This window comes from Mya arenaria, chromosome 10 (genome assembly GCF_026914265.1).
Source record: "Mya arenaria isolate MELC-2E11 chromosome 10, ASM2691426v1".
Lineage (NCBI taxonomy): Eukaryota > Metazoa > Mollusca > Bivalvia > Myida > Myidae > Mya > Mya arenaria.
In genome coordinates, this window is record NC_069131.1 from 65,162,106 (window position 1) to 65,306,284 (window position 144,179).

Consider the following 144,179-nt stretch of genomic DNA (forward strand, 5'->3'; position numbering starts at 1 on the left):
TTGTTTTGCTTAGGACAAAAGTCGTGTCAAATAAATTGTTGCGGGTATGATATGAGGAGGGGGGGGGGGAGGAGGAGGAGGAGTATGGTGCAATGTTAAGAGGTTGACTCAATTTTATATAAATACATTGCATAATGATTTCTCTTTGAAGAAGAAAGGTGACAAGTTAAAGGAATGTTGACACCATTTGTGATAATCAAACATGTAAACAAGTATACTATTATGAAGAACAATCTAGTATCCTTGGCTGAGGAACCTAGATTAATCAAGACGCTCCCCGGTATTTCACTTTGAATTTGAAGTGGCGCGCTAGAATCAATGAAAGACTAAAGACGCGCGAATGCTGAGAACAAGAAACATTGCAGTTCTCAATATAATAGTATAGTTTTTAATTATTACTTTTATCGTTTTTAAAGCAATGGCCGACTTGTAGGGGTAGGATCCCCTCAATTTTATGAAGTATTTTGAGATTTCCCTGCCACCAGGTCATCAAAAACTTGATATCTTATGACAGTCTGTATCTGTACTGACCCACCCAGGTAAGCTGGGATCAGTCAATATCAACTTCATCAGCAGCAAGATAGCATTTGCCTTTAGATCAGATAAAGTAAATTCTCAACAATAAATGATGGCGAGCTCCGGTTGTAATGTATCGCTGGAAGTGCTGCACCTATGTCTTCGTCATCCTTACGGCACACGAGTTGTGGAAAAACTGGAATCAACTGCACGTGACATAATGAATACAAGAACTGTTCGACAAGAAAAATAAAAATCATTCGATTAGAATATGTAAAAGGTGAGTTTGGGGATTTTTCTAAGAATTGCAAAACGTGGTTGGTGAGAGACCAGTACAATTCTCAAAAAAAAGAACGAAACACTGATTTTTAGCTGTAATATATAAAAAGGTTTTGAATTAATTGTCCAATCTGTGTCCAGTTTCTCGAAAATTCTTAAGCTTAACAAGGTGAGGTACCTTATTTCATTTAGCTAAATAAAGTTAAACATAGCTAATGGTGATCATCGTCAAGATAAGTTCATTTGAAGCCCCAACAACTTAACTTTACATAACATAAGAATATAACACAATTTACATAAAACCAAGAATAGTGTGCTGAGCTTGATCCTGTTATAAGGGACCTAAGCTTGGTCGAGAAAGTGGGGCTGTTGTGTACAATAGGCCATTTGTGCTGGCCGCGAAACTTAATCTGGATGCTCTAGAGCAGCATGTTGGTGTTCATAGAGCAAGTGGTTGCTGTCTAACAAATCCATCTTGGCATGAATTCAACAATACAATACAAAATATGCGAAATGTTGGCAGTAAAGCACTGGCACCTCTGCGTAGTACCACTAAGCAAAGACAAGATTTAGACACACACACTTCTCCATCAGACAAGAGACCAAGAAGTTTTTTTTTTTTTTGTATATCGGTTTGATCTTACATGTTCAACTAAACATTAATATATAGTTATAGTAAGAAAGCAGTGCCTTTTTAATATGTGTTTATTGTCAGTATTCATATGTGCATCCATGACAGAAAAACTTGATATATTGTTCTGTTTTAACATAAAACAGAACAATATATCAAGTACATGATTTGACGCTTTTTCGTTGAAATGTCTGGTCACAAATTTCTAGAAAATAATGTCAAAAACACATTAAAGGCATGCACATGTCCAAGCAGATATAAGGTTCAAGTAATGCTGTAGTACTTTCATTACTTTCTCCATGGTCTATTGTGTCTTCTGAGTGATAATGGAAAGGAGTTCGTTTCTATAAAAAAAATAAAGAGTAAAACAAACGTTTAATGCGTTAAACAATAAACACATAACAACATCGTTCTACTCTCCAATGTATAATGGTCCAGGTAAAGGATCACATTAATATATATGTAGGAAAATAGTGAGCTTTAAATTGATACTTGATACACTATTAAAAATATCATGATTTTGAGTTAAATTTAGCGTGTATCTTAACACTTGATTTGTCCACTTTGTTCAATTATCACCAACAGTTTTAGTATTCGTGACGCATCCTTTACATATCAATATTTTTACACTATAAATCAATTCATAATATATAATTCTTTCTGGGTTAGAAGAACTGCTCATAATATTCATCTCGCTAAAATATTGCGATCTTTCTGCTTCGGATAACGACACCATGTTGATGCAAATCCTTGATATAGTTTCCGTGACGCCGCGAGAGCATCCGTGGTGACACAGCCAGCATTTTTCCCATTATTTGTACATATTTTTATAAACATTTACTTTGATATTCCATGTTTGGATGGATTTGGTATCAAGAGCTCCTAATACATGCATTATATTCAATAATAGTGTATATATTTTCTTTAATGTTACTCTGTCAGAAAATGGAAAGATTTAATTTTCTCATTTTTTTTTATCAAGAAATGATATACACTGAGGGTTATTTTCCAAAGTGCGTGGTTGTAAATAAATGAACTGATTTACAAAACCCCCCAGAAAGTTTAACATTGTAAATAAATAATGATAGGAAAGAGAAATAGCACGAACTCGACAACATATACTCGTTGTCAGAGTATACAATTACCATCGAAAAATGGCCACGCATTTTAGAAATCTTTACTATTCGACTTCTTCAAATATAAAATAACGACGCGCCATTTATGTGAAAAGCATTTCAGAATATGAGGTTTGGCTTATCACAAAAGAAGTACCGTTAAATGATTGGATTACATACGCATGATCTCATCTAGAACCGGCAAGTAGGAGTCACACTCGTTTTCGTAACATCATTAAAAAAGGCCCTGCTTCAGAGTCTGGTTGATACGTTCAACCACTTGACAGTGGTTTAGCCGAGAGCTCGTGTAATGGTGGTGGGCACCTCGTTTGGCAAGCATCTTGGTAATGGTACATGTACTTTGAAACTCTGGGCCTCTATCGCTACGAGCACTCTCCAACTAGTACCGCTTAAATATGCTTGGCATGGTATTTGTTCATGTCCAGCTTTTGTGACCATGCAGAATCCACATTCGCGCTACCGATTACAATGGAAATGTATAGGAGAAAATAATACGAACGGGCAAAGCTTAGCTATTTATTAAAGTATTTTTCCTCCTCCTAGGAATTTGATAGGAAAATATCTCTTTTTCGTTTGGTGTTTTTAAATTATAAATGTGATATTAAGATTTTGGTCCCTTTTAAGCTTTTTATTTTGTGACCCTTAAACACATTAAAATTAGAAGGAATTTAACATACTTCTAAAAATATCTGATCGCTCCTGCTCATGAGTATATTCAAAAACATGTATTTTCAAATGCGCTTTTCCGTTTAAGCATGGGATAAGAACATTGTTGTCTTTTCACTTTTATAAGAGAACTATGGTAAAAATATATAAATTTAAAGCAATCTTTGATATATCAGATAAGTGCGATATTTGTTTACTGATCTCCCGCAGAGTTTGTATAACCGATTCCTCAATAGGATGTCCATTTATGGCCTGACAATATTGCTTTACAGTTATTATTCCACCTCTTGGAATACGTTATTTGGATGCGTTCATAAGATGGAACAAAACTTGGCATTTCACACTGAATGTTACACAGAGGCAAACTGCATAAAATGGCCAAACCAAGACTTATGTGTTTGAAAATCATTCACGATGATTAAGGTTTTAATTCTAGATATTATTGCTCAAGTCCAGTCTGATGCATATAAATTAATTTGATTTTTTGTCTGCGTTTTGATGTATTAATTAGTGTGTCCATTCAGTTGCCTCACATTTGAGCAGAAAAAGATGATAACAAATATGTGGCGATCATACTCATGGACCTATCTAAAGCCTTTGATTGTCTTCCATACGACCTCCTTCTTATGAAGGTTAGTACACATGGCGTCTCCGGTCAGGTTCTTGATCTTGTCAGCAATTATCTAACCAACAGAATGCAAAATGTGAAACTTGGTGATAAACGGTGAGCACTTTCAAACACGTTACTTAAGGCGTGGCTCAAGGAACTGTTCTTTTATTAATTCTTTTTAACATCTCTATCAATGATATTTGTCACTTTGTCCTATACTGACCTTTATAATTATGCTGATGACAATATCCTTTCAATGTGCCACATTGACACCATTGCCAGTCCTTCCTCCGGTGGTTCTCTGATCATTCTGACATTTACGAGCCATTTTAATCTTTGTGATGAAACTGTCGGTACAGAGCTATACATAGCTTATCTTATATGATATCCGACAATAAACAAATATTGACTTCACTTCACATGAATTTCTTCTATATTTGCTGGCGGATAACTTACATTTCCGGGCCAGTTTTATTCCACTTCCAGACTGATGCCTGGCCCTCCATATATAGCCGGGAGATTGGAATATGTGTAGATTTCGTGCAAGTAACGCCACGTCACAAGGCGGACAAATATCCACGAAGGTTTTTTTTTGCAATGCGAAAAGAAACAAGCCTGAGATCTTTAAAAGGGTGGAAGGAGGTTTTTATCAGTCTTCTACTAATTATACCAATGTTGCAAATAATTACGTCTTTTGACAATTAGCACATGGTATACACAATATTTCCTACAGCATATACAGTCCTTTGATTTTGTTAAAGAAAGTAATATGACATTTCAATACAATTATTAGACTTTTACTTGAAACAATACCATCACTGTATATATTTTATATCAATATATTCAAATGTATTTTTAATAAGCTCGAGGACACTTTTTGAATTTCTTGGTTATTACTGTCTTCACAATATCAAAGAAGACTGAAGGGCCATATTTTAGTGTCCAACCTATGTGACGGACATATGTGTATACTTATACTGTAGTCCAACATCATGCCTTTAGCTTAAGTGGATAATAATATTATAAAAAAAGAAAACGTTGCCTTTTTTCTTTTATTTAATTGTACACAAACAAAATACACTCTTTGATACAGTTAACAATTGATCATAGTAAGTTGATAATAAGTCATAAACTAAAATAAACTGATGTAAAATGGACAAGATCATTACAGAAGGTTGCAAACGCTCACCGTTTTTCCCAGTCAATCAACGGTAATAAATCGATTATTATTCAAGTTATGGGCAACGCTACACAAGCAAATTGTCGATGGTTACATGTGTACACAGTTCCATGTGAATATCTCAAAAAGTTGTATTGAGTTACTGCCAAAGTTTTTGTACTTTGCTGCTGCTGCTCCGGAAAACGACACCAAGTCTATGACAACACCTTGACTTTTTTCTTTGACCTAAATATGGTAATAAAACGATGTAGAAAAGAAAACCACCATGATTATAATGGCTTTGGTTACCGGTATACATGTATAATATCCTATTTCATGATGTAAAAGTTAAAATATAATTGAGATTCATGTAAACATAAAAAACTGTCATGAAAGACATGCATAATAAAACAAAATACTTGAAAAGAATAGCACAAACATGCAGCCATGAAAATTAACTGTTATGTTTCATAAGAGCCTCTTCTAGCTTGTAAATGCATATTAAAGCCGGTACTGTACAATAATTCCAAAAAATACAATCAGTCACTAAAGATAAAATCAAATCTTATGGGATGTTCTTGTCATAAAGCAAGAATATCAACAAAAGAGTTCTAGAAACACTGAATACAGAAATATCAATAAAATCTCATGACCTTGACTTCTGACCTATTGACCTCAAAATCAATTTTGAAGACTCAACACTAAATCATTGAAAAGCTTATAGTGGTATATAAAAGGCGACACAATGAATGATAAATTTCAGATTTTGTTGCCTTATGATATGTGATCAAAAGTGTGCAGCCTTATAAAGTTTAAAACCTCAATACTAAACCATTGAAAAACAAATACATGTAGTTGGATTTGAAAGGCGACACAAAAATGATAAATATAAAAAAAAAATTGTTGCAAAAAAAGTTACGCTGATAGTTTGATACAGGTAGACAAAACAACAAAAACTTGTTCGGATACCACATAGGGGAGGGGGGAGGGGGAGCGGAGGGTGTGTTGATGCCCAAAGGGGACTTAAGATACCAGTAGTTGATTCCCAATGGCAGGATTTTGAAAGACCTTGCCAGCGCCACCCTGGAAATAGTCTTTAAAGATTTTTAAAACAGTAAGGATTTGGGGTGGAATAGGACAACAAAATTTGCAATTTGCCATGTCTCAATCCCCCATGTGGCAGAAATGTCTTAATACCCCATGTAGCAGACATGTCTTAAACCCCTGTGTGGCAGACATGTCTCAATCCCCCATGTGGCAGACATGTCTTAATCCCCCTTGTGGCCGACATGTCTTAATCCCGTGTGGCAGACATGTCTTAATCCCCCGTGTGGCCGACATGTCTTAATCCCCCTTGTGGCCGACATCCCATGGTGGAGCATAATACTGATAGAATTTCATTGTACAATTATTTTGTTTGCATCTAAATTCGATTGACTTCTGCTTCAACTTAAAATCAAAGAGCAATTTGTCCTTAATGGGAAAAAAGGTCAACTAGAGTGACTCATAATAACAAACATACATGTATCTACAAAATATCTCTAGTTCACCCTACATTATATAAAACAAAGCTACAGAAGGGTCGCCATTGGGCGGATGGATACATGGAGGTACAAAAAAAACAAGAAAGGACAATTTTGCAAAGCACTAGCTACAGATTGTCTTAATTTCACAAAGAATCACTACATTCACAAATATTCACAGAATGTTCAAGATGTGTTTTTAAAATCTAGCGAAATATTAAAGTTACCATTGTTTTCTGATGATTGAATAATGGTCTAACATAACAGAAAGGCTAGAGATTGACAAATCACCCCCCCCCCTAATTTTTTTAGGTGGACAAAATTCCCCTCCTCCCATCCCATATCATGTCACAAAATAAAAGATTAATAATTTATTTAAAAGGAGGGGGAGGGGTCTTGGAAATGGTTGGGGGCTGGGTCCTACAACCTAAACATGTACCATTAAAACCAACATAATATAAAACATACTGTAGTGCAGGCCTGTGGCCCAAATTACAATTTCCATTTAAGAATTAACACAAATAGAGTTCTCATTAAGGGAGCAGAGACTAGTCAAAATCATGTATATTTGTAAGTGTTAACACATAAACAAGAGCGTCATTGTCTTCTTTAGTCAAACAAGGGGCATAACTCAACAATTAATAAAGCCAGAGTTATGGGACATGCTGTACAGATACCCGGTACATATATTCTCTGGCAACATGTGTTTAATGTTTCACTGAAATATCTTGATTGTCTTTTGAGTAATTGCGAAGTTTTAAGTTTTTGCAAACAAACAATCACACCAATGCTGTGATAAAAGCTATATTTTTTTCTGATGAGCTGAAGATTGGTTGATCCACTTCAAAGAAACAATTTAATTAAGGAAGTCCTATATAAAGATCCCTCTGGCCTTCTTAATCATAAAGATTCCACTTCATCAGTAACACTCGCAGAATAATTTTTTTGTATTTCTTCAATCATCATTTATCATAATCTTTATCCACCGTACGAATTTCGCCCTCCAATTCATTGTGAGCATTATCAATATTGTAAATCACTTCATCAGACGATGTCTTTCTATCCATTAAATTCGTGGATGCATCGTCAACCGTTCTTACTGCCTTAAAAGCAATATCGCTGTAAGTCACGCTATCAATGGCTGCAAAACTTCTGTCGATTTTTTCGTTAGCGTTGTATTGATTCATGGCTTCCTTCAGTATACTGATCACCTTGGTGTGGCCAAACCTCACTGCATCATCTAGGGGAGTGAATCCCCATCTGAAACAAGGACTCTCATTATGTAAATGCATTTAAGGCATCCGCAATACCGGAGATGGTCAAAATGCCCCGCTTACAAAACCCCAGCAACTTAATTTTGCATAGTGGGACAAAAAAACCCAGATATATTACTCAACTTTTCCTGCCATTTTCAAAGGTCATTTAAAATATTAATTGTATAATTTATATTGTATTTCATTTTCCTATTTTTTTCACAACACAATTTTTCACAAACAACAGTAGATTGTTTGGGGTGGGAATTTTGTCAGTCTCCCAATATTTACATCAGGTCAATTTTTAGGCCTTACAAAAACACGTCACAACCTATCAACAGAAAATATGCCTTTCACCAAAGACGTTGTGGGTTTAAGCCCCATCATGTTTTTTTCTCTTTGCCTCTCATAAAGGACACCAGTAATGGTTTCTACCCATGAAACAGCATTAAGCGTTACTTGTAAAAGAATATAGCTGTTTTCACAAACAAGCTTAAGTAATTTGGTATGTACAAAACCGTAGACAACATTGTGTTACATCTGGCTTCTGGTATGTACAAACTGTCCACAACATTGTGTTACACTTGGCTTCTGGAATGATCAAACCTGTCTACAACATCAGGGTAACACTGGGCTTCTGGTTTGTACAAACCTGTCCACAACATTGTGTTACACTTGCTTCTTGTATGTTCAAACTTGTCCACAACATTAGGGTAACACCTGGCTTCTGGTATGTTCAAGCCTGTCCACACCATTGTGTTACCCTTAGCTTCAGGAATGATCAAACTTGTCCACAACATTAGGGTAACACCTGGCTTCTGGTATGTTCAAACCTGTCCACACCATTGTGTTACCCTTGGCTTCTGGAATGATCAAACCTGTCCACAACATTAGGGTAACACCTGGCTTCTGGTATGTTCAAGCCTGTCCACAACATCAGGGTAATACTGGGCTTCTGGTACGTACAAACCTGTTCACAACATTGTGTTACCCTTGGCTTCAGGAATGATCAAACCTGTCCACAACATTAGGGTAACACCTGGCTTCTGGTATGTTCAAGTCTGTCCACACCATTGTGTTACCCTTGGCTTCTGGAATGATCAAACATGTCTACAACATTAGGGTTACACCTGGCTTCTGGTATGTTCAAGCCTGTACACAACATCAGGGTAATACTGGGCTTCTGGTATGTACAAACCTGTAGCCAACATTGTGTTACACTTGCTTCTGGTATGTTCAAACCTGTCCACAACATAAGGGTTACACCTTGCTTCTGGTTCAAGCCTGTCAACAATATTGTGTTACTCTTTGTATCTGGTATGTACAAACTGTCCACAACATTGGGGTTACACTTGGCTTCTATTATGTACAAATCTGTCCACAACAATAGGGTTACACTTGGCTTCTATTATGTACAAACCTGTCCACACCGTTGGGGTTACACTGGGCTTCTATTATGTACAAACCTGTAGCCAACATTGGGGTTACACTTGGCTTCTATTATGTACAAACCTGTCCACAACATTGGGGTTACACTTGGCTTCTGTTATGTACAAACCTGTCCACAACGCTGGGGTTACACTTGGCTTCTATTATGTACAAACCTGTCCACAATGTTCGGGTTACATTTGGCTTCTATTATGTACAAACCTGTCCACAACATTGGGGTTACACTTGGCTTCTGGTATGTACAAACCTGTCCACAACGTTGGGGTTACACTTGGATTCTACTATGTACAAACCTGTCCACAACATTGGGGTTACACTTGGCTTCTGTTATGTACAAACCTGTCCACAATGTTGGGGTTACACTTGGCTTCTATTATGTACAAACCTGTCCACAATGTTAGGGTTACACTTGGCTTCTGGTATGTACAAACCTGTCCACAACATTGGGGTTACACTTGCACTTATTGATGAGGAAGTTAACAACAGGCTCATGACCCTCAGCAGACCCGATGTGAAGTGCTGTGCGGCCGTCATAGTCCGCCTGGTCCATATCTAGATCACTGAGAGCGTACCTGAAGAATTGATAAAATCACATTACCAGTTTGAACCATTGATATTTAACCTTAAAATAAATTTTTAACAGCAGATTCAAGAAACAGTTTCTATGCAGGCAAAAAATTACCGTTCTTTTTTAACAGCCACAGAAGTAGCCATTTTCAATGATTAACTCTAAAATTGTCTTGTTTCATCACTGAGTAGCTTTCTGTATAAAAAAGGTATAAAAAGCAACTTCCATAGGTACATGCTCAGAATCAATTATCATAGGTACACGCTCAGAAGCAACTATCATAGGTACACGCTCAAAATCAACTATCATAGGTACACGCTCAGAAGTAATTATTATATGGCCATGCTCAGGAGTAAGTTTCATAGGTACATGTACAGAAGCAACTATCATAGATACATGCTCAGAAGCAACTATCATAGGTACATGCTCAGAAGCAATTATCATAGGTACATGCTCAGAAGCAATTATCATAGGTACATGCTCAGAAGCAACTATCATAGATACATGCTCAGAAGCAACTATCATAGTTACACGCTTAGAAGCAATTATCATAGGTACACGCTTAGAAGCAATTATCATAGGTACATGCTCAGAAGCAATTATCATAGGTACACGCTTAGAAGCAATTATCATAGGTACATGCTCAGAAGCAACTATCATAGATACATGCTCAGAAGCAATTATCATAGGTACATGCTCAGAAGCAATTATCATAGGTACACGCTTAGAAGCAACTATCATAGGTACATGCTCAGAAGCAATTATCATAGGTACACGCTTAGAAGCAATTATCATAGGTACATGCTCAGAAGCAATTATCATAGGTACATGCTCAGAAGCAATTATCATAGGTACATGCTCAGAAGCAACTATCATAGGTACATGCTCAGAAGCAACTATCATAGGTACATGCTCAGAAGCAACTATCATAGGTACATGCTCAGAAGCAATTATCATAGGTACATGCTCAGAAGCAATTATCATAGGTACACGCTCAGAAGCAACTATCATAGGTACATGTACAGAAGCAACTATCATAGGTACACGCTCAGAAGCAATTATCATAGTTACACGCTTAGAAGCAATTATCATAGGTACATGCTCAGAAGCAATTATCATAGGTACATGCTCAGAAGCAATTATCATAGGTACATGCTCAGAAGCAATTATCATAGGTACACGCTTAGAAGCAATTATCATAGGTACATGCTCAGAAGCAATTATCATAGGTACATGCTCAGAAGCAATTATCATAGGTACATGCTCAGAAGCAACTATCATAGGTACACGCTCAGAAGCAATTATCATAGGTACATGCTCAGAAGCAATTATCATAGGTACATGCTCAGAAGCAATTATCATAGGTACACGCTTAAAAGCAACTATCATAGGTACATGCTCAGAAGCAATTATCATAGGTACATGCTCAGAAGCAATTATCATAGGTACATGCTCAGAAGCAACTATCATAGGTACACGCTCAGAAGCAACTATCATAGGTACATGCTCAGAAGCAATTATCATAGGTACATGCTCAGAAGCAATTATCATAGGTACATGCTCAGAAGCAATTATCATAGGTACATGCTCAGAAGCAACTATCATAGGTACATGCTCAGAAGCAATTATCATAGGTACACGCTCAGAAGCAATTATCATAGGTACATGCTCAGAAGCAATTATCATAGGTACATGCTCAGAAGCAATTATCATAGGTACATGCTCAGAAGCAATTATCATAGGTACATGCTCAGAAGCAATTATCATAGGTACACGCTTAGAAGCAATTATCATAGGTACATGCTTAGAAGCAATTATCATAGGTACATGCTCAGAAGCAATTATCATAGGTACATGCTCAGAAGCAATTATCATAGGTACACGCTTAGAAGCAATTATCATAGGTACATGCTCAGAAGCAATTATCATAGGTACATGCTCAGAAGCAACTATCATAGGTACATGCTCAGAAGCAACTATCATAGATACATGCTCAGAAGCAATTATCATAGGTACATGCTCAGAAGCAATTATCATAGGTACATGCTCAGAAGCAATTATCATAGGTACATGCTCAGAAGCAACTATCATAGATACATGCTCAGAAGCAATTATCATAGGTACATGCTCAGAAGCAATTATCATAGGTACATGCTCAGAAGCAATTATCATAGGTACATGCTCAGAAGCAATTATCATAGGTACACGCTCAGAAGCAATTATCATAGGTACATGCTCAGAAGCAACTATCATAGATACACGCTCAGAAGCAATTATCATAGGTACATGCTCAGAAGCAACTATCATAGGTACATGCTCAGAAGCAATTATCATAGGTACACGCTTAGAAGCAATTATCATAGGTACATGCTCAGAAGCAATTATCATAGATTCATGCTCAGAAGCAATTATCATAGGTACATGCTCAGAAGCAATTATCATAGGTACATGCTCAGAAGCAATTATCATAGGTACATGCTCAGAAGCAATTATCATAGGTACATGCTCAGAAGCAATTATCATAGGTACATGCTCAGAAGCAATTATCATAGGTACATGCTCAGAAGCAACTATCATAGGTACATGCTCAGAAGCAATTATCATAGATACACGCTCAGAAGAAATTATCATAGGTACATGCAAAACCCTCTCTCATCATTTTTTTATCATAGACGCACAAATTGCCCCCTATATCTCAAAACTATCTTAATATATATTATTTGTGGGTAGAAATGATGAAATATTTCATATTTTATATTATATGTATGGTAAATAATCTTGGAAAATCATAAAATTAGAGGAAATTTGACCCATGTGCTGGGTGTGATCACGGGGATTTTGTCATGCAAGTTAAAAAAACAATACCTCCTCAACGCTGACACATCGCAGTTGTAAGCGCTAAACAACAGATTAACAACTTCAGACGCACGAGATTCAATTGTCTGAATACACGGATCTATCTTCTTCGCCGTGAACTTCAGGTTGTCATAGTGATGGAAGTTGAACTTAGCCACCAGGTCCTGCAAATCAAGGTATCGGATGAATAAATAAAATATCATTTAAACAAGACATCGGATATAATTGTTATTCATTTTTGGTGACCCATATACGTGTTCTTTTAGTATCACTTGAAGGTTATACTATCAATAATTTTATTAAAGACTTTATTAATATACTTTATTTCAAGTAAAATTTGGCCGGAAATTACTGATTTTGAGATATTATAGCACCAAAATAAGCTATTTAAGTCTAGTTTGGAGGCTCGCTAGTATAAAGTGTGAAGTTCCACTAGTGTGAATATTGAGGTTCACCAGGATCAAGTTTGGAGCTAGTATAAAATTGTGGCTGGTCACTAGTATTTAGTGTAAACTTCATTGGTATGACTCTACGTTCTTCAATAAAATGATGTTTGAAGGTTGACTAGTTTTAAATGTGATGGTTTACTAGTAAGAAGGGTAGAAGTTCACACATGAAGTAAGGCTGTTCACTTGTATTACATGTCGAGAGTCACTAGTATACACATGTAGTATTATTATCATATTGTCATTAGTATCAAGTTTGGCCTACCCTAGCAAACTGGACGCCTCTCACGCTGTTGCCCCACTTATCGAGGGCTGGGCACCAGGTACAGAAGCCCATCTTGTTTGGCACAACTATCAGTATGACACCTGACACACCGGACTTGGCTGGGAGACCAACCTGCATCAATATTATAGACCATACATGTAGTGCATTACTATAATTAACATGTACTGTATGTCAACAATTATTTTTAATCATTTTTTTATTAAGGCTTTTAAAGGGACTAGACACCAGATGAAACCATTGTAAGAGAAGAAATAGGTCAAAAACTTACATAAAATTATTATTGTTGCATACAATGCATTGAATCTTTTTTACTGATGTATCACATCGCTAATGGCGTATCTTTCGCAGTTTTGCATATTTTCCAATTCAAAATTTACTGGATCTGTCTACTACACAAATTCCAATAAAGTTAAAAATAGCTTGGGTATATTTATTTGTACTAATCACATGACTTTCACATGCTAAATATATACACTATAAACTGGGAAACCATTATGCACTATTTTTAAACTTAGCTAACACAGCAACGAAATATTCTTTTAATCATGTAAAATGATGTATTATCGGCATCATAAAAGCTGTTTTAAGGAAATACTGTATTTGCCAATTTTGAGTTCATTTGGTATCTAGTCCCTTTAAAATACTTTCAGCAACATACCTGGTCTTAAAATCTTCAACAAAAGCAACATTTAAAGAATACTTAAATTGAAGATTTGTCACAAGATATGAGGAAGCACCCTTTGGTGCCATAGTGACATTAATGTGTAAAAATATTGAGGTTTAAACATGAAATAACCAAATTTCGTTTGATAATTTTAGATCACTATTTTCTGCTAATATAGCTTAATAAAACTAAGATTTTTTTTAAATCACTTGATTTTGGATTTAATAAGTTGACATAGCTAACAGTATGAACAAACCTTGAAAGCAAACTCCCCCGAATAGTCGTACATGCCACACGATAACATGAGTGAGAGAGTGTCACGAACAGACGAAGCAGACAACACTTTGTCACCAGTTATAGGACATATCCCCCCGTTGGCAAGAGTGGCCGCTATCACCGCCCCTGACTCACATGTCACCTCTAGAGAACACATCTGAAGTGAATAGAAAGGTCAGGGTTGAAATAAACACAAGAGCACTGCTTAGGGAACGCCAGGCCCCAATATCACAAAAATACTCAAATCTCAATCTCAACTCAATTTAAAACATCAATGCATAGTTTTATTTTAAATCATAGAATTAGTTGATAAAAAGATTTTGTCAATATTTGAAAGAAACTTAATTCCAGAGCAAAAAATATACTCGAGTAGTTGTTAAAAAAACAAACAAAAAATTGTACTCAAATACATTTTTGGCTTTACATTTATTTTTCCTTGGAATCTTGACCAAAGACATATTATTTGACTGAATAGCTTTCAAAAGGTGTAAAATCATATGTTATGTTTAATAACTTTAATGCTATATGGTAAAATGAGTTGAGACTGAGAATGAGATTTGACTTAAGTTTTTTCATGATATTGGGGCAAGAACTTGCCTGTTTTGCAAGAACTTGCCTTCTACAAGTCACAGCCTTGTTCGCTTTGTTACCGGCAACATTTGACCACATTTAATTTGAATGTCTTGAATAGTTCTGACGTTATGGTGAAGTTTTAAGTTTTTGCACCATGACAAAGAAGACACCAAGGCTATTACTAATACCTCGTCTTTTTAGAAGAAAGACCTCAAAAATAATTACCGGTAAATAACCATAAGGGAATATTATGAAAATATACGCAACTCAAAAAGGTAAAATGTTGAAGCCAAGTCAACCCTTGAAATATTGGTATCATAACATGAGGTCACCTAGCATCTTACTTCGTAGAATCTCTCAGCAATAAGCTTTAAAAATACTTGAATGATAAAGCCATCAACTTCATTTAATACACACTTACTTGGAAATAGAAATCTAGAGTCTCCATTAAGTTACATCCTTCAGGAAAACACTGAAAATACAATGACATCAATATGACAGACTAGTTTTAGTAACTTTGGTCAACATAAAAGCGAAAGCTATTGACAAAGCTCTGACATTATTTTGTATTTGTTTTAGCAAACCAAGCGCTGTCACAGGAATGTGACAATGCCCTCAAAATGGCCATGTCAGAGTGCTAGCCACTTGTTCTTCAGTGAGAAATTTCATATACCAAAGTAAAAAAAAACAAGAGGCCCAAAAGGGCCTATGCTCTACTGGCATGGCTTTTGTGGTCATATCAATCCAGAGCATGTATGTATGGGTAAAAGGCAACAGACATATGGTTTATGTTTTGTGTTTGGCTTACCTGAAAATGTAGCACGTTCAACATCTGAGCCCAGAAAGTATTGTAAGCAGATTAGTTCCATGAACTATTTTAATATGTGCCAAGTAAAAGTCATCTGACAAAAAAAAATGCTTTCAAAACTGTACTCATAGTAAAAATTTCTGTAGTTTTAAAAGTTAAAAAAAAGTTGGTCAAAAGGTCAAAGTCAAGGGCATCCTAGGACAACATTGATCAATTTGAACAAACATTCACAATCAATTGTGCTGAGATGGATGCACGAACACACAAAAAGATTTTCAAATCTTTCCAGATTTATGTTTACCAAACCTGTGAACCCTGGGTGTGGCCAGTAATGACACCAGGTGCATAACTTAAACATTCACAACCAATTTTGTTAAGATAAATGCGCAAACTACAGAACTTAAAGCTAAAAAATGGCCTTTGGGCTTTCAACAAGAACAAGGCAGAGTAATTCACAAAATCAGCTGCAGAAGCAAAAAGCAAATTGTCTCTCAAAATCCTAGACTTGCAAATTGTCTCCCTTAAATCTAGACTTGAATTTACATGTACATGTAAACTTGGCTTAAAATAGAATTCGCTCATGCAGACCTGGCTAAAAATAGAGAGCATTTCTTTAAAACTTTCATGGCCCATAATCTAGGCATTCATGGGCAGATCTGGCTGGTTTTCGAAAGGAACCGAGCTCTAATGGATATCTAGATACTGTACAAGTTTCATTGAGATACAATAAAAACTGAACTGTATCGTGTTCACAAGCAATTGTTTACAGACGCACGAACGCACGGATGCACATACTACGTACACATTACCATCGCATAAGCTCTTCTGGCCTTTGGCCAGTAGAGCTAAAAACAGAAGAGAAAGTTACAGCTGAGACACAATACTAAAGCTAGAACACACAGTGCAACAACTATAGGTCGCCTTTATTGGGCATAAAAGAAAGGAATCCAAGTTATACTGAATGTTTATGTATACCTTTTTCTCCCTCATGTAGTATGCCAAAGCAAAGTTCCTGTCTGCTGTCTCACGCTCAGATAGGAACCTGCAATGTGAACATATTTCTTCAGTCATCACTCATGCTACCACAAGGTTACATACTACTAATTGATTCAATATTCATTTCAATGTAAATAAGCAAACTTACGACTGGAAACTGAATGAAATATGCATGGACCAAAATGACAGCTGGTGTGAGGATAGTAGGTACAGTTTTTAATCATGTTCAGATGATGACTGATATTTGCAGACAAACATGTATCCTCTTATCTGCAGGGAATAAGTAAATATGATGCAAATTTAAATGACCAATATAAGTTGTGACCTTGACCTTTGACTCTATGACCTCAAAATCCATAGGGGTCATCTACTGGTCACCCCAACCTAAAAGTTAAGTTCGAGAGCATTGATGCAAGCATTGTCGAGTTATCACACAGTCTGACAGACAAGCTTTTTTGCGGTCAGGGCATTGTAACCTTGACCTTTGACCTGCTGACCCATAAATCAATAGGGGTCATCTAGTAGTAAGACCCAACCTCGAAGTCAAGTTTGAGTGTCATAGGTCCAGGCAATGTTGAGTTACCAATCAGACAAGCTTTAACAACCTTTTCCTGTTAAGGTCATTGTGCGGGCTATGGGTGCAGGCATTGTCAAGTTATCACTGGGACAACCTTTTCGCAAGGTCACTGTGACCTTGACTTTTGACTCCAAGCCTTGGTCTATCAACAGACGGAAGGACCGACAGACATTAGCACTTGGCATTAAGTTAAATGAATTCTTTCAGGATTGTAGCTAGGCCATTTTGTATGTTAAGCACTGCTTATGAAACAAGAGATGTTTGTCAAACATTATGCCTCCCCCCCCCTCCCCCTGAGCGCCATATTGTCAGGATTCTATGGACAATTGAATGAAATATGCATGGACTGAAATGACAGCTGATTTGTCAATGACATTGGATGCCATTGAGGCAGTTTTAAGATTATGACCATTCAAAGTTTGAGGATAGAGTGTGTTATGACCATGACCTTTGACTCTATGACCTCAAAATCCATAGGAGCCATCAGCTGGTCACCAAAAATCTAAATGTCAAGTTTGAGGACCATGGGTGCAGGCATTGACAAGTTATCACACAGACAAGCTTTTTTCGTTCCAGGTCACTGTAACCTTGACCTTTGACCCGATGACCCCTAAAATCATAAGGGGTCATCTACAGGTCAGACACAACACCAAGTCAAGTTTGAGGTCCATGGGTTCAGGCATTGTCGAATTATCATGAAACATTTTCGCATTAAAGGTCACTGTGAACTTGACCTTTGACCCAATGACTCCTAAAATCAATAAGTGTCATCTCCTGGTCAGGCCCAACTTCAATGTCAAGTCTGATGATAATAGGTTCAGGCATTGTTGAGATATCACTGGGAGATGATTTGTTAACTTTTTTGTGTTAAAGGTTATTGTGACCTTGACCTTGGCCTGATGACCCCCAAAGTCAAGAGGGGTCATCTACTGGTCAGGCCCAACCTTCATGTCAAGTTTGATGACAATAGGTCCAGGAATTGTCAAGTTTGCTTTCAAAGTCACTGTGACCTTGACCCCTAAAATCAATAGGGATCATCTACTGGTCAGGCCCAACCTCCAAGTCAAGTTTGAGGGCCATGGGTGCAGGCATTGTTGAGTTATCACTCGGACAACCTTTTATCGTTCAAAGTCACTGTGACCTTGACCTTTGGCCCGATGACCCCCAAAAACAATAGGGGTCATCTACTGGTCAGGCCCAACCTCCAAGTCAAGATTGTGGGCCATAGGTGCAGGCATTGTCGTGTTATCACTCGGACAACCTTTTACCTTTCAAGGTCACTGTGACCTTGACCTTTGACCCGATGAGCCCTAAAATCAATAGGGGTCATCTACTGGTCAGGCCCAACCTCCAAGTCAAGTTTGTGGGCCATAGGTGCAGGCATTGTCGAGTTATCACTCGGACAACCTTTTACCTTTCAAGGTCACTGTGACCTTGACCTTTGACCTGATGAGCCCTAAAATCAATAGGGATCATCTACTGGTCAGGCCCAACCTTCATATCAAGTTTCATGACCATATGTCCAGGAATTGTTGAGTTATCACTCGGACAAGCTTTGGTCTACCGACAGACGGACAGACCAACCGACCGACATGCCTGTGCAAAGCAATATACCCCTCTTCTTCGAAAGGGGGGCATAATCAAGGATCTCACTTTCAAGGTGCCCCATGTTTCATGTAAATGAATTTCATTCATTTCTCAAAATGATGTGTCACACAAGTGCAAATGTCAGTATTGCAACTACCATCTCCTTGTAAAAGCAAAATGGATTTGCAATTGTATATAAAAAAAAAATAATTAAAATGTTTAGGTAATTTTTGTGAATAAACCTTAATGTATAAACTAACAAAATATATTCCAAATATTTTCATAAATTTCACGAGTGTTGTACTTACACTGAATTGTTGAAAGCCAGATATTCCCCACCAGTAAGTCTTTTTAATATCGAGGTTACCTGAAAAAACATGTACACTAATGTGTTGATTGAATATTGGAATAATGACTGATTATCAGTAACAAAATTTGTCTGATTATCTTATGTACATAAACTACTAAATGACAAATGTAAATGAAGTAATATTAGTGGTTGTACGGCAAGCGCAGTAGTTTGCTCTCGCTTCTCACCAATGCAACCCAGGTTTGATTCCCTGCCTGGCAAGTGGGTTTTTTCTCTGGGTTTTTCAGTTTCCCCAACAACACAATATGTCGTGAAACATTGTGCCTACAAGAGTGACTTAGTATAATTTAATATATCTTTTTCTTTAACATAAATAAAGTTTAAAAAAGAAGTACTTTTTGTCTAGCATGTTTTTCCCAATGATAAGTGTGTTTATTGTTTGATAAAAAATGTGAAACAGCTCTAATGAAAAAATGTAAATGATCTGAAAGAATGCTGCTTTCAGTCAAAGAAATATTTCTTGAACAGAGTTTTAATCAGTGATTTGTGTGGAATTTTTTCCATCCTGCGCTTTGATATCATTTCCGAAAAAATTACAAGACATTGGGAAAATTCTTAATATGCCAAATCAAATTCACTCGCTCACTATAATACTATTTGTTAACTGTTTAATAACTTTGGCGGTGAATGCTAAAAGGTTCTATCTGCTTTTTTATTTAATGTCACTAAGAACCTTTTAGCATTCACCGCTCGATTACTGTTCTTGTTAACAATGGGCCTATTGTTCGGAACTTTGTTGAATTAAACAACTTGATAAAGAAAATTGTTGTTCTTCTCAAACACAAAATATTTGCAAAATGTGCTCACATACTTAAATATAAACAACAGTTATTTCAAATTTTGTTAGAAATACAATAGATCACAATTGTATTCATCACACTTCCAGAGCAGTAACAATCTGGTTAGCCGTTTGAATAAAGATATTCGTCGATTTTAGCCGAATATTGGAATCTTAGTGTACTAGTTGCATTATTTTGCTACAAATTTGTGTGAATTAAACTAAAGCCAGCACTGAAAATGACCATGAAGTTGAAGAAATAAAAAAAATGTAATGCCATTTTGATTTTTAAACGGCTGTTAGATATTGTGGTTACAACTCAACCCCTTAATTGAAATGTCCCCCAGAAAGTTAAAAATGTTGTAAACTTTTGAAAAAGTCTGAACAATCAATCTACTGTTTGCTTGTTTTTCAAGAAAAGCACTTTTGTTTTATTGGTAACAATCAAATTAACTGTTCCATGGACATTTTATGAAATCTACAAAAATATATGTTGATTTTCGGGGGGAAATAACTTTATTATTAGTGTAAAGACCATAAAAAATCACTGTTAATTCATACTTACATAGTCAAACCTGTCGGCCAGATTGAGATTCTGTTTTAAAAGAGAGCAAACACTAATGGCACCAGCGTTTATCATCGGATTGTGGGGCTTGTCTGAAAATGAGAAATGATATATCAACAAGAGAAGCAAACTGCTACAAGTTTAACATAGTTTTGATTGATTTACTTTCCAATGTTTGTGTAATTTAAGTAATCCAAGGGCTATAACTCTATAGTGACTGGGGTGACATGGCTAGTTAACGAACCTGGTCAAGAAATTCTGCCCATACACATATTGTCCAAGTTTGGCAATTGATACACTATAGCTCCTTAAGTCATAGCGAGAAAACATAAATATTAGGTTAATGCAGTAATTCAAGGGTCATAACTCTAAAGTGACTAGGGTGACTGCCTAAGGTGAAACCACAATGTCCAGTCTTATCGTGCGTAAATAAAGAGGTAGACATAAACATCGTATGAACATTTATCTTAAATTACAGATCTGCATGCTAGTTAAACAATAGCAAACACCAATGCTCATCATTTTTTTCCCCTCAATATAACAACGGACATAACAAGACAATAACTAAAGACAGAGTTATGGGACTTTCTGTTCATGACTTTGCATACTGTCTCTGGCAACATGTGTACCAGTTTTGAGTTAAGCTGACACCAAGAAAAGAATGACACCAATGAAAATACCTCCACTTTTTTCTTCAAGCTAACAATAAATATATTAGAGTAAAACTGCGGTCTTTCGAGAACCGGCGGTCCCTCAAGGTCCAAGCTTAGTCCTGAACATTTTTCCTTCTATTTTCATATAAAATATACCGATGCTACATGGAAACCTAAATAAATCGAGGAGTCAAGCACAATAGCCGGTCCAAAATACACTAATCATGATCAAAACCTTACAACTCCCTCAAGGTAATATTTTCACACTTTTTCCCCGAACGCGTCTTCCAAAATTAGCAATTGCTAGGTGTTAAATTTTTCGCAAGTTGTAAGAATTGCAATGACAGTTAAAATGAAATTTTGATTAGGTGTGAAAACGGTTTACCATTGTTGATGCATGACAGCTATTAGTTGTCTATTGCATTTGAGAAGATAATTATAATTATAATATGCACTGTCATATTTCATATGCACTGTCATATTTCAATGTAGCTTACTTTAGAAAATGTGCTTTTTGTAAAAATAAACTTCACTATTTCTCCATTTATTGGTTTTTCTTTTACATTTTTACATTAAGTATTTGACAGCCTTTGAACATATGAGCGATTTTCACAATGCAATACATAATCAGTGTCAAAGTAAACATTTGGTTTGACAACTTCAAATTTAAAATACACTGAAAGACAATTCAAAACAGACTGGGAAATTGAAACTTGGGTTGTTGGAAACATCGGTTCCTTCGAGGTTTTAGCTCGGACCCTGGCATCCTTGAGCGATCGCAGTTTTACTGTAGCTCGATATGTGCACAGTTACCAATAATGTGTGATCTATTTATGATAACATGTCTGCCAAGCTTAAACTTTTTCTCATAGCCTCTCAACACTGACAAAATTACTGGTTCTACATTGGACAAGGATCTATGTGTTGTTTACATATCTTTGGCTCCGGAATCCATTTATAAGTGAAACAATTTAAAGAGAATAACCTACCTCTGTAGTCAAGAGAAATACTGTCAAATGATTCGCCACTGGGCTCCTGCCCAACATACTCGTGCGTGACGCGTGGTGAGAGTTCATCAAGAACCATGGCGTATGTGAGGGGTTTGGACACTGACTGAAGACAAAACGGCACTTGAACATCGCCGTGGGAGTACCTACAGAATAAACAAAACCTGACATTTTAGGTTTGTGTGTGATGTGTCAGGAAAGTCTAGAAAGAACCACAGTTTACATGATAGATTGAGACACAGACTGGAGTATGAAAAATAACGCTAATTGGATGTGCAGCCCATCTGAGGCACCAATCAATTTTCTGAGGCACCAATCAATTTTCTGAGGCACCAATCAATTTTCTGGTAACGGTCACCATGACCTTGACCTATTACCCCTAAAATGAGAGGTCATCTACTAATAACTATCCATATGCAAACCAAGTTTGAAGAATCTATGTCAAGTTGTTCAAAAGTTATTGATCAGAAACCGGAATAGACAATCATGTTCAACATCGGGTATATATTTCATAAATAGCCAAAGTGATCACATCAAAGTTATAAAAAATACCTCAATTTTCTTTCTCCAAACAAGAGCACTTAAAAATGCTAATACTTGACTGCTATTGTTTTTCAGTCAATAAAATAGCATTACACAACTATTATTAAGCCAGAGGTGTGGACTTTAATACATGTGTGTATTGGCACTAGTATTATGTGTACTAATTTCATGAAAATATCTGGAAAGGATTTTCAATTGTGGCCAAGATAAATGTTTCCGCATAACGACAACACTTCCAACGCTAACAACAATGACACCAAAGCCATAACAAACACACAAGCTAATAACAGACAAGAGCAAAACAACACAAACCTTTGACCATCAACGGTACACAAGGACACTCCCCACATATTTGGATTGTATCTCGCAAGCTGTGGAATGTACGTCGCAACCTGGAACACAAGGACTGTCATTGTATGCAATGTATGCCCACAGAGTGAGGCTTTGTCATAAATTGAGGGGATGGCCAGGTGCAAAATCTTCCTCCAATGATACCAGATAGTCCTTTTTTTGAAACACAAACTATCACTGTATGTGAAATGTACCCCCTAGTGGCAATTAAATGATTACATTTATAATATAACATAGAGGGCCATGATAGCCTTAAATTGCTGACTGAGTGGAAATATTTAAACTTTGTTTCTTTATTTGAATGAATGAGTTTGTTGGTTTATGGCACTGCAACTAGTGTGATCGAATATCATCAAATGTCCTAAAATAGGACAGTAGGTCAAAAGGTCAAAGTCAAGGTCATCCAAGGAAAAACTGCACGTATTGTCCAAATTTCATTGCTGTAACTTCAAAAATAAGAGAATAAGTCAAAAAAATCACAGTCCAGGTCATCTATTGAATATTTGTATTCAAAACTGTATACAAAGTCGAAATGCCATTGCTGTCACTTCAAACATAAGACAGTTGGTGAAAAGGTCAGTCAATGTTCCCAGAGGACAACGTTGATATTTTTTTCAAAATGAAGAAGAGGGGCAGGATGCTGGAGAAGAGGGACAGGGTGCTGGAAGAGGGGCAGGATGCTGGATAAGAGGGACAGCATGCTGGAAAAGAGAAGCAGAGTGCTGGGAAAGGGGAACAGGGTGCTGAAGAAGAAGGACAGAGTGCTGAAGAAGGGCAGGGTGCTGGAGAAGAGGGGCAGGGCGCTGGAGAAGAGGGGCAGGCTGCTGGCAAAGTGGAGCAGGGTGCTGGAGAAGAGGGACAGAGTGCTGAAGAAGTGGGGCAGAGTGCTGGAGATGAGGGGCAGAGTGCTGGAGAAGAGGGGCAGGATGCTGGAGAAGAGAGACAGAGTGCTGGAGAAGATGGACAGGATGCTGGGGAGTAGGTGCAGAGTGCTGGAGATGAGGGGCAGAGTGCTTAAGATGAGGGGCAGAGTGCTGGAGATGAGGGGCTCAGTGCTGGAGAACAAGTTGTATTTCACAGCCCTATTTTGTTGCACGGTTCAAGACGTATATGACTTTCATTGGAACCAAAAAAAAACTTAAAAAGAAGGTTACCTTTCCACCGATTTGATCACGACAATTCCAGTACATCTGATCGATATTCTTGCAGAAGTGGTCGAAATCAGGAACCACAAACTGGTTACGGAATGCACTCGCTATCAGCACTATGTTAGGTGCAATAATTCTGAAATATAGAACTGCAGTTTTATGTTCATCCATTTTGAGCTACCCTACATTGAGGAACTTCTCTGAATAATTTATAGTTCCTTGGAAGTTGGAAAACAACTAGAGCTATCACATAGGTGATAAATATCTCCACATGCTGCCTTAAAACAAGAATGGTATTTATCAGATAAGATTTTACTTAGTCAAGGGTCATAACTCTTTTAAGATCAGGTGAAATGCCACAATTTCCATGCTGACTTAAAATCCTATAAAGTTTGAAGCGTGAAGGATACTTTTGGAGCTACATGTAACACTTTTTCAGGGACTTTACAACAATAATATATCATTTTAAGACTTATTTTCTCAGCAAAAAAATAGGATTCAATGAATTGGATGAGTCTCCTGGGTAAGCACCTTGAAAGGTCACCAAAACCTTGACCTTTGACCTACTGAGCCCATCAAAAGGGGGTATCATTTTACCATGACCAATGTCCATATCAAGTTAATGACCAAGTCATTTGAAAGTAATGGATCAAAACAAAAGTATGACACGGTCCACAATGTGATGGTAGAGGACACCAGAAAAGGTAATCACTATGCATTTGCCCTGCCTCACAGGTGACACAAAATTAAATACTCTTACTGCTTGAATGTTTCCCTGTCGACAGCAGGGCCATGGTGGCTGTGGTCGTCTCTATGTTCAGCATTTGTGTGCTTTGTGAAGTTCCTCATACAGTCAGCAAGGCGTGGGTCCGTCTCTCTCAGGCCCGTAGATGTTATGGCCTGAAAAAAAGACAACATGCAAGCCTTTAATACCTTTGGTCTCATACACATAGTATGAGTTCACAAGTTAATATTGGCTCCATCGAAATTGCAAATTGCAATATCAGAATCAGCTAATGGATGTACAAACAGCATTCAGACTGTATTCTTTAAAGACTTCCCACCTCACATTATGCGTTGAGACATACTAAAAAAAGACCTTCACATGTCGGCCCCTCACTTAAGTATATGGACATACAATTCAAAATACTTCAGGTACGCCACTGATATACAACCTTGATTAGAGCTACTTTTCGATTACTTCACACATCTTAACGCTGCACTCTCACATTTTTATCAACTTTTTTAGTTTTTGTCTTTGATTGAGCCATTTTTTACGAAATCATCCGAAAACAAGTGATATAAGACTGCTGAAAAAAGATCATATTTCAGTTTATCATATTTAAGGTTGAAAATTGATGATTTATGGCTAAAAGCCTTACTAACACTTAAAAAAATAACATTTTCCTCAGTTTACCAAACAATAAATGATATCTGTTCTATTGTGAGTTATCTAATATGACTTAATTTAAGGCATTGATGCCTTAATCAGCTGATTGTGGGACAAATGTTTTAGAAGTGTCAAAACTGACAATCTGTGAGAGTGCAGCTTTAACTATTAAGATTTTAAACAATATTATGTTCTAACCACAACATAAACCACTACAATAAGGAGCTACCACAACCTGTCTGAGCCACCAACCAAGTAAAATGGTATTACAGTGTGTGTATACCATGTGATAAATTACGTCATAAATGCTACGTCGGAAGGCAATATTTTGCTTCGAATGAAGACTTAACACTATTTCTTTACCATTTGCGATGAAACATAGCGCAGTCTACGCCTCTTAAGGAGCCCCGCCTTTGGTCTTTTACCAGAGTTTGATTGAGAGTTTAGTTTCTTCAAACACTTTGACAAACCTTTTCACAATACAGCTGTCTGACGGAGCACTGTCAAAACATTTATTTTGAAAACAGGTTTGTCGAAGTATTGATTTAACTATTTACCTTATCAAACTTTGGTAATAAAATGAAGGCGGGGCTCTTTAAGTGGCATAGACTGCCATTTGTTTTGTTTAAAATGGTGTAGTAAAAGAAAAGTTATCAGTGATTTAAGTCTTCATTTTAAGCAAAATATTGCCTTCCGACATAGCATATATGACGTCATTTATCACGTGGTATACACACACTGTATTATTTGACAAAAATTATGGCAAATGAGTTTTCTGTCTCGCAAAACTTTTATGATGTCTATTCATTACCTTTTTAAATTTTGAGATGAGCAAAACCTGACTGTCTTCGCACAAATAATCGAACAGCTTGTCCTCCAGCTCCTCGATATGAAGATTTGTCGACTCAACGCCATCTCTAGAAAATAAAAATGGAGATATTACACCTGCTTTCTAAATCTGATAAAAACTTTATGCCAGATTTTAACCAATTTAATATAAATAGTTAATAGACTTTGTATTGAATAAAACCAAGGTGATATTCTATTGATATTCAATAAATTATTTTTATTCTTTATAGCTTTCAATTGTAACATACAGATAACCATAGCTATTAGTATTATATGACAATTTCATTACAAACAGTTATTATACATTTATATTTTCAAGAGTTATAACACTAGAATAAGATAAAAAGGTTTAATGATTTAATTTTGAAGTGGTGATCATCAATTATGATATCACAGTTACACTTGCATGCTAGTGGTAAATATGTTTTAGAATACAACCTACATTTTCAGCCAATGAAATTGCAGAAATTTCATCTTTCACGGGTGTTTTAAGGTCCGCCTATTGCCACTCATCAAATACACAATCCCTGCCTCAGATTTTGCGTTTACAATGTGTCAGCCAATGAGGTTGTCAGTAAGATGACCTAAAGTAATATCTTAATAATTACGAAGGACTCGCTCGCTACACTCACCTTAATCATTAAGATTTAACTCTGTTTTTCTCTTGTGTCCACATTAAGCTTTAAGGCATATAAAAAAATTTTATTTGTTTCCCTGAACTTAATATTTTTATTGCCATGGTAAAGAAATGTCCTTACTGTTAATTTTTCTCCTATTAATTACATCTTTTCTGTAGTTACTAGCTTACGAAAAATGTATCCTTTTTATAGAAGCAGCCTAGTAAAGGATTATCAAGACCAAATGGCCCACCAACTTTTCTTTCTTCGTATATTTTTGGCCAAGGGATGTATTCAATTAAGCCACGTTTGATTTCACTTAATTTTAGGATTGCAAGTGTTTTGATTGGACCATAAAATAACTTGCCAACGGATTCAATGGATTTACTAAGGAGTGTCTAAGGATAAGGATAAGAATTATATCGAATATGACCCCAAGCCCAGCACAGGCGCTAATAGGCTTTTGCACAGGGGACAGATTACCAAACTATTTTTCAGGTTTTCCTTGCGCATAAAAACAATAAATGTTTGCTACTGTTCTTTATGGGCTATTTAACATGTAGTGTTGTTCCTGTTATTCATTATTGGTTTAAATAAAAAAAGCGCATGATCTTCCTTTTGTTATAATCAAATATATACCATTTGCAGCTGTCTTTCAATGTTTTTTCATCATAACATCCCCATTTCTCTTCACTTTTTATATTAACTTGACATTGACAATGACAAAGTTTATATGCGATAAGGCTAACATTACAATATACAGATAAACAGTATTAATTAACAATTAATTATCATCAATGCTAGATGAACAAACATAACACTTTAATAGACACGATATGTCATAAAAATGACATCATCAACCACATCGAGGTTGAAGAAACTGGGAGAGTCGGCTGATATGTGCAAGACTGACAAATTGTGGGATGCAGCTGTGTCATTGATAAAGATTATGTGAAAGAATCACCCGCCTTGACGTTCACACAAATACTGCAGAAACCAGCAATAACCTTTCAAAAGTATGCTAATAAAATGGCGCAGTTTTGAGAAACAAAACATAATGCAAAAACTCTTTTTTCGGGCTGTTATTTGTTTTACTCCTTTGAAATAATTTTCAGTAGTTTGTTACTAGGGAAGATGAACCAAGAACAAACAGCGGCTGTTTTTAGTGTGAAAATGAAAAAAAAGGTGCACAATGGAGGTTGATGCAAAAAAAAATACAATTAAATAATTTTAATACATTATTATGTTTAACTCATTTGACTGTCAATGATCAAAACAAAAAGCATATGATTTGTGTACCAAAAATGAAACAAGAGGGCCAAATGGCCCTGAATCGCTCACCTGTCATATATTGCACATTCTTCCATTATATACAAATATTGAAAACCTAAGCCTATGAACACGGGGCGTGGCCAATTTTGACCCCAGGGCTAAAGTTTGAACAATCTTAATAGTGGTCTGATAAACGATGCTTCATACCAAATATCTAAGGGTTTCGCCTTTTGGTTTCGGAGAAGAAGATTTTTTAAGTTTTCATCATATACATATATAAGGAAACCCATGACCGCCCGGGTGGGGCCATTTTTTGACCCCAGGGCCAAAGATTGAACAATATTGGTACAAGTCAACTAGATGATATATCATGCCAAATATCTAAGCTCTTGTCACTACTTGATTTTACGTGTGTATCTATATATGTATATTTGTTATAAATTGTTGTATGTGGCCCACATTGAAAATTGGTATGTGTACTAAATATGTTATCCAGTTTAAATTAAGACGTTACTTGTCTTTGTGAGTTCGGAGAAGATTTTTTAAGTTTTCACTATAACACATATAGAGAAAACCCATCAGCCCCGGGGTGAGGCCAATTTTGACCCCAGGGCCATAATTTGAACAATCTTTGTAGAGGTCCACTAGACGATGAATCATGCCAAATATCTAAGCTCTAAGCAACGTAAGTTCAGAGGAGATGATTTTTGAAGTTTTAACTATAAACATATAGAGAAAACCCATGACCCCCCAAGGGGGCGTGGCCAATTTTGACCCCAAGGCCATAATTTGAACAATCTTTGTAGAGGTCCACTAGACGTTGAATCATGCCAAATATCTAAGTCTAGGCCAAGTAATTTCAGAGGAGAAGACTTTTTATGTTTTAACTATAAACATATAGAGAATACCCTAACCCCCCGGGGCGGGGCCAATTTTGACCCCAGGACCATAATTTGAACAATCTTTGTAGAGGTCCACTAGACGATGAATCATGCCAAATATCTAAGCTCTAAGCAACGTAAGTTCAGAGGAGATTTTTTATTTTTTTTACTATAAACATATAGAGAAAACCCATGACCCCCCAGGGGCGGGGCCAATTTTGACCCCAGGACCATAATTTGAACAATCTTTGTAGAGGTCCACTAGACGATGAATCATGCCAAATATCTAAGCTCTAGTCCAAGTAAGTTCAGAGGAGAAGATTTTTTAAGTTTTAACTATAAACATATAGAGAATACCCATGACCCCCCGGGGCGGGGCCAATTTTGACCCCAAGGCCATAATTTGAACAATCTTTGTAGAGGTCCACTAGACAATGAATCATGCCAAATATCTAAGCTCTAGTCCAAGTAAGTTCAAAGGAGAAGATTTTTGAAGTTTTCACTATAAACATATAGAAAAAACCCATGACCCCCGGGGCGGGGCCAATTTTGACCCCAAGGCCATAATTTGAACAATCTTTGTAAAGGTCCACTAGACGATGAATCATGCCAAACATCTAAGCTCTAGGCCAAGTAAGTTCAGAGGAGAAGATTTTTGAAGTTTTCACTATAAACATATATAGAGAAAACCCATGACCCCCAGGGGCGGGGCCAATTTTGACCCCAGGCCATAATTTGGGCCATAATTTGAACAATCTTTGTAGAGGTCCATTAGACGATGAATCATGCCAAATATCTAAGCTCTAAGCAACGTAAGTTCAGAGGAGATTTTTTATTTTTTTTACTATAAACATATAGAGAAAACCCATGACCCCCCAGGGGCGGGGCCAATTTTGACCCCAGGACCATAATTTGAACAATCTTTGTAGAGGTCCACTAGACAATGAATCATGCCAAATATCTAAGCTCTAGTCCAAGTAAGTTCAGAGGAGAAGATTTTTTATGTTTTAACTATAAACATATAGAGAATACCCATGACCCCCCGGGGCGGGGCCAATTTTGACCCCAAGGCCATAATTTGAACAATCTTTGTAGAGGTCCACTAGACAATGAATCATGCCAAATATCTAAGCTCTAGTCCAAGTAAGTTCAAAGGAGAAGATTTTTGAAGTTTTCACTATAAACATATAGAAAAAACCCATGACCCCCGGGGCGGGGCCAATTTTGACCCCAAGGCCATAATTTGAACAATCTTTGTAAAGGTCCACTAGACGATGAATCATGCCAAATATCTAAGCTCTAGTCCAAGTAAGTTCAGAGGAGAAGATTTTTGAAGTTTTAACTCTAAACATATAGAGAATACCCATGACCCCCCGGGGCGGGGCCAATTTTGACCCCAGGGCCATAATTTGTTCAAACTTTGTAGAGGTCCACTAGACGATGAATCATGCCAAACATCTAAGCTCTAGGCCAAGTAAGTTCAGAGGAGAAGATTTTTGAAGTTTTCACTATAAACATATATAGAGAAAACCCATGACCCCCCGGGGCGGGGCCAATTTTGACCCCAAGGCCATAATTTGAACAATCTTTGTAGAGGTCCACTAGACGATGAATCATGCCAAATATCTAAGCTCTAGGCCAAGTAAGTTCAGAGGAGAAGATTTTTGAAGTTTTCACTATAAACATATAGAGAAAACCCATGACCCCCCGGGGCGGGGCCAATTTTGACCCCAGGGCCATAATTTGAACAATCTTGGTAGAGGACCATTTGTTGATCCTACCTACCATATATCAATGGCCTAAGCCTTATGGTTTGGGAGAAGAAGATTTTTAAAGTGTTTCCTTTTGTTTGCCATGGCAACCAGAGTTCTGCATGGAATTGAATTCTTTGAACAACTTTGATAGAAGACCACCCAAGGAACATCCCTATGAAGTTTTATTAATATTGGCCCGGCGGTTAAGGAGGAGATGTCTTTTAAGTAAATTGTTGACGGACGACGCACGACGCACGACGGACAAAAGGCGATCACAAAAGCTCACCATGTCACAAAGTGACAGGTGAGCTAAAAATATTAGTGATATTTTGGCACTTTTTTACTGTGGAATTTGCAGTAAAATTAGAAACAAACATTTTTTTTATTTGTTTACGCCTAATGTAAATTGAGTTAATAAATGGACTTTATACCAAATATAAGTTTTCTTTCAAGCATACAATCAATTACGTTTCTATACCTTTGACAATGCACTCATTAGTTTATAAATAAACTATGGCACATAAACCTCAGGGTTTAAACTGGGTTACATTACAATGGGTGACATTATAAATAGATTAGTGAATAAATATTATGAATAATAATAACTAAAGAACTTCATCGAACAGGTTTTTTAGTGCTGATTGACCTTGAAAAAACTCGTTCTTGGTGATATCAGAATTTCAGCACTTTCTAGTTTTTCACTCTTTCCAATAACATAATGTTCTACCTAAATTACTTTTGCATTCAAAATGGAAACTTTTGGAGTGATTTTTCGAAAGTGCTAAAAAGTCAGAGTTTTTAAATTATTAAAACATAATAAGAGTGAGACGCTCAATTGATGACTTGCAAATGTTCATATTTAAAAAAAAATCCTTAAGACATTTAAAACTGTGAGTAAATTGCTTCATAATTTTTTTGCTATATTGTTAACAGTGTGAATAAATGTGTTATTAAACGCCTATCAATTTCCTTTATCTTATCCATCAGAAAAAATTCAGCCACTTGATTTACCACTTTATTTCAGGTGTGGAAATTCTGAGAAATGTGACATGCTAAAGTCAAATGCAGTTTTTTTTGCCGGTTAAAACTAAAACAGTGCATTTAAATGTGAAATTAATACATGGCAGTATATTATAATGAAAGGAATATTCTGATGAAAAGCCTTTCTGACAACCAGAATCAAGTCTCATTTCGTGTATAAATTTGCATCCGTTTCGACCGTTTCGGTGTCTCAATTTATAATGTGTTTGCTCACAAAACTCATGTTATACAGGACGTGAGAAATGCGTCCTATCATATTAATATCCCCACTCTATATACCAAAACCGTGTCCTTATATCAGATCACTAACATTAATTTTGAAGATTTGTCAAAAAAGTATTATACAGCCTATCCTTTAAAGCTGCACTCTCACAGATAAACCATTTTTACAACTTCTTTAATTTTTATCTTGGAAAGAGCAAACTTTTGCGTAAATATCTACAAATCAATGGTATAAGATTGCTGACAAAAAAATCAGATCAAAGATTTTCATATTTCTGTTCGAAAATTAATGTTGTACGGCTTAAACCATTACTAACGGTTTGAGAAAAATGCATAAAACATCAATTTTTTAACTTAAATATAAAAAACTGTGGTCTCATTTTTTGTCTGCAATCTTATATAACTGGTTTCCATGGATTTTCGCAAAAATTGGCTTGTTCCAAGACAAAACATAAACAAGAGGGCCATGATGGCCCTGTATCGCTCACCTGTAGCTTTGCTAAATAAAGTGAACATTCTGACCTATTATCATAAAGATCCAATGAAAAGTATGGCCCCTAGAGGCCACTCTTTTATTTGTCCCACTGACCTAGTTTTTTACCCCACATGACCCTATCAGTAGGCAATGCTTCAAACCAAATATTTAAGACCTAGTCCTTGTGGCTTCAGACAAGAAAATTTTAAAGTTTTTTCCTATATAAGCCTATGTAAAACTTGTGACACCCAGGGTGAGGCCTCTTTTCACCACAGGTGCACAAATTGAACAATCTTGGTAGCGGGCCACTAGGTTATGCCACATATAAAATGCCAATGTCTTGTTGGTTTAGACAAGAAGTTTTTTGTTCTATATAAGCCTATGCAAAACTTGTGACTCCCCCCAGGATAGGGCCTCTTCTCCCCAGGGGCATAAATTGAACAATCTTGGTAGAGGACCACTTGGTTATGATACATACCAAATATTGAATGCGTAGGCCTTGCATTTTCAGACAAGAAGATTTTTAAACACTTTCCTTATATAAGCCTATGTAAAACTTGTGACCCCCTAGGTGGGGCCTCTTATCACTTCAGGGGCATAATTTGAATAATCTCGGTAGAGAACCACAAGGTAAAGCTACATACCATATATCAAATGCCTAGGCCTTGTGGTTTTAGACAAGATTTTAAGTTTTCACTAAATAAGCCTATGTAAAACTTGCAACCCCCGGGCAGGGCCTCTTATCACTCCAGAGGCATAATTAGAACAATCTTGGTAGATGTCCATAAAGTAATTATACATGCCAAATATCAAAGCCCTAGGACTTCTAGTTTTGGAGAAGATTTGTTAAGTTTTCCATATCTAAGTCTATGTAAACCACGTGACCCGGGGCGGGGTCATTTTTGACCCCAGGGGCATAATTTGAAGAATCTTGGTAGAGGTCCATTAGGTGATGCTACATATCAAATATCAAAGCTCTAGGCCTTGTGGTTTTGGAGGAGAATTTTTTTTAAGTTTTTCTTATCGGTTACCATGGCAACCAGAGTTTCGCATGGAATCCATGTCTTTGAATAACTTTGGTAGAGCTTCATGCAAGGAACATCCCTGCCAAGTTTCATCATGATTGGCCAAGGGGTTAAGGAGATGTTGTTCGAAGCAAAATGTTGACGAACGACGTACATCAAGCGGTCACAAATTGTGACCTCTATTGTGTTCACAAGGTTTTTCTACTAATTGACCTATTGACCTAGTTATTGACGGTAAATGACCCAATATCGAACTTGACCTAGATTTTATAGAGATGATCATTCTGACCAAGTTACATTTAGATTAGGCTTAAGTTGTGACCTCTATTGTGTTCACAAGGTTTTTATACTAATTGACCTAGTGACCTAGTTATTGACCGCGAATGACCCAATATCAAACTTGACCTATATTTTTCTAGAGATGATCATTCTGACCAAGTTGAATTGAGTTAAGCCTAAAATTGTGACCTCTATTGTGTTCACAAGGTTTTTCTACTAATTGACCTAGTGACCTAGTTTTTGACCTGGGTTGACCCAATATGGAACTTGACCTAGCTTATGTTAAGATGATCATTCTGACCAAGTTTCATTAAGATAAGGCTAAAATTGTGACCTCTATTTTGTTCACAAGGTTTTTCTAATAATTGACCTAGTGACCTAGTTATTGACTGCGTATGACCCAATATCGAACTTGACCCAGATTTTATAGAGATGATCATTCTGACCAAGTTGCATTAAGATTAGCCTAAAATTGTGACCTCTATTGTGTTCACAAGGTTTTTGTACTAATTGACCTAGTGACCTAGTTATTGACCGCAGATGGCCCAATAACGAACTTGACCTAGATTTTATAGAGATGATCATTCTGACCAAGTTGCATTGAGATTAGGCTAAAATTGTGACCTCTATTGTGTTCACAAGGTTTTTGTACTAATTGACCTAGTGACCTAGTTATTGACCGTGAATGACCCAATATCAAACTTGACCTACATTTTATAGCGATGATCATTCTGACCAAATTGCATTGAGATTAGGCTAAAATTGTGACCTCTATTGTGTTCACAAGGTTTTTCTAATAATTGACCTAGTGACCTAGTTATTGACCGCGGATGACCCAATATCGAACTTGACCTAAATTTTATAGAGATGATCATTCTGACCAAGTTGCATTGAGATTAGGCTAAAATTGTGACCTCTAATGTGTTCACAAGGTATTTCTACTAATTGACCTACTGACCTAGTTTTTGACCCCAGATGACCCAATATCGAACTTGACCTAGATTTCATAGAGATGATCAGTCTGACCAAGTTTCATAAAGATTAGGTCAAAATTGTGACCTCTGTTGTGTTCACAAGGTTTTTCTAATAATTGACCTAGTGACCTAGTTATTGACTGCGGATGACCCAATATCGAACTTGACCTAGATTTTATAGAGATGATTATTCTGACCAAGTTGCATTGAGATTAGGCTAAAATTGTGACCTCTATTGTGTTCACAAGGTTTTTGTACTAATTGACCTAGTGACCTAGTTGTTGACCGCGAATGACCCAATATCGAACTTGACCTATATTTTTCTAGAGATGATCATTCTGACCAAGTTGAATTGAGATTAGGCTAAAATTGTGACCTCTATTGTGTTCACAAGGTTTTTCTACTAATTGACCTAGTGACCTAATTATTGACCGCGGATGACCCAATATCGAACTTGACCTAGATTTTATAGAGATGATCAGTCTGACCAAGTTTCATAAAGATTAGGTCAAAATTGTGACCTCTATTGTGTTCACAAGCAATTGTGAACGGACGGACGGACAAACGGACGGAAGGACGGACGGACGGACGGACGGACGACGGACGAAGAGTGATCACAAAAGCTCACCTTGTCACTACGTGACAGGTGAGCTAAAAAGTTCAATCTGCGAGTGTGCAGCTTTAAAAATTTAAGTTAACAATAAACAAGAGTCATGTGCAGTGAACACACACACTTCTATGTTCTTTATTTTCAGTCAAAAAAGTGGCATAACTCAACATCATATAAGTCAGCAGAGTTATGGGCCTTGCTATATATGTGCATATTCTCTCAGGCAACATGTGTGCAGTCGAACCCCGTTGGCTTGAACGCCCAAGGACTGACAAAAATACCTCGAGCCTCGGAAAATTCGAGCCAAGTAGGAATGCTTACATTCAGTATAAAGAAAACCGTCCTTTAGATCCAGTTCGAGCCACAGGGATTCCAGCCATGACAGTTTGAACCAAAAGGGTTCGACTGTACGTTTTGTGAGTAGATCCCAAGCTTTAAACACACATTAGCCTTGGTCCATATTCAATAAGCAACATAGATTGAACTTAAATTGAAGATTAGAAACTAAGTGTTTTGATTGGCCTGTATATTTAGCTGACCAATAGGCTGAATGGAATCACTAGGGCATGTCAAAGGATACGGATAAGATCAATATTGAATACTGGCCCTTGTGCTTGGATAATTATAAAAATGCAAAAAACAATATAGCCAGACTGTTAATAATACCCTGGGATACTTAATACACAGTGGTAAATGGTGAGGAAATAGTGGCAAAAACTGTTAAAGGCATACAATGTAGGTTGATGCAAAAAAAAATACTTTTTTAATTTTAATGCTACCCTTCATACATGTTTTGTTTTTTTTCAGCTGCATGGTCACAAATTCCCCAGTCAAAAAGTACCAAACTATCGCTAATATATTTTTTTATTAATCAACTATTATGTATTTGGCTACAAAACTCGCCTAATATAGGATTGGAGAAATGGGCAATTTTCATGGGCTGTCGAAACTTGCCTAATATGAAAAATATGCTGGAAATTATTTTTAACGGTAGCCATTTTGTTTTCCGTTTTCTGACTGTAATGAAAATTGTGTGCTTTGTATAACTCTAATTGGAATACTTGAAACTATTGAATGTTTGAACCACTTTGTACGGATTGATATAACAGTTGTATTTGACCCATTGGTGGATTTTACGACTATTATGATTTTGTACACCAACAAATTGGACGACGAATGTAAAACATTTGACGTTTTAGCAAACAATTTACGAAATAAAGACGAAAAGACATGCTTCCTTACAATGTACAGTGCTTTATTCATAAATATGTGCACTGTCACTTTAAGGATGCATGTCAAAATCAGCAAAATCAAGACACCATGAATGGATAAGGGATAAATACGGCTTCAATGTGAACTTAAGGTAAGAAATAAGAATTTTTTAACCAAATGGTAATAGTTGATTAATAAAATACTTATTAATAAGGTGATTTATCATCTTATTAATAACATTATAATCTGTACACAAATCATGCATTTTTTGTTGTTGTTTTGATCAATAAAGTCAAATAAGTTAAACATAATAACATTTTAAAATTAAATTATTTTTTATTTGCATCAATTCATATTGTGCCCCTTCAATTGTTAAAACTTTATATTAAGATCTAAAGTATGCAGGCAAAATATATATTCATAAAATAAGGGAAGAATATGGGTATTATCTATCATAAAATTCAGTAAAATCCGAGCGGAGGTCGAGCCAGCCAATCACAGCAATCTATTATCAGAACACCGCAGTAAACAAATGAGCAGCTAAACTTACAAAAACGGGATCTCCCCTTTGCGCCATTTCGTACCAAGCACTACGTGAGGGGAAGTCGACACAACATACCTTCGCTGCTGGTGCAAACTTGCTGCTGGTGTTCGTGAAACTGATGTTTTCAATCTTTGAAACAGTGGATCTGCCACATGAGATTCTGTCCTATGAAGAACGTGAGGAAGACTTTTCTTGGAAGTGCTAATACCATGTGAGTTTGCAAAACATGTCCCAGAATCATATTTGGCAAAGGGTTTTGCAAGAGTTACGTATGTCCTTCCTAATTGTCTTCCAACGGAATCAACTTTTGTATCGAACCGTGTACAGTCTTTGACAGTTTGATTCTGCAAGGAATTGCTGAGCACTGTAACATATTGTTGCAACGTATGCTGGTTGCGAACAATGAATGTTTTCCACAAATACTTTATTCTACAGCATGGCAGTGCTTTTTGCAATAAATGTGCCATGGTTTAGTCAATGGTGTAACTTTACTCCATTTTTGGAATTCTGAAATGAGTAAAAACAGAATCAATTAAATTCAAACATCGATTTATATGCAAGTTGTAATATCAGGTTATGATGACCACAATAAGTGTTGACATCATAAATGTTACATTTATTATCATCAACATCATTATTGCCATGGTCAACACCATTGTCATAAATGTCATCATCATCATCATCATCATCATCATCATCATCATCATCATCATCATCATCATCATCATCATCATTGTCATGGTCAACACTATTGTCATAAATGTCATCATCATCATCATCATCATCATCATCATCATCATCATCATCATCATCATCATCATCATCATCATCATCATCATTGTCATGGTCAACACCATTGTCATAAATGTCATCATCATCATCATCATCATTGTCATGGTCAACACCATTGTCATAAATGTCATCATCATCAACATCATCATCATCATTGTCATGGTCAACACATTGTCATAAATGTCATCATCATCATCATCATCATCATCATCATCATCATCATCATCATCATCATCATCATCATCATCATCATCATCATCATTGTCATGGTCAACACCATTGTCATAAATGTCATCATCATCATCATCATCATCATCATCATCATTGTCATGGTCAACACCATTGTCATAAATGTCATCATCATCATCATCATTGTCATGGTCAACACCATTGTCATAAATGTCATCATCATCATCATCATCAACATCATCATTGTCATGGTCAACACCATTGTCATAAATGTCATCATCATCACCATCATCATCATCATCATCATCATCATCATCATCATCATCATCATCATCATCATCATCATCATCATCATCATCATCATTGTCATGGTCAACACTATTGTCATAAATGTCATCATCATCATCATCATCATCATCATCATCATCATCATCATCATCATCATCATCATCATCATCATCATCATCATTGTCATGGTCAACACCATTGTCATAAATGTCATCATCATCAACATCATCATCATCATTGTCATGGTCAACACCATTGTCATAAATGTCATCATCATCAACATCATCATTGTCATGGTCAACACTATTGTTATAAATGTCATCATCATCATCAACATCATCATCATCATTGTCATGGTCAACACCATTGTCATAAATGTCATCATCATCATCAACATCATCATCATCATTGTCATGGTCAACACCATTGTCATAAATGTCATCATCATTATCATCATCATTAGCATTGTTGTCGTCGTCATTATGATTATGAAATCTAAATAATTGTACATATGGACTGGATTTTTTTAAGATATTTGATATGGTAATCCTATTTCATGTATCTATGATAGAATACATAAAATAGTGTCAGATTATTTCAACTACATAATCATTCGAATAAAATTTATAAGAATGGTAAAAGTAAATAAGAAAAGATTAAAGATTACAATTAAAGCAAACGTAAAAAAGGAAAGATTAAAGATTACAATTAAAGCATACGTAAAAAAGGAAAGATTAAAGATTACAATTTAAGCATACATGTACATATGAGGGTTCTCACTAACTGTTTAACTTTAGACCAGGGAGAGCAAAAGGTGAGTAAAAAAAAAACATGCATTATATCAAGCAATATCAAGTTAAAATGACAAGTGTTTTTATACCTTATAGGCAGTTTAAATTAAGTCCTTCCAAAGGTCACTCGAAAACCACTAGCACAAATATAATATTATCTGTGTTCAAGACCTTTACAATTGTAAACCCACATCTAGCACAGTTTCAACATTAAAGGCATTTTATGCAAACAATGTGCATATTGTGGATCGGTGAACTTGATCTTATTCCAGACTATTATACGACAAAGCAAATCAAGTTATAACTGCAACTTAAGACTTGGTCTAGCAGGGGTGGATCAAGACTTTGGCATTTGAGGCGGCACACCCTCACACTGAATTGAAATAAAACAAATTTGTCAACGTTACCTGTGGACCAACCCCTTCCCCCTCCCCCCACCTCCTTTTGTGTTAGATGTAAGATTTACATTAAATGTGGTAATGGGTTTTAAGTAACGCCCCCAGGATTTGTTTTGCTGTTTTTACTTTAAAATGGCACAGTCTTATGTATTCTATTAATATTATTTCTATAATTTTGACATGCAAAAAAAATCCACTTGGACAATATTAGGGGGGCGAGGGAGGGAGTTGTGAACGGCATGCCAAGTGCACTCCAACTAAACCCGCTATTGACTTGTTTTTATTTAGTTACCAAATTCCTTCATTGTTGCTAATATTCATCCTTTTATTGTAAGGTTTCAGATGAACCATTGAACCATTATGTGAATTTATGATGCCTTGCAAGCACATATCATTTTCATATGATTTGAAGAGGTTTAATGAGCAAGAACATGTACTAAAACTTATACCAAAAAAAGTTATATAGGTAATAAGCTTTCTTGGCCTCGGCAGATAAAATGGTTGGCCATTTCATGGCAGATTTCCTTTGAAATAAAACAAACAAATCAAACTGCAGTAATTTTCCAGACAATTTATTTCACACACATGTAATCAGCATGTTTTACCCCTTCATATGATACTAAAATAATATTGGGTAACCTGAGTGAGTAGCTGCGCATCCGGAGGATAGTTCTTTCTTAAACATGTGCACCAGCAGGATAAACATTTTTAGTGGAATCTGTGAACATAACTATGCCTGGTCAACAGGCCTAAAAAAATATGTTTGGTTTGGGTAACCCGACACTACCTATGGAATAGGCGCCAACCCTACCATTTTTATAGTCGGTTGGTAAAAGAAATAAAAAAATATGTGTTTTCATATGTAGTTTTAAATCTTTAACACTTTATATCTTCAAAAGTTTTTGAGCTATGGCCAACCTTATTAACTTTTTCCACTATGATCAGTGTGTGTATAGATAATGGGTAAATTACATCATATATGCTATGTCGGAAGGCAAACATTTTTTAAATCAAAAATAACTTTTCTTTTACAACAACATTTTAAACAAGAGCTGTCACAGTATGTGACGAATGCCCCCGAATGTGACATTGACCTATGAACAAGGTCAGTATATGAAAAGTTAAAGATCAAACAAATACATATGGCAAGTTATTTTAAATTGCCTCTGAACATAAAAAATACCACCCATACTTGACAACCTACATTCTGATGTTCTTATATGCAGCATTCCATTGTGAATAAACACTAAGTGTATCTTTCAACTTAGAGGTAGGGACATGGGTCTTGCATGTGACACATCGTCTTAGTATGTCGTACACATATGGCAAGTTATTTTAAAATCTGTCCACACAAGGGAAAGTTACTTCCCGGACACGACAACCTATACTCTATGTCCTTATATGCAGCATTCCATTGTGAATAAACACTAAGTGTGACCTTGACCTAAGAGGTAGGGACACGGGTTTTGCACGAGACATGTCATCTTGGTATGCCGAACACATGTGGCAAGTTATTTTAAAATCTGTCCATACAAGGGAAAGTTACAGCCCGGACACGACAACCTATACTCTATGTCCTTATATGCAGCACTCCATTGTGAATAAACACTAAGTGTGACCTTGATCTTAGAGGTAGGGACACGGTTCTTGCACGCGACACGTCATCTTGGTATGTGGAACACTTGTGGCAAGTTATTTTAAAATCTGTCCATACAAGGGAAAGTTACAGCCCGGACACATCAACCTATACTCTATGTCCTTATATGCAGCATTCCATTGTGAATAAACACTAAGTGTGACCTTGACCTAAGAGGTAGGGACACGGGTTCTGCACGAGACATGTCATCTTGGTATGCCGAACACATGTGGCAAGTTATTTTAAAATCTGTCCATACAAGGGAAAGTTACAGCCCGGACACGACAACCTATACTCTATGTCCTTATATGCAGCATTCCATTGTGAATAAACACTAAGTGTGACCTTGACATAAGAAGTAGGGACACGGGTCTTGATCGTGACACGTCGTCGTGGTATGCCGAACACATGTGGCAAGTTATTTTAAAATCTGTCCATACAAGGGAAAGTTACAGCCCGGACACGACAACCTATACTCTATGTCCTTATATGCAGCATTCCATTGTGAATAAACACATAAGTGTGACCTTGACCTAAGAAATAGGGACACGGTTCTTGCACGCGACACGTCATCTTGGTATGTCGTACACATATGGCAAGTTATTTTAAAATCTGTCCATACAAGGGAAAGTTACAGCCCGGACACGACAACCTATACTCTATGTCCTTATATGCAGCATTCCATTGTGAATAAACACTAAGTGTGACCTTGGCCTAAGAGGTAGGGACACGGGTTTTGCACGAGACATGTCATCTTGGTATTCCCAACACATGTGGCAAGTTATTTTAAAATCTGTCCATACAAGGGAAAGTTACAGCCCGACCACAACAACCTATACTCTATGTCCTAATATGCAGCATTCCATCGTGAATAAACACGTAAGTGTGACCTTGACCTTAGAGGTAGGGACACGGTTTCTGCACGCGACACGTCGTCTTGGTATGTCAAACACATGTGGCAAGTTATTTCAAAATCTGTCCATACAATGGAAAGTTACAGCCCGGACACTACAACCTATACTCTGTGTTCTTATATGCAGCATTCCATTGTGAATAAACACTAAGTGTGACCTTGACCTAAGAAATAGGGACACAGGTCTTGCACGCGACACGTCGTCTTGGTATGTCGAACACATGTGGCAAGTTATTTTAAATTCTGTCCATACAAGGGAAAGTTACAGCCCGGACACAACAAACTATACTCTATGTCCTTATATGCAGCATCCCATTGTGAATAAACACTAGGTGTGACCTTGACCTAAGAGGTAGGGACACAGGTCTTGCACGCGACACGTCGTCTTGGTATGCTAAACACATGTGGCAGGTCATTTTAAAATTTTAAAATCTGTCCATACAAGGGAAAGTTACAGCCCGGACACGACAACCTATACTCTATGTCCTTATATGCAGTATTCCATTGTGAATAAACACTAAGTGTGACCTTGACCTAAGAAATAGGGACACGGTTCTTGCACGCGACACGTCGTCTTGGTATGTCGTACACATATGGCAAGTTATTTTAAAATCTGTCCATACAAGGGAAAGTTACAGCCCGGACACAAGTTATTGAGCTGGACACACGGACGGACGGAAGGACGGACGGTGCGATTTTAATATGCCCACCTTCGGGGGCATAAAAAAAGGCAGTCTTTATCACTTAAAGAGCCACGCCTTTGTTTTATTCCCAAAGTTTGATAAAGTCATTAGTTTCATCAAACACTTTTACAAACCTGTTCCAAAGTAATTATTTGACATGCTCTGTCAGACAGCCGTATTCTGAAAAGGTTTGTCAAAGAGTTTTAAGAAACTGAACTCAATCATAATCTGGTAAAATACCGAAGGCGGTGCTCCGTAAGTGGCGAAGACCACACTTTGTTTCATTTAAAATGTTGAAGAAATAGTGAACTTATCTTTGTCTAAAGTCTTCATTTGAAGCAAAATATTGCCTTATGACATAGCATTTATAATGCAATTTATTGGGTGGTATACACACACTGATTATGCAGTTGATGACAATGACACCATGGCTATAACAATACCTCAGCCTTTTATTTTTAAAACACAGACAAAGTAAACAAGTCTGCAATTAATTTGTTTTAGTTTGCACAGTTTGGAACTGCATCTTGACAATTTTGAATAATAGTCAATATCCTTATTTAATTTCACATAAATTTAAAGTTATTGATAAATTAGAGACAGACACAATACGTTATGAAGAATTTGCCTTTTAAATATTTTTTTTAAACTTAACTTGACTGCTTTCTGTAACAAAAGTATATATGAAATATAATACTGTCAAAATGATTACTTAAATGAAAAAACAAACGTTCATCAATTATTATAAAAGGAAAAAAATGTCATTAATGTGGACATAAACTCATGCCTAATTCGACAGTGATTTTTTGGGGTAGTGATAAACTGATGTTTCCCCCTCTGCACATCGTCTCAACATTTGTGGCAAGTTATTTCAAATCCTTCAAGAGTTTCAAGAGGTTTGGAGTGGATACGAAATGTACTTGCAGTCATACAACCTTTGAGCACCAAGTGTGACCTTGACCTTGATCTGAGCTGGTTGTAACATGCTCTCTACTAATCATCTCAACATGATGAACATTGGACATTAATATAGATATATATTACAGTCATGTGACCTTTGACCTCTAAGTGTCACCTTGACCTAAAACCAAGCTGTTGTAACATACGCTCTGTACATCCTCTCAATATGGTGAACATTTGTGGGTACCGGTAGTTACTTCAAAATCCTTTCTTACGGCTCAAGAGATATGCAGCAGACATGAAATATAATCAAATCATTGTCAAATGACCTTTAACCTCTAAGTGTGACCTTGATCTTGCACTAAACTGGTTGTTACATGCACTCTGCACATCATCTCAATATGGTGAACATTTGTGGCTATTTTTGGGTTAAATCCTTCAAGCGGTTCAAAAGATATGGAGATGTCACAAAATATAGTCATATCATAGTCATATTGTGATTTGCACTGAACTGGTTGTTATATATATATGCGCTCTGCACATTGTCTCAATATGGTGAACATTTGTTGCTAGTTATTTCAAAAATCCTTCAATTTTAAGAGATATGGAACAGACCTTTGACCTTTAAGATAAGTGTGACCTTGACCTTGAACCAAGCTGGTTGTTCCATTTGCTTTGCACATCATTTCAATATGGTTAACATTTGTTGTGATTATTTTAAAATACTTCAAGCAGATATGGAGTGGATACGATTTGTAACAAGACCGACAGACAGACAATTTACTAGATAGCGACAATAATCAAAATACTGCAAAGTGTGTCTAAATTCATCTCAGTTATTATTTTAATGTATAATTCTAAAAATAACATTTACTTGTCAGTGGAGACCACATAATAATCATTTTAAATAATCATTATGCAGTCACAACTGACAAGTAAATGAACCCAATCTCTTAATGTTACTGATTGGCATGTCACAGTCCATAAATGCAGTAAAACAAACAGCTTGATATTAAAATGGTATTCACATCATCTTGTTAATGAATTATGCAAATTAAACCTAGTTGTTTAAGCTAACAGCAGCTGGTTTTAACAAATGCACACTACATTATATATACCGATGGCAACAGAACGATAAAACAAGAGAGCCAAGATGGCCCTATATCGCTCACCTGATTGGATGAAGGTTTCTAAATTGATTTGACAACATTCTGGACACCGCCTGACAGCATGCCACAGGTAAAACTATGTCCTGTTTTTGCAATGAGCGTTTAAAACATGAAAAATATGTATTTTTTTAAAAAGTTAAAAAGGGCCATGACTCTTGCAGCACAATGTTACTGTGAATAAGATTGAAGTTGATATCTTAAATGATCTTAAACAATAGAAATAATTATATATATAATATAATAATAATAATAAGTATATGTACTAGTTCAAGGTTCACCTAAGGAACATTCCTGTGAAATTATTTTGTTATGAAGAGAAGATTTTCAAAGATTTCCAAAAAGACATTTCAGTGAAAAGTAGCCCAACCACTAGCGGCCATATTTTTTTAATCACAATGGGGTGAAGCAATTTGATATATGGTCACCTAAGGAACATTTTTGTGAAATTATTTAAGTGAGGTGAGCCTCAGAGGTCAATGGTTTCTGAAGAAAATGGCAGCAATGTTTTTTAACTAATCAACATTGTGTGAAGGAATTGATAGAGGGTTACCATAAGGAACATGTCTGTTAAATTGTTTTGTTAAATTGGTCAAGCTGATTCTGAGGAGAAGATAGCTTTTCAAAGTATTCAATATGTATATACATGTAGTAAAAAGTAGCCCTGCCCCTGTAGCCAGTTAATTTGGTCAGGGACCAACGCATATTTTATGTCAGGCAAATGCTTGGTATATATTCTTCTTTCATACCACAAGTCTTAGAAATTTTATATATATATTTCTATATTCTCAATGCTCATTAAATCAAGCTCCTGAGACTCTACGGCTTCACTTAGATTGCTCCCGTGAAGCTGAGATTAAAGACTCAGGAGCCTAATTTCAGACACCAAGGTGTCATTCCCACTTTTAGTACAACCATTTTTGATATTATTCTGGATACCAAAGTCAGGTACTACAGATTCCACCAAAAGAGCGACCTAGATTTGAATTCCATGAGTAAAAATAAATTGCAGTTAAACCAGTAAACTTATATCTACAAAAAGCTTTATTATGGCAACATTATTTTGAAGAATACTTGATGTTGAAATAAAAGAGAAGCTCCCATTCCAGATTGAACTTGGTGACCATGTGGACCAAATGTTCAAAGGGTGAGCCCCCACCCCCCACCCCACCCCCCAAAAAAAACAACAAAGTACTATCAGTTAGGGTGTGAAACAGGCCTACACAATCTTTCAAAAATATTCCAACATTTTCACAAATACTGCTCACTAGTCATTTGTATAATTTATTATCAAATTTATTGTCGACCCCACAAAAGAACATGTTTCTCTCATAATACAGCTAATTACCATCACTCTGCAGGTGCCACCTTTTTTTAACCAGAAGCGATTTTTCATCAAAGAATGAAGTTACACACAAAATATCAAGTACAATGTGGTCCCAGTACAATGCATATTAATCAATAATCAATAAATAAAGGTCAAAATTATTTGCAAAATATATTTACAAAATTTAATGGATGTTCTGCTCAATAAAATCAATATATTTTCAGTATGTGATATTGTTTTCTGTTGCAGGATATGCTTTTAAGCCTTACATATATCTTAAAATCTAATATAATTGGATAATTGCATTTGCAAATATAAGTATCCGGAAATCCTGCTATCCGTATTTGTGTCTACTGAAGTAGCACACAACAATTCTGGACTAGTTGTGTCCACACTGGTAGAGCTCGTTTGATATACTTATCTCTCTCTGTTGATGTTCCGTCGTGTATTTGTTATCTTTCATGATTATGTGGGTTTCGCGTAATAATAAAGCTTGAATGGTGGTGGTGATGGTGGTGGTTGTTGTTGTTGCTGTTGTGTTGGTGGTGGTTGTGGTGGTATATCGAAACTGGCATTGTTGGCGCTGATGGTCTCGAAATGATCAGAATTCAAAAAAAATATTTTATAGCATAAAAAAATAACTCCGAACTAGTTATTCTAAAATTGTGTGATGAACCAATATTCAGCGTCTTGTTAAAACACTTGGCAGTGCTCAGTTCCTCTGTTCTGGTTCTGTATTGGAAACTCATTATGGAGTTTATGCAAATTTGATAACTCAAATGTTCGGTATTTTTCTGTAAATGTCATTGCATTTTAAGACAGACAAGATGCTTGGGGCATGATTTATAACGATAGTGGTAAATTGCTACAAGAGCAACTCTCATTTCAGATTGGACTTGGAGATCCTGTCAGTGGTTTGACAATGAAGATACAGTGAGACTACTTTATTGTGTCACCCATTTTTATAGGCTGAACTGCCCCAATCCCCTTTATGGTGTACAGTTCACTGCGGCTTTTCACAAAGTACTTCTGACTCATGAGGGGTATACAGTACGCATAATCTAGGAACTGATGCCTAGATTAAGTCTTAGTCCTTCAAAGACTACATATTAACCATCACCAGTGTTCCTCAGTCAGTAATCTGCCATTAAAAAATTAAAATGACTGGCTCATAGACAATTTTGATTTTAATTTATTTGACAGTCATAGGTTTCTGGTTTGAACTTCTGATGACTGTACAATACTATTTGAAGATTTTTTTATCTTTTAATATACAACAGTTTTTGACCTATCAAATTTGATAACTTCCTTTAATAGTTTACTAAACGCTACATCAGTCAAGGTAACAACTGACTTGGGGCACACCAAATTGATGTTATGCTGACAGTGTGTGTATACCACGTGATAAATTGCGTCATAAATGCTACGTCGGAAGGCAATATTTTGCTTCGAATGAAGATTTAAAACAAAATAACTTCACTATTTCTTCACCATTTTAGATGAAACAAAGCGCAGTTTACGCCTCTGCGGTCTTTGATTGAGGGTTTAGTTTCTTTAAACACTTTGAACAACCTTTTCACAATACGGTCGTCTGACGGAGCACTGTCAAAACATTATTATGGAAACAGGTTTGTTGAAGTGTTTGATGAAACTAATCACCTAATCAAACTTCAGTAATAAAATGAAGGTGGATCTCTTTAAGTTGCGTAGACTGTGCTTTGTTTTATTTAAAATGGTGTAGTATAAGAAAAGTTATCTTTGATTTTAGTCTTCATTTTATGTAAAATTTTGCCTTCCGACGTAGCATATATGACGTAATTTATCACATGGTATACACACACTGTGAATGGATTACCAACCCATTTTTAAGAAAATGCAAGAAGTTTGGCAAATTCAAGGGACATTATCGACCAGCCCTTCATATGTAAAGGGCAGTCTATGCTGCTGAAAGGGCTAATTTAAATATTGCCTTCAGATTAAGCATTTATGACGCAATTTGTCACATGGTATACACACACTGATGTAGTCCTTATTAAAATGTATACCTTCAATGTGACATTTGTTCTTGTTGTACATTACAATCATGTTTGGAATTTAATGAACACAAAAAACTAATCTTAACATCACATTTATTTTTAATAATCATCAAAAAATATCACCTGTTACACAAATGATTCGCAAGACATATCAATGTACAAAATGGATGTAGAAATCATAAGTAATATCTAATGAGAAAAATACACATTGTCTAAAAATGACAGAAGTATAGTCATTGATCCGATGATACTGAAAGATTCTGCCATAATGTATAGCAATACAGTAACATAAATCAGAACTACGTAACTAAAATATCTTATTTTTTATGTGGTACGATTATAAGGCTATAAGTGTCATCATTTCTTTATGGGTTTTTTTACATACAATTAAATTATTTTTATTATTATAGTGTGAATGATTTGTTAAGGTTTTATATTTTGTTAAATAACAACAATGGTAATTATTTTCTAATGAGATCTTTTATCTGTTAGCTTTTTTTTACAAAGATGACTCTTGAAAATGGCTCTAATATTTTGTCAGATTTGTCCCATTAGATGCGTAGGTTCTTTGTAAAATGTCTACCCATGCCTGCTAATCATGGATCAAATATGTGATTATAATAATGGCTTTGTGTAACCTACCACATAGTTCAATGTTATCATACAATAGAGAAATGTGTCATATTCAACAGTCAGCAGGTGTGCTGGTCAGGATGATGATTTCAGTTGGGATAAGCCAATGTATAAATCCAAGAATCAAACATAATGTCTACAAGAGACAAAACCCTGCACATGACTTAGGTAATGCACGTCTTACGGACAAACACAGAATGTATTAGCTTTCAATATTCACTACCAAATTTTACGATAGATAGTACAGAATTATTCTACCCAGAATTGAAATTATTGACTACTTACTATTTATAGTATTAATGTTCCGTAAATTGTTTCCAATTCGATTTTCCCCATAATAAAAAATATAATAGTATAAAGAGTTTTTTACCCTATTTTTATCCCTATATTTCCCCTACAAATTATATATCCTAGTGTTTTATAAAAAGTAATATTCAGTAATTTACAAAGCTCATAATGAAAGAATGAGAGTTGATAAATAAATGATGGCGAGATAATTGAATAATATTTGACATTAAACAATAATTAAATCATATGAACATACATGATTATTCAAGTAATGTAAAAAGATACAGCAAATGTATATATTAAGTTAACACCATACAATTAAATGTGCTGTTACTAGAATAACTTCAAATGAACGCAAAACTATATGTGACTTATTTACAAACAAATCAGCTTCGAGCAATCATTAAACAAATCCTTACATAAATTAAGGCATGAAAAACAGTTTAACATCGAGACTATCATAATATAACATTTTCCATCCATACATTAATAAAATGCTCACAGTACAAGTTAATTTTAAATTCTGTAGATGTTTTTTTAAAGGGACTCTCTTGTCAGACATCTAAGATTTAATTTTGTGAACAAACTTATTATAATAATATTTTCGTATTCAATATCATTTTCATCCTTGTGCTTCAAGATTCACTGTTTCCATTCAGGTCATTGGCCAGTTATTTTTACAGTTCAATCAAAACACTTGGATTCTAAGTTAAATATCAGGTGATTCAAAAGTTCAAATAATTTTTATGATATATTTTCTCCAAAATATTTTGAAAATGTGACAACAAATGTTTTATTTTTGAGAAGCATTATTAACACTATTGAAAACTGAATTGAATTTACACATTTCAGTTCAAGTAAGTATCTGACAGGTACTATCAAAACAATCTACAGTGAGAAATTAATACTAAGGTATAAAAAATAATGATATATAATTCAAACTTAAGTATACATGTTTGTGCCGAACAAAAATCTGATATTGGACCAATAGTTTTTGCATTGTTAGATTGAATACCAGTACTGTTACAAAGTTACAATAAATACTAACAGGATCATTGTTTGTTCAAGTGTAAGATCGTAATATATTTCAGTGAGTAAGCACCAAACATTATATTTCAAGAGTGGCATAATCACAATTGAAATATTTGCTTTTGGTGTTCATGAGGTGAAATATGTTGCGATCGTACAATAAAACAAAAAAATATCTTTATCATATGACTATATAGATACAAAACTATAGTAAATTGAAGTTCAAATGCGCCAAATTGTATGAAATCATTTCAGAAATGACCTCGTTAAAATTGTTCCCAAGCTTTCGCGCTCATGTTCGATTCTGACAGTGGGCTAACATTTCAAAAGCAGTGAAAAATATAAAACTGTTATTTCACTATTACGGATATCATTTTTATTTCACCTATATATCTCTACAAACTACTGGAAAGCATAATAAAATATACTGTACTTTAACTGATAAGCTACCTAATGGTAATTTTCATTATTACTTCGTGACCTTAGTGCAAGAACTCAACATCAGCTTCTATTTCTTTATGCAGTAATTGAATTATTGCACTAAGGTCATGACTTATTTGTAGCTTATCCGGAACTTTTAATGCTGAATTGGTTAGAAAAATTGTGCTAAGCTCACAATTGACTTGCACAATTTGTATCCCAAAAAAGCAAAGAAGTTATATAATATATGATAGAAAGTAAAAAAGAATGTTTGGAAAATGAGATCAGCCACTCTGAGAAGTGAATTCAACATGAATAAAATTATTGTATTATATCATAACAGCATCACCATATCACCGTCATGACATAACTTAATTAAACAATTTTGATATGCAACAAGTGTAATAATAACTCATGCGACTTCATTAAAGAATAGCATAAATACATGTATATATAGTGATGTTTAATTTCTTCAGCGCTGTAAAACATCAATTTAGTATTTATGATATAAATAGATAAGAATATATATATCGCCATGGCTCGTTTCCATTAAAAATAACAAAAATTCTTGTCCTTTAAAATGTAAAGTAATTGACCGCTGATGTAATATCCATTCTGTAAGGCCTACAAAAGAACCATAGTCTATTTATAGCTAAAAGTTAAGATATCGTATCACAACCATATCTATTTCTTAACCCTTGAAATAAAAATGTGTGCTCAAACATTTTTTTTTATTTTCAGACAACCAAAATCATTAAATATTCTTCATATTTCACTTGTACTAAAACAAGTACACTTACGAATCACCTTATATCTGCTAATCAGTCAAATTTTTTAACATGACATTTTTTTGAAAAATTAAGTTAACATCAAAGCTTTTTTAAGCAATTAAATTTATACATTTGATCAAAATGAAGCATGAAGTGATGATAGTGGTAATACTAGTAACTGATAATACAGAAAATTTAGACTTCAATATGGAGATTCATTTATATCTGTAGTCCTGTACAAATTTTATGGAAATACATTAACCACAAAAAGCTGATATACGTTTTACAGTGAATTTGCCAAAATTTAGGAAATATGATATCTATTTCATGTGAATAAAGTGATGACATCATTTCCTGTGAATAAAACAAGAATGACAGAAGCCATAATGTGACCTATTTTATTTTTTTTTACATTAAGACCACTTTTCTGTTTGTTGCAGTTCACAAGTACAAAATAACAATGAAAAGAAATAATTCTAGGCCCTTTGTTCAGACATTTCAATATCAATATATGTGATAACAACATGGACAAAATCAGCTGCTTAAGAGAACACAGCAAACAGCAAAACAGTCTTAACTCGTTCTATTTGTAAACCTAGTGACAGCAATCTTTGTCAAGATGCAGTAAATGCATACAAGAACTATCAGACTCGAAACAAAATGGTGTCGATGTTCAAAGTTATTGTCATTGTCCAAACTTCAGTATTTTGGTCTTTGTCTGAACTCCAACATTTTGATTTTGTGATTGGAATACAAGCCGAAAATATTTAAATAATTAACATTGAAAATTAAACAATGAAGCAAGTTTTGGCAAATGAAACAACAATTTAAACAATCAAAAAAAAAAAAAAAATATCAAAGGTGACAACTAATTTTTTTGGCGCATCCTAACCGACTCACAAATATTAATGTGTCAGATTTTTTTTTTAAGCCACTCTAGTGTCATTTCATTTTTTTCTTTTATTTTTCAAAGCGGACTTTAGGGGTTGAGAAGTAAAAATTGTCAATACCTTACTACCTAGCAACCCAAGCTAAAATGTGGGCAGGGAAACGCCAATCCATTTATTAATTGTTGCCTAGTTATACAATAATTACAATCAGTGAATCTCAGGCATACACATTGATAGATTTTGTATTTGTATAGATATACATAACAGCTACACAACAACTGGAACATACTTGACTACAACCACTGAGCGAATAATTATTATGTGCTGAACACTTTCTTTGTGACTAAAGCAGACATAGTTAGGAAATAGAGGGCTGTTTGTTCAGAACTTTGTTAAAGTTAACAGCGTGATTAACAACATGGTTGTTAATTTTTAAACATGATCTGTTTGATTATGTGCTCTCATATTAAAATATAAACAAGTACAGCTGATATAGTTGTCCCAAATCTTGTTACAAATACAGCAGATCACAAGTGTATCCATGAAGCATTCAAAGTAGTAAATTTAACAACAAGAAAGTTAACAACGTTGTTAACTTTAACAAATTTCTGAACAATCTGCCTAAAGGCTTATAATGACTATGCATTTGTATATATTTTGAAGCAGGAGATAACTAGAAAAAGGACCTCTATGGCTATAAAGATAGCGTGTGATTTAATTTAAAGATAGACTAATGATACGATCTGTCAGATTGGATACCAGTTAACAAGTGACCCAGATTTTACCAAGCAAGAAAAGGAAACACCACTTAAATGTTGATGAAATACAATTTTACAACACAAGAAGAGTTTATTTTCTGGGCCACTGTTTATTAATCATCTTATTAAAGTCATTTCCTAACTTCAGTCAGAATATTAAATAAATGGGTTTTTTTAAACTAAACTATGTGATTTTTTCTTAAATAAAGTCAATGAAAATAATCTTTTCAGCCTGTTTTTATACTCAAATTTAAAGAAATGCTTTGTTGTTCATTTAAACAAATGTGTTTTTTTTATATAAAATTATTGAAAAAGTACTTTCAGAAATTATCAAGTATTTATAATATCATATGTCAAGTGAGAAACTGAAATTAAGAGAACGACTTTAGTAAGGAAATGACTTAATATGTAAGATGAATAACGACCCATGTGAGCTTATATATAAGTCTGTGGATGTAAGTGTTTTTTTAAGAGCAAATAGAAGAAAAAGCTTAAAATGGAGATATTGCAAAAAAATGATAAAACCATGAGTACTGATTTATCAATGATTGTTACAATTGATTAAAAAAATGTTCAAGACTTGCGAGATAAAAACAAGTATAAGCAATCATTTTAACTCCTTACTAATAGACTGGCAACTTTGACCTTGAAAAATTTCTTTTGTATGGCATGCTAAGGAAAGCAGGCATTTTATAGAAACAGAAATTTGTAAAGAACAATCTATAATAATACCCGACCCTACCTAGGAATAGGCGCCGACCCTACCGTTTTTTTAGTCAGTTTGAAAAAAAAAATGAAAAACTAAAAAAAAAAAATATAATAAAAAAAAAAAATTCTCTTTTTTTTAATTGCTTTTCAATGTGTAGTTTAAAACCATATATGCTTATACAGGATATAACTTTAACACCATTCTCCAATGATGAAAATAACATTCTTATATAAAGCCTAATAAAAAAATAAATAAAAAAAAGCCTACCTACCCTACCTATTTTTGAAAAGGATGTAACCCTAACCTTTTTTTTAGGCCTCATGAAAAATTAATCTTATCTGAATTATTCTAATTTTCTTTTTTTTTTGTACAAAAATAAAAACTACCATTAATATTTTTACATGTATAAAACATCATATAGGCCTACTGTAAGAAAATGTAAAATAAACTATGCACTAACAATTTAACACCTTTTAAAAAAAAGGAATTATGGAAAATGCCCGTACGGCATACTGTCATTATGATTCATGTTGCTCGCCGACGGAGTTATCTGTACCCACGGCAGCTCCTCCCGGCGTTCGTTGTGATCTTCCCGTCGACGTTTCGTTCGCGCACTCCTAGTGGACCGATTACTCCGAGCGCTTCTAGCACTACGCGCGCTGCGTGTACTACGCACACTTTGCCTGTCTGCAGCGCGATATTGATTCACATTGTTTTGTTGATTTCTCATACTTGTCTCATAGCTAGGAGGACGCTCCAGCGTCGCCGGGGGAATTGTCTCGTGATATTCTGTTGTACGCGTCGTACGTGTGCTCATCGACTGAGAGTCACTTTCATACGCGAGATTTGCTGTGCCAGATCTTGAAGGTGTAGGATTTTGAAGTCGGGTCGGATTCTGTGTTAGTGTATGCATTTTTACAAATTCAAGCTCATCATTGACAGGCGTGGCTGAAAAACACAATACAACAAGATGAAATTTAATGTTCCAATAAAGAGCTACTGCTGGCATTTAAATAACAAGATAACTTTATATGTACCAGATCATACTGAAATTCTAAATTTTATACTGTAACATATATAATTATATAATGCATGACAATCTTCAAAATAATTTTTTACCATGACAACTTATCATTTTTTTAATAACTTCATAGATTAATCTCCAGAAATATTAAGAATTCAATTTTATTTAGAGATGATAAAAATGAAGTACAACAACAATGCAGAAAGCATTCAGAATGATAGATGAAAAAGTCTGATCATGAACGATTCTTCAGAGAAATGAATTCCAGGTTTGTTCAACATACATGGAAAGAAAGTTTCAGGCAATGATCATATTCCTTTCAATTCTAGGTAGCATGCACAACAGCATTAAAAATCATAGGTTCAATTTCAGACTTCAGAGAGATTTTCAACACAATACTGCACTGTTGATGGAATGGAAGCACTCCAGAAATCCAGTTTCCATTCACTTCTATTAGAACAGATTTCTACATCACTCTGTCATGCATTTTTCATATGACCTAAGATCACTAAATTGCCTTCTAAAATGAAGAATGAACAAGTGATCTGCTGAGTAAATGCCCACACTCGTCTGTTGTTGTTGTTTTTTCAATAAAAATGGTTGCAGAACTCAAAAATAATTAAAGCAAAAGTTATGTGCCTTACTCTATATTGGCTATTGGCTCTGGCAATCATTGTGGCAAGTTTCATTTAAATATCTTGATTTTTTTATAGCCCAAGTTAAAGCCTTTGTACTGCAGCGACAACCATACCAAGGCTTTGAGCAAACCCTTTCTGGGTTATTTTCGAGCTTATAAATAGTACACAACGTTATTAACCATTTCCCTCATGTCAAAACAAGCCATATTAGGCCTGCCATTGAATGGATTATCAGTACATTGATAACCAGTAGCCAATAGATAACAAGGCCCTATAAGTACCCCTACTGCATAGGAGATTATTGGAAAATTTACCCCTATAGATGCATTTCAAACTTATTTTTCTAGTAATCCTTTATAAAATGACAATTTTATGTTTATACGTTTGTCATGGCAGAACAAAGAGAGGTTATACATGTAATTTTGTTCAAACAGAATTCTTAAACAGGTGGTGCTTAACAGCATGTCGTCTTACATACCAACTGTCACAACATGAACCTAAATCTAGGTAGATTAACCCGTCTAATCCACTGATACCCTGGCAACATACTCAGTTTCATTTAAAGATAATGAATGCTTTTGAAGTAAGGCCAAGGTCACTTTTAAAGTTATGGCCAAGGTTTAAGTTTTGCACAATGACACCAAGGCTATAACATTACCCAAACTTTTTTCTTTGAAATACAGACAAGCTGGTAAGCACTCAAGTTCATATCAAGCTGTAAGGATATTCTTACCTCAGTACTTACCTTTCACAGAATCAAAACATAAATATGGATACATGTAAAGCGTATGTATGATTACATGGACATGAATACATAAGACAGAAAGATGAGACAAGCAAAAAAACATGCAATAATCATGCTGTTTATGTAAAAGTAGATAAAAATACTCATGCGTATTATGCATGTTAATTGAGTAGCTGGTTAAGATCAATATGCATCACTTACTGCATGGGATCAGCATATCTTCATATTATAAAATTAATAATTTCAAATGTTATATCAATTAATGTGAAATGTAAACAAATAATTGAATTAGCAGTGCAATGATTCAGACCGGCAGGCAGATTATTAAACAACATGGTATTACATTTTTTTTCTACAAAGAGATGAGTACAACAACACATTAAATGTTAGCATGAAAGATGGGGAAACAATGAAGCATGGCAGAATCTACCCTCACACACCTTGTAAGCGAAGTGTTAAATTGAGAGCGGAGAGGAGACGTTTTTACACTGGTGAGACTGAGGCGTATTCATCATGTGAATGACTAGCTTTCCGGAAAGATTGGAGGCTTGGGTTACCTCCCCTGGCAATATAGACTTGTTCATTTATCAGTTCATTATTTCCACCACTTTCACAGCTTCTCATCCTTGCTGAACCAGTCTGGTTACCAGAATCACCTCCCTTGGTCAAAAAAGTGTTCCCAGATTGGTTACCAATATTTATCACAGTCTGCCCATCACAACTGAAACAATCACCATAACCAGTCAACATCTCATTCCCAGCATTCCAGTCCCCACTTCCTCTTCCTGTTGACTGGTTCCCATACACCAAACATTCTCCAGAGTCCTCAGTTCCTTCAATATCTCCGAACGAAGGCTGAGAACCGGAAGGTTTTCCTTGTGCCCACTTCATGGCTTCATCGTACGTGACATACGCAGTCTCAAATCCACTGTCTCTACCCCTATTTCTCTGCACAGCACCTATGTGCGTGTAGTGTGTTGAGGGGTAGTCTTTAGGGCTAATATAAGTTCTAGCAGACACGGGATACTTACTCGTCTCAGGTTCCTCCGCATAAATGTAGATGGCCAAAAGAGTGAACACAAAACCAGTCAACTGAAAGTACATTTGATTGTTTGATTGAAAATAATGGGGAACTATCTTATGGCCAATCAACCTGGACATCAGCACTGGTTTCTTCGCATCAAACAGACTCGTGCATGATTCTATAAATCATCAGCTTATGTCACAATCCCGCTATTAAAAAAGAAATAAGTATAAACTAAGCTTCTTGGTTGACCAAGGAGCAAGACTAATTTAGTTTAATCACAGCTAAACTTGCTGCATATTTGTACACATCTCTCAGGGCTGCCATTAAGATTATGAAATTAGAAGTACCTTGCCATTAATTTTGGGAGTTTTCCTTGCAAACATTGAAGCTCTAGTCTCTCGAACACCAAGAATTGCTCCATTATTTCTAAATTATTCCAATGAATAACTTTTTTGAAATTAAAACATGACAACTACACAACTATTAAAAATGTGGCCTTATGTAACATTAACACCAAATTTTGATATTTTTTACGTCCTAACTTTCACCTTTGGAAGTTTAAACAAGACATTGGACATATGATGGGACGACCACAGCCACACTATTGGAAATATTAGCCCATTTCAATGAAGTAATTCCAAACTTCCTTTAACAAAAGTGATTTATCTCAAGACCAGAGTCAAAATTATGCCCAGCAATGACCGTGTGCACCAAGTTCATATAAATATTTCTCCCAACCAGGAACTATCACATATCCATACGCATTTATTTTCACTAAGCACAATAGAGTTCCAGCAAAAAATACATTTTTTTCTTAATTTTGTTTAACTGAGGTGGAAGAAAAAGCATCTACCATAGCCGCTCGTGTAAGATAGGTTCATCTGGACCCTCGCGCAGGGTGTTTTGTGGAAACTCGGTAGACCTCTTTTCCGCAAAACACCCTACGCTCAGGTCGGATGAACCTATCGTACTCTCTTGGCCATGGAAGATACTTATAATCTAACATTGCCGAATTGTGACAAGCATTAAAGGTTTTGCATGACATCAAAAGTCACGACTACATGGCCAACAGCAATGCATATGCTTTTTCCTTAATAAAATAAACATCATAAAAAACACTCTCTAAAAAGCCCCCTACCGCAAGCAGACACTGCACAGCTGCATGTATGACCTCCACATAGTAATACGCCAGGATACACCCTTCCACGAACTCCTCAGGTGGGATTGGGCGGCCGGTTTCTGCTGAAACCTCTTCCACCCACGACTCATTGTTGACACGGCAACCAATACCATGGTCTAACCACCAGCTCTTTGACTTTGTTCCCATGGTAAGAATGTACAGCTCCTTGTTCTAAAATAAAGGTGTAAACACAAATGTTTAAGATACATGTATATCAAAATGTATATAATGTACATATATATGAGGAAGAATTCACTGTCCTGCATTTTCAGTTACATCTCAAATAATTGGATTTAGTTGTAGTTTGCGTTTTTTCTATGCTTCCAGTGTTGTAATCATTAGAAAGACAACATTGATGGAATTTTATATGTGTATAATAATAATTTTTAAAAATACAGGAACTAGTTATTTTTTATAAAATTTGGTCAGTTTTGTTGGACATTTGATGAACAATTTTACCGTGGGTTCAGAAAACTGATATTGCCTCCTTCAGCACTTTGGACTTTTGGTCGCTTCAGACGATTTATCTTTATAGAAAGGTATATTTCCCAACGTCCATTTGCCAAATAAGCATTTGGAAGAGTTGAAAACATATAAATCCCGAATTTATCTGAAGAAAACATGACGTAACATTTCGTGTCAAATATGTTACGTCTCGAATCGCTTGTTTTTTTGACAACAACAGACATGTATAATTCACTTTAGTAACCTGTTTTTAATTTTTCCGAGGTCAGGTGTTTATTTGATGAAAACAATAGTTCCCATAAATACGTACAAAACGTGTATTGATCGACCGAAATATTTCGCCTGAAGTCGTGTCTCAAATGTTACGTCACAAATTATTCAGATTTTGTTCATGTACACAGCCCTTTGTGTATTTCGACAAACTTTAACTGTGTGGCATATAGCTAATACCGTGACAGAAAAGTAGCACCGAACGCGCGCATTGATACTGTGTAGGATATCCAAGATGGCGGAACAAGCAAAGCATGGGTAAGTGTTGTCGTGGAAGTTACGTCCTGACAGATTCGAGGTGGGCTTATTTCATTCAGTTTCATGACATTAATTGATGCAGCTTGTATATTTTGCCTGTACGGGTGCACAAACTAATGATTTGTCTCAATTGTCTTGAGGTTTAAAACATTCGATTTCACGCGCGTTCAGTTCAAATGTGTTGTAAAGATCGATCCAAACCTGGTATTTTGGTGTCTTATGTTACGTCTACGGTGTCTTATGACTGTTATGTTACGTCTACGAAGTCATTGTGTTTACAGCGGTACACGCTGTATTTTAAGCAGTCATAATTCGCAATTTTGCATATAAACTGAGTAAATTTTAACCAGATAATTGGGAATTTCTTAAGAAATGCCTGTTGTCACACAGCTCTTATTACACGAATACGTAACGGCGACACCATTCATTACCGATTTTGACATTTGGGTAAAAGAGTCCCAAGTTACGTCCAAATAATTTTGAAAAGCATTTTAAGTCTCTAGTGCTAGTAAGAAAGAATGTATAAACATGTTATGTACCTGTGTTACGCAATAATCAAGAGACATATACGAGAAATAAGCCTCAAACAGCTCATATTACTGCCACAAAAGTATAATAACTTTACTCTTTGATGTGCGCCTTTGTGTCCAGTTACATCTGGATGTAAAGTCCTAAAACCGATTGTATGCTTCAAAACCCGGCATGGTTTGCTTGGTTTTTCTGCATAAAAAGCAACTATTTATGTGACAAAGCATTACAAATTATAATAAAGCAAATGTTTACAACAAGAAAGGGTTCCATTTATAGTGGAATGTCATCGTTACATCACCAATTTTTTAAATAAATTGAAGGTTCATTACTTTTTTTGTGTGAAGTGCTTTATTTAAATCTTCTAAGGTATTTTAGAAGTGACAAAAACAAATGCAGTAGCATGTAAAAGAACTTACTAAACTATTGATAATTTTTTTTTTTTTATGTGCACACCAAGCAATTTGTGATGTAACAAAACAAGCTGGACAGTGAATTCTTCCTCATATATATAATTATTAACATAGTTGTCAATATTAACTGTACAAAAATTCTACATATACAGTTATTAAGTCATGAAAGTCAAAGAAGTTAGATTGCTAAAAATCAAAAAGTTAATACAATGTAAAGCCCAGTTAGTGTTCAAATGAAACAAAAAACAGGGCTTTTTCTGCCTATTTTTGAAAAAGACCCTACACATTTTGTTGCATTGCAAAATATGCCGAAATTGGGAAATTTTACAGAACTTTAAAAGAAAAAGTATTTCAGTCTTTTGCGATGAGAAAATTAGTAAAATTTATATTAATATTATAGTTTCTTTCCCCTATCGAAAGAAAGGGCTGAAATTTAAATCCTTGGGTTGTAAAAACAGATAATACTTGATACAGTTTCTCCTGGTCCCTGAATGTGATAAAAATCAACAATTTCTGAATTCAATTATCCCCAAAATTATACATATATACTCACATAATTGTTCAGGATGTTGAATGAACCAGTACAGGCAAAAAGACTTTCATAAAAACAAAAAAACGTTTGATAAGGATTTTTTCTGAACATTGGGAAAAATGTCATATTTTGTTTTGGAAATGGGTCTGATAGTCGGACCTGTGGGTACTATAGAAAAGGTCCTGAAAAATATATATTTGAACCTATAAAACATGAGTCCCTTTAAAAATGGCCATTTTGAATAGATGTACTGGAGTGGTTGAAATAAGCTGCAAAGCACAAGCCCTGCAATGACCAAATTCTTTCCAGGATGGCTCAAATTCTTCAATTTATATAGCAGGGCTTAAATTGTTTTTTAATGGTTTACACTAGTGTAAGGATTCAGACTTGTTCATTGAAAAGTATTTCGATGACTGGTATTGAAAACCACCATACCCTGTTGAGAACGCCAACCTCCAGGTACAGACAGATCACAAAGATGTTCCAGCCAAGCCAGATCAGGCTCCATGTTGAATACTGAAATAAACAAACAGTTAGTATGTGTTTTTTAAAGTTATTTTTCTTGCAAATATTTAAGGATGCTCTCTTAAATTAAAAGCACAAACAATGGTTCTTATGAAAGATACCGAGTTTAATTTAAAAGAAAGGTGAAATAACCTGGTATTTCTACCTTATGAGACAATAGTTGATCACTGTTAATCTTTTACGACCCACCAGTCATTTATTATTTGTTCTTTTTCAGCTATTAAATATACATGGTTACAATCCAGTCATCAATATTAATATTTTCCATAAATGCATTATTTAATAGTTAGTTAAAGGTTTATCTTTCAAAATTGATGTTGGCTAACATGTTCGTATTGATTTTAAATCTATAGGAGTGTTACTTTAAACTGCCTTTATGTTTTAGATTGGAAAATAAATCATGGTTAGTCTGAAATTCTTGAGAGTCAGATAATGCCAAACAAAAGATCAACACGTCTGGATCAAATTACACAAATAACTAATCCATTAGTAAGATCAGACTCCATGTTCATTATTTAAACAAAAAACAGAAGTTTTGGGGAATTTTCAGCCGGTTTAAGGCAGTACATTAACAAAGAAAACAATATCATTGCTTTGTAATTGAATATATATATGTTTTGTCAAGATGGTAATTCTACTCCATGATCAAGTGATCATGCTAGAGAGATTTGGCAGAAGTTACCCTAAACTGTCAAACTCATCTCCCTATTTTGAGCTCTGGGAAATGTTTTTCTGTCACATAATAGAGGAGGTACTGAGTAAGCAAAATACAATGATTTAAAAACTTAATAAAATTTTGAGTTTAGGTCAAATGAAAGTCCCTTTGTCATTATGACTATAAATATCCAAAGATAATTTTTTTTTTTTTACTTTAATCTTTCAAATCATGAAAAATGTTTCATTTATGTGAGATTCTACAATCACAACAACAACAAGAAACACTTTGTCCAAACCCTACCTAGATTCTTTTGAGCCCAATGTCCTAAACCGAGATATAATTATTTAAGGCTTGAAATACTTACCACAGCAATGAACTTGGGCCTGTACTGGCATGTGCCAAATATGCCCAAAATTGTACATATTATCTGGAAGAAATTCCCCAGGATCGGTGCCCACATGTAGCCGAGGAAGTCAAACACCTGCTTCTCGATAGTGCCAAGCTGCAAATACAGAACATTATAGTTACTAGGTACAAGATGCGGTCAAGACCCAAAACACGCAAACAGCATCAATGATGTTGTCATGTTGATACATGTACATTTAAGGTTACCTTACATACAAGGTTACCATGAAACATGTACATTTAAGGTTACCTTACATACAAGGTTACCATGATACATGTACCTACAAGGTTAACTGAGGTTACCATGAAGTTGTAAAATAGACACCATGTAGCACAAAGTAAAATGGTTCATTTCATTAAAATAATAATGCTCGCTTTCAGAGGCAAATTCTGCCGGTCTTAAGATTTTTAAATATAGAACAGAGAAATAGACAAATTAGGTTAAATTATGTTCATAAAATATTTCATGACAAAATGTCCGAGTTATATGATGATGAAGGATAATTTTGCCAAATGTACAGAAGTTCACTCATATGGATGTAGATGTGTATGCCCACATTATAACAATGGTGTAAGGGATTGAAAATGCTTCCAAATAATGTCAAAGAAGCAAACTCATTTTTTTTCTAAGAAACTAGTGAAAACTGATCTCTTTAATAAAGGATATGGAGAAGTCAGAGAAATCTGTTTTTGTGTATTCATAAATTTTAGTCATTCTAAAAATATAAGTGTATTTTACAAGAACTTGCATGTTTATAAAATAGTTTGTATTAGATTTGAAGTAATTTCTAAGGTTTGAACTGCCAAATGCGTAAAATTCATAAAAAAATTATAATCACATTCTGAATTCTATGAAGACAGGAGAGTACGCATGTTGGTCTCCATGAGGGCAGACCAAAATCAGACAGGATGCAGCAACCTATCATAACACTTTAGCTAACACACTAAAATAGTGTTTTTGCGAATGTCATAAAAAGTAATATAAGATTCAAACAATGCAGTACTCTAAATAATACTTAATTACAGCTTTAAACAATAAACATGGACCTCGTTGGAAATAAGCTCTTGACCCAGTGCAAAACTTATAGGGTTAACCTCTGCAAATGTCCGGCCATGGCCGAGTTGTTACAATTGTATTTACGAGGTCTATCTCGAAGCTAGTCAGAGGTGGCCGAGTTCTTACGATTGGGTCAAGAAGTTCCGCTTGGCATAATTGCTGTCTGTGTCAGTCAACTTTCGTATTATTGGAAAGGTAAATAATGTGTTTTAATGCATTAAATGATTGTTTTGTGCAAAATAACTTTTCACTTACATGGTAAAATATGAATATAAACCTTTATCAATTTCAACCATAAAATATTTCACTTTTAATACAATTTCAATATTTTTCAAACATCCCCGGATTTTGCCCAAACGTCTAGATGTAAGGGATTGGAAGAATCCCGTATAACACGTCTATTATCTTAGACTACGCCCCTAATAAGCCACCTTCAAAAATTAGTTCCTCGAAAGCCCCTGGTTTCCAAGCCTTTTATTCGCCTCAGAAACATAATTACAGGATAAGATTTGAAAGAATGCCCCTGTTAAAGATTTGACTAAAATATTGGGAACCTACAACAACATGAAGGCAATAAACAATATCATGATGGCCATTTTTTAAGGGTGTGTTACTTTTTTAGCGTCACCATGCTGTATCTAAAAATAACATTTAAGTTGTATGGTGAAATTATCATAATCATTATCTTTCTTGAACTCATCCGTTTCTTTGATTCATAACGAATTTCTTACCAACTGTAGCGATAACACCACAATAATTGTAGTGTGAATGGCCGTTGAATAACATTTTGTTGATTCGCAGGCCATTTTATTTGACAGTTTAACAAGGTGGTTGTAAACATTTGAAAATAGCATTGCTTTAAAATTTTCACAGTTTCTTAGTCCATTTTGACATTTTTAGAACGAAGTACTATTTCCGGAAATGCATCGGCTTCCAAGTAGTTCAAGAACTATATCTTCTTTTCAAAAGAAAATAAATTGAAAATAGCTATATTGGTAAGTGCATGTCACAATAATGATAAACAATACAACAAAAAATGAAAGATAGAACAAATCATTTGCAGAGCAATAATTTGCGAATGTGTGTAGCTAAGGATGCGTATGAATACTAAAATGACTAATTTATCATTCACGCATGCGCAATCAGGTGGTTACTTCCTTAAAATCTAAAGTACGGAAAGCGGTATCCTCACCTAGTCCTCAGTGCATACCAGCACTTACCGCCCCTGTCGTTGATGGAGGGGGGGTCAGATACAATATACGAACGCGAACCTATTAACCATTGGTGTATAGGTCCGTGATACAAAATAGAAAAATCTTTATTTTTAGTAAAACAAAAGATTACAATGAGCTGGTGACCTGGATAAAAAGCCTATAGTTTTAAATAAGTTACATATTGGAAAAAAATATTTACAAAAACCGTTTCTAATTATATGCATGCAGACAATTACAGAAAGTGAGATTGATTAGAGGACTGTTTAAATGATTACATCAACTAGTATTCAACTAGTAGCAAGAGGTTGTGGGTTCGATCCCAATCAGGGGTACTTTCTCATGGTCTCTCAAAAAGGACAGTTCTGGTTTCTGCCCAGGAAACGGACTCGAAAGTGATTCTAGCTTTAGTCACAATCGAGCTAAAATAAATTTCTATATACTAACTTGTATTCGTGGCTGTACGGCCAGTCCACACGCGCAGGGTTCCGCTACTGTTGACATGTACATGTACCACTGTAAAATGGTTAGTTATTTCAAGAGTATGGATTAAGGATAATAAAAGCATACATTTTAAAAAGAAAACTTGTAAGTGGCATTATGTGCATGTGAATTTCAGCATGGTATACATAACCGTAGTATGTGTATTAATTTGGTGAATAAATTATATATTAAACTTCCATCTTTTTGTGTGTTTTTTAAATAGAATACTAGGAACAAATTCATGTTTTAATCGTTCATGGTTATACGTTTAGTGCACGTGTATTTTGTTTGATAGTCTTTGCATATTGTATGTTTACAATCTTTGCCTTAAATTATCATTTTTGTTTTATTGACATTACATTAAATTACTGATTTTTTGTTTTGTTTTCTTAACCGAAGTTAATCAACTGTAATCCTAAAAGGTACCTCCTAAGGGAGCAAGAAAATCGCCCCCTTACCAAATCGGCCTTCTAACAAATCGACGCCTAAGATATTTCGACCCAGATGGTTCGCAGTTCGTCACAGCGGAGTCTTTTCTTGATTACCACTTCAACCGAGGTCTCTGCTCTAGATGTCACCTACATCATAGATCCGAGCCTAAACGACAGTCGCGAGGAGCTATTTGATGTTACCAGAGATTGGGCCGTGGACACAACAGTAATTCATGAAAGGTACATTTAAGTTCAAGACAAACATGTACGTTGTACTCTTTTCATGAATGAATGGTAGAAAAACACAATGTATGAAACATTAATCATGTATACTGACATGTTAATGTACATAACTAACTCTACAGGCCATTAGGAGAGCCGATGCTGTCTTGCAGTGTGGTTGTCGTCGAGGCCGATGTAGAGTACGGGGTCGTAGAAGAGGGCTCACACCGGAAGCGACAGAAGCTGGTGTCATCGGATGGGTTTTCATACTGTGTCAAAGGATGTTTATAGGATGTTGTATACAAAATATAGCATATACAACAGAAAGAGCTAAAAAAAGAAGAAGATAAAATGTGTGCGTGCACTTTGCAAACACGCAGACAGTGGAGATGCAGCATCAGGCGAAAGGGCATGTTTTGGTACACGTCGGTGAATCAGCGGGATCGGGTTTTCTCACGGGGCACAAACCCACTCACCCGGAAGTGGGTCGTACTAACCAGAGATGCAAGTAAAAGATAAAAAAAGCTAGTTTCAATTTTAAATTAATGCATAACAAGACATTGTGATAAGGGACTGTTGTGAGGCGGTCTCTTCTTTCAAACTCAAATGTTTTCAGGTGAGACAGGAAGCACTGGGTGGGGGAATCGTCGAAGGAAATATGTTAGGCGTTTTCAAGGACGGTGACTTCAACATACCGCGTCCTGCCAATCTGATGAGACGGGTCAACCGATCCCACCAGAAAGTCTGCCCGAAGGCCGTACGTCTCTGGACTTTTAGGTATGTAACAAGTCAATATGAATTTTGATTTCACCAACCTGGACATTCTCTGCCAAATGTCGACCTGGAACGATATTACATTTGTGTTTATATTCAGTATATATCGAATTATATATATAAATATATATAAATATACATAAATGTAATATCGTTTAAGGTCGACACTGATTACCTGCTGGACGATTTTGTCATCGGCGATGTGAGAGTCGGTGATGAACGCCACCTGATGTTCGCTACCCCTTGCCAGCTGAAGTTCCTGGGACAGACACGTCGGTGATACAGGGTAGTGAACAAGCCATTCACTCAGTTATGGTCGGTACACGCCTTCCTTCAGCAATTGGACTCGGTCAATTTTTAAGCAGGTGCCACTGCTCTTCGTATTGATATCGAAGCGCAGGAAGCAGGATTATATAGCTGTAAGTTAACCGAATAATAAACATTAGCGCAATGCCAGTTAAAACATTTGTATATAGCATTTATATCAAACAAATTATTACAACTTAAAGTTGTCTGATCCTGCAGAAGTTGATCGAGGTTCTGGACGAGGAGCCCAAAGTCGATGGGTGTGTGATGGATTTCGAAGCAGGTAAGCATATATCAAAATGACAAAATAAGCATAGTTACAATATGCATGCATCATGGTAAAATGATTATATAAAATATGTAAATGAGATGGATGGATTATATTATTTTTCCTTTCAGGCCTATGGCAGGCGCTCCGATCTGGGGTTTTCCGGGAAGACAGCTGAAGGTTATGTACCTTCCACTGGTGTCACTCCATTCTGCGCTACATTTAGCACTTTGGACTGAATACCACGTACGAGCGGCAAGAGGGGGCACACCAGGTCATCAGCAAGCTGTTAGCGCTTCCGTTCCTACCAGGCAAACATTGTGCTTGCCTTCTGGAAACTTAAACACCGAGCAGATGCGAGTTCTACCCAGATGAAGATGAGCTCTTCACATACGTTGAGGCTGAGCTCCATCTGGAACGCCACTGAGTTGTCCGTCTATCGACAAATCATAGAACCAACAACGACACGGAAGGTAAAGACAAAACATTTTGTGATAGTAAACATTTATTCATCATATTCCCCATACCATTTTCGGTGAAAACATTCGCTAAAAAATTAAGAAAATAATGCAACTTTTTAAATCAAAATTTAAATCATTCATCTACATGCTTTAGTTTAAATTGTATTATGAACATGTGATTTCAGGCTGGCATCGGCGATTGAACTTTTCTCCCCGGCGGTCAACCCTGCAATTTTACGTTCTTCTGAGCCTGCTATTGAGGGAATCAAAGATGGTCAAGCAAACGTATCAGCTTGTGTCGGAGGCAGCCCTTGGTTGTCAGCGTCGAGAGCGTTATGAAGACGTTGACGCAAGGATTGTGGAGTGGGACTCATATGACTCACATGAGGCCGAAAGGTGCTTTACATACATGCTGTTTTTTGACAGTGGATTTCATTTAAAATGAATACATATTATCATTATAACTGTTGCAAATATTGAACTTTTATTATGTATTAACACTTAATTTATGTATAGTCGTTTCAAGGTATAAAGATTATTTTTAATCTATTTTTGTATCGTTATTTTTCATGAATACGTGTGTTTATTTTAGTATATGTTCTTTGTATTTATATATTTTTGATTTTCAACTGGGAGTAGGATTGGTCCCAGGTTTTCAAGTATACAGATATTTTCTTTTAAATTTATTTTTACCAATAACTTTCATGCATATATATGTCTTTATGTGAATTTACAGATCTCATTACAACTTCTATTGAAATAAAATATGAAATTTCTGCTTTTTTATATTTAAAATATAAAAAATCTTAAATAAGAATAAGTGCCGAAACGTCTCCGTAATCAGGCTTGGTTGAAAAGTTTTGGGGTGGGGTTAAAAAGTCCTGCTCCCCCAAAATGTCTACAGGATGGGACCGATTTGGTAAGGGGCCGAAAAGGTAACCGTTTCAACTAGGGGCTGAATTAGTAAGGGGTCGATTTGTCTGGAAGCCCCTCCTCGAATCCCCCGGTCAATCACCTCGTTGGCGTGGCCCCGTTATTGTATGCATACTAGGTACCGGATGAGACCGGGACCGGCTTTTAGCATTCACACGAAAACTTCCGGGAAGCTGTCACTCTGTGTTTTGGACATTTTGCAGATTTTTGGCGTTTTACTTGAAAAATAGCAAAATGGCAAAGCAGAAACCGAAATCCAGTACACCACATAAACCAGGCAAAGGTAATGCAATGGTTGACATCCTCAGTTTTTCTGCAATTGACGATTTCATTTTGATTGTGTAAATGATCCAACTCTTGAATTCAGAAGTTCAGATCAATAGTTTTGTGTTTGAAAGAGAATCAATAGATAAAATACATCTGAAATGATTTTGTATTTTTGCCTTTCAGATAACACTAAGAATGAAAAAAACAATCACAACCACTCTGGATCAACAGGATCGACAAGAAAACATCACATTGACCATAAACATGAGACAAAACCAGAGAAAAAGTTACAGTCAAATTACCTGGTTTTGTTTGTGGTCTCGATGGTTGTAGCAACATCAACGGCAATTCTTTTAAGTGAAGATGTTCAAAAAGTATTGAGTATGTTCTTACTAGTTCAAAAAATATTGAGCTACATTCTTACTTGTTCTTCTGTTTTTAAAAATGAAGACATTTAAAGTTGAGGTGTTGTCATAGCCTTAGTAGCTTTGCAGACTGTCTTTCTGCAGTAAGGGAAGTGGGCTGGAGCTTTCCTAAGCCGAATGGAATTGGAACGCACGCAATATTACTACCTGTAGAATAATATTAAATTTATTGTTATGCATATTGCTGAAGAAAAATCTATGAAACCTTTTATTAGTTTGATTTCAGTTTTAAAAACTTCTTCAAAGAAATGACAGTCTTACTTAGAGGGGAATTTTTATAAGAAAATTGCGAAAAAAATATTATTTTAAAGGCGCATTGGCATTCGATCCTCTTGTTTAAATTCTAGATTAAGACTCAAATTCTTTTTAATAAACTGACCAATTAAAACCTATCTTGAGCTTGTCAAATCATTCAAGTTTTTGATTCCAGGAATCAAAAACTTCCTAGTCTGATTCCTGGTACAAATAATATATGATGAAAATTGAGTCAAAACTATTTGTTTGTTATATCCCTAGGTTCGTTGTATCTGGAGTCATAATAACTGAGTTTACTGTAATTCTCTACATATTTCAGTTGAATTCACACAACTTGGTCTAAATCCATTCCAAGAAGTATTAAACTTAAATGATGACACAACGCCTGACGATTATGTTATGCATCAGGAAGGTGATACATTGAAGAAAGATCCAAAACAAGACGCTCATGATAAACTCAGGGAGCTGGATAAAAATGCCATTAATAGAAATAATGATCTCACTCAGGACAAGCAAGATACTGGCAAAGAAACAGAAAGTGATAGTAATAAAAACAGCAATAGAGCAAGTGCAATAAATAAAGATGACATGATTGAAAGTGAAAGTGAAAACATTCAGGACAATAGCAAAGTCAAAGAAACCAAACATCAGGAAGAACAACAGAATAAGGAACAGGATGTCAAAGAGAAAAAAATAGGTGAGATTTTCATCGTTGTTAATGAGAGCCAATTGCCGGCAAAAATGAAGGTTCAAATTGCAATTAGGAAAAAGCAAATTTTAAGTACAATTTGTAGAAGCCAGCGATAATACGATTTAAAACTAAATAGAACATAATTTAAATATAATAAATTAATAGAAACTAAACTCTATTTTTGTTTGGGCTTAGAAGGTTCCAAGAAAGATAAGCCACGACAAGAAGATTATGGAAAAATTGTGATAACAAGTAAAGGTGACTACAAGCTGAGGAAGAAATTGGATGCTGCCGATAAATTGCTTGAGAAGGTAGGAAGTGCTTGGTTTATGGCAAGAGTTAAGTAAGTTTAATTTTTTTATTTTAGAGTAGTGCTTTTGGACTAAAACGCAATTTAGTAGGGTCTAGCTTAGTGGTTTTACTGTATTTTACTCAGTTTCAATTAGAAAATATTTAATAAAATCACCGTATTTTTTCTTGAAAAAGTAATATAATAAAACATTCTTTGACTTTGTAAAGAGCACCATTTAATATTAGAGCAGGACACGTGAAGAAATTGTCATAAAATATGTTATTTTAAGACATAGACCTGTATGATACAGTTTTTACCATGATCGCTCTTCATATAGTGAATTAAAATGGAACCAATATTTCCACTGCTACCGGTAGATAACATTTAAACTCCTGCTTACATCTGTTATCTTTGTCCATTACAGGGAGAGGTTGCAAAGGCTATGGAAAAGTTTGATGCCATTCTGAGAAACAAATCTAGGAGTCCTCGAGCAATGTGGGGTGCGTAGAACTTTTTCCAAACTTATGTGCAAGTCAGTTAAACCATCTGATTTTTATACAAAAAAATGGAAACCAAAATATTATATATTCTCCTGTGAAAACACAAACACATAAAAAGTTGATGTGTTATATATAAATGCTTTTCAAACCAAGAGGTTTTCGGGTCAAGCCCTACAGGGGAAACATTCTCAGTGCTCGCTCGAGGTTCTACCTGGGAAATAGACTTAAAGCTGCACTCCCACAGTTTGACCGTTTTGACGTTTTTTTAATATTTTTTGTCTTGGAATGAGCCAATCTTTGGGCAACTTTTTGAAAATCAGTGATAAGACTGGTGACAAAATATCAGACTGAAGTTTTTAATATTCACTTTCAAAAATTGAATTTTTGTGTTCAAAAGCATTATTAATGCTTTAAATTATCCTTGCAGCATAAAACATCAATTTTCAAAGGTAAAAATGTAAGTATGGAAAACTGCGATCTGATCTTTTGCCAGCAATCTTGTATCATTGCTTCTCAAACATTGGCTCATTCTTAGACAAAAAAAAACAACAGTCAAATAGTGAGAGTGCAGCTTTAAGACAAGTGAATATCAGCTTAAAGCTATCTTCAAAATCAAGCTTAAATATGGGGTTCATCAACTATAAGTGTACTTTGTTTAACATAATTACATTTCTAATGACCCAACAGGCAAGGCCCTGGCCACGGATAAACTAGCGGAGCAACAGAAAAGCAACAAGCTCCTGGAGGAGGCCATCTCGTTAATGGATGAGGCCCTGAGACTGTCGAAAACCCCGGAGGCCCTGCAGCTGATTATAGCAGAAAAACTGGCAGATCGGCAGGCTTTCAGAGGTGAGTTAGAGCTGTACTGGTATGAGAAAAACATTATCTTTTTTGTATTTGTCCACTGTGAGATCTGGACTGGTATTCATAAAACATCTTGAGTCATTTTCTTACAATAAGTATCTCTGACACTTATCATATAATGACTTTATAATATATATCTGAAATACTTTATTTCAGTTCATTTTATTCAAAATACATACTTTTATGTAAATAAAACACTTATGGTTTTCTCTGATGGACTTCTCTAAATTTGACTGCGACAAATTTAGGAAATTTACTTATTAATAAGTTAAGAAATTACTTAAGATATTAATTATGAATACCCCTCCAGGATAACTTGTTAAATTCTGGGGCACCAATAATTTCTCATGGACCCAATTTTCTTAGCATGTTATTTACAGTAAAATTTCGGTATACCGTATACACTAGGGTGTGTAACCTAATTTATACTCACACTCGGATCTTGCCCATTTGGTGAGAGCTCTAATAAGATTGTTAATCATTTTAAGTTTTTTGGGGCATAGTGCACAGACAGAATGTAACCTTAATGCGAGTTACCCTGGTTCTTTAACATGCACCAGTGTATAGCACTGTCACACGGGACCCCCATTTAACGTTCCTCCCAGTAGACAAATAATATTTTTTAGTGGTGCAACGGGGAATTGAACCTGTGACCCCTGATTTAACAGTCAAGTGTGTTACCACTAGACCATGGATCTGCCACACTATGTTCACGTTCACTATTGGATGTATATTGGTTGTTCAGGCTGGTCGCACAAGGAAGCAAACACCTGGAAGTACCTGATCGGCAAACATCCGGACAATTTGGAGTTTCAACGGAAACTCGGCGTCTGCTACATGAAGATCGGGAAAAACGAACCAGCCAGGGAAGTTTTCAGAAAGGTTTGTCAAGGATTTGTTCTCAACTAATAAGATCATTTTATAACATGATATTGTGTCGCCATCCTGAAAGATCGTCATGATATACTTTTTAATATGTAGATGGTCGAAATTAACACAAGCACATAAGCCCTGCACTGGTAAAATGTCTTCTGGGTCTGCTCAAAGTCAAAATTTTATAGGGCAGGGCTTGTTAAAAAAATTGATGGCAAGCAATAGCATAAGGCTTGTTCATCCAAAAGTCTAATTTTGATGACTGAAATAGTGTTATAACTTTTGAAGTGATGTCAAACATGAATAGCATGGAAACTTTGTGCGCTATATAGCATTTTATGCAGTTAGCACTGTAAATCACTGAATAGATATTAATGATTTAAATATAATTATTAATATCAAATTTGTGGTGATTCAATAGGAAATTTATTAAACTCCTTTACTAAATTGATAAACACTCGCCAATGCTCATTTGTATAAGATACCAATAAATAACTTTGCCATCATGAAAAAAAAAACACTTTAAAGTGATACTTCTTTCAAGATCAATACATACCCATGTATAAAAAACATAAATTTTGACTGATAAACCTTTAACTACTTACTAAATAATGCATTTATGGAAAATATTAATTACTGATAAAAAGATTGTAACTGTTTATTTAATAGCAGAAAGCGTAAACATATTAAATGACTGGTGGATCAACTGTTGTCTAATAAGGTAGAAATATCATCTTTTCTGCACATTTCTTTCATATTCAACACAGAATCCTTCATAAGAACTATTGTTTTCGATATTTATTCATCCTTAGGTAAATTAAAACAATTGCATTAATTGTGGTATTACCTACTTGGGAGAAAGACTACATCGTAAATAGATTCTATATTGACAGACTGAACCCACTTATAATTTCCTCTTTATTTCTTTACTCTGAAAATGTCAAATACTCTTGTGATGAGGTATTATGTGAATTTTAATAAGTTTGAACAAAAATGGGAAATTTTATGATTGTGACTGCATTTATTTTGCTTGTTCATAAGGACAGGAGTTAAGGAAGGCAAGCTTGCAATTTATTAACAAATGCTACTATACAGCAGTGAACTGATTTGATAGCCTGCCTTTTTATATTTTTACAACATTAGCGACTCAAAATTTCAACCAGATTGTTTTAAACTCAATCACACATTCTCCTGTTCTTCAGATCCTGTCCGTCGACCCGGATGATGGTTTTGCATTGGTTCATCTCGGGTTTATTATGAAAACTGCGGATCTTAATTACACAGGTAAATGATTGTTGTTTGGAAACTAAAATCTTCTAAAAGGGAATATATCCTGAGCCTCAAATTCTTAATTGTAGGTCACGTGTATGGTAAAGCCAATCAGCATATTTACAAGCTCTTCGAAGATTATAGATCTATGTGTATAAACTATAAAGTGAGACAAAAAAGGATGAAATTGTAAAAAATAACAGTAATGCTGGTTACATTTAAAGGGACACCATAAAGGTTGATGCATATTTATTTTAATATTTAATATAATATTCTTGAGACGATCTTGCGACTATCTATAGACTGTTTTGCCACAGTCATAGGACAGAAGTGCAACAGTCGTAAGATTGTTTGACTAAAAAACTATTCTAAACATACCAACAACAAGATATTTATCGCACTTCAGTCGTAATGGTGTTGTAGGACAGACATGTGACAGCCGCAAGACATTGATAGGGCAAAACTGTTTAGAACAAAAAAGGTACATGTCCAATTTTGCTTTATGACAGCAAGTCGTTGCCATAAGGCTAATAATTTTGTAGGACTGTCTTGTGACGACCCCGATGACCCACGGTTTGCCCAAATTACCTGTTGTGTCGTTGCACAGATGTGTTGTAGACTCGATGTGACCAGGCCTATATTGTGTGCATTTAATGTAGTTCATTTTATTACAGAGGCAATACCGATTCTACAGCGAGGCATCGAGTCAAAGCAGCCCGGCACACAGGATGGACGTTTCTTTTACCATCTTGGCGATGCCTATTCCAGGGTGGACAACGTCGAAATGGTGCGATAATTGTTCTTGAAAGTATTAAATGGTTTATAACTTGATGAAATATACTTCATTAGTAAATTATTCTACTTATTTTTTTCTCAGAAGCTACACATGCTAGATGACAAGGCCTCTTTTTGTCAGACAAATTCTCGATGTCATAAATTATGAATAATTCATGTGAAATAATGAATAATTTTTGTTACTATCAGAATCAAATATTTACCCAATTTGAATATAGCTTGTTAGATATACTGTACAGTGCTAAGTATTGTTGATGATATTTTCAGGCCCGGAAGATATACCAGCAGGGTGCAGATGCCGGAATTTTCCTGTCTGCTGACCAACGATCACTGTACAATGCCCAGACTCCACTGACCGGCCGACCGTGGTGGACGCAAGAACAGACCACCTACCAGCCACATCTCAAAGTTGGTGAAACATTCATTTATAGCTCACTTGTTAAGTCTTGTGACAGATGATCTTACGCAACTCAACATTATTACAATTTACGCAGATTTTATTTTTTCAAAGAAATCAATTTTTTGGCAACTTGATGGCCATATGTGACAATGAATTGGCTAAGCTTATCATAAAAAAATGGAAAAATTTAATGAAAACAACTAGTCTTATTCTCACCGTTTAACAATGTTTAAGAATGCCCCATAAAATCAATGATTTTTTAGCTACTGGAATTCAACTGGTAGAAAAGATGTTGTGACCATTTTAGCTTGATGTAAATACAGGCAAATTTGTTCTGGATGGCGAAAACTTATTATATTTTCAATAATTAAAGCTGCACTCTAACAGAATTACTGCTTTGACATTTTTTTATTTTTTGGTCTTGGAATGAGCCAATTTTTGCATAAATATCTGATGACCAGTGATTTAAAACTAAGATCAGATCAGTTTTTTTATATTTCCATTCAAAAATTAATGTTTTATGGCTAAAAGCATTACTAACGCTTTAAGAAAAATGCATAAAATATTAATTTTGCACATAAATATGATAACCGGCAATCTGTTTTTTTGGTCAGCAGTCTTATATCACTGGTTTCCAGACATTCACGCAAAATAATTAAAATTCCAAGACAAAAAATGAAAAAAAACTTGTTAAAACAGTCAATCTGTGAGAGTGCAGCTTTAACAGCGGGACAGAATGCCTTTTTCTTATGAAATTCTATCTATAAAGCTGTTGGAAGACAACTGGCAGACAATTCGTGATGAGGGGTTGGCTCAGCTTGATTTAAAGACAGGGGCGTTTGTTCCTGAAGAGGAGAACCTGCGGGAAACAGGCGACTGGAAACAGTTCACACTCTACCAAAGAGGTGTGTAAAAAATATTTTAAAATTAACTATTTAAGAATTATGATGTCCAGTTTGACACAAGGGAACTAAGCTATTTCATAATAATATTTTCTTTAGGGCTACAAATAGGGAATTGATTGATTTTTGTACTAAAAAGCTGAAACAAGCAGAAATAACAACAAAAATCCTCAGAGCTGCAGATAACGTTTTACTTCAAGTGTTTTAAGCCCTTATGTCATTTAGTAAAGTGCAATGTACACCTTGGTTTCATACAATTAAGTGTTATGACGATTATAAAAGTCTACACCAGTTAAGCAGTGTCTTCTATATGGTCAGAATATTTGTTTTAGAAACTGTCGTAAATTGATCATAGTAAGGGAACAACCGTATTACAATTTTTATTGTATTGATACGTATAGATGTTTGATTTTACATCATAATTGAACATTTGAACCAATTTAAAGCGTAATTATGCCAAATGCAACCTTTATCTGAAGCTTAATCCATTGAAAACTATGGTCCTCAATTCAAAAATCTTGGATGAGGAAAATCAAGATCAAAAACTTTAAGAGTTCAAGATAATTGCCAAAAAATAAATCTCTTTTAAGTGATCAAGATAGACTTTGAGTACAAGACATAGTTTTCCGATAAGTTTAAAAAAAAAAAGTGAGAAGTTTCCTTCAATAATACAATGTAGACTTCAAAACCCTTCAAGCCATACTTTCTTCTATAATTTGATAAGAGTAGTACTTCTTCCTCCATGCAAATTAGTTTCTCCCTAGTCTCCCTTTCGAAGATATCTCCTTTCATCCGAAAGGTCTTTGGTTAAGCTCAACCAGATCCTCACCCAATCCACAGGGCACACCAGTCTGAGGCCCACCATAGTCCACCAGGGCCTCACCATAGCCCAACAAGGGCCCTGCAACCATAGCCACCACCAAGCCCCACCAGGGCCCATCCAAGCTCCATAAGGGCACAACCAACTTGGGCCATTTTACAGAAGCATCTTAAGTTGAAAGTGTACCTTTTCCTTAAATCTAAACAATTTCCTTAATTGGTTTCTTGCACTGGTACAAACTATTATGCTTAATGTTTTTTTCTGCTTTTATGATACAGAAATGTCAGCTTATTAAAATGAAAACACCATTGTAAAGCTTTAGTTTATGAAGGAATATAACAAACCATAATTATTAGGGATGCAAACGAATATTCGAATATTCGAATATTCAATCAAACGTTTAGTATTCGAATGTCAAAATCGGTATTCGAATGTTCGATGTTTTGTTCTTGAATAAATATAATAATAATTATTTTGCCAACACCTCGGTTGTAGTGTTTTAGATTCGTTTGTCTTGTTTTACAACGATTGGCCCATAATGCCAGACGTGTGAATGTGATGACAATACACTAAACACGCGTCATGTGTCATTAATGGACATATCGTCGGGTCCCGGCGATAAAAAGGCCCCGTAATTTTACAATAATTGGCTGAAAGACAAGTGAGACAAAAAAATATTTTCGGTAGATTGCCTCTACCAATTAAGAATTTCTGAAATAAACTAGTTCCCAAGTTGGTTTGGTTGTTCCATTTTTTTGTAGTGGTCAATCCCAGAACGAGGCTGCTCGTCCTACGGAAAGACCCTCCATTGGCACATAACAACAATTGACCAGAAATCCATCCAAGTTCCCGTTGTTTACAAATATAAAGGCAGAGGATTATAAATTAAAAGTTTTTGTTTCTATCTTTGATCATAAAGTACTATTTTTTGTCTTTCTAAAATGAGGAATTTCAGAGGCTCATTTAGTGAAATTCAGTGTCCGCCGCGCGTAGTGGTTACGACACAGTAGAGCTTAAATGCACCGGCAATTACTTTAGCGAATATTGTAAAAGTTTACTACAACTTTTAAAAGATGTATTTTGGTAATCGAATATTCGAATATTCGTTCGAAAGAATGACCGAATATTCGAATATCAATTTTGCCATTCGTTTGCATCCCTAATAATTATACACTTAAGAAGTAAACTTAATAGAATACTTAAGAGTTTTCTGCAGTTGTTTCTTCAATATGGCAGTTTGTACTGCGGAAACAGAGTCAAATGTGACATGATTCATTTCTGCCGGTAAATCAACCTGAGCTGTCAATACATAAAGCTAAGGTATTTTAGTATTAGCTAAATTTGCAAATAAACTTTTCAGGGCGAAAAAATGAAGAGAACTGCAAGAAAGTCCCTAAGACCTGCTCCCTGCTTGATAGAATTCCAGATGCAAAGGGCTGCACACGGGGCCAGATCAAGTTTTCTGTGATGCACCCAGGGGTCCACGTGTGGCCCCATACTGGGCCTACAAACTGCAGAATAAGAGCCCATCTGGGACTCAAAGTTCCTGAAGGTCCAAAAATAAGGGTCGGGAATGATATCAGGTTGGTGAAGAATATTTTAATATATTTCAGACAAAAGGTAAGAATTCCGCTTGAGCCTGACTCCTCTGTACAGGTAGACCAGGAAAGTTATTAAATGATATTTAAACTACGCCATTTACTATATGCAATAAACAATTCAGTTCAATGGCTACTTTTAAGTTACTATTCAAGTACATCTTTTGTTCTAGAATTACCTAACATGACTTTAGAAAATTTAAAAAATGATATTAATTAAACACATAAGAGAATGTGCTTTTCAAAAGACTTTCTTAATAATTTTGAATCATTCTATGCTGTAAATGAGATTGAGTTTGGAAAATGAATCAAGTACTTTTGTGATATTGGTCCAGTAGTGGTGCATGTATGATAGGTGTCCTGTAAGGGCTCCAAGGTGGACACAAACCCAGGCAAGAGAAACAAGTGCCCCCCGTCCCAACCACCACAAGATCTTTTCATTCTTTAATCTATTTAAGTTTGTTTGATTATTCTTTTACTATTTTTCAGCAAAATGCTTTTCAATACTTAAAAATTTTACTAAGCCATATACATTTTGTATGTTTTGGTGTTAAAACGTAGTAATTCATGTTAATTAACTCCTATAATTGCATGTCTTATTGTAACTAAATGATTATTTTTGGAGTTATAAAGATACAAATTTGGTTGATGCAGATATATCAATATCAAAATTACTGGATTACCAATCAACATTTTAAAAACAGATGCCAAATCCATTTGAATGTAGAAATAGAAATGCATTTCTGGTTCCAATCTTACTTTATGACAAAACACTATGGTGTCCGGATTGGATATCTGATATGGAGGTTCTGGTGTCCCTCAATGAGATATTGTGTCCTCAGTCCCTGACCCCATTTCTGTCAATGCAGAATCTTAAAGCCCTTAAATATTATATTTCAGAACTTGGAAGGAAGGAAAGTTTATCATATTTGACGATTCCTTCGAGCATGAAGTGTGGCACGAGGGGACTGAACTCCGACTTGTGCTCATTGTTGACTTCTGGCACCCAGAGTTACCCGCCCATGAAAAGAGGACTCTGTCACCAATTTAAAACAGAGATAATTTATTAGATTATTTATTATGTAATATTTTATTATAGTTAAACTCTACAGGCTTGAATATCATAATAACTTAGCTATACATTAAATACCAGAACAATAGTTGCCTGCATTTGAAAAAAACAAAACTAAAGATACTTAAAACTTAAAGATGACATAAGATTTATCCTCTCTTAAAAAGAAATCTCTGAAACAAATTTTAGGATAGTTAAGGGAGAGGAAAGGAAGACAAATTTGTAATTAGTATAGTTTTTTCTGATTTTGGTAGGTTAATAAGATATTATAAGAATTATCTACTGTTCAAAGAGGGAACAGAGATAATTTATTAATCAGGATATTTACAGTTGATTCTATAAAGATAGATTTAGCCACAGTAACTAGATTGTTTGGCGTTTCCATACCCATATTAATAGGTTTAGTTTGTATTTTGTGTGTGTGTTTTTTACTTTCGAACTCCTAAAATAAGAACAACAGCGAGGCTAGAAAAACCCATCTAGGCTGGGTTTTTTAGCTCTACTTGTCAAAGGCTTTTGCCATGCAGTGGTGTCTGCCATCTGTTAACAATTGGTTGTGAAAAGGATACAGTCTTCAATTTTGATTGTATCTTAATCAAACTTATACAATTAGATATCCATGAGAGCTTGGCTCCTTTCTTAAACCAGCAAGAACCACCCATGCATGACTTGATTATAACCCTTGATAGCTGTAGTTGATTTTACCAAGAGTTGTGTATTGTTATAGTAGGTTTTCCCTTGAAAGCAGAATCATTTTTAAGATACTCAACTCATGCCAGGAAAGCATAGATCATCATGGGGCTCGTGTTTAAATAAGACCATCGTGGGCCTCTTGTTTTTGTGAGCCTGAAGGGAAAAGCCAAGCAAGCTATTTATTATTTGTGGCCTTAGATAATATATATATATATAGAGTTATCTGCGCTTAAAAGAAGGTCTAGTCAGTATTTTAAAAGAAGAATGTAATGCTTTATGTGGATACTAGTTACTTGCCAATTAAAGTAGAGCTCAACAGTTTGAAAGATAGCTCTAGTACTGTATTGAATTTTAAAGCTGCTCTCTCACAGATTGAATGTTTTAACAACTTTTTTTTAGTTTTTGGCTTGGAACGAGCCAATTTATGCAAGCATGCATTTAAACCGGTCATATAAGACTGCTGACAGAAAATCAGATCGCAGATATTTATATTTAAGTTCAAAAATTGATGTTTAATACATTTTTCTTAAACCGTTAAAATATTAATTTCTGAACGGAAATATGAAAATCTGCAATCTGATCTTTAGTTAGCAGTCTTTTATCACTGATTTGCAGGTATTTATGCAAAAAAATTCTCATTCAAAGACAATTAATAAAAATGTTGTAAATAGGTAAATCTGTGAGATTAAATAGACAAGTATGGAAAAAAAATGCATAAAATCCCACTTTTATTATAATTGATTTAACAGTCTACTTAGGTGTTAAAACAAACATTTTCTGAAAGCAATAGGTTTAAAACAACTGATTTATATTGCTTTACCTTTACTGGTTAAGAAATGTATTTTTAGCTTAAACTGTTATTGTGTTAATTATATTTCATTCAATTTAACATACGCGCACAACAATGCCTACTTCATATTTTTTTTTAAAAAGTCCCCCTCCCTTTTACTTTCATATAGTTTTACTTACATATAGTTTTACTTTCATGTAGTTTTACTTTCATATAGTTTTACTTACATATAGTTTTACTTTCATGTAGTTTTACTTTCATATAGTTTTACTTACATATGGTTTTACATTCATGAAGTTTGCTGTCAATAACTTGTTCAACATTACCATGGACCTATAAACCAGGTCCGCGACATTTCGCATATACAGTTCAACTTTTCAAACAGGGAAAAATATACTTGTTGCCTTACAATCTTCATGAACATGAAATATGATTTGAATTCATTAATTGCAATATATTTCTGTGATATTGTGCGCATTAACATTTTTGCCTTATTGTAAGCATCATTCTTAAAGCATTCTTGTTAACCAGAGTAGTGATGCGTACTGCAATGTATCCCTTGTACCACTTTGATTTAACATTGATGAACTTCTGATGAATGAGAATGTGACTCAATTAATTGTCATACATTAACGACCAGAACTAGCAATAAAGCAGGTGCATGCTGCATCTCTGAAACTGAGTTGTTTGTTAATCATGCTTACTGCCAAAACAATCACTTAAACAAATGTCATTGAAACACACCCCTCATTCATAAAATGAGCTATTTGTGACCTCAAGTTGGTTGAAAGTCTTTATTATATTTATAAGTATTGCATCTAATCATTTTATTTTTTAAAAAGGCAAAACTTTTGATGTTGATAATAATAAACATGTTAAGTGTGATTTTTGTTAAGATGGATGGTAAGATCTTGAATCTGTGTGGGAAATTCACCTCCTGATTTTTCTTTTTAAAATGCCAAAAATGTCTGTGTATCGGACAAATTTAAGTGCCATGGGCTCCGAGCAAGGTGAACCTATCTCCTTCTCTTTTTTCATGGTAATTTTCGTTAAGATGGATAGAAAGAACGTGAGACTGAATGGGAAATTCACCTCCTGACTTCCTTTTTAAAAATGCCAAAAATGTTTGTGTATAGGGCAAGTTTCGTCTCATGAGCTCAAAGCAAGGTGAACCTATTTCCAATTTAACATGGGGTAACATTCATTTTGCGTTGAGCCTTCACTGTGTATAATAACATGAATGGAATCTGTTTGCAAAAATAAGTTATAATTGTTCATTTCTGATGCCATAATATGTATTGCATAATTGTTTTTGGTTCTGTATGTTTTTCAATGATTTTATCGAATTACGAATCAGACGATGTAATAAGCAAAGCAATCTGTTCATGTTTATGTAAAACTGTTAGTTTTATCATTTAAACATGTTGCTCTCGTGTGTTTTGTTTCTTTTATTTACTTGCAACATTGTCCAAAGTTCAGTCATCTTTGCCATTAAATGGACTTTAAGACAATTTGAATTATTTCTTTTTCACACGAAAATTTCAAAGGGAGTGTTAAAAATTAATTTGCATATATTATAGAGTGATAATCAAACGTTCCAACAAAATATCCCATTAAATACTCTATGTGAAAAATACACATTCTACGCATAAAACGTATACTCTCTTTAGGTTTCGCAAATGAGAAACACATGTATCTAGGAATGTATTAGGCCATACCAAATAAAAAATTTATTGATTTTTTTGTGTTCATGATTTTAATTATGCATATTTTGCTGCTGATCTTTAGTCATTTGTTTACGATCATTTTGTTAATTTCATTTTATAAATGACCATATTTGTATAATTTTTGAAACATCATTGATTTCATCCTGTGTATGTGCTACGTTTTGCCTTTTAATAATACTGTTTACACATAATATATTTTTACAAGTGTACCATAATTTCATTTTACAGTTATCGATGTTGTATTCATCTGCAGTCAATGTTTTTCCAAATTGTGTTGAATATCTTACTTAACTTGTTCTGTCCACAGGGGCGGGGTGCGTGTTTATGCCTTTCCCCTGTTGACTGCGCACCCACCCCTCCTTCACCATATCAGTTAAGAAAATGGCAAAAACGTTCGTAGGTTTATAAATAATGATTTGGGAGTTGTAACTTGTACTTCATCACTTTTTGCCATTCTATACTAGTTAAAGTTCCCCCATCACTATTTATAACCCTGGCAATATTTTTGCCTTTTTGGTTACAGATTGTGGCGAGGGGCATAGGGGTGTGGCATTACCAAGCACCCTGACCCTGTGGTTTTGTCAGGGGCTGATTTAAAAGCTCAATTGTACTTAATTTGTTTTGTGTACTTAAGTACATACAAATTGAGTTCTTATCACTGAATTTATTTTGCATAGCTTTTAAACAGTCACAAGCATATATAAAAGATGAAAATCATGGCTATGATATAATGTTCAGCTGAGACTCTTGCCCTAATATCACAAAAATACTTGAAAGTCATTTCTCAATCACAACTCATTTCACTAAAGGACTGCGTAGCATGATTGGAAATTGTATATGATTAGAAAATGTATATGATTTAGTAGATTTACTATTATTGAAACTTTTAATATTGTCTTATAGATTGATACAGATTGATGTTGTTAAAATTATTTGGTCAATATTCTATAGTAAAGTCTTTCTAGAGCAGGGGTTGTACTTGAGGCAAATTTATTATTTTTGAGTTACTGAATTACTCCAGTATGTTTTGCATTCTATGGACGATTTTCTTTAATGGGGCAACACCATAATGCACAAGTTAATGCACTTTTAAAAAGAGTAAAACATAAGTAATTTGGAATCATGTCATGCTGTAATGTGAAAAAATGAGTTGAACTAGAGGTTGTCTTCAAGTGACACTCTTATTTAAAACCAATACATACACATGTATAACAAATATAAATTTTGAGTGATAAACCTTTAACTACTTACTAAATAATGCATTTATGGAAAATAGTAATTACCGGTACTGATAACAATATTGTAACCATGTATTTAATAGCTGAAAATGCACAAATATTAAATGACTGGCGAGTCCTAAAAGATGTGCCGTGATCAACTAGGGTCCCATAAGGTAGAAATACTGTGTTATCTGCAAATTTCTTTCAAATTGAACACAGTATCCTTCGTAAGAACCATTGTCTTCGATATTTATTCATCCTTGATATTTTTTCATCCTTTACAGTAAATTAAAACAATTGTATTAGTTGTGGTACATCTTATTTGGGAGTAAGAGTGCACCTTTAAGTATTTTCATGGTATTGGGTCCTGGTCTGAATGTCTTTAAATATGCAAGTAGTAACAAGCTAACGTATCTAGTTTATCATCTAGGTTATCATCGAAATCATTTTCTTTAAAAGTCTCAAAACTCGCTCAAAATGAGAGTATTTCACAGATTAGACTGAAATAAAATAATGTTCTTAGCTTGCTCCTGTTATAAGGAACTAATTATATCAGATTGTGAAAATGGGCCTGAAATTCTAAAATAAATTAATATAGCATTTTTACACAGAGTTGTAGCCTGGAATTTGTTTATAAATTATGATTGTTTATTTTTTTATGAAATTAATATTGTGAAATAAATGTTAATTTATGTATAATGTTTCTTTCTTAAATAGCTAAAGGGAAGCCTCACTGTGTGTAGCCCCATTACTGTATGTCTCTGTTAGATCCAGGGAGACATCATACTGTTGTTAATTCAATGGAAGTGTCGAACATGTGTTTAGCTGCAATAACGAGTGTCTTGGGACAGGAATGTGACTTAAGACCCATGGTGATATCCGAAAGGCGGGATTTCGACATGCTCGACAAGACTGCCAGGAATAACCTTGTCCAGTTGTTGTTTTTATGACCCGAAGGTGGTCATACTAAAATCACACTGTCCGTCAGTCCGTCCGTCACCCTCGTCAACTGGTCCATCTGTCCGCCCGTCTGTGTGTCCACCTGTTGGGGTTGTCCGTCCGTTTATCCATTTGTCCAGCTCAATTTCTCGTGTACAGGCTGTAACTTGTATGAATAGATTTCAAAAGAACTTGCAACATTTGTTCGGCATTTAAAGACGGTGTGTTGCGTACAAAACCCGTATTCCCACCTTTAAGGTCAAGATCACACTAAAATGTAGTGTTTGAATACTATGGAATGCTGCATATAATGAAATAGAGTATAGGTGTTCGTGTTCAGGCTGTAACTCTCATTTTTATGGACATATTTTAAAATAACTTGCCTCATGTGTTCGGCATATACAGACCACGTGTAGCGTACAAGAGTGTTTGTGCCTACTTTAAGGTCAAGATCACACTTACATGTAGTGTTTGAATACTATGAAATGCTGCTTACAAGGACATAGAGTATAAGTGGTTGTGTCCGTGCTGTAACTTTCTCATATACGGACATAAAATAAATTGCCTCTTGTTTGACATACCAAGACGACGTGTCGCATGCAAGTCCCGTGTCCCTACCTCTAAGGTCAAGGTCACACCTAGTGAATACTATTGAATATGAGGACATAGAGTATAGCTGATTGTGTCCCAATTCCCCGTCCCATTCCTCAAATATGCCACACGCTCATCGAAAAAGGATTTTACCAGTATTCTCACACACCTACCCATGTAATAGATTCTTGTCTTGGCCATATGTATCACTCTGGTTTAGTTGGCATAAGATCATAACAACAACACTGACATATTACAGTGACCATGCATGGGTCTCATGAGGTGTTTCCAAACATCAATGACAGGTAATTAGTGTTTTTATATACAGTGTATTCCACTTTTTCATAAACATTACTTGCTTTACGCACACATTTCATTGCTATTTTTTTTTCCTTTTTTAAGTACTGACATTGTCCAAATGTCAATGCAGCATTTGGGGGCATTCATCACATACTGTGACAGCTGATGATATGGTATGAGATGGTTGGATTGAATGGTATTGAATGGTATGGTATGAGATGGTATGGTGTGGGATGGGACGGGACGGGACGGTTTGATGATGGAATGGGATACTATAGCATGGCATGGTTTGGTATGGTATGGTATGGTCGGATAATTTTCAAAGGATTGTTGCAGCTTATTTGTAGTCAAAATGTGGAAAGAATGGGCATGGTGTCTCCAGTTAATCTGATACACATACGATGTAAAGTTTATACACTGTACAATGTACAAATTATTAAGCATAAATAAATAAAACACATTTCACCTTTTTTATTTTATCTAATAAATTTGTGTAACTAGTTTTATTGCAACTTGTAGGAAAAAAGTTAATGCACAACAATGAAGTGGTTCATGCATTTTTTCTTGTGATGTCGACTTCAAAGACAAGAGACAGCGATTTGGCCTAGTAATTACAAAACAAAAACACGGCAAACTTCTTTTAATTTACTTACATTACTTATCTTTTTTTGTGATTTAATGCCATTTTAGACTATTTATTGAAATTTGTCGTAAACATATTTGTAACTGACATGACAAGTTTTACAGTATATACAAACATAACCACTTCTGTTTGAGAAAAATATTCACAAACACTATTTACTGTTCTAAAACAATAATATTCACAGTAAGTTATTTTAATGGTAATCTGAAACGGTCATTGAACGTTAATATTAGAATATACATAAGTACCTAAAATTCAAAGAATGCAAAATGCAAAAAATATATAAATAATGAAAAAATAAGAATACACCAATTATATAACAAAAGAATGTTTATGAACATTAAGCCATGAATATGCCTTTTAATTGCCATTGATTAATACCGTAGTATAAAGATAATTACCAGAATCATGAAATACTGCCTACTACTTGGGAACAGTTTAATGTCAATCAGTTAAGTATATTATGGTCTGCCTTGCCAATGGAAAATATTGACTCGAGGCTAAATGCTGGATTAATTGTCAGTTGTCCCAGAATATGAGAAGGTCAGTAAAAATAGCGATGTTAAATTGATAGCCACTGTTTATTACAGCAATTTGGTACTGATATTGGAACTAACTAGAAGTTTAACTCCCCCCCCCCTCCTCGGCAGTGTTAAAGGGTTAATGTTACCATGAAAAATACAGGGGCAATCACACCTGATAATTTCGGTCGACCCCGTTGGCTCGAACTCGCTTGGCTCGATTTACTTGTTGGCTCGAACTCGATTGACTGGAATTCCTAGAACTAGATGTAAAGGACGGATTTCTTCAGACTGAAGGTAAGCATTCCCACTTAGCTCGAATTTTTCGAGGCTCGAGGTTTTTTGCCGGTCCCTGGGAGTTCGACCCAATGAGGTTCGACAGTGAAAACCAATAAATGTAAATGTTTAAAGGCAAGTTTTACAAAAATGCGTCCACCACCAAGCTTACAAGCTCAGAATTACCCATAGGAGGCAGTATAAGTCAGAGATGGTAAAAATGGTTTTAGTTTAAACTTATTTATTTTACAACGATTGGGAAACAAGTTATAATAACCTTTCATTAATCACTCTCATTGGCGCGATGTAATGCGAGAGTGTGGTTTTGTCTCGTAGGGGAAACCAAAAATTGCTTTTGGATATTATCTATTATATAATGTATATTGTTTCTCAAATGTTTTTTACCATCTCTGACTGATATGCCAACTGGCTTTACCACTAGGACAGTCTGTGACCGACTATGTATGACATTGACATCACTTCAAAGAAGAACATACATCAAATGAAATACGATCAAAATATTTTACTAAATGTTGATTTAAGAATAGTGTATTATAAATATAGATATTGTAATATTTAAAAAAAAAAAAGATATATTATTTACAACCTTCAAAGACAGGATACAGCCTCTCCAGCAATACATCTGGGAAAAAATTAGAAAACTAGGAAATTTTCAAGCAGAAAACAAGGAAAAACTAAAAAACTAGGAATATTGAGACAAAACTAGGAGGTATTATCAGATAAAGTATTACCTTACTACTGCTTAGATGTCCAATTACCTAACATTTATGTGTTCAGCTGACTGTAAATTTGCTTCTGTTTGGCGTCACTTCAGCATAGTCCAACCTTAAATCACCATGAGTGAAGGCCAAACTATGTATCAGTGACACGAAACCACTACTGTCAGTAGCATAAGCAAGTCAGCTGAACATCTCTTCAAAACACAATGGAAATACAAAATTGAAACTTTCAGACATAATGCTGCAAATAAATACCTAGGAATACTAGGAGCATTTTAGAAAAAAATAGGAGCACTTTAAAAAAAAAAAACCTAGGAAAACTAGGAAAAACTAGGAATGGCTGGAGAGCTTGAAGATAGGACCATGTAACAAGTATCCTTAAATATCGTTTGGACATATTTTTTTTCAATTATGCTTTTTTTTTTATCTCTACCCGTCTTCCACTACCTTGATTTGAAATCAACTCAGCAGATTCATAATAGTATTAATCTATAAAGAAACACAATTGTCACGTCTACCATTCCGTACTTGATAAAAGATGATTAGAAAAATGTTCAACTCATGTGACATAAAATGTTCATAACAATTTTATCCCATATTTTATATTTTAAATAAAATGTTCAGAACAGTTTCATTCCATATTTGATATAATATATAAAATGTTCAGATCAATTTCATCCCATATTTTATATTAACAAATGTTCAGAAACAATCAGGAAGCTGGAGATTCAAAATGGCTGTTCAATGTCACTCATCAACACCTATACTGGGGAATCACCGACATTCCAGTTCTACACAGTTGACATCATCTTGACGAATTCTGAAAAAAATACAACCTCATGTTATTGTTGTTTTGACGACAAGAATATGATAAGTAGCATGAGGAAATCTTTGTTTTGAAAGATAACTGGAGTTCTCTTATTTCAGTAATTATAGATTCGTAAAGCAGAAAACGATGTCAATCTAAGCCTTTAGCTATAACACAACACGGAAACGGTAAAATAGACTTTATCTAGATAAAATGTAGCCAGAACATGGTAAATAGATTTCATGTAGCTACAGTGTAGCCAGTACAGTGTATCTAGAACATAGTAAATAGACTGTATGAGGCTATAGTGTAGCCAGAACATGGTAAAATGACTTTATGTAATTACGGTGTAGTCAGAACATGGCAAAATGACTTTATGTAGCTATGGTGTAGCCAGAACATGGTAAAATGACTTTATGTAATTACGGTGTAGTCAGAACATGGTAAAATGACTTTATGTAATTACGGTGTAGCCAGAACATGGTAAAATGACTTTATGTAGCTATGGTGTAGCCAGAACATGGTAAAATGACTTTATGAGGCTACAGTGTAGCCAGAACATGGTAAAATGACTTTATGTAGCTATGGTGTAGCCAGAACATGGCAAAATGACTTTATGTAGCTATGGTGTAGCCAGAACATGGTAAAATGACTTAATGTAGCTACGGTGTAGCCAGAACATGGCAAAATGACCTTATTTAGAACATGGACAAATGACTTTATATAGCTACAAAGTAGCCAGAACATGGTTAAATATGTAGCTACAACATAGCCAAAAACATAGTAAAATGATTGTATATAGGTACAATGTAGCCATTAGTAACGCTACATTGTAGCCAGAATATAGTAAAATGACTGGAAGAAGCTAAAATGTAGCCAGAGTATAGTGAAACAATGATGTGGCTATGCATTTAATGAAGACATACTATGATAAACTTAACTGGTTTAGCAATAATGTTGCAATGGTATGGTAAAGAGAATTGGTGTGTACATGTAGCTAGTGTTTAGCAAGAGGGTAGTCCGATTATGGTCAAAGGGGTAAGTGTCTCTATAATCTCCAATATGACAATTATAACTAATTATATTGTAAACCCAATGGTTCACAGCAGTTTGTATGATTATTTTCATAGGTGTCAATTCATTGAACAATGACCTTCTCTTGCCATTTGTCAATGCTGATCACTGACCCGTATGGTTGTATTGCCACTGGTCACTATTACAAGTGACGATTTCGTCACGATCCAGATCTCATCCCCATTGTCTCAGGTATGGCCACTTCCTACTTGAACAGGGTCAACCGACCAGTTGCCACTCGCCATCATAACTTATCACGTCTGGTCCAGGTTACACTCCCAGTTTCTAGACCCAACGTGAATCACACATATCTGTGTAAATGGTCAACTGTCCAGCTGCATTGGTCACTCACCATCATGGCTTGCCATCAGGCTACCAGACACATCGGCCCTCACTAAATCGGCCTCTATATGAAACGGTTACATTTTCGGCCCCTTACCAACTCGGCCCCACCCTGTAGACATTTTGGCCCCTGATTACGGAGACGTTTTGGCCGATTTGGTAAGGGGCCGATTTGTCTCGCTCCTTGCCATCCCGTGTCTGTCCATGGGACGCAACCATTGGTCAAAAGAATGGGTACTTGCCTTCACGTACGGTGTCACCTGATCACTGACGATTGGTCATTCGCAATCATCACTGACCACCCCGTGTCCACCAAAGCAATACTCAATGTGCGGACCAGACGGGAATCACGCACGTTCATGTACATGATGAAAATGAAAGGGGATTTGGGTATTTACCAGAATTTCGGTAATTCCACCGACCGTCCCTCTGATGCTTGCAACCGGTAACCCTGGCTAAAATTACTCACTTTGATGTATACGTTTGATGTATACGTTTTTCACTCATCACTATAACTGACCATTTCGTCCCTATATAGGTCACACATTTCTGACATGGTTTCCCGTGGCTCGGTACCTTTGTTAACCTTTGATAGCAATCACTCACCTACATGTATAAGTTCTCACCATCATAACTGACCATCCCGTCCTCATCCAAGCCACACTCGCAGTGGTCATTCACATGTATATAGTAAAATAAGCAGTGGTCACTCACCATCATAACTGACCATCCTGTCCCCATCCAAGTCACACTCGCAGTGGTCATTCACATGTATATACTATATAGTAAAATAAGCAGTGGTCACTCACCCTCATAACTGACCATCCTGTCCCCATCCAAGTCACACTCGCAGTGGTCATTCACATGTATATAGTAAAATAACCAGTGGTCACTTACCATCATAACTGACCATCCCGTCCCCATCCAAGTCACACTCGCAGTCGTCATTCACATGTATATAGTAAAATAACCAGTGGTCACTCACCCTCATAACTGACCATCCCGTCCCCATCCAAGTCACACTCGCAGTCGTCATTCACATGTATATAGTAAAATAACCAGTGGTCACTTACCATCATAACTGACCATCCCGTCCCCATCCAAGTCACACTCGCAGTCGTCATTCACATGTATATAGTAAAATAACCAGTGGTCACTTACCCTCATAACTGACCATCCCGTCCCCATCCAAGTCACACTCGCAGTCGTCATTCACATGTATATAGTAAAATAACCAGTGGTCACTTACCATCATAACTGACCATCCCGTGCCCATCCAAGTCACACTCACAGTCGTCATTCACATGTATATAGTAAAATAACCAGTGGTCACTCACCCTCATAACTGACCATCCCGTCCCCATCCAAGTCACACTCGCAGTCGTCATTCACATGTATATAGTAAAATAACCAGTGGTCACTCACCCTCATAACTGACCATCCCGTCCCCATCCAAGTCACACTCGCAGTCGTCATTCACATGTATATAGTAAAATAACCAGTGGTCACTTACCCTCATAACTGACCATCCCGTCCCCATCCAAGTCACACTCGCAGTCGTCATTCACATGTATATAGTAAAATAACCAGTGGTCACTCACCCTCATAACTGACCATCCCGTCCCCATCCAAGTCACACTCGCAGTCGTCATTCACATGTATATAGTAAAATAACCAGTGGTCACTCACCCTCATAACTGACCATCCCGTCCCCATCCAAGTCACACTCGCAGTCGTCATTCACATGTATATAGTAAAATAACCAGTGGTCACTCACCCTCATAACTGACCATCCCGTCCCCATCCAAGTCACACTCGCAGTCGTCATTCACATGTATATAGTAAAATAACCAGTGGTCACTTACCCTCATAACTGACCATCCCGTCCCCATCCAAGTCACACTCGCAGTCGTCATTCACATGTATATAGTAAAATAACCAGTGGTCACTCACCCTCATAACTGACCATCCCGTCCCCATCCAAGTCACACTCGCAGTCGTCATTCACATGTATATAGTAAAATAACCAGTGGTCACTTACCATCATAACTGACCATCCCGTCCCCATCCAAGTCACACTCGCAGTCGTCATTCACATGTATATAGTAAAATAACCAGTGGTCACTTACCATCATAACTGACCATCCCGTCCCCATCCAAGTCACACTCACAGTCGTCATTCACATGTATTAAGTAAAAAAAACAGTGGTCACTCACCATCATAACTGACCTAACCGTCCCCATCCAAGTCACGCTCGCAGTGGTCATTCGAACGTATATAGTAAAATAACCAGTGGTCACTCACCCTCATAACTGACCATCCCGTCCTTATCCAAGTCACACGACTGGATCATAGCTTCAATTTGTTCATCCGACAGTTTTTCGCCAAGGCTCTCCATAGCTGTCTTCAACTCGCTCGCTACATAGAAGTATTCAAGAAAAGTTATGACCAATCCATCTATTTGAATAAACCGGTACCAGGGTGAGGAACCACGTGACTTCAGAGGGGTTCTCACATGGATCACCACGGGTCACAACCGATGTAAATAAACAAGCAAGTGACGTTAATTTCTAAATAACTTTTTTGACAGAAAAAAAGAAAATATTTCTTAGCCTATAAAAGACTACTACGTATGCTCTACTTCTGCTTCTACACATGTGAAATCTTTTAGATTTGCTTGTATATAACGATGAAATTCTTGGCCAAAATTTCAGCGTTGCGTCGTTTTACAAAATTCCGTCAAGTTGAAATTTTGACCCATATGAGAACCCATCTAAAAGCACGTGATTTCTCACCCTGAGTACCAACGTTTGCCATCATTACAAATAAAAAATGAAGTAACTGGTTCTAAGTTTTGAACTGCTATATAAATAAGTGGAACACACATTAATATGCTACTGGTTTTTCAGTCAATGTCTTACGGTAAAAGCAGTGTGCATAATATATCCTCAAATTTGAGAAAAAATGACGGTAAGAGAACAATAGTTTTAATCCATGAGATCTAGTCTTTCTATGATTGGATCAGTTGCAAACACGGCCATCATTTCCTCAAACAATATTTAACCTCTCCATCTTCAGACATTTACCAACCATCTGCCACAGTCGAACCCCAATGGCTCGAACTCGCTAGGCTCGAATTCCAAGTCGGCTCGAACTAGATGTTAAGAACCGATTTCTTTATACTGCTTGGCTCGAATGGTTCGAGGCTCGAGGTATTTTCACCGGTGCCTGGAGGTTCGAGCCAATGAGGTTTGACTGTAATTTACTTACCTTGTATTTGGCCATTTCCGTCTTTATCGAAATGCTTGAAGGCGGCCCTCAGCTCTTCCTCGTCGACCTTTCTACCCATTGACTTGAGAAACTCCGAAAAATCAATTGTACCGTTGCCTGAAAAATACATATATTTGCCTGAAAAAAATATACAATTCCCTGAAAAGTATACAATTGCCTGAAAATGTAAACAATTACCTGAACGGGTATACAATTGCCTGAAAAATACATACATTTGCCTTAAAAAGTATGTAATTGCCTGAAAAGTTTACAATTGCGTGAAAAGTATACAATTGCCTGCAAGAGTATACAATTGCCTGAAAAATATACATACATTTGCCTGAAAAAGTATACAATTGCCTGAAAAGTATACAATTGCCTGAAAAATGCATGTTTTTTTCTACTATGGTGGCAAACTGGTTATAGTCGACTTTGGAATACCAATAGTATAAACGCATTGATCAGAAGATAATAAAGATAAGAAATGTGCATTTCACTATTCAACTATGGTTATTTTAGGTAAAGGTGAATGTGTTTCTCGGGTAAAGGCGATGGTAAAATTACACTTTTCACACGATTATTAGTATCTCCCATGGTCGGGATTATAGGTTCATCTTAACCCGAGCGTAGGGTGTTTTTTACAGAGTATAGGTTCAACCTAACCCGAGCGAAGGGTGTTTTTACGGAAAATAGGTTAACGAGGTTTATGAGTGTCCTCCGAACACCCTGGGCCAGGGTTGGGGTGAACCTATATTACACGAGCGGCCATGGTAGATGCGTATTTATTAACAAAATATAGAAAATGAATTTTAATGCATCGTTTACGTACGGGTACTTTTAAAATCTTTGCCCGTCGACAAGATAATGATTTCAAGCATGGTCAAATATGTTGATACATTTGTATACAGTACTTATCTGGGGTGGGAGAAATGAGTTTTATAACTAGGCACGTATATAATTGTTTAAGCTTTGTCTAAAGCAGTGTTGCCTTAAATGGTGAACATCTAATTAGTGAACATCAGATCAAATGCATTAATTGTGACATTATCTAAAATAAAGACTTAAAGACAGCTTGTTCGTTTTTCTATCAATCAAGGGCCGTAACTCAACTTTGCTTTCTGCCAGAGTTATGAAATCTGCTAAACATGTGTGTATTGCAATATTGAATACAAGTGTGTAACAAGGAATTCTTTACGTCAATTGTCCTTTAATTGTTCATGAGTAATAGCTTAAGCGTTTATGCGTGACGTGAGCGTCGACCGCGATACGCAGCCCTCACGATTACAAGCAGTATTATTTTGTATCCCTGTTTATCGCAGAGCGTACATACATTTAAACGGGAAACCAAGTCGTAAACGTAAGGTTATCGTAACTTACTTTGCCTTATCTGAACGCAATGCAGGCTTTGAAAATAACTTGACTTTGTACTTAAAATCAGTTGGCTGTATGATAGCTGCTTTGAAGTTGCGTGGGGTTCTAAAATATTTACATACTCATTCAAAAAGTCGTTTGAAATTGATGTGACTACTACGCGTAACTGACCAGTGAGGCACGAAACCAAATACCTTCGTAGCTAATGAACATAATATATTGATACTCGAGAGAAATGACTTCGATCATGGCTAGGAACTTTCATAATAATAACTCGGAACAAGGAATACTATGGTTACCAACTCTCAACTCTCAGTAGACCAGAATCCGAGGCAATTTACCTCGGTCGCGCGATAATTTGTACATCAGTTATGACTTTATGATTGATCGGTGCCTCGTATCGGTTGCAGAAATGATTATTTTCAATTACTTCGGAATTATGAGTATGAATAATTGAACAATCACTTGACATAGAGTGAGTGTTCACAATCATACTCAATAGTTAGCGAGGGGTTGGAGGAACGTGTATGGTTTTGAAGTAGCATTTGTAGGGTTTAGTCATAGAATGTCAATGTTTTTGTCGTGGAATGTCAATGTTTTTGTCGTGGTATGCCAATGGTTTTGTCGTGGTATGTCAATGGTTTTGTCATGGTATGTCAATGGTTTTGTCCTGGTATGTCAATGGTTTTGTCATGGTATGCCAATGGTTTTGTCGTGGTATGTCAATGGTTTTGTCATGGTATGTCAATGGTTTTGTCGTGGTATGCCAATGGTTTTGTCGTGGTATGTCAATGGTTTTGTCGTGGTATGTCAATTGTTTTGTCGTGGTATGTCAATGGCTTTTCCATGGAATGTCAATGGTTTTGTCATGGTATGTCAATGGTTTTGTCCTGGTATGTCAATGGTTTTGGCATGGAATGTCAATGGTTTTGTAGTGGTATGTCAATGGTTTGTCGTGGTATGTCAATTGTTTTGTCATGGTATGTCAATGGCTTTTCCATGGAATGTCAATGGTTTTGTCCTGGTATGTCAATGGTTTTATCATGGTATGCCAATGGTTTTGTCGTGGTATGTCAATGGTTTTGTCGTGGTATGTCAATGGCTTTGCCATGGAATGTCAATGGCTTTATCATGGTATGTCAATGGTTTTGTCGTGATATGTCAATGGTTTTTGTCGTGGTATGTCAATGACTTTTTCATGCCATGATAAGTAAATATTTGGTAATTATACCTTTTACAGGAGATGTTTGAGTTATTGCCTTGAAGCTCTAAATACCAACATGAGATACATAACGGTTATTGATATGTAAATCCATCATAGTGCTAGCAATACTGTTAACGTCCGTCCCCAAGCAAAAGCCTAAGTAATAGTTTCTTTAAAGTGACACTCTTATTCAAAATCAATACATACACCTGTATAACAAAACTAATTTTTAGTGATGAACCTTTAACTACTTACTAAATAATGCATTTATGGAAAGTATTAATGATCACAAGATTGTAACCTTGTATTTAATAGCTAAAAACACATAAATATTACATGATTGGTGAGTGCTAAAATATTTCCTGTGATCTTCTATCGTCTCATAAGGTAGAAATACCGTGTTTTCTGCACCTTTCTTTCAAATTGAACTCGCTATCCTTCTTAAGAACCGTAGTTTTCGACATTCAGTCATTCTTTTTGGTATATTAAACAATTGTATTAATTGAGGTAAATCGTATTTGGGAGTAAGAGTGCATTTTTAAGTGTATATTATATAAGAGTTGAGTAGTGTAACCACCCCCTACCGTTAGCATCCATCTCATTGATCATGTCCTTCAGTTCGTCTTCTGTCGGTGTCTGACCGAGTGCCTTCATCACCGCTCCGAGCTCGGTCGTCGTGATTTGGCCATCTCCGTCTTTATCGAACATGTCGAATGCCTCCCTAAATTCTATAAATAGAAAAAAGCTTAGAACTGTCCAATTTATTATTTAAATAGAAACAAACTTGGAACGATGCGCTCAATTAAATAAATAGAAACAAACTTAGAATGCTCCGCTGACTTCTGTATAGAGAGAGATAGAAACCACCATAAACATCTTGAAATAACGCCACCTTATACGATTTTATAAGACGCATGCTAAAATATTTACTGTGATCTACTTTAGTCCCATAAGGTAGAAATACCTTGTTGTATGCACATTTCTTTCAATTGTTTTCGATCCTTTTTGGAATATAAAAGCTGCACTCTCACAGAAATACCATTTTTACAACTTGTTTATGTTTTGTCTTGTAAAGAGCAATTTTTTTTAACTTAAATATAAAAATCTGCGATCTATTTTTGTCAGCAGTCTTATATAACTGGTTTCCATGGATTTTCGCAAAAATTGGCTCGGTCCATGACAAAAAAAATAAAAAGTTGCGAAAATCTATGGAAACCAGTTATATAAGACTAATGACAAAAAATTAGATCGCATTTTAAATTTTATTTCAAAAATTGATATTTTATGCATTTTTCTTAAACCGTTAGTAACGGTTAAAGCCATAAAACATTAATTTTCGAATGGAAATATGAAAATCTACGACCTGATTTTTTTTGTCTGCAATCTTATATCATTGGTTTGCAGATATTTACGCAAAAATTTTAAGACAAAAAAATAAAAAAAAGTTGTAAAAATGGTATATCTGTGAGAGTGCAGCTTTAACAGAAAATATTTTCAGAATTGTAATGGTCAGGGGAGGCCAACACGGGCTTGGGGGATTTGTACAGATTTTGTAATTAAATAACCGGGGGGAGGGGGAAGGGGAGAAGAGAACGTAATGTGGTGCGACTTTTAACAAAGCTCTCTAAAGTTAATGGACTTTGGGGCCAGGGCATAAAACAACGTTGTGAACGAAAATTGGGGCGACTTTTTCACAGAAGAACTATTCAATGGTCCGGGGAGACCAGAACATTAATACCAAGGCTGTGAACGTATTAAGTAATATACGGTACTGTGAACGTATTAAGTAATATACGGTACCTTTTATCTGTTCCTCCGTAAGGTGATCACATTGGGCTGTCTGAAAAATAATGAAGGGAAATATATAATTACATTATAATTCCTTCGTGAATTGTAGGCCTTAAAGGGACACTCTCACTTAGATTATACTGGCAACGAATTTTAAAACGTTTATGAACAAACATCAAACAGCTTCTGGAAACATATTCGGCATTGGAACATGCTTTTTTACAATTTGGTTCTATCTAATACTGTTTAAAGCTGCACTCTCACAGATATACATTTTTACAACATTTTTATTTTTTGTCTTGGAAAGAGCAGTTTTTTGCATAAATATGTGTAAACCAATGATATAAGATTGCTGACCAAAAATCAGATCGTAGATTTTCATATTTCCGTTTGAAAATTAATGTTTTATGGCCTAAACCGTTACTAGCGGTGTAAGAAAAATGCATAAAACATTATTTTTTTAACTTAAATATAAAAATATGCGGTCTTATTTTTTGTCAGCAGTCTTACATGACTGGTTTCCATGGACGTTCGCAAAACTTGGCTCGTTCCAAGACGAAAAAGTTATCAAAACGTTCAATCTGTGAGAGTGCAGCTCTAACATGAAAATAAAGTATCTAATTCTTTTTATAGGTTTTCCGATGTGGGGAGTTACAAATATTTGTTAAATATAACAATGAGTCATCAAAGAAAATAACGCTTGTAGCTATCATTAAACTACTTATCCAAGCAATAAATTAATAGGTAATATAGAATAGAACAGAAATTTTATTCAGACTTGTACAATGTACATCGTCTTCATATACATACAATTTTTTATATATATAGTGTCAACGTGTATATATAACATGTAATGGTAAATGGTTAATACATATATGCTGTTTCAATTTTTTATAAAACAACAGTGAAGATACTATTTGTAGTAAAAATTGGAGGCTGAACTTTAATAACATTTATCTTTCAACATTTAACAAATTATTTCTAATAACAAGAGCGTCATTAATATACAATGCTAGTTTACTCAGTAGTTTAACATCGGACTAACATGGACATATAAATATACAATGAAATTCATCCTCATGTGATCTTCAAAATATACACATTAAATGATCTGAATATTCTTTTTTATATGAATTTGTAGACACTGGCCATAGCCTTTAGGATATTTTGTAAATAATTCTTGAATCTTGAATCTGTGTTGTATGATACTTGTATGTTAGTAGAACAGGACACTAATTCAGCCCTACTGCATCGTTACCATTATGGTGCGTAGGTGTATGTGAACTTTATACACACTACATGTATGTTTAAACATTAAAGCTGCACAGTCACAGATCGACAGTTTTTACATTTTTTAGTTTTTGTCTCAGAATCAGCTGATTTTGGTATCAATGCCTTCAATTCAGTCATATAAGAAAACTCACAATAGAACATATATTATCTCGATTGTTTGAGAAACTTCAATTTGTATTAAGGCGTAAGTAACGCTTTTAGCAATAAAACACCAATTCATGAACGTAAATTTGAAAAACTTTGATCTGATCTTTGTCAGCAGACTTATTTTATTGGTTTCCAGACATTTACGCAAAATTTGGTTCATTTCAAGACAAAAAAAAATATTTAAAAAAATGTGAAAACGGTCAATCTGCGTGAGTGCAGCTTTATCGTTTTATCAGGTCTGACATCAGAAGAAAAGAACAACTGGTGTGAAATGTGAAGAAAATCAGATAATGCTTTCTTAAATGATAAAAACATTAGCGAAATTTCCATCAATGTATTAGTAATACATGTTTGAAAATGAGACAAAAATCGCCATTTTGCTTAAAACGTAGGTGACGTCATTGATAATTGACTTGTTTTCGGCTTCGATTTTCAACATTCTGTTCAAATGAGTAATTAACAATTGTTGTTTGAAGTTTGTTCAAAAATATAAACAAAATAACTAGACTTCAATAACGTTTTAAAAGTCCTTGCTAACATAAAACTTCTGGACGAGTGCCTATAACTTCAATATTTACAATTGCTTTAGGTGAAAACATGTAGTTGATAAATATATCTTAAACTTAAACCTAATCAACTTCTCATCCCCTTGAGTTTGACAGGTGAGTGAAATACAACAAGGTGTTTCATGTTTCCTTAATGCATGGATGCTGTCTGGATGTTTGATTGTTTCAATTACTCATGGGGTTCAGGTCAGTTTCATATTAATACATGTGAGTTTTTTAAAGCTGCACTCTCACAGATTGATTGTTTTGACAACTTTTCTTTATTTTTGTCTTGGGAAGAGCCAACAATACCACAATATCTGGAAATCAGTGATATAAGACAGGTGACAAAAGATCAAATCGCAATTTTGAATTTTTACGTTCGAAAATTGAAGTTTTGCGGCTAAAGGCGTTACTAACGCTATAAGAAAATAATGTTTATTCGGCATTAAACATAAATTTTCGAACGTAAATATGAAATACTGCGATCTGATCCTTAATTAGCAGTCTTATATCACTGATTCTCAGACATTTACGCAAAGATTAGCTCATTCTAAGACAAAATAAATCTGTGAGAGTGCAGCTTTAAAGAATCATGAAACTCTTCCTTTGGTACGCTTTATTTACGGGATTTTAAGAGGGGTAATCGGGACTCAGGGTGGTACTCGGTACGCAACAAACAAAACCCTAAAAAGTTTGCATCTTCGGGTACAAATACCCTTAAAATTTGCACCACTTGTTTTCGGTATGAAAATGAAGGAGTGTTCTGTACGCAATGGAGTGTGGGTTTAACACATTATTGCTGATCGTTCAAAAGAATGAATATTTAATGGACTGAAATAAAAAAAAATATAATGTGACAAAAACTTGATGATATGCGTGTTGAATAGGTTATAACAACCAAAATGTGCAGTAAATAGAATGCATTCAACTCGCTTTGGCGACGAAACTCCTCTAAGATAAACATGATTATCTTTTGTATTAGTTTTTTCTCAAAAAAGTATGTTTTCAGCGTGAACTAAATTCAGAATGGGTATTACACCCCTGATAAGATGCATTGAATACAAAAGCTTGGTTAAACACCCTAAGAAATGCTTATACGATAACAGGAAAAAACAATTTCTCTCTCTTTCCCCTTCTTCGTATCTTGAAAGTTTGCAAAAAAATAACATTATATATATTCAGATTTCCTCATAGCTGTTTTATCCAAATTAGCATAGATAAATAATAGCTTGTTATTGGGAGTATATCTGAACTGTATATATAATGTTCACTCGTCGTCACTAATGTACAGATACTTGACATACATGTATAAAATATGACACAGCTAATGCTTAATAAACAGTGAGTGTTTGAAGTGGTTTAATAATGGATGCAGAGTCAACAACCCTTTATAACCTATGACTAATGGAAAATAAGAGTTTATATACAAAGTATAATTTAAATGAATACTTCGAATATAATGTAAACTTTTAAAAAAATGTCCAAAGCATGTTGCATACTGCACACTTTACAAGTATTGAACATCAAACAAGAAAAAAAGGATAAAAGATAATAAACTGACACATCATTTTATGAAACAAGGCATACATGTGATTATCCAATACTAATTACATGCATATACACACATTTACAAAGTTGTAAACATACCATTTTAGCAATATTATCCCTAATAAATCCGGAAGACACGAATTGTATAAAATGTATAAAGCAATTGAAAACCACGTTTATTTATAAACCAAATAAGCGTGTCATCTATTGGTCGTATGTATACAGTTCGTCTCCAGTTTGAGGCTGTGCTATGGTTACCGAATAATGCTATATCTTCCTGTAAACCTCAGTGGAAATTATGACGAAAGTCTCATATATCATACAATGAATTCGATATATCAGAATTCTTTATGACCTTATGATTTATACATGTAGTGTTATTGCTTGTTTATATCGAAGACACTCAAACACGGACAATTTTGTACATCGGCGTAGCTCCAATAGGCACGGTAGGCCCGGGCCTACACTTCGTTTCCAAAAATGAAAAATACAAAACGTCCAAATCTGCTATAAAAGCTGAAAGGTAAGGGGGGTGACAGCTGATGCCTACTTTATATTCAATTTAACTCTCAAGGTTAACTAGGTATATTTTTTCTTAAAATTTAGTGCCTTTTTTTTTGAAGACAGTCGAACCGTTTAACAATTAGATTCGATAATATTTATACAGCAACCGGCAAGCGTATAATTTCAATGAGCGTCTGTTTCACTCGGCTTTACAAGTATAAGTTGCGAAGCGGGAGTATATTTTGAAAGCCATTCAACATGTTTCCCCCTTACCCCGATCCTGGAGATTCCGATGGATCGTGGAATGATGAATTCAAACTTTTATCACAGATGTGGGAGTTAGGCAGTGTTTTCAAATTTCCATCGAGGTACGTGTGGGAGACAGAAAGGAAAAAAAATCTGTTTGTGTTCGTTTTGTTTCCAAGGTAGAGGAGAGGCATGTCGTTCGTGAACAGTCTTTAGGGTTTGTCACTTGCAAGTCAATAAAGGGAGTATATTTTGCACAAGGCATACTCGAATATCTGTAAGGCACCGGCTTAGATATTTTGAAGATTCGGGGCCAGTGCTATGATGGCGCAAGAAACATGGCGGACAAGTACTATGGTGTTCAGGCGCTCATCCGTGAATGATTACCACTTGCTAACTACATCCATTGTAAGTCGCTTTGCCTAAACCTGTCATTTGTCCAAATTTCCAAACTTCCATGCGTCAGGACCACGATGTCTACAGTGTAGGATATCGCATTTGCGTTTGACTATTCTGCAAAACGCCTCACAGCATTTGCAGATGAACTGGCAGAAGACGTTGCTACAAAGCAAGCGATGGAAAGCTGATAAAAGTTTAAGACCTTGTGTGAAACAAGTTGGATGAGCAGGGCAGATGCGCTTCGTACATTCAAGAATGCCTACCGCGTTGTCGACAATGCGCTCGAAGATCTTCAGGAAAATGGTGACGTCAAATCCCGCGATCACCTCAACGCTTTACTGTAGTTCCAGTTTATTGTGACAACAGAGCACATTTTGAGCAATCGAGTAGGTTTTACAGCAGAACTTAGCGGTAATAGTTTGTGCTTATTACTACATGCGACTTCAGTTACCAATTGAACAAAAATGGGAAAAAACACAGCAAAAACATAGATAATAACTTCAAAAATTTGAAAATTCTCAGAACAAAACGTGTTGCATCTAGAGACTTATGTATGATATTTTATAATTAAAAGTAAATCATCAGTTAAAAAGTATCTGTCTGCTTTCTGTTATTTTGCATACACGATGAAACAGTGAATTTATGCATGAACATAATATATACATATCTCATATACATCTAGGTGGACATGGATCTGTTGGAGGCAATCGAGCAAACGCAGATGGTCATGCAGATATATCGAGCTGAGAGGGTTGACCCCCTTGTATGGATTGCCCTTTATCAGGAAGCTGTGACTTTAGCTAACGAGTTCCATGTACATGTGTAAACATATAACCTGTATTTGCAATCCGCCCGCTCAATCGGTAGAGCGTTGGACTGTGAATCGGACAACCCGGGTTAGATTCCCAGGCGGACCAGGTCACTTATGTTGTGATTTGTTATGAAATCCTTTCTACGACCATTCGCACTGTACCACTGCCCCTGGCATGTACAGAAGTTGTCAGTTCCCTGCAAATGTGAAGGCACCTAGTACTGGTTAACCGCCTGATAGCCTGCCCAGGATAGGTGTGCGGTGGTTGAACTGTCACTCTTGGACCCTTCAATGTGCTCACGCCGGGACCCGGAGTATAAACTACTAACACCACCACCTGTGTTTGCATGTTGATTTTATGTGGTTGCCAATAAATACATGCATTGATCCACTGGTGCATTTAGCAAATCGTCTTAACGCAATAATTTACAATTCAACGGAACACAAATAAATGATATAAAACGTTTTTGTAACAGTTCGAAATGCATCGAGATCCGTATTCAGATATACGAGGTAAACTTCTATTAGGTATTTTGCATTCTTCTACCTAGAACAGTTTAATCGATTCGGCTGTCTTTTAATATCGATTGAATGTTTTATTTTTGTTTTACCTAGATTGACCCAGCAGTGCCAAGACAAGCAGCAAGAGAGAGAAAAAGGGTGAACTATGATGTACAGGACCCCGGTCGGTATTGGACGGTTTCACTCTTCTACGTTGACCACCTGCTTCAAGAAATGGATACTTGTATCCTAAAGAATGAAGAGCACTTCCAGGCTCAGTGTTTAAATCCGACCAAATTTGAAGGTCTCCAGCCGGCCAATGTGGACAGGATCTACGAAGCATATGAACCGGACATGCCCAAGACTCGGCAAGAGTTCAGCGAGGAAGTAAGAAGGTGGAATCTGCGATGACAGCTGAAAGATACAAAGCCTTCGACACTGCTGGCGACACTCAACAAGACATCGGAGGCAGCTTATCCCTGCATATACATTATACTGCAAATACTGCTGACCATGCCTGCCACATCCGCCTCATGTGAGCGCTCCTTCAGTTCCATGAGGCGTATCAAGACATACCTTTGTTCTACAATGACCGGCGAGAGGCTATCCTCACTTATCGTCCTCCATATTCATCGCGATGTTGCGATAGACATAAATAAAATCATAAACACATTTGCTTCAGTCAAATGCATGAACTTGGATTTCATTTAAAGACACTCGATATACCAACTGGACACGCTTTTTTAACCATTCAGCATTACAAACATATTTTCTATTTTGAAGCTTTTTTGACAAGTTAGCATCAACCTTTGTATTTCAGTTCTGTTTTTGTAAATCATACGTAAGACAAAACTGAAACTATTTTGAAGACTAAAAAGGCTCCAGATATACGCCAAATCGCACCATATCGGATCTATAGTTTAAAAAACTCTAGGGGGGGGGGCCCAAACCCCCCTACCACGTGGGCCTATACTTCTAAATAGGCCCAGCTACGCCCCTGTTGTATATATGTAAATATATATAAGCAATCTTGTCGTTTTCACAACTGAATGAATATCGGCGAAAATGACATTAAATTAAACAATTAATCACCCGCGGGCTAAATTGACAAGGCCATCGTTTTATGCACAATATTTACCATAAATGTGGTTAAGATGTAATGTATTATTTTGATCAAATGATAAATGGTAATACAATAAACAATTGTGGGTTCGATTCCCACCAGAGGTACTTTTTCATGGCCTCTGGAAAGGACACAGTGCTGTTGTCTTTCCAGGAAACGGATTTAAGGGTAATCTTATCAGCTTTCGTCACAATCGAGCTAAAACAAGTATACAATATACTAATAATAGACTGAATGCCCTTGTAATTCTCCGATTCAAATTCACGTGATCTATATAGCATGTAGCTAGCACCAACTGTCCCCTTCTTTAAGGACATTATTAGGTTTTTAGAGGCGATTTTCTACTATTAAATGTGTGCGTTTTTGAGTTAATTCACTGAATTACTTCAATTTTGTTTCACGGCTATTGTGGACTTCGTTATTTGAAAAAAAAATCCTTTAATACAAACCTCTGATTGAAAATATGCGAACGGTTTTAAATGTAAATTGTATTTACCATCTTCTGAAAGTTAATTCACTTCTTCTCATAGAAATTGGAGTTTTTCTTCGTTTGTGTAATATTATAGTTTTATTTGTTCTTTAATTGTTTTCGATCGAAAATAAGTAAGTATTATATACTAGTTTACTCTATCGTTCTTGTTTGGCATATTCCTATATAGGTTATCTTTAAACCCGTCAGTACTAAAACTGTACACAGAAGTACAACCTATTTTTTCTGAGTGTCTATAGAAATAATATATATATATACGATCAGGACCCATGAAACGGTTGTATACGAATCAGTGCTCTAGAAAGTACTGTAAACAAAATTAGTGTTCTTGGATGTATTGTATAGGAAATCAGTTTAATTTGAAATACTTTAAAAGATAGCAGTTTCCCTTGAAGTGATGTATATATGAAATCAGTATAGATGGAACTACTGTAAATGAAATATCAGAATCCATGTAAGTACTGTATACAAAATCAGTGCTTTGAAAACTTCAGTATATGAAATCATTGTCCTGAGAACTACTATATATGTATAAGAATTCAATGTTGATGGAGGTACTGTGTATGAACCCATTGTCCTGGGAAGTACCGTGAATGCAATCAGTGTCCGGGGAAGTACTGTGTATGTAATCAGTGTCCTGGGAAGTACTGTGTATGCAATCAGTGTCCTGGGAAGTACCGTGTATGCAATCAGTGTCCTGGGAAATACTGTGTATGAAACCATTGTCCTGGGAAGTACCGTGTATGCAATCAGTGTCCTGGAAAGTACCGTGCGTATGAAATCAGTGTCCTGGGAATTACTTTGTATGATATCAATGTCCTTGGAGGTATTGTGTATGAAATCAGTGTCCTTGGAAGTACTGTGTATGAAATCAGTGCCTTCGGAAGTACTGTGTAAGAAATCATTGTCCCGGGAATTATTGTGTATGAAATCAGTGTACTGGGAAGTACTGTGTATGAAATCAGTGTACTGGGAAGTACTGTGCATGGTATCAGTGTCCTTGGAAGTATTGTGTATGATAATTTATCAGTGTCCTGGGAAGTATTGTGTATGAAACCAGTGTCCTGGGAAGAACTGTGTATACAATCAGTGTCCCGAGGTGTATTGTGTATGAAATCAGTGTCCTTGGAAGAACTGTGTATGAAATCAGTGTCCCGAGGTGTATTGTGTAAGAAATCAGTGTCCTGGGAAAAATGTATATGATATTAGTTTCAAGGAAAGTACTGTGTATGAAATCAATGTCCGTGGAAGTACTGTGTATGATTTCAGTTTCCTGGGAAGTATTGTGTATGACGCCATTGTCCCGGGAAGTACAGTGTATAAAATCAGTGTCATGGGAAGTACTGTGTATGAAATCAATATCCAGGGAAGAACTGTGTATGCAATTTGTGTTCCGGGAAGTACTCTGTATGAAATCAGTGTCCTAAGATGTATTGTGTATGAAATCAGTGTCCTTAGATGTATTGTGTATGAAATCAGTGTCGTAGAAAATATTGTGTATGAAATCAGTGTTTCGGGAAGTACTGTGTATGAAATCAGTGTCATGGGAAGTACTGTGTATGAAATCAGTATTCCGGGAAGTACTGTGTATGAAATCAGTATCCGGGGAAGTACTGTCTATGAAATCAGTGTCCCGGGAAGTACTGTGTATGAAATCAGTGTCCTGGGAAGTACTGTGTATGAAATCAGTGTCCAGGGAAGTACTGTGTATGAAATCAGTGTCCTGGGACGTACTTTGTATGAAATCAGTGTCCCGGGAAGTACTTTGTATAAAATCAGTGTCCCGGGAAGTACTGTGTATGAAATCAGTGTCCCGGGAAGTACTGTGTATGAAATGATTGTGCCGGGAAGTACTTTGTATGAAATCATTGTCCCGGGAAGTACTATGTATGAAATCAGTGTCATGGGAATTACTGTGTATAAAATCAGTGTCATGGGAAGTAATGTGAATGCAATCAACGTCCCGGGAAGTACTGCGTATAAAATAAGTATCCCGGGAAGCACTGTGTATGAAATCAGTGTTGCGGGAAGTATTATGTATGAAATAAGTGTCCAGGGAAGTACTGTGTATGAAATCAGTGTCCAGGGAAGTACTGTGTATGAAATCAGTGTCATGGGAAGTACTATGTATGAAATCAGTGTCATGGGAAGTACTGTGTATGAAATCAGTGTCCAGGGAAGTACTGTGTATGAAATCAGTGTTCAGGGAAGTACTGTGTATGAAATCAGGGTCCAGGGAAGTACTGTGTATGAAATCAGTGTCATGGGAAGTACTATGTATGAAATCAGTGTCATGGGAAGTACTGTGTATGAAATCAATGATCCGGGAAGTACTGTGTATGAAATCAGTGTCCCGGGAAGCACTGTGTATGAAATCAGTGTTGCGGGAAGTACTGTGTATGAAATCAGTGTCCAGGGAAGTACTGTGTATGAAATCAGTGTCCAGGGAAGTACTGTGTATGAAATCAGTGTCCAGGGAAGTACTGTGTATGAAATCAGTGTCATTGGAAGTACTATGTATGAAATCAGTGTCATGGGAAGTACTGTGTATGAAATCAATGATCCGGGAAGTACTATGTATGAAATAAGTATCCCGGGAAGCACTGTGTATGAAATCAGTGTTGCGGGAAGTACTATGTATGAAATAAGTGTCCAGGGAAGTACTGTGTATGAAATCATTGTCCCGGGAAGTACTGCGTATGAAATCAGTGTCATGGGAAATACTGTGAATGAAATCAGTGTCATGGGAAGTACTCTGTATGAAATCAATGATCCGGGAAGTACTGTGTATGAAATCAATGTTCCGGGAAGTAATGTGTATGAAATCAGTGACCCGGGAAGTACTGTGTATGAACTCAGTGTCCCGGGAAATACTGTGCATGAAATCAGTGTCCCGGGAAGTATTCAGTGTTTCGGGAAGTACTGTGTTGAAATCAGTGTCCCGGAATGTACAGTGTATGAAATAAGTGTTCCGGGAAGTACTGTGTATGAAATCAGTGTCCAGGGAATACGATTTAAGAATGCTTTGAATGATCCATATTGCTGCCTCCAGTTTTCATTATTTATCTTTTGCATGCTGTTTTACTGCGGTAAAACCGGCAATATATAAAGATTGTTTTCCACTGAATAACGTGCTCTTTCAAACAAATTACTTTAACAGACATAAGGACATAATGGGCCGATTGTTGCGGACTTTGTTTAAGTTGATAACATTTGATATGGCAGCGTTGCTAACTTTTAAAGGTAAAACAGTTTATTATGTGCTGATATACAGATCTAAGTTAAACAAACTGAACTTCTGTCTCGATATTTGTGAAAAGTAATGAAATTCACGTGTGTGTCCATGAATCTTTCAGTGAACCAAATGATGTCAATGTTAACAACGACTCTGTTAACAAGACTGTTAACTTTTTAAGGAAAACTACAACGGTTCAGAACAATCGGCACGTAGTCTGCAAGAAACCTTCAGAAAGTGACAGATCATATTATGATATTATTTTGTAATGCACCAGTCAATTGTAACCACGGCTCCCCCAGGTCCGGGGAATAGCGGGGACTTTGACTTTTGGTCTAGTCCAGCCCGGGTAAAAACCTCGCCCTGCGGGGACGAGCTGCTGGTTAAATCCCCGCCAAATGCCCCCGCACCCCAGGGACCATAGGTAAGGACCATTCCCCGCTATTTTGGGCGCGAAGACAAAACCACCGCATTCACCCGGCACTGCGGGGCCACCTGGAAGGTAAAAACACAGCCCATTCCCCCGGCTATACCCGGTTTACCGCCGGACCTGGTGGGACGTGGTTACAATTGACTGGTGCATAACATCAAATTAACTTAGTTCAAAGGGAGATAACTCCAACGTAATATTGACGACAAATACAAGAGTTATTTCATCTTTGCACTGATACTGACCGATGGCTGTTATCTCAATGACTCAGTCATTTGATTACATGTTCTGGATAGTTGACAGAAACCTAAGCCATATAATACATGTCTGATAGCTATATTGACCAGCGGTCAGTTTGACCTGAGCGCGACCTAAATAACCACTGCCCTCTTGTGTATTTAGTTTCATTCAAACAAATGCCAATTCTAACTCCTATCCATAATTCTTAAGTAGATATTTATTCAAGTTTTACGAGACAACTTAGTTAACACAATTAGTAACTAAGAGATCTTACATTATTTATCAGTATTGTAACTATATACATGTATAACTTTATATATAGTAGCTGGTGCAAGTAACATTAAACGTTAAAATGTTTAAGAATAATTGTTTTTACGATATACATTTATTTTCAATGGCTTTATTAGAAAATACTTTGATTATTGACTGACAAACTTTTCAGTATGTAGGCATACCCAAACCCTAATGTACAATGGTAAAATAGTTGACGCTGCGAAGGCATACTAACTTACCGTTTGTGCTATAAGATGGTACACTGATTGTTCACGCAACGAAGTCATACCGACACGTCTTTGTTGGAATTGTTGACTTTACGAAGGCAGATTAACAAACATTTTGCACAATCGTTGATTATACGTAGGCATACAATAACCGTTTTTGCAATGGCACAAACTAACAAGCATTTAGTACAAAGGTACAATTGTTAGCTATACGAAGGCATACGTACAAGTACACCGTGCAATGGTACAATTGTTGACTCTACGAAGGCATACACACAAGTACACCGTGCAATGGTACAATTGTTGACTATACGAAGGCATACATACAAGTACACCGTGCAATGGTACAATTGTTGACTCTACGAAGGCATACATACAAGTACACCGTGCAATGGTACAATTGTTGAGTCTACGAAGGCATACGTACAAGTACATCGTGCAATGGTACAATTGTTGACTCTACGAAGGCATACATACAAGTACATCGTGCAATGGTACAATTGTTGACTCTACGAAGGCATACATACAAGTACATCGTGCAATGGTACAATTGTTGACTATACGAAGGCATACATACAAGTACATCGTACAATGGTACAAGTGTTGACTATACGAAGGCATACATACAAGTACACCGTGCAATGGTACAATTGTTGACTCTACGAAGGCATACATACAAGTACACCGTGCAATGGTACAATTGTTGACTATACGAAGGCAAACACACAAGTACACCGTGCAATGGTACAATTGTTGACTATACGAAGGCATACATACAAGTACACCGTGCAATGGTACAATTGTAGACTCTACGAAGGCATACATACAAGTACATCGTGCAATGGTACAATTGTTGACTCTACGAAAGCATACATACAAGTACATCGTGCAATGGTACAATTGTTGACTATACGAAGGCATACATACAAGTACATCATACAATGGTACAATTGTTGACTATACGAAGGCATACATACAAGTACACCGTGCAATGGTACAATTGTTGACTCTACGAAGGCATACATACAAGTACATCGTGCAATGGTACAATTGTTGACTATACGAAGACATACATACAAGTACACCATGCAATGGTACAATTGTTGACTATACGAAGACATGCATACAAGCATTGTGTGCAATGGTACAATTGTTGACTATACGAAGGCATACATACAAGTACATCGTGCAATGGTACAATTGTTGACTATACGAAGGCATTCATACAAGTACACCGTGCAATGGTACAATTGTTGACTATACGAAGGCATACATACAAGTACACCGTGCAATGGTAAAATTGTTGACTATACGAAGGCATACATACAAGTACACCGTGCAATGGTACAATTGTTGACTATACGAAGGCTTACATACAAGTACATCGTGCAATGGTACAATTGTTGACTATACGAAGGCATACATACAAGTACATCGTGCAATGGTACAATTGTTGACTATACGAAGACAAACATACAAGTACACCATGCAATGGTACAATTGTTGACTATACGAAGACATACATACAAGCATTGTGTGCAATGGTACAATTGTTGACTATACGAAGGCATACATACAAGTACATCGTGCAATGGTACAATTGTTGACTCTACGAAGGCATTCATACAAGTACACCGTGCAATGGTACAATTGTTGACTATACGAAGGCATACATACAAGTACACCGTGCAATGGTACAATTGTTGACTATACGAAGGCATGCATACAAGTACACCGTGCAATGGTACAATTGTTGACTCTACGAAGGCTTACATACAAGTACATCGTGCGATGGTACAATTGTTGACTATACGAAGGCATACATACAAGTACACCGTGCAATGGTACAGTTGTTGACTCTACGAAGGCATACCATTGTTGACTATACGAAGGCATACCTACAAGCACTGTGTACAATGGTACAATTGTTGACTCTACGAAGGCATACATACAAGCACTGTGTACAATGGTACAATTGTTGACTCTACGAAGGCATACCTACAAGCACTGTGTGCGATGGTACAATTGTTGACTCTACGAAGGCATACCTACAAGCATTGTGGTCAATGGTACAATTGTTGACTCTACGAAGGCGTACCTACAAGCACTGTGTACAATGGTACAATTGTTGACTCTACGAAGGCATACCTACAAGCACTGTGTACAATGGTACAATTGTTGACTCTACGAAGGCATACCTACAAGCACTGTGTACAATGGTACAATTGTTGACTCTACGAAGGCATAAATACAAGAACACCGTGCAATGGTACAATTGTTGACTCTACGAAGGCATACCTACAAGAACACCGTGCAATGGTACAATTGTTGACTATACGAAGGCATACATACAAGTACACCGTGCAATGGTACAATTGTTGACTCTACGAAGGCATACATACAAGTACACCGTGCAATGGTACAATTGTTGACTCTACGAAGGCATACATACAAGTACACCTTGCAATGGTACAATTGTTGACTCTACGAAGGTATACATACAAGAACACCGTGCAATGGTACAATTGTTGACTCTACGAAGGCATACATACAAGTACACCGTGCAATGGTACAATTGTTGACTCTACGAAGGCATACCTACAAGCATTGTGTACAATGGTACAATTGTTGACTCTACGAAGGCATACCTACAAGCACTGTGTACAATGGTACAATTGTTGACTCTACGAAGGCATACATACAAGTACACCGTGCAATGGTACAATTGTTGACTATACGAAGGCATACATACAAGTACACCGTGCAATGGTACAATTGTTGACTCTACGAAGGCATACATACAAGTACACCTTGCAATGGTACAATTGTTGACTCTACGAAGGTATACATACAAGAACACCGTGCAATGGTACAATTGTTGACTCTACGAAGGCATACATACAAGTACACCGTGCAATGGTACAATTGTTGACTCTACGAAGGCATACATACAAGTACACCTTGCAATGGTACAATTGTTGAGTCTACGAAGGCATACCTACAAGAACACCGTGCAATGGTACAATTGTTGACTCTACGAAGGCATACCTACAAGAACACCGTGCAATGGTACAATTGTTGACTCTACGAAGGCATACATACAAGTACTGTGTACAATGGTACAATTGTTGACCCTACGAAGGCATACATACAAGTACACCGTGCAATGGTACAATTGTTGACTTTACGAAGGCATACATACAAGTACACCGTGCAATGGTACAATTGTTGACTCTACGAAGGCATACCTACAAGAACACCGTGCAATGGTACAATTGTTGACCCTACGAAGGCATACATACAAGTACACCGTGCAATGGTACAATTGTTGACTTTACGAAGGCATACCTACAAGAACACCGTACAATGGTACAATTGTTGACCCTACGAAGGCATACATACAAGTACACCGTGCAATGGTACAATTGTTGACTTTACGAAGGCATACATACAAGTACACCGTGCAATGGTACAATTGTTGACTCTACGAAGGCATACCTACAAGAACACCGTGCAATGGTACAATTGTTGACTCTAGGAAGGCATACATACAAGTACACCGTGCAATGGTACAATTGTTGACTATACGAAGGCATACATACAAGTACACCGTGCAATGGTACAATTGTTGACTCTACGAAGGCATACATACAAGTACACCGTGCAATGGTACAATTGTTGAGTCTACGAAGGCATTCGTACAAGTACATCGTGCAATGGTACAATTGTTGACTCTACGAAGGCATATGTACAAGTACATCGTGCAATGGTACAATTGTTGACTCTACGAAGGCATACATACAAGTACATCGTGCAATGGTACAATTGTTGACTATACGAAGGCATACATACAAGTACATCGTACAATGGTACAAGTGTTGACTATACGAAGGCATACATACAAGTACACCGTGCAATGGTACAATTGTTGACTCTACGAAGGCATACATACAAGTACATAGTGCAATGGTACAATTGTTGACTCTACGAAGGCATACACACAAGTACACCGTGCAATGGTACAATTGTTGACTCTACGAAGGCATACATACAAGTACACCGTGCAATGGTACAATTGTAGACTCTACGAAGGCATACATACAAGTACATCGTGCAATGGTACAATTGTTGACTCTACGAAAGCATACATACAAGTACATCGTGCAATGGTACAATTGTTGACTATACGAAGGCATACATACAAGTACATCATACAATGGTACAAGTGTTGACTATACGAAGGCATGCATACAAGTACACCGTGCAATGGTACAATTGTTGACTCTACGAAGGCATACATACAAGTACATCGTGCAATGGTACAATTGTTGACTATACGAAGACATACATACAAGTACACCATGCAATGGTACAATTGTTGACTATACGAAGACATACATACAAGCATTGTGTGCAATGGTACAATTGTTGACTATACGAAGGCATACATACAAGTACATCGTGCAATGGTACAATTGTTGACTCTACGAAGGCATTCATACAAGTACACCGTGCAATGGTACAATTGTTGACTATACGAAGGCATACATACAAGTACACCGTGCAATGGTACAATTGTTGACTATACGAAGGCATACATACAAGTACACCGTGCAATGGTACAATTGTTGACTATACGAAGGCTTACATACAAGTACACCGTGCAATGGTACAATTGTTGACTATACGAAGGCATACATACAAGTACATCGTGCAATGGTACAATTGTTGACTATACGAAGACATACATACAAGTACACCATGCAATGGTACAATTGTTGACTATACGAAGACATACATACAAGCATTGTGTGCAATGGTACAATTGTTGACTATACGAAGGCATACATACAAGTACATCGTGCAATGGTACAATTGTTGACTCTACGAAGGCATTCATACAAGTACACCGTGCAATGGTACAATTGTTGACTATACGAAGGCATACATACAAGTACACCGTGCAATGGTACAATTGTTGACTATACGAAGGCATGCATACAAGTACACCGTGCAATGGTACAATTGTTGACTATACGAAGGCTTACATACAAGTACATCGTGCGATGGTACAATTGTTGACTATACGAAGGCATACATACAAGTACACCGTGCAATGGTACAGTTGTTGACTCTACGAAGTCATACCATTGTTGACTATACGAAGGCATACCTACAAGCACTGTGTACAATGGTACAATTGTTGACTCTACGAAGGCATACATACAAGCACTGTGTACAATAGTACAAGTGTTGACTCTACGAAGGCATACCTACAAGCACTGTGTGCGATGGTACAATTGTTGACTCTACGAAGGCATACCTACAAGCATTGTGTACAATGGTACAATTGTTGACTCTACGAAGGCATACCTACAAGCACTGTGTACAATGGTACAATTGTTGACTCTACGAAGGCATACCTACAAGCACTGTGTACAATGGTACAATTGTTGACTCTACGAAGGCATACCTACAAGCACTGTGTACAATGGTACAATTGTTGACTCTACGAAGGCATACATACAAGTACACCGTGCAATGGTACAATTGTTGACTCTACGAAGGCATACATACAAGTACACCGTGCAATGGTACAATTGTTGACTCTACGAAGGCATACATACAAGTACACCGTGCAATGGTACAATTGTTGACTCTACGAAGGCATACATACAAGTACACCGTGCAATGGTACAATTGTTGACTCTACGAAGGTATACATACAAGTACACCGTGCAATGGTACAATTGTTGACTATACGAAGGCATACATACAAGTACATCGTGCAATGGTACAATTGTTGACTCTACGAAGGCATACCTACAAGAACACCGTGCAATGGTACAATTGTTGACTCTACGAAGGCATACCTACAAGAACACCGTGCAATGGTACAATTGTTGACTCTACGAAGGCATACATACAAGTACTGTGAACAATGGTACAATTGTTGACTCTACGAAGGCATACATACAAGTACACCGTGCAATGGTACAATTGTTGACTCTACGAAGGCATACATACAAGTACACCGTGCAATGGTACAATTGTTGACTATACGAAGGCATACATACAAGTACACCGTGCAATGGTACAATTGTTGACTCTACGAAGGTATACATACAAGTACACCGTGCAATGGTACAATTGTTGACTCTACGAAGGCATACATACAAGTACACCGTGCAATAGTACAATTGTTGACTCTACGAAGGCATACATACAAGTACATTGTGCAATGGTACAATTGTTGACTATGCGAAGGCATACATACAAGTACACCGTGCAATGGTACAATTGTTGAGTCTACGAAGGCATACACACAAGTACACCGTGCAATGGTACAATTGTTGACTCTACGAAGGCATACATACAAGTACACCGTGCAATGGTACAATTGTTGACTCTACGAAGGCATACATACAAGTACACCGTGCAATGGTACAATTGTTGACTATACGAAGGCATACATACAAGTACATCGTGCAATGGTACAATTGTTGACTATACGAAGGCGAACCTACAAGCAGTGTGTGCAATGGTACAATTGTTGACTATACGAAGGCATACATACAAGAACATCGCACAATGGTACAGTTGTTGACTCTACGAAGGCATACATACAAGCACTGTGTACAATGGTACAGTTGTTGACTCTACGAAGGCATACATACAAGCACTGTGGACAATGGTACAATTGTTGACTCTACGAAGGCATACCTACAATCACTGTGTACAATGGTACAATTGTTGACTCTACGAAGGCATACCTACAAGCACTGTGTGCAATGGTACAATTGTTGACTCTACGAAGGCATACCTACAAGCACTATGTACAATGGTACAATTGTTGACTCTACGAAGGCATACCTACAAGCATTGTGTGCAATGGTACAATTGTTGACTCTACGAAGGCGTATCTTCAAGCACTCTGTACAATGGTACAATTGTTGACTCTACGAAGGCGTACCTACAAGCACTCTGTACAATGGTTCAATTGTTGACTCTACGAAGGCATACCTACAAGCACTGTGTACAATGGTACAATTGTTGACTCTACGAAGGCATACCTACAAGCACTGTGTACAATGGTACAATTGTTGACTCTACGAAGGTGTACCTACAAGCACTCTGTACAATGGTTCAATTGTTGACTCTACGAAGGCATACCTACAAGCATTGTGTACAATGGTACAATTGTTGACTCTACGAAGGCATACCTACAAGCATTGTGTACAATGGTACAATTGTTGACTCCACGAAGGCATACCAACAAGCATTGTGTACAATGGTACAATTGTTGACTCCTCGAAGGCATACCTACAAGCACTCTGTACAATGGTACAATTGTTGACTCTACGAAGGCATACCTACTAGCACTGTGTACAATGGTACAATTGTTGACTCTACGAAGGCATACCTACAAGCAGTGTGTACAATGGTACAATTGTTGACTCTACGAAGGCGTACCTACAAGCATTGTGTACAATGGTACAATTGTTGACTCTACGAAGGCATACCTACAAGCAGTATGTATAATGGTACAATTGTTGACTCTACGAAGGCATACCTACAAGCATTGTGTACAATGGTACAATTGTTGACTCTACAAAGGCGAACCTACAAGCATTGTGTACAATGGTACAATTGTTGACTCTACGAAGGCATACCTACAAGCATTGTGTACAATGGTACAATTGTTGACTCTACGAAGGCATACCTACAAGCATTGTGTACAATGGTACAATTGTTGACTCTACGAAGGCGTACCTACAAGCATTGTGTACAATGGTACAGTTGTTGACTCTACGAAGGCATACCTACAAGCATTGTGTACAATGGTACAATTGTTGACTCCTCGAAGGCATACATACAAGCACTGTGTACAATGGTACAATTGTTGACTCTACGAAGGCATACCTACAAGCACTGTGTGCGATGGTACAATTGTTGACTCTACGAAGGCATACCTACAACCACTGTGTGCGATGGTACAATTGTTGACTCTACGAAGGCATACCTACAAGCAATGTGTACAATGGTACAATTGTTGACTCTACGAAGGCATACCTACAAGCACTGTGTGCGATGGTACAATTGTTGACTCTACGAAGGCATACCTACAAGCAATGTGTACAATGGTACAGTTGTTGACTCTACGAAGTCGTACCTACAAGCACTGTGTGCGATGGTACAATTGTTGACTCTACGAAGGCATACCTACAAGCACTGTGTGCAATGGTAAAATTATTGACTCTTCCGAGTCATGTATACAAGCATTTGGGCTATGCAAGTGTTGATTATACTTCGTCACCTACAAAGCTTTTGTACATATGTGCAGTTTTGAATATTTTGTGACATGGTACAATCGTTGACGTCTTAGAAACCTTTTAGTCAATGGAGCAGTTGTTGGCTCTACGGCCTTATCTACAAGCTTTTTGTGCAATGGGGAATTTGTATTCGTTGCTGTTTTTTATATGGGGACGTCAAATACGGTAGGATGACGATCATAATTGTCCATATATTCAAGACGTCATTTCCTGATTAGTGATTAATTATAGAAAATGACAAGCGTTTTAAGACATTTTTTTATGAAATCTAATGGAAATAGCATGTTTTCCTCCTATAATTTAAACGGAAAATAACCAACTTCATTCGAATATATATTTGCCATTAAAAACTGAAAAAAAACGAAGTCAGCTTACTTAAATTTTGTCCGTTAAACAATTATTGTTTCCAATTGATTCGATTATACACATGAGTAGAGATATTTCTTTATGTTTCACATGTGTATTTGGGAAAAATATGTGATGGTTTTATTTAACCGGAAACAAGATACAGCTTATAAAAACATTCAATATAGTTTTACAGGACAAGCATGCTTGTAGGCTTAGAAAATGTTATATATGTATATGAATGATTATGCGTTTGCATTGAACAAAATACACATCATAACGGATAATTTACCATATTAATTAAATGAAGGTTATATTTAATACGATGATGAAGAAATATGTCTATGTCACAGCGACATTGGAAATAATGAGTTAAGCGGTCGGAGAGCAGAGCGCAGTATTTTGTGGCTGTTTCAGACAGCGCAGGGTTCACCTGCTGGTCAGTGGCTACGGTATGTGGTCAGTGGGCAGTGAGAGATATTGAAGCTATGAGTCCGGCTGTGAGAAAAGGAGCTCAAGTTTAATGTGTAATTGAGATTAGAGACTTGATGGTCTATGTTTCATTTTCGTACGTTAAGATTGTCTGTTTATGGGTTAATTTCAGACAGTTCGTCATGCGGGAATCACATATATGTATCTTAATTTGTTATAAAATGTTAAAAGTCATGTCGAAGAAATAGACCTCCATATCCGTAAGACAAAAAGCTTAGGACACCTGTATATAAATACCTATCATAAAAGTTCATTCTTTGCATATACTCATATACCGAACACTTAGAAAGTAACCAACACCCCTACATTCCAATTACAACAACAACAGCAACAACAACCAATGCAGCAACAGTTTAAATGATGCGGAAAAAATAGAATAATAAAATAAAATACATCTTTACTCAAAATACGTGTGGACAGACTTATGTATGTTGGCTATTCTAAATTTCTGAGCACTAAACTCTTACAGCCATAATCATAAAAGTTGTTTAACTACTGACCACTGGAAAGTTGTGAACAGACTGCTCTCGCGCGGAGTGGTCAGTACGTGGTAAACGCTTACTGGACGGTTTAAACCAAGGTTACATGTACACAGTAAAAATAAACCCTTGTCTGCGGAATGTTTGGCTGATCTTTTTTTTCGCGCTAGTCAACGTAGTTTTGCTGATGGAACAGTGTAAAAATATCAATTTTGTAGGCGTTTGATGTAGATTTTTGACGGCTAGGGCCGGTTGTAATGACGTAGCGAATTCGGACATATGAGTGTACATGCAGGTAGCTTAAGTGCTTGACCAGTGAGAAACGATTCGTTTATTCAAATTGAGACGACCAGCCAACGGTCAAGCGTACAAATGGCGACTAGGGAAGGTGCTGGGTTAATGGTATCGACTTAATGGAGAAATGTTGATCGACTGAACTGTTGAACTCAGAATATCAAGCCAGCAAGACAATCAGCTGCTCTCCGAGGTAAATTGTTCAAAGTTTGCTCTGATTTAATTTATGTCGGATGTTTCAAAGATATGTATATTGGTAAAACTACAGTGTTAATTGCCTGCATTTATTTTATTTTAGAAATATGAGTTTCTTTATTGTTATAATGGTATATACATTGTGCTCATTTTTAAGGTTATCGTTTATAAATAGCATGTTTATATGTGAGAAGTTTTATTGAATTATCAAATTGTTTTTGGCTTTCAGACATGGTCTTTAAAAGCCGCCATTCGGTACCCAATGGAGCGGACAGAAACAGGTCAAAGTTCAAACGTCTGAAGGTCAAGATAGCTAGACATGGCGGAGGAATTTGTGACAGAAAATAGTTCCTAGGCAAATCCAACGAAAAGTACTTTTTATTTAATCCAAATATTCTTGGAACTATATGTAGATATGTGAACCAGCAGTTCACGTGTTTGAAGGAATCACAAAGTTTAATGTATTCTTAAAAGTGTAAAGTTGCTTTGAGTTGCCTGAAACTTTTTGAATGGACATATGGAAGAATTTCTTTAGTTATATAATAAAAAACAAGGTATGTTTTTATTCTCCCGATTTTCATGCAGTGAAACAGTGGCTCGCGATGCATGTAAATTTAAGTGCATAAAACAGTATTTATAACGCATATACAAAATGACATACATAGATATTGATATTTGCCTTGCCACATTATGTATAAAAAATAGACGTTTTGTATCTTGGTATCTGTTTATCAGCCAGTTAACTGTGAAATGAGTGGACACTGACTAGATACCGCAGCTAGTATTGATAGACATTGGTAGAGACGTTATTTACTTCTAAGCAGGAACTGTTTATTAATCTAGATAATGCTGAGTGATACTTCAAGGCCAACATATGATAAACAGAGGTTGAATAAGGTTCATCGAAGTCCAAATAGGTATGGAAAATGTGGATAGGTGATGATGATTTTTACCGATTATTTCGTCGGGAACTTGCGGTTCACTGACGGTGTGGAGTAGTTCGAATTGGTCAGTTTTTATTTGGAATATTTAAAATGTGGAAAACTCACAAACAATATGTGTAGACATTGTTTTACTTTGCTGTTTTCGATCAAAATAACATTTTTTGTTTAGGACAGACTTTAACTGCTACTAAATGTATTATATCAGAGAGTCATAAAAACTGATACTTCTGCTGTCTAGAAACGTTATAATCATTAGCAACAGTAACAACACTTCTACTGCAACATCACTCTGTAAAAAGTATACCAGTACACACATGTATACAGTTCATAGAAAGGTTACTGTAACGTCTGACAACTAAAAATAAAACTTTGCTAATGTTGCCGTATGAGAAGAAATTTCGAGAAATTTTAGTACAGGAAGCATAAGACTTTATGGATATTCTGAACGATTTCACTGTTTCCACTTTGACGCTGACCATGGTTCCAAGTGATGGTGTTTCGCGAACGTTAACATTCGGAAAAGAGATCGGCAGATACTTGCTATAATAACAGGCACTAACAAAACAGAACAGAGGCGACAAAAGCGAATCTCTGGGTATGCTGATATCGACTCCACATGACGGAAGTGCTACATTCAAAGCAGACCTCTGACATTGCCGCTGGGTCAAACGGTCGAAAGGTCAAGGTTCAGTCAGATTGAATGTTGATCTTGGGACCATATATTGGGGAACATGCTGCCTTTCACAGATTATGGGGTATGTTGCTTGCTAAAAAATATGTTTATATTTACTTCATACGTTGTGTATTTTACGATTTGAATTAGCACATACATTGTTTCACAGAAACTGTTAAAGATAATATTATACAAAGTCATGTACTTCCCTTGTGGGGATGTTTTTTTGCGGAAACAGTTCCGTTTGGTACATTACAAGGTAATGCAAGGTAAAATCAGGCGCATAGGAGTTACATGCGCATGAGGCCGCAGGCGGGGTGGTATCGGAAGGTCTTTCCCCGGAAGGTTGCCCACTCCCATTCAGATTTTTTTTCAAATTCGCCTGATGCCTGGCCTCTTATCTACCCACATTCCAACATTTTAATACTTAAAGGGTCTTTGAAGGGATATAATGTTAAATAGTTATATTATGGCATTTATTATTGTACATCTAGAGCAATGTTAAATAAAGACGGTACTATTTAGACCGCTTTACCGTTTAACTGTTTGTAGTAGAGGGCTGATATGCCTACTGTGAGCGCAGGGTCTGACGGGCTCCCGTTCATAAACGGTTTAGGATCATTATTAATGTCAATACACAATGGTACAACACTAGTCAGTTTAATGAACGATAAAAGGGATCAGTTTCACACAATCCTCATAGTTCAAAGAAAAAAACATATGAATCAAATAAAAGCATTTTCATTCATCAGAGGTTTGATTGTGATTATTATGATGCACACATAGCATAATCGCTCTGGTGTACGAGAATGATTAAAAGATGCACTTAATTGCACTGGATCTAAATTCATCTGGAACTGTCCGAATTCTTCCCTTAGTCATTAGCGGCAGCGTGAAGATCAAGGTCGTCAGCGGCCTCTCTGGGAACGCTCGGCGCCATCAGATGGTTGAGTCAGTAGATTGCATGTTGATCTCAACGCGACTTCAAAATTTTACAATGTGTTTGAAAAGTAATTAAATTGAGGCGGAATTTTCACTGTTTAAAGATGAATATAGTGTATATGTCTTTCACGTTGAATGGGGGACGGGCGAGGGATGGGCACGGATTGAGTGCGATTGTTGCCCCCGATTGATTAAGGATGAAAGGATGGTTGGCGGGTGACGGGGAAGGGGGTTTACTAGGGTGATTAAGCGTATGTGGGATTAAGGGGTAAGGGATTGAGGACAACATGTTGTTTTTCACAAGTTAGGACTTATGTTGCTTCCTGAAAATGTTTTTAGTTACGTTATACGTTATTTATTACAGTATAAATTAGCACATACATTGTTTCACAAAATCTGTTATATACGTAATGTTATGTCATGAACTTCCCAAGTAGATATTTGTTTCGCGGAAACATTTCCGTTTCGTCCCGCGCTGTGAAAAGGTTGTCCAGTGTAAAATGGAATGTATTGGACATCAAAATCTTAAAATGAGGAATTGCGATTGTGGGCCGATGGATCTTGACCGGAACAGGACAGAACACGGATAGATGATTAAATTGAGGGTAACGGGGGAGGGTGTATTGGGGAAATATAGCGAACGGTCATAGAGGAACGGGTCGGGAATTTAGGAGGGTGATTAAGGGGAAAATAGAAACTATTTTGGAAGACTGAATATGGGGTTGAGGAGATACAGGGGACAAGTGAATTGTAAGGATGTTTTTTTTATTGATTGTTTGTGCGTGCGTGCGTTTGTGTGGACGGGGATGGGGGTCGGTGTTCAAAGGTCAAGGGGGGGGGGGGTGAAGTACAACATGTATTGTTGAAGAAATAAAATGGTGATTAGATGGAAAATATGGTGAAAGGGGTCGGAAGGAATATGGAGAGTGGATACTTAGTTTGCGGAGAGAATAGGTTGTTTTGTGGATGGATGGTGATTGATTAAAATTATGGGTGCTCGGTCGATAATAAGGAAGTTGGGAATCGAGGTTTTAGGTGAGTTGGTTGTTGTGGGGTTAGTAGTGGGGGTGAACTTGGGGAAGTATCAGAAATCGGGATTTAAGTGGCTGTTGTATGTTTGTGAGAAATGGTTAGGGGTGATGTCATATATATAATATTATTTGATTGAGAAAGAGAAAAATAGGTACGGTGGCGGGCTGCGAACTAATTTAGAAGGAGAGACGATAGTCGGATTACGATGCGATGATGAAAGAGGGTTGTAGTGGATGGGGATCGGTTGAGGTTTAGGTATTAAGAAACTGATTATCTCGAATGGATAGGAAGAAATCTCTTATTGGATATAAATTAAATACGGATTATTTGATTAACAGCAAATGTGATCAACATGTTTTGATTATGTGTCTTGGTCTTTTTAGTGGTTGGCCAGTTTCGCTCTCACCAATACCACCAGACGGTCCTTAGGTCCAGGAGTTCAGACATCTTAAGTAGTGATGCATCATGGGAAGAGAAAAAAGAAGTTCTCAATCGCGGTGAGTCATATTCATACGCGAAAGTTAAAAAGATAAGTGATGTTTTCGCATATTAACTATTTCAAGGGATCTTTATCATTGTAAAAACACGAATATTAATATCCTAAGTTGTCGGCATTATATTGAAATCATGATATGTCCAATGTGATCGTCGATTGATGACGCATGCCTATAGCTGCATGCCGGCGCTGGTCCTTTACATGTGTGCCCTAGACTCTTTTTTTCTGTTCTACATCGATGGGGCGGGCGCACAGTGTATAACTGTTGATGTATAAAATATATACATGCATTACACGAGCCTGTAGTATTCAAAATGTAAAATTAGCCAACGTTGTCTTTGGTGCGTATGTTTGGAATGTATGTTTGTTAGTTCCTGGTCTTCAGCTGCGCCCCTCTAACATTAAAATGCGGCACCCGCCACTGAACAGTTTAATTTATTTGAGTGGATGATATTCGAAATGTCATTATTCTTTTTTACAAGGCCGCGCATGTATTGTTTTAAGATTAATAACCAAGCCACGGACCGAGACCCCAAGCCGCAATGTATTTATTAAGGTTCGGACATGCCGAAAGGAGGTCGACAATCGAGGAATCGCCGCCGACAATTAAAGGTACCGCATTTTTGTATTTAAAAAATGAAAAATGCCAAAACGCACAATCCTTTAATCGGAAGATAATAAAAAAGAAAAAAAAAACCTTTCTCTGGCCTCAAAGGGCCATTTAATTCTTTCAATTGTCCCTGGTTAAGCGTCAGGCGATAAAACTGCATTTTCCCGCCCAAAGTTTCCAAGGTCAACGTATGTACATGTCTGGGGTCATTGAAGGGGCAGGGCGTATTTTAGGAGACAGGGCGAGTCCGACCTTGGTAGGATATTATACAGTATAGATTATTTTGTCGTTGATGTGTTTTGCTAATTGCTGTGGCACATTTTTCATGTGTACTAAAATAAACGAACCATAACATCATGTAGAGCTGTAGTTATCTGTAGTTTTTCGTCTCTTGTAACGTTCTTTTCCCAGCGGTCTATCTGTCTATATGTCTGTCTGTCCTTGTTCAGATCAATGAGTAATTTAAATTAATCCTTTACTGTTCGAATAACGTTGGTACAGTTTTTAGGAAAATGTAGATCTATGTCTGTTTCCGTGTGTGTGTGTGTGTGCGTGTGCGTGTGCGTGCGCGTGCGCGTGCGCGTGCGTGTGCGTGTGTGTCTGTGTGTCTGTCTGTGTGTATTTCTGTTTCTGTGTATGTCTGTTTGTTTTTTATGTGTCTGTCTGTGTGTCTGTCTGTGTGTATGTCTGTGTGTTTGTCTATGTGTCTGTCTGTGTGTCTGTCTGTGTGTCTGTGTGTGTGTCTGTCTGTCTGTCTGTCTGTCTGTCTGTCTGTCCGTCCGTCCGTCCGTCCGTCCGTCTGTCTGAAATTAATTAAGAATAGTTTGGTCAAAATGTAACGATAAATTTTATTAATGAAATAATACCTACGTCACACCAAGACGTTTTGTGTTCTAAATAGGTGCGACGATAGTGTCTTGCTGTCATATTAATCATTTGGAATCTAAAAACGGAAGCTGTTCACCTAAATTTGGACATGCATTACTTCACGTTCAGTTCAACATGACGGTCAAATACATGTTTTATGTACGGTTTTTACATCTTATACTTTGTGAATTTATGACCTTAACAAACTCTTAAAACAAGTGGCTTAACCTGGCTACTTTTAAGGCCATTGTTCGCCATAATAATATAGAGCTGAGCTCTTATGAAGATTAATAATCGTAATGCTTCATAAGCAGGGACTGGTCCCTCTGAGTTAAAGTGCATTTTCCAAGTTGTTCATTGAACTTGCGTCGGTTCTGATGAACGAAAGTTTAGAATAAGTCTGAAAAAGTTGATTTTTTTCTGAATTACTTAAGGCCAGCTGCTCGGCTGTTTCTTATATAATCTATGTTTATACTACATAAGCTAACGGTACAATTGCCGTGGGAATTATGCTTTTTTCATCCAATAAATGCGGTATGGAAAAGTTAAGTACCCGGAGTATACTCTTTGCGATGCAATGATAAAGGTCTAGTCCCCTTACCCCCTCCCCTGCCCCTCTTCTCCTGACTCATTCGGAACTCATCGGCCATTTTTCGTCAAAAACATTTTTTCAGATGGAAAATGACCGAGGTGTTCCGAATGTTCCCGACCCTTGTTTAATTAACAATGTTTTTGTGTAAATGCAAATAAGCATACATGTATTGTAAACATGTTGTATTAATTTCAGTCATACAGTATTTTTCTTCCACGCTTAAGCAAGTATTTTTCTTCCACATCAAAGCAATGCAATTAATTTTACACAATATGGAAAATGGAAAATTATATTGTAGAGTGTATGTGCCTCATTACTAAAAGCTGGACGGGTTTAATAGTTTAAAACCCAGCGAATACAGGGCATACACGTATACAAGTGTATAACTATTGGAACAGATATTTGCATTCACCGACAAGGTGAAAGATTCGCCGGGTCACTGCAAGGTCAGTAGGCCAGGATGACCGATGGCGCGTAGTAATACATGTATAACAAGTACTGCCGGCCAATGTATATAAGGTGATTCATCCATCATTGAGGTACCAGTATAATGGTCGTAGTCATACTTACCATGATGTAAAGATGCGTTATAATTTGGATATTTAAGATATCCCAAACATTATTAAGCTACCATCCCCAAATCCCATTGTTATCAATCATAATGTTAAAAGCTTTTATATTTTTAATTTAAGATATGACATTAGGGTTCTCTAAGTCGTATGAACAGGAATGTTTAAAGGGATGCGTTTTGACTTCGTATAATATAAGTGGGGTCATTGCAAAGTTTCATATAAGCCTATTTATCTACACTGTAATTCATGATAAAAACAGCATGAGAGCATGTATCATTTGAGGGGTTGCAAACATTATACGTACTAAACATAAATATAATTAAGTACACATTTTTGTATGTTTAAATGTGTTACACATATATATTTATTACAATAAGATAATTACAAACGTTACCTTACTGAAACCGACCATCGAGGGGTTCCTGCTAGAAGTTACAAAAAGCTAGTATATTTTAATGTATCTTGGAACCTTATTGCTTTTATAAACCCACAGTCACTCAAATAAATATTAATGGAGGAGTGCGTAATGTTACATTTCTCAAATTAAATGTATCAACAACTAACGACATGCATTGGAGATTTGGGTGTTGTTTCAACATATATGAATTGGATGCCCATATTTACGCAATTTGTATATATGCTCGTGAATATACTGCCGGTCAAAACCTGTACATTGTTAATGCTACCCAGTTGTTATTAGCAACCGACCATAAATAAATTCTGACTTGATTTGAAATACCCATTCGGAGCTCCTCGGCCATTTTTTCAAAAACAACCTCGGATGTATATGGACGGTTTACATACTTAAAAAGTGGTACGTTTAAGTCCGCTGCAAATAGATCGCGTAGTAATCGTATTTAGTAGTTAAATTTTATGACTTAACTCTTGGGAATCGTAATTATGTTTGCAATAATACACTTCACTGGCAATCAATTTAAACTGAGAGCAATTAATACAACTCTTAAACACTACATTTAATTAATGCTTTTATTAAAAAAAATACGGACTACTTCAACAGATGTACCGGCATACATCCGAGGTTGTTTTTGAAAAAATGGCCGAGGAGCTCCGAATGTTGAAATACCCTGTTTAGCTGACTATATATTTGTTCTATGTATGAACACACTAAATATCCATTTTTGCAATATTCGAGGACTGGTAAAGTTTATTCATTGTATAGCATAATGCAAGTTTAAATAAGGTTTCAATGAATCCTAATGAGAGTTTGAGTTTTGTATAAGGTTACAGTGCACCCTAGTGGAATTTTGTATAAGGTTACAGTGCACCCTAGTGGAATTTTGTATAAGATCACAGTTCACCCTAGTGAATTTTTAGAAAAGGTTACAGTGCACCCTAGTGGGATTGTGTATAAGGTTACAGTGCATCTTTATGAGAGGTTGAATTCTGTATTAGGTTACAGTGCACCTTAGTGGAATTTTGTATAAGGATTCAGTGCATCTTTATGAGAGGTGGAATTCTGTATTAGGTTACAGTGCACCTTAGTGGAATTTTGTATATGTTTACAGTGCATCTTAATGAGAGGCGGAATTTAGTATAAGGTTACAGTGCATCTTAAAGAGACGCGGACTTTGGTATAAGGTTACAGTGCATCCTAATGAGGGGTGGAATTTGGTATAAGGTTACAGTGCATCCTAATGAGGGGTGGAATTTGGTATAAGGTTACAGTGCATCCTAATGAGAGGTCAAAATCTGTATTATATTAAAGAACATCGCGAGAACGGGTGGAATACCTTAATAGTATGAGGTAACGCTGCCCATATTGATTGGGGGATATTTAATATCAATAAATGTACTTATGGCACTGGCATATTGATTGAGTTAAGATATTTTCTTGTAGGGCGTGGCAATTAATATGCTTGTATACTTGAATCGTCTCTCTGGGAGCGCTTTTTTCTTCACCCTTGAACTTATTTTAGGCGAGTAATATCAAGAATACATATTATAAGACCGTACCAGTAGAATATTTCTTTTGTTTTTCAAAAGTCGTTCAAAATTCGTATGTGCATTTTTGAAAGTGCATTACTATTGATGTGTACGCAAGGGACATAACCCTTATTGAAGATTTGGTCTGAAAATAAATTACATATGGATTACTCCCCTTGTATACAGTTTGAATTTAATGCAAAACACTAACATATTTTGTATCATAAATACTAGTAAGCCAGGCAAACTGACTGGTGGGAAATTAAACCAACTTCCTGTTATACCCTTTTCAATTATCAAGTTTCAGGAATTTGATATCGAGTCTTCGTCTTTTAACTGCCTTATATAGTAAAAATAACTACATGAAATTTACACTGAATAAAACTCTTAAGGCGTGAAAAAAATATTATTTGTTTCCATTGCCCGACCGACCCCATTTTTAATTTAAAACTTTCCACAATAGTGATATACCCTGATATAGGTCTGTTTGGAACAGAATCCCGGTTCTCAAAAAAAATGCTATATCTACCAACCATATAATTTTTATGTATAAGAGATGATTGTGAAAACAAATAATTATTTTTGTGGGCCTTATCATTCACCAAATCTATAAAAGTTAACTACTGTCCAAGTCTGTAAAGAAGTGTCATTTTACTCTATACCAAAAAAAACGTATAGAAATTCATGTTTACGTTTAAAACAGAAAATGAATTTCAACCCACATGGTGATTTTTTTGGCCATGGGACCCAGTCTTTAAAAACCCTATATTTCACTCCAAATCTACTTTGAAGTAACCTTAAACCTGCTTTTACAACCAGCAGTGGGGCGTAGAGATGGCGGAAAAGATTTGAAACTGAACACAGGTCGCAGTTTTCTTCCTTTTATGAGATTTTACCTTAAATCAACAACCTGAAGTTATTTCCCTAGTACTTCTAAACCAATTATCCGATCTGCTGAATCGAGGTTTATTCTGAACTTTAAACGTTTTGGCCACGATAATGAGATATTTCGAAAATACGATACTCCGATGGTATGGTGTATTGCAATTGAAGACTCGGAGACAGAGGGATATATTTTTATTATTTAATCATTCCAATCTCTGTCCCTACTTCTGATAAAAATAAGCAGTCTTTAAGGCAAAATTGTAGGTTGTCAAATTATTATAAAAACAATCATTATTACTTTATTAAAGATGCACAAAATATAATTATATGAAATCGCTGAAAAGCAGTTGCGCATGTTTTGTGCTTAATCTGTTGTACTTGTCGTATCGTTGCCTTGGAAACGGTTTCCGTTTTATCTGGGATCGACATGTTGGTAGTTCCTGTTACATAACAAGTTTCGTCAGTATCGGTAGAGCCTGTCACAGTTTTCAAGGCCAATGGCAATCCTGGAGGTCAAGCGGCCATTATCACTTCCGCATTTGCAAATTGTTATTGCGTTTAAGAAACAAAACAATACATGTATTACATAATTTCCTGCATGTCGAGTGACTTTAAACTTGCAAATTGCTATTTATATTTGGCAATGGGGAAGAAGATAATTACGTAATTGCCTGTTCAATGAACAGTGCTAAAAAGTTATATAACCAGTCAAGTAAGACAGGCTAGAAATTGTAGGGGTATTATTTATGATTTATATCAGTATTTGGAAGAGAAGAGATTATCTGTAAAACTACATGATTTTAAAAATACACATACTCATAAATACATGAAATATATCGACATTCAACAAATATACATGTCGGGACAAGACCATCCCAAGTTCCGTTGTTGGTAGTTCCCGTTACATCCGAAGTTTCTTTCATGGTAGTTCTCGTTCCATCCAAAATTCCGTTGTTACTAGTTCTCGTTTCATCCAAAGTTCCGTTGTTACTAGTTCTCGTTCCATCCAAAGTTCCGTTGTTACTAGTTCCCGTTCGATCCTAAATTCCGTTGTTAATAAGTTCCCGTTCCATCCGAAGTCTCTTTCTTGGTAGTTCTCGTTCCATCCCAAGATTCGCTGTTTTTAGTACCAATTTCAATGTCAAGGCCAACTATTGTGGTCAAGCGGTCATTATCACCTATCGATATGCAAATTCTTATGCAAATAACAGCAATATAGAATGTCATGACTTCCTGTATATAAAGGTGCAAAATGTTATTGCAATGGGAAAACAGGAAACCATCTCAATGTCAAACAGCGTTAAAAGGTTACATAATATATTAAGTAGGACAAAAGAAATAAGGAAGGAAATATGTAGACGAATGTCAAATAGCGATATGACATGTTTGAGAAAAGTTGAGCAATAATCTTTAAAACAAGATTTACTTAGAATCATAAATGCAAGAACAATAGTAAATGCTAAATAGAAAGTTATATATAGAGATTTAAGATTTAAGGAATTATATTCCTATAGTGGAAACCTCTCTATAAGCAAACTATGGGAACTGATATATAACATGTTTTTTAGAGATTTTGGTTTGGCTCGTCCCATCCCTAGTTCCTTTGTTGATAGAACTCGTGCAATATTCAGTTCCGGTTGTTAAAAGTGCCCGTTGCATCCAAACGTCCGTTGCTGGTAATGCTCTTTTCATCCCAGGTTCCGTTTTTGGTAGTGCCCTTTTCATCCCAGGTTCCGTTGTTGGTAGTGCCCGTATCATCCCAGGTTTCCTTGTTGGTAGTGCCCGTATCATCTCAGGTTCCGTTGTTGGTAGTGCCCGTATCATCTCAGTCATCCCAGGTTTCGTTGTTGGTAGTGCCCGTATCGTCTCAGGTTCCGTTGTTGGTAGTGCCCGTATCATCCCAGGTTTCGTTGTTGGTAGTGCCCGTATCATTTCAAGTTCCCTTTTTGGTAGTGCCCGTATCATCTCAGGTTTTGTTGTTGGTAGTGCCCGTATCATCTCATGTTCCGTTGTTGGTAGTGCCCGTATCATCCCAGGTTTCGTTGTTGGTAGTGCCCGTATCATCTCATGTTCCGTTGTTGGTAGTGCCCGTATCATCCCAGGTTTCGTTGTTGGTAGTACCCGTACAATCCAAAGTTTAATCATGCGTATTTACCGCTTCATCCCAGGTTCCGTTATTGGTGGTGTCCGTCCCAAGGCCAATGGCAATTCTTGAGATCAGGCGGTCATTATCACTTCCATATTTACATATCCATGGGATCAATCATACAAGAGATTATTGCGTTGGAATGAAATACATTGTTTCCTTATATGGAGTGAATTTATGGAACTTGCAAATTGTTACTGGAATTTTAAAATGGGAATAAAGAGAAATTCGTGACTTCCTGCACTTCGAATGTTATTTCAAGGGCAAACATCGTCAATAGGTTACCTAACTTATCAAGCTAGAACAAAGAGGTAATATGGATGAAAATGTGCATCACTACACATATAGAAGTTGGAAGATGAACAATAGTATCTGTAAAACAACTTTATTCTTAAATTACATATAATTATAAATGCATGATAATGTATTATTAACATTAATTAAAAGTAACAAGGTGCCCGTTCTAGGGGCAAATTACACCTTTTCGGAAGAGACTAGTCAGTGTTACATGTGTGTTTTTTGTTTTATAAACACATGACAGTAAATTAACGCATGTTTACACTATCTTAGACTATTGTTTGGATGGTGTTGATCTGAATGGTCTGTGAATATAAGGCTACAGACTTTATTACCGCAAATCAAAATCAGGTGTCGTCAGAACTACTTTTTACCATGACAAGATTCGTGTGGTGTTTTGTTTAATGTTTAGTGCAAAAGGTGAGCTTCCATTCCATAATTGGTGTTTGGGTGCTTGAAACACTAGAAATCGAACTAATTTCGCGTACACATCGGTCAAAAAAATCGTTATAGAATATATAGGAAATTTGTTTTGTGCTCTAAAACCTCCATTCCAAGTTTCATATTTGAAGTCTAAATAAATTATTGTAGCGGACGTAGGCTGGGCTTATTATAAACGTCACTCCGGTGGTGGCCGTTTTACCTTAAGTTACATAGCTGGTAGTGTCCCTGCCATCCTGAGTCATTGTTGGTAATGCGCGTTCCATCCCAAGTTTCATACTTGGTAAAACCCGTTTCATCTATACTGTCCAAGGTCAGTTCCAATGTCATGGTCAAAGCAATGTGGTCATTATCCATTCTGTATTGTATCAGAATATTATATAAGTATCTGTGTATCAAAGGAATGTATGCACTTGCAAATTGTTATTGGTATTTGCGAAGGTAAAAAAAAAGAGAATAACGTAATTCTCTGTATAAAGAATGCCCTTTAAGGGCAAACACAGCGTTAATAGGTTACATAACTTGTTGTATAGGACTGGCTAGAAAATACGGAAGGAAATATGTATCACGACGAATGCAAATACCTGTATGATAAGTTTGTAGAATCGAAGCTATAATCTTTATAACAACATTATTTTAAAAATTACATAGAATCATAAATGCTTGAAATACATCATAAACAGCCAACAACATAACTGAACATGCTTAAACACGATCGAACATCAATAAAGTGTTCTATATTGGCTTTAAAGATTTATCTTTTATGAATGCGCATTATCTTCTTTTCACAAATTTTAATTCAATTCCCTTTCAATTGTTGGAATATTAGAAGATTCGAATCTCACAGTTTTATAAATACCCACCGTGATAAATAGAATAATTTAAATAGTGTGTTTTATACCTGAAATATTACCCTGCGTCTGTTTGTAAAGAAAATGTAAATCCGGTCTACAATGGCTGTATTAGCCTGAATATGCGATATTTAATACTTTTAATGACTACTTTGCAGCTTTTCAAATACATGTAAGGTTGGATATAAAGACTTGATATGTAGGGACAGGTTTAAAGCAGATTTCGGAAGTGGTTTTTTTTTTTCAAACGACGTCAGCTCATATTGTTGCGCGTTTAAATATGCATTTTGCACGGGAAGACCGTGTGATATACCTGTGCAGACAAATTCAGAAGTCCTGGGCTCGATTCCCAAATCACATCAACAAGCTACTTCTAAATTACAACTGATTCTTGCGTGGTATGGTTCTAGTAATGCTGTTTGGAGCACCCCCCCCCCACACACACACACCTTCCTCACCCCTTACGCCCAAACCCGTGCCCTTAGTGGGAATTGAAGCCTTGAACCACTTTGACAAAAGGGGGGCCTCTTATAACATTTTCGAATTCAGATTTTACACCGAAATCGCAACAAGGACTATCCATGTCAGGGGTTTAAGGCGGCAAACTTTATACCTATTTCAATGGAACCCTAACATAGACTCTAATCATGGCAAGGCAGGTAAGCTCCCCCCCCCCCCCCCGATTATTTTTGCCTAACTTTAGTCCTATATGGTCCATTTAGGTCTAATGTATGCATAACTTATGTACCGTTTTGACATAATTTGTTATGGGGGAAAGGGATTTTGGGGTGGGTGCGCTAGTGCATTTTAGATATTTCGATTCGAGTTGCAATTTCATAGTTTAGAATCGAGAGCTAAACTATCTAGTGTAAAAAGTGCAACATATGGTATCGCTGTTGGAAAGGACTATTTGTTGCTTCTTCCCACTGTATTACTACGTAGACACCATACACATTTCTTTGAATCTGAATCACATCAATATATATGACCATTGCATAATCATTAAATGGCCTTTAAACATCAAATAGCTAAAAGCCAAAGAGCGACAGGAGTACAAGTTGGAAAGTCATTTATCATGTTCCGATATTAAATGACTAACAAAAAAGTGGCGGCTAATTGCAAAGGCATCCAAATTGTAAAGATTAATTAGCAAGGTCTTCATGATTTTAGCCCATTCAAACATTAGTAATTGAGCCTGAATCGACGGTCATTGAAACGGCGCATAAAAACCTTTTGTACAACCACATTGCCCTACCTTTTCATAAAACCGGTGCTACGTGTAAATCAAGTGTGTACAAATTTGAAAAGCTTAAACATTCCTGTATCAAAGGTCTATTGTTCGGGGTAGGTCAGTCGTCACGCTAGGAAATTTAGTCATTCTGTTCTCAAAGCGCCTGTCAAAAATACCCCTAATTGAACCTTAAAGGTTTTAGACATGTAGCCCCGACGCTGCGAATTTTCCCACCCGATATTCGCAATATTGACAATTAAGATTACAGTATAAATGATTATGGGTGTGTTACTAAGAGAGAGCGTCGGATGGGGTGGGGGTGGGGCCTTTGTTATAACGCTTTATTGAATCATTTAAAATTGTTTCGAGAAAAATTAATGAAAAAAAACAACATCTTAAAACTGACAGAAAACGGTAGTTTGTAAACTTTCCGTAAGCTATGCAAGTTTTATCCGGCAAAAGGTAGTTTTATACAATATGTACATGTAGTAAATGCGAACTTCTGGAAGCAAATATGATTTCTGTGCCTTTACAGTTAATTACTAAATTTGACCTTAAATAAAACCTGTATAACCAGTCGAAATATTAAAACCCTCTATTTTCAAGATGTTCTTGTGTGTAAAGAATGCAAATGTGTTTAAATTTCGAGTATCAGCAATATCGGGTTCAATGTTTGATAATCCTTGACAAATCGTATTCCCATTGCGCATGCGCAAAGGTATGCGTCCAATAGCCAAATACCCATTGAAAAGAAGTCATTCAGGTCGGGGGTATTATGTTTGATCAAAAACCGTGAAGAGCGGGGAAGCGCTCATATACACAACTATTGGAGTTTTCATTTACAGTTTACCTGTTGGGCATTGGGTTGAAAGATTTGGGACTGTCGTGTTTAAATTTGTGTGAGATTTGAGATTATTTGCGACATTCAGGACATTTTTACGCAGACGACAAAATCTTTCTGATTACGAAACGCGCTTAATTTTTATCTGTGTTAGGTTATATAGTGCTGTGATTTAATTCGTAATTTAAACATTCTTATTTCAGTTAGGCCGTATCTTGGATATTTGTCTAGTGACGTATGGTAATTTTAAAATCAATTGATACTAATGTTTGAAGAGCCGCCATTACAAAAAGGCAATGTTTCGTTTATTAACGAGTCATACCTTTGGTATTCGGATATAAGGATATTATTTGAACAGGTGTATCAATTGTTTAAGTTTTTGCCTATTCTTGAGGAGAAAATCAATTTTAATATCAAACCTTAGTGTAAGATATGTAAACAGTACATATTTGTCGTAATTCGCGTTTTATTAATGTACATTATACATTTTTGATATTTGAAATTGACCTGTATATGAAGATGAAATCAAATCGCTCAGTGAAGCATTTAAATGTAGACAGATTCGGTTTGGCGCATTTTACCTGTGGGGTATAAATGTGTGTCTGATAGGAATCTTAAAATATCATTCGCATACTTTACGAACCATTACTTCACTGTGTGTGCATTCGCGTTATCAATGTACATGAGGCTTTAATAGTCTTGGCGATTTCTTCGTTTAGTGATAGCATTCTTCAATAAAATTCCTTGTGCAAACAAATTTGACAAAACCCCGTAAATAGTGCGGGAATGCGCGCAGAGATAGAAAATCAATACCACTTGGCGGACTAATACAGAAAAAGGTGCGGCTCAGAAGAGCTTTCTATGACCGCGTTTTAGACTTTTCTAGACCACGTGGTATGATTATTTGAGAGAAATACTATTTGAATATTTTTCTTACGACGTAGCACGTGGTTTTAGTAAATCTACAATTTGAAAAGTAATGTTAAATGCTGCTGAAAAGGAAACTAATTATGTTGACTGATGGGAAGTTCAGCCATGAACCGGAAGTGTGAAAAAGTTGCTGATGTTGATTTGTTTTAAAAAGTTGGAATGTGGGAATTCTGTGTTACTATATTTAGAAAAGGATGGCGGTTGGATGGGTATGAGTCTCGTCCATGTGTGTACACTGTCATGACTAGATCCACACTCATCCATCGTATCATCTCGTGATCACCATGGTTACACAGATTCTATATTTAGATTTGGAGTCGGATTTGATGTTTGAAAGGAGTGCATGCCGTTGATGTTCACAGCGGAAATACTGAACTAACAGAAATCGTACATTTATGTTCATCCATGTATGAAACATAAATGCACGATGTCATATTCTACTAGTTTCTGCAAAATAGAAATCTACCGGTGCAGATGGAAGTCCTTTCATTTCGGAGCTTTTGCGAAAGAGCTTTTGATTTGGGTACTGTAAGGTTATCATCAATTGTGGAACACTTTTTGAAGTGTTGGCGTAGCTAGAGTAGTGTGTTTTTATGTAAAACTAAGGCGCATACAGTATGTGTACAGAATTAAGTACATTAATTTATGTTTTTGTTTAATAATTTCATGTTTGGACAAATATCATTTTCAACGCTTTGCTCCATTGGATCAGATTGTTCATGATTGACATGTACAGCATTACATTCATGTATATCTAGTTCATGTATACACCTTAAGCTGCCTACTTATCTCGAGTAGTGTACACATGCTTATATTTACTTAGACACTACACTTGGTCTGAAGTTTACTGTTTGTTTGGCCTTTAATTTACATGTAAAGTAAAATGACTGGACAAATGGGCGTTCTTATACATCGTGTGTGCGTTGCGAGTCAGTTGAGATTATCATGTTGTCATTTTATTTGTTTTGCGCTCAGATTTATGTTCTACAAACTCGTTTTCATTTGTTATTATAGCAATAAAATCACTATGCCAAATGAATGTTGTCTGTCTGTTCACTTTGAAACCACGTGCAGTATTAAGTGCTATTATTCATAGTAATTCGTGACACATTTTATGTTATCATGTAGAATAAAATCAATGTCACAATCGTCAAGCCTTGTGACCAAATATTTTAAAGTGTTATCAATATTATGAACAACTTGGTTTCCGCGTTAAAAACTGCCTTGATTTTATATCACCACAAGACAAATACGATCTTAAAGGGGTATAGCCGGGTTTGGCGAGTTGATTGGTTTATATTTAGGAATACAAAAATGAATAACTGTTTAAATAAGCCAAATGAAAGCTTCCAGTACCCAACTACCTACTGGCAAAAAGTGCCGACAAAAAGATATTATTCAAATTATCAAAGCATCTATGAAATTTAACTTCTTTAAAGCATCCTTGAATCCAAACTTTTTTTAAAGCAACTTTGAATCCCAACTTTCTTTAAAGCATCATTGAAACCCAACTTTCTTTAAAGCATCTTAAGTCCAAACTTTCTTTAAAGCAACTTTGAATCCCAACTTCCTTTAAAGCATCCTTGAATCCCAACTTCCTTTAAAGCATCCTTGAATCCCAACTTCTTTTAAAGCATCATTGAATCTCAACTTCTTTTACAGCATCCTTGAATCCCAACTTCTTTTAAAGCATCCTTGAATCCCAACTTCTTTTAAAGCATCATTGAATCCCAACTTCTTTTAAAGCATCCTTGAATACCACCTTTCTTTAAAGCATCCCTGAATCCCAACTTTCTTTAAAGCATCCTTGAATCCCAACTTCTTTTAAAGCATCCTTGAATCCCACCTTTCTTTAAAGCATCCCTGAATCCCAACTTTCTTTAAAGCATCCCTGAATCCCAACTTCCTTTAAAGCATCCTTGAATCCCAACTTTCTTTAAAGCATCCCTGAATCCCAACTTTCTTTAAAGCATCCCTGTATCCCAACTTTCTTTAAAGCATCCCTGTATCCCAACTTTCTTTAAAGCATCCCTGAATCCCAACTTTCTTTAAAGCATCCTTGAATCCCAACTTTCTTTAAAGCATCTAACACTTATTTGAGACGGCCTTTCACAAAAGGATATGTATAAGAAAAACGAAATGTTCTAACAATGATGTTATAATTATCAATCATAACGTTCTTCTACAAATCTGTCTTAAATAAACTGATATTGGCAGTTTTTTAATCTCAAGGCAGACTTTACTATCATAGTTTTAACGAAGTGCCTTTAAGGTAAAGGCTGTTGATATATTCGCTCTGGAAATTGGACACATCTGTTTGTCCAAAATCTGTTTTATTAGCTCTCAATTGATGACTTTCAAAATAACCATAACTGGGAAAAGCGAGGACAAGGACCCACTAACAAATTTTATTATGGCAACATTTTTCTTTTCAAATTTTGTTCAAACCAAATTATTTGACTTACTTTTATGAGCAAGCAGCAAGCAGCAACTGGTGAGACGATCATTGAAAAAGAAATTTGTTAATCCAGGCTGAAAGACATTCAATTTTTACCATTTTAAATAGCATTACTCAAGTCTCTCAGCTAAATATAGCAGTTTTAAATAATATTGTTAGCAATATATTGTTCAAGTATTTGAACTTTTTATGATGTAACAAGGAACCGCCCCTCCCCCGGACAAAACACCTTCCCTGATCCCCCGGACAAAACACCCCCGTTCATTTTTTGTATGATGAGGGATTTTTGTCCACCTACACAAAACTGAGCGGGTGTTTCGTCCGAGGGGGTGGGGGAGAGGCCGTAGGTGTTTAGTTTGGGGAGGTGGGGGAGAGGTGTTTTGTCCGGGGTCGATCTGTCCTACACTTTTTGTACAAGCACATTGCACACGAACATAGTTTGGCGATGTTTTATACACTGTGGCATTATCTTATAAACATGCGCAAGTCCCTTATACATAACATGCATTCACGGACCTATTAACTAGGAATTAGAAACTTCTTTCTATGACTATGCGAGTATCTGAAAGTGACGCGTTATATCGCGATTTCATCCGAGATCTCATCCGTATGATTATAACATTCTTTCAAAAGGCGGTAAATTCTACCATTAATTACATGATGTGTTTGAATTAGTTTAATATTAGATGGTAAGATCGAAGCATGCTTCAAATATTCGATTGCCGTTTAGCGAACAGATAACATCTCGATAAAATCTTACACATTTTACTCTTTCATCGAGATTGACAAGTGTCTCAATAATTTGCTGTATGAATTTAAAGAATGTAGCAAAATATTTTTAATATTAAAAAATCTTAGGTAAAATCACAATTTTATTAGTCTAACGTTATACTTCAAACTTGCCCCTTACAGTTCATGCGGTTGTTCTATATTCATGATATGGTTAGTGCTAATATCTTTCTTATTTTGTCATTATTGAATTGAATACGATTTGAATCAGACTTAAAAAAATCATACGCTGTCCCATTTCAAAGAAATCAATTAAAAACGTCGCACAGATACTGGTTCAAGCGGCAATCGACCTTGACATTGTGCTGTCAAAGATATAAAATTGGAGTACCTTCAAACATCTTAAACCATTTAAATTTTGTTTCGATGAAGGGGCGAATGTACATCAAATCCTGGGCCCGCCACTGATATTGACGATGTACATCAATTCCTGGGCCCGCCACTGATATTGACGGAAGCAGAGAACGCAATTATTTATTGATATAATGTAAATATCATTAAAAGCTTACTCCTATAAAATTGTTGTCAGGGTTCAAACTATTCAAAATACATAGTAAAACGATTGCGCAGTTGGTGCCTGTTTATTGAGTGAAAATTTTTGTCAATATTATTGATCGCGGATCAGTCACTTAAGTATAGTCTTACATAGTTGTGTTATATACTAATATCACTTCAAATTAAGCGTTGAGAACAATGTCTCAATTTCAGACAAGTTTTGGTTCGAATTAAATTACCAAATATTGTATTGCAATAAACTTAGCTTGCAGTTTTTTTTGTTGAAACATGTGTTGAACCTTTCCATGACAATGGTTTAACATTTCACCTGTTGCCATGGCAATGATATAATGACATCGTAATGAGGGGTGTCACAAACTGTTCACCTGTCGCGTGGTTCTACTGTTCAAACTAGCGGGTTTGGGGGCAGATGGCAGGGAACTACTTTTTACCCATATGGCCGGATAGGAAGGTCTAATAGAATATGGTAATTAAAGCCCATACAATTTTATGTTAAAGTTTCGTAGATATAATTGTAATATAAACGCTATCCATTTTGAACAATAACATCTTAATTTCTAGAGCTAGTCTCTGATCCATTGACGTATCATTTAACAAACTTCTTAAGCAATATAAGTACAGTCGAACCCCGTTGACTCGAACTCGCTTGGCTCGAATTCCTCGTTAGGTCTAACTGGATGTAAAGGACCGATTTCTACATACTGAAGGTAAGCATTCCCGTTTGGCTCAAATTTTCTGAGGATCGGGGTATTTTTGACGGCCCCGGGGAGTTTGAGCCAACGGGGTTCCACTGTATCCAAAACCGCATGGCTTATCGGACCTTGTGAACATCGTTTGGTGTGACCATTAGGACCCCATTCACATACATGTATTGCGCTAGATGAACGTTTAAAAATGTTATTCTGTAGTTAACATCATTCAAACGTCAAATACAAGAAGCGCACATGATGACAAAAATGAGTCCACAATAACACTCCCACTTGTACTTTAAATTCCAAATCATTAATAAGTGAAATATTTGCGTTAAACGTGCACTCGTTCACACACACACACACTTCGACCTGTATGATAAGCGAATCCTTGTGCATTCATTTCTATATGAAAACGAGTTGACCAGGTATCTCCATACGAACATTTTGACAGAAATAAATATGTTTGAAGCTACTTTGGAGAAATGCGGGAATGTGTTCCGCAAATTTAGACAACAACATATGTATAACTATATTTAAATTAGCTCTATGGATTCCATTTTGAAAATGGATTAAATTGCGAATTCAGCCTTTTGCACCGAAGGGCACTTAAATTTGGCTTCTCAATTTTCAAATACAAAGGTATGGTCAGTTTGAATGGCCAGTTGGCCAGACAAGAGTTTGACCCTTTGACCGTCTGAACCTGTCTTGTAAATAGCCTTTATGAGCAGAAGACAAACAAGGAGACCCGGTCAGGCCTTGTTCATATAGCGAACTTGCGTCTCAAAGTGGACGTTACATATTAAACCGCCGGACCGGACTACTTTTTGTGTCTAAATAGGATTAAAAAGCATGCAAAGTAAATTTAAGTTTGTTTTAAGGCTTAAAGGGAAGTTTTAATAAATACAATGCTTTTGAGATGTTAAACGTTAACACATTCTGATTGGTATCTTAACAAGGACAAAATTCCCACATGTGTCTTGTCAAACAAGTTTTATCACACCGAAATATCTTACAATCATGAGAATTGCTTTTATTCGATATATCCGGCGGCAGTTATTACGTCATAATCGCAACCAATCAAATATCGCTTTTGTTCAGACACATAAGGTTGCGACTATTTGTTTATTGTTCTTCACTGGGGACAATTGTTTACCGAGACTAAACCAACGACACGGTAATATGTACATAAGAAATTTTCAAGCAAACATTACTCTAAACAAATCTGCGTCAGAGATGCACTATTATCCCCAAATAAGATTTAACACAATTGATACAATTTGTTTAATATTCCTAAAAGAATGAATAAATGTCGAAAATAATTGTTCTTATGAGATTAATTTGAAAGATAGGTGCAGAAAACAGGACTTTTTTCTACCTTATGTGACGAGAGTAGATCGCAGTAAATCTTTCAGCACTCACCATTCATTTGCTTTTTTGTGTTTTCAGCTATTAAATACACGGATACAATCTTGTTATCAGTAATTAATATTTTCCATAAATGCATTATTTAGTAAGTAGTTAGAGGTTTATCACTCAAATGTTATGTTTGTTATACATGTGTCTGTATTAATTTTGAATAAGAGTGTCACTTTAATGAATGACTGCCTTCTCATGCCCGCTTTCAGAACTTTTTTTTACAAAATTGTATCAGAATGGCCTCAATCAGATCTCCCTATCCGGCCATAGGGGTAAAATATAATTCCCTCTCATCTGCCCCCAAACCCGCTAGTTTGAACAGCTCAGACATATTTGTGAGCTCAGATTAATTCTTCAGCTTTTTAAAAGTATAATTTTCTTTCCTCTTAAACAATATTCATCATTCTCGTGTGTTTTTATTAAAACTAACGAGACGAAAACTTCATTAATTAATTTTAACCACATAATTATTGAGATAAAGTAGTCGACATCTCTCTGTTAACAAGCATTTACCCGCTGTTTTTCAGCTTACGGTATACTGAATGCAAGTTATACAATAAAATGGAAGTTATGGAAGAGCATACCGTTCATACATATGATATGATCATGTTACCAAAACGACTGGAAGGAAGCGTATAGCGTTCATGCATATGATATGATCATGTTACCAAAACGACTGGAAGGAAGCGTATAGCGTTCATGCATATGATATGATCATGTTACCAAAACGACTGGATGGAAGCGTATAGCGTTCATACAGATGATATGATCATGTTACCAAAACGACTGGATGGAAGCGTATAGCGTTCATACAGATGATGTGATCATGTTACCAAAACGACTGGATGTAAGCGTATAGCGTTCATGCAGATGATGTGATCATGTTACCAAAACGACTGGATGGAAGCGTATAGCGTTCATACAGATGATGTGATCATGTTACCAAAACGACTGGATGGAAGCGTATAGCGTTCATACAGATGATGTGATCATGTTACCAAAACAACTGGATGGAAGCGTATAGCGTTCATACATATGATGTGATCATATAGTCAAGGCGACTGTATTACGTTGACCGTTTTACGTGTTCGACTCCCAAGAGTAAAGTCCTTAGGCTTAGCTGCTCTACTACGCGATCTACTTGCAGCGTTGTTAAATATAAAGATTTCTGACATAGTAAACCGTCCACATGCATCCGAGGTTATTTACGATGGAAAATGGCCGAGATGTTCCGACTGGCAAAGGGATCAGACTACGAGTTTTACCAACATCAGTTACGGCCCAGTCAGAATACGACAAGTCACAATAATTGTGCCGATGTGTCTAGTCGACATTGTTTGTTTGACATGTCGAGTTATAAATAGCAGGTCGACACCAAACAAGTCGACAACAGATTGTGTGACATGTCGTATTATAAGTAGCAACTGAACATTAAGCAAGTCGACATAGTTTTGTGACATGTCGTGTTATGAATAGCCGGTCGTCATAAAACAAGTCGACACAGTTTTGTGACATGTCGTGTTATGAATAGCAAGTCGACATCAAACAAGTCGACTTAATTTGTTCGACATGTCGAGTAAGTCGACGTACAACAAGTCGACATGACTCCATGATCCGATCTGTATATATGATATATGATAAAACTCCTACGTATAATAGTAGCACAATCGTCAGTTCGTATATCAAAATTA

The 144,179-nt window shown here is 36.2% G+C and overlaps 4 protein-coding genes across 18 annotated transcripts; 1 reads left to right on the forward strand and 3 right to left on the reverse strand.

Annotated features, from left to right (window-relative positions):
• Nucleotides 1–4,886: 4,886 nt before the first annotated feature.
• On the reverse strand, nt 4,887–46,843 carry LOC128206507 (glutaminase liver isoform, mitochondrial-like). Of its 11 annotated transcripts, none has more exons than XM_052909033.1 (18): nt 46,682–46,837; nt 45,182–45,261; nt 39,569–39,852; nt 37,495–37,926; nt 26,476–26,581; nt 25,035–25,174; nt 24,281–24,410; nt 23,088–23,167; nt 22,215–22,378; nt 20,573–20,664; nt 19,168–19,226; nt 16,675–16,741; nt 15,313–15,363; nt 14,299–14,475; nt 13,358–13,489; nt 12,656–12,810; nt 9,654–9,794; nt 4,887–7,780 (listed from the first exon to the last, which is right to left on the reverse strand). In XM_052909033.1, the coding sequence occupies exons 4-18, from the start codon at nt 37,884–37,886 to the stop codon at nt 7,483–7,485; spliced, it is 2,184 nt and encodes a 727-aa protein (XP_052764993.1). In that variant the 5' UTR covers nt 37,887–37,926; nt 39,569–39,852; nt 45,182–45,261; nt 46,682–46,837; the 3' UTR covers nt 4,887–7,482. The 11 variants fall into 11 exon arrangements, with proteins under 11 accessions (XP_052764993.1, XP_052764984.1, XP_052764991.1 ...); XM_052909024.1 differs by having other exon boundaries at nt 37,426–37,926; XM_052909031.1 differs by lacking the exon at nt 45,182–45,261 and having other exon boundaries at nt 37,426–37,926; nt 39,569–39,616; nt 46,772–46,843.
• A 1,776-nt stretch (nt 46,844–48,619) lies between these two features.
• LOC128206509 (sodium/potassium-transporting ATPase subunit beta-1-interacting protein-like) lies at nt 48,620–64,661 on the reverse strand. Of its 4 annotated transcripts, none has more exons than XM_052909036.1 (7): nt 64,492–64,661; nt 62,663–62,800; nt 61,551–61,631; nt 58,608–58,820; nt 57,474–57,534; nt 56,644–56,661; nt 48,620–54,983 (listed from the first exon to the last, which is right to left on the reverse strand). In XM_052909036.1, exons 1-7 carry the CDS (start codon nt 64,612–64,614, stop codon nt 54,523–54,525), a joined length of 1,095 nt encoding a protein of 364 aa, XP_052764996.1. In that variant the 5' UTR covers nt 64,615–64,661; the 3' UTR covers nt 48,620–54,522. The 4 variants fall into 4 exon arrangements, 3 of the variants coding, with proteins under 3 accessions (XP_052764996.1, XP_052764998.1, XP_052764995.1); XR_008256488.1 differs by having other exon boundaries at nt 54,870–54,983; nt 56,883–57,534; XM_052909038.1 differs by lacking the exon at nt 56,644–56,661.
• Nucleotides 64,662–69,011: 4,350 nt separating this feature from the next.
• LOC128206510 (aspartyl/asparaginyl beta-hydroxylase-like) lies at nt 69,012–85,069 on the forward strand. 2 transcript variants are annotated; one of them, XM_052909040.1, is made up of 13 exons: nt 69,012–69,132; nt 69,300–69,497; nt 70,116–70,493; nt 70,686–70,798; nt 71,204–71,279; nt 71,967–72,128; nt 72,889–73,025; nt 74,219–74,300; nt 74,960–75,072; nt 75,348–75,488; nt 76,250–76,385; nt 78,563–78,785; nt 79,701–85,069. In XM_052909040.1, exons 1-13 carry the CDS (start codon nt 69,084–69,086, stop codon nt 79,849–79,851), a joined length of 1,959 nt encoding a protein of 652 aa, XP_052765000.1. In that variant the 5' UTR covers nt 69,012–69,083; the 3' UTR covers nt 79,852–85,069. The 2 variants fall into 2 exon arrangements, with proteins under 2 accessions (XP_052765000.1, XP_052764999.1); XM_052909039.1 differs by having other exon boundaries at nt 70,683–70,798; nt 79,701–85,068.
• Nucleotides 85,070–86,588: 1,519 nt separating this feature from the next.
• LOC128206525 (calmodulin-A-like) lies at nt 86,589–101,978 on the reverse strand. The gene is made up of 6 exons (XM_052909065.1): nt 101,806–101,978; nt 98,183–98,222; nt 96,967–97,110; nt 93,808–93,924; nt 92,842–92,955; nt 86,589–89,132 (listed from the first exon to the last, which is right to left on the reverse strand). The coding sequence occupies exons 1-6, from the start codon at nt 101,806–101,808 to the stop codon at nt 89,104–89,106; spliced, it is 447 nt and encodes a 148-aa protein (XP_052765025.1). The 5' UTR covers nt 101,809–101,978; the 3' UTR covers nt 86,589–89,103.
• Between the last annotated feature and the right edge of the window lie 42,201 nt (nt 101,979–144,179).

Coding starts and splice junctions, on each gene's coding strand:
- LOC128206507 (XM_052909031.1), bottom strand. CDS start 37,886: ATGGCACATTTATTGCAAAAAGCACTGCCATGCTGTAGAATAAAGTAT. Junction 14,476..15,312: donor CTCTAGATTTCTATTTCCAA/GTAAGTGTGTAT, acceptor TATTCACTTCAG/ATGTGTTCTCTAGAGGTGAC. Junction 9,795..12,655: donor GATGTGTCAGCGTTGAGGAG/GTATTGTTTTTT, acceptor TCAATTCTTCAG/GTACGCTCTCAGTGATCTAG.
- LOC128206509 (XM_052909035.1), bottom strand. CDS start 64,614: ATGCTATTTTCAAATGTTTACAACCACCTTGTTAAACTGTCAAATAAA. Junction 62,801..64,491: donor TGGTGTTATCGCTACAGTTG/GTAAGAAATTCG, acceptor CTGTATTTGCAG/CTTGGCACTATCGAGAAGCA. Junction 61,632..62,662: donor GGCCCAAGTTCATTGCTGTG/GTAAGTATTTCA, acceptor TGTTTATTTCAG/TATTCAACATGGAGCCTGAT.
- LOC128206510 (XM_052909039.1), top strand. CDS start 69,084: ATGGCAAAGCAGAAACCGAAATCCAGTACACCACATAAACCAGGCAAA. Junction 73,026..74,218: donor CCAGGGAAGTTTTCAGAAAG/GTTTGTCAAGGA, acceptor CCTGTTCTTCAG/ATCCTGTCCGTCGACCCGGA. Junction 78,786..79,700: donor AGGGTCGGGAATGATATCAG/GTTGGTGAAGAA, acceptor ATTATATTTCAG/AACTTGGAAGGAAGGAAAGT.
- LOC128206525 (XM_052909065.1), bottom strand. Junction 97,111..98,182: donor TACGGAGGAACAGATAAAAG/GTACCGTATATT, acceptor TTCTATTTATAG/AATTTAGGGAGGCATTCGAC. Junction 93,925..96,966: donor CAATGAGATGGATGCTAACG/GTAGGGGGTGGT, acceptor TGTATTTTTCAG/GCAACGGTACAATTGATTTT.